We start from the raw sequence: 144,179 nt of genomic DNA, 5'->3' as shown, positions 1-144,179 counted from the left end.
TAATACATAGATGTTATCTATTTAATGCTAAAAATTACTACTTTAAGATACATAATTAGTATACGAACATACTATGTAATTACATCTTTACCGGTAAAGTAATAAACTTAACACAACAATGACAAAAATTGTATGAAGTTATCATGTATATTATTTGATCTATAAACAGATTATGTACGATACTTTAGAAAATAATTAACATGAAATATATGAAAAAAAATCACTATAATTAGCACATTTGTGCTCTAAGGCATTAAAAAAGTATGAAAATAATAAAAATAAATGAACATATTTACTACTTACGTGGAATATATGGTAGATACACAAACTGTCAGATTTTTTATTGGCTGCTAGCTCCTTTGCATCCTCTCAAATCAAGCTCGTGTACCTTATTTCGAGTGAGAACTGCTGACAGATCAGTAGCAGATGTCCTGGACAGCAGAAGTTGCGATAACAGTTTCTAATAGTAAAATATTTCAGGACCGATATGATGAAGTGTTACTCTGAGCTGATGGATATAAACGGAGACTTGATCAGAGGAAATAATATTAGGTTGAACAACCACAAGGAAAATACTGCAGTTTTAAAGGAAATCAATGCGATAATACAGAGGTCTTCTAGATTACGAAGTAAGAACCAATGTTATCATTTTGATGTCTTACGCCTGTGTCATATAGTGCATTTTTATTGTTAGTACTTTGATTTTGCGACAAACAATTAAAAATTTAAGTCCAATTGTACTGATGCAACAAGCAAGCACTTAGTATGTTTTCATTATTGAAATTTATCATAAATATTTAACATTTATCTAATTTAATCTTCAACACTTTAATTTAAATTTCAGTGGGAAAGTATTCATCGGCGATGATAAATCACTGCAAAACAGCCATTAAAAATAAAAATGTTGATGCTCTCATTAAAATAATAAGCATTGGGGAAGCATGAGCAAGGAATACAATAAGGAACACTATCAAAATAATTTATTTAATACAAAAATACATTAAGAATAAACATTTATAAAGTTGTTATTTATTTAAAATAATGATAATAAATTAACTTATATTGTACGCACTGTCAATATCATGTCGAAATATAAAATTTAAAAAGGATTTTTTTTAATCAATATTTTATATAAAAAAATAAATTATTCAGAGAACACACAAACTTTGCGTTGCGTAATGCACGTCGTCTGAGCTGACATTGAGGAGTACTTTTTGGTTGATATCATTACGAGAGTGTTCGCTGATTATGAGTCGACATGAGCCAAGTCGACTGCACACTCCGAAGGCTTCTGTGATGGAGGGAGTCTTGAGACCTCCGAACGCACAGATGGTTTCGAGTTGTTTGTGAACCATTTGGAAGGTAGTTTCTTCAATACCAGTGCGCTGGACCTAGAACAGTAATATTCAATTTAAATAATAAGGAAAATCTAAAATATCTTATTGGATTTCAACTGTCAGATGATTTCTTTTTAACAACATTTTGAGTGTGTCCAAATACTCAAAATGTAGTTAATAAATTATCTGTTCAAATTATAAGCTTAAATAATAAAAATGAAAATGATATTTTCTGGCGTTTCTCATGTGTGTGATAATAATCCAGGATTCGGACCTCACATACTAATAAAAGAGTTTCAGCTAATTAAAAAGCTTCTTTTCATCTCACCAATAGATGTCTCTAGTGAAGTTCTAGTGATTCAAGAACAATGTTTCAAAATTGGTTCATATTGTATATATATAGAACTTCCAAGAATTTAAGTAGTGTGGTTGTCAATAATGGGTAGAATCGGTGAATGTTACATGTGTGTAAAGTGATCACTTAAACCAGCGTATAACGGTCGTCAGCCCCGTAAATGCCCAGACTTCCATTTTCTTCTTCATCTTTGATGAGATATCAAAAAATTATATGATTTCTTTTTATTTGTTTAGATGCTGTTTTTAATGCCACATTATTAATGTTTAATTTTTCAATGTTACTATGTATAATACCAACTTATCGCTATAACCATTCCAATAAAGAAACAAGCTTTTGTACTTGGAGAGAGAAAAGTAGTAAAAGCAACAAGTCTGAATTCAATTAGCTTAAGTCGGTCACACGATTCAGATCAACTAAAAAAAAATCAAAATTGTAAACCCCATTAAGACGTTGATAGCATTATCAGCCCAGATAATAGTAGGTAAGAAGAATGGAATAGCAACACTGGCTAGAGTATTCGGAGTTGCATACCCGTACTCGTACAAGCTTGTGAAAGCAAGCTTTCATAAAGCTGTGAGTACCTTGGGGAGAAAAACAGCATCAGTAACATATTAAAATATTATTTAACATTTATGTATAAGATTTATTAAGAAAAACATGATCTAAGTGGGCGTTAATCATGCGAAGGTCACTAAACGCTGAATCTAAAATAATGAATTCATAGAATCAAACCTCAGCAGATATAGCCTGCAAGAATAGCTGCTCCATCTTGGAGGACGCCTTGATGGCCTGTACTTTGGGACTAGCGATCATTTCAGCGAGGGCCATGTTGACGTGAGACAGTCCAACCTGCTCCCCTTTAGAGCGCTCCGCCAACTCCACAGCGCGGCGACATATATCCAGCGCCCGGCGTGCATCTCCTGATACAGCAGCTACTTTCCTGTAAAGTCCCATATATCATAATTATTTTCTTTTCCATTCTCTTAGCTGTACATTCGTAAAGGTACAGATATTCAGGTTAAACAATGGCAATTTAAACCATAATAATTTTAAAACTTCATACCTTGCCACTAATTGCACAGCATCAGAATTGAAGGCTCCCGTATCTGCTAATCTAGCAGACACTATACTCTGAAGTTGGATGTAGGTGTAAGGTTGAAACGTAAGTCTGAAAATGCAAAATTAGTGTGATTTAAATATACAAAATGTTTTTAAGATTAACACACTTCGGACGGGAAAGGTATTTCTATCTGTTTGGTCGGTTAATGCTTAAGGATGAGAAGGGTATTTTTGCCTTCTGTGTTGGCCTCATTTCAAAGGCAGAAAAGAAGGAATTATCCAACGTTTTTATATGAATATTATATACCGATCTCTTTGTTAATGTCTTAACTACAAGCTCGTAATTATCAAATCCCATTGCAAGCGGGTCGCAGGTGTAACACCCGTCTAAAATATGTTAATAGATAAACCTGAATTGCAGAAATAAAAGAGATATAGTGTGTCTGAACAAAATAAGTGGATGTCAATAGTTTTTAAGGTTGTGCAATAATCTAGACACGCACCTTGTAAGACCGAGCCTGCTGGCTACACGTCCCATGAGCAGTCTCTCCGGCAGGTCCATGGTGTTAGCAATGGCTACCACAACAAGGTGGGCCGCGGAGTGAGCAGGCCACTCCAGCAGGTTGTAAAGGACATCCTGACGTCTGTTACACAGCACATCCAACTAGAAAATAAACATCGGTTCAATATAATGGACCATTGTTATAAAATGATAGTAAAGTACGTTAATCGTTTAATCACTGTTTTCTTAATATACATTTTAAGTGAAATCAATTAATAAAATTAATTTTTAAAAAAACTTTAAATTTCACTAATATGAACCCCAACATTCAAAATTCTGTGCGAAGTGGTTAAAGTTCTAACACTCAAAAGTCCAGATGTTTCAAATTAGTCACTCAATATTCAATATGTAATGTTTGAAACCCACTCATTATCTTTAAATTTAAAATCTAATAATACCTTTTTATACTTTATGTTTTGTGAGAATACTGTGAAAACTTGTCTATTTTTTTAAAGGAACTGAGATGACTTAATATTTTATAAATTCTGAATCATGCTTTTATGTCCTTAAACCATAAACTTTAATACAAAGCAGTATTACGTATACTTATTAAACATTTAAATTCACATATTCCAAAATTACATTGATTATGTCAGTTTTCACAGTATGCTGACAATTTTAGAACATTTTCACCAGTTAAATAATATTGTTTTAACAGTGGATATATTAGTAAACGAATATTACCTCATCAATAAGCATAACTATGGTGCATCGCCTAGGTGCAGGTTTAGTGAAGCGCGCTTCCAATAAATTACACGCTTGTTCCCATGCCACGGTTTTTCCTAAAAATAAATCATAACATAATGTCTCATCTTACATATTTCCAAAACACTATCATTGTATATAAATAAAAGGTTTTGCTAATTGTTAATATTCTTACCCGTTAATTGTCTGTAAATATGCACGTAGGCTTGGCGTGGTTCGGTCAATCTCATTCCATTTATTTCAATGTACTCAAATTTGGGTAGTTCTTGCAGCTTGACTTGCTTATTTAAACACCTCACAACTTCCGTCACTGTAGCGGTTTTACCCGTTCCAGGCACTCCAGAAATATACATACACCTAAAAAAAAAACAAATGAAATTGGAACATAATGCAAATTGTTATCAAAAAAATATATTTTCTTAAACATGTTTTGTGATCTGAAACTAACCCTCCACTATTATCACTTATTTTTCCTTCTATGAATGTAAATATATTGTTAAATTCTTCTTCTCTGCATGGTAAACTCAGCGGAACGGCGGAAACATGTAAACTCTCTCTGGCTCGCTGTAATCCACCATCTATAATGCAAAAAAATGTGTCATTAAAAAAATAAAACTGCTCAGATGCCCAATTGGTAGCACTGGAACATCTGACGCCCTCGTCCTAATAAGTACTCTTGTCAATAGCATATATTTATTAGTACCAATAAGGATTAAACTTCGCAGTTAGACAAGTTAAATTTATACAAGCTCACACTCCTACATAGTTTTCTTTCTTTGTTGAAATGGTGTTTTAAAATCTGTTGCAGTAAATAAAAACTTATCAGTGGAGACCGTCATTCAGTTACCAACTTTGATATATCAAATTAAAATAAGCGTGAAATTGGTGAAAGAAAGATGAAAGTAGATTGATGTTATTAACACACGGGATATAGCGAAGTTTGTTAAAGAAATGTTATTCGACACGGGAAATATTAGATCGCATTGAAAGAATAATGACTTTATCCATATTTTAAAAACAGAAAAGAATTGATAATATTTTTGTATTATAGTGACCCATATATATTACACAGCAAAGCAAACATGACAAGAAATTAGACATTTAAGATGTGTTTTTTGTATATGAAGTAGAAGGTAATCTAAATGCACAAATATTTGCATGTCGTAAACAATGTGTTAAAATACAAAATTGTGCATGATAAATATAAAAATGGAGAATACGGAAAGTATACAAGACTAAGATTAGTTGAATTAACACAATAAAGATGGGCGGTTTGATCACATAAGGAAATGAACGATGAAATAATTGTAAGAGATTTGAGATGTGGAATATTGCTGAATTTAAAACTCGATAAAAGCAGGGACACTGAATACTCGAAAGTGAACAAGGCAAAAGTTAGTTTGGGAGTACAAACGAACATGACAACAGTGAAGTTTGCTGGTGATGATAAATAATATCCAGTATTTAATCCTCTGTGATGGGTAATTAGTAAAAAATAGTAGTATGGTAAAAAATTAAGTAAATGACTTTACCTTTAAGTACAACAGGATTGTGTCTTGCGTGGATAGAAGGAGTCAATTCACTAGCTTTAACCTTCTTACTAACAGGAGTTTTGATAGCTTTAGGTGTTCCCTTTACCCTTTTTGGGGTTTTAACTACAAATTCCTCTCCACTATCAGATTCAATAACCCGAGTAGCTTTACTTCTTTTAGGAGTACTGAAAACTTCCTTGAGCTTGTTGATCCTTTGAGTCGGGGTAGAAGGCATAACCTTTTTAGGTGTGTCATATTCTAGATCATCAGTGTACTTGGTATTTTGTTTAGCTACTCTAGAGGTCCGGCGTTTTGAAGGGGTATCATCAATTTCTACCGCTTTTGATAAACGGGAGGGTTTTCTGTTATCAAAACATAGGACTCTCTTAGCGCTAGATTTAGTATTATCACAAGAATCCGACTCCGACTCATCCTCACTTTCGAGAATATAGGAGATATCGGCATCAGAGATATTCTTATTGTTGGAAATCTTAGTAGGCGATGCATCAAGGTTATTAACCGTTGACTTTCTCTTGGTAATTTTTTCTTCGGTTCGAGCCGGAGAGTCGTAATTGTTAGTGATGTCTCTCATCAAAACTAGCTTTGACGGGTCTGAGTTTTTGACCATCCACGGCCTGGGATCGTTGAGACTAGATGCGGCAAATTTCTTAATAAGACTATTCGGGGTCTTTCCTGAGGCTAGATTTTCTCTACCCTTAGATTTGGGAGTTTTAAGAACGGCCGGCTGTGATTTGGAAAACTCTCTCCTTTCTTCTTCGAGTATCGGCTCCAAGAAAGATTTTTTCTTTGAAACGGTGATTAACCGATAGCGGCATATGAACTTAGATTTACTAGTTTGGTTTTTTACTATTTCCGAAACGGCCGCGGTTGTCGGCAGTTTGACTATTTCGCAGCACTTAAAAAAAGTTTCGATTGAAACATCTTTGTCGAATGGACGGTGGTCTTCCACAACCTGCAAATTCAGTTAGTAAAATAAGTTTAACCGTTTTTACAAAAATGTAGGTCTTTTTTCGGTAAAAATCAGTCAAATTTGTTTATTTATGAACATTACTGAAAAATCGGAACATTAGAAATGTGCACACTGCAACGCAACCTCTCACCTCGACTGCCAAAATACACAGGCGTCAATATACATTTTGTCATTTGGATAATGTCAGGTATAACTTAGTTACAAAGTCAACATATCTCAGTTTCAGATCTGTTCGATGTGTCTGAGGTGGTATTCTTCTTAACAAGAGTGTTCTTGTCTACTTTATAATTTTTGTGTTAATATGTACGTTTTAAATTTTGTAATGTATATGTTAGTTTTTACTGAATAAATTTAATAAATTATACATAAAATAAGATTTAACATTATTGTTTTTTTGTCAAATGGTACATTTCTTAGAAATGTATAGCAGCATACAATTCGTTATATTGCAAATGAGCTTTCACAAGAGTAGCAAATTTTTCGGAAACAATTTTATTTTTGTTGTTATTTTCATTTTATTTGTTAAGATAATTTTGTATCTATATACTAGAAAATTATAGATGAGACAGAGAACATATTATAAGAAAAGAAATGAATGAGGAAAAAATAAAATATCTTGCTGTTAACCTTTTAACCGCGTCAACTTTGTTCCTGAGAGATGCCCGTACGCAGCGGTATTTCGCCGTTTTTAAAATGATTACTTTTATAATGTATTTAGTTAAGAAACGATTTATTTTCCATAACAAAAACGTTCAATGGGATTCATTGTGCCTTTTTGGTACTCCATAATACACTTGTGTCACATTATTCTTGATATATATCGTAATATAAACAAATAAGATCGTAACATAAATAAATCAAAGCACGCATCGTGTGTCACTCTTACCCACTGGCGATGCGTAGCGTCGAGAGTGAGACAGATATAGGGCATGATTATGGCGCGGACTAATTACTGACTGCAAGAAAAATCAGGGATCTGTTTTTTTATTTATCTTTGTGATATTACAAATTATTACTCAGATATTTCAACACATGTCATAAGGCCAAGGATTGACGTATTATTTTATCCAAATTTCCACACCATGAAAAAATCCCTCCAAGTTGAACTGAGGTTCGAAACTTGGAGCAAAGTTTTTACTTATGTGTTTTTACACATACGGTTATGTCAGCCGCGTCTGGGGCATGTTTTATTAAAACACATACGGTTATGCGAGCCGCGTGGATCCGGTTAAGGTAGCTTGTTTACAATATCGCTGATAATTTTCGAGTTGTTGAAAAAATCATGACGATTTGCAATTTGTAATTAAATTTTGATGAAAACATCATGAGTTACCTCAAAGTCTTCATTCAAGATGATGTCAGTATCCTTCAAGCAGTTGATGGGTACATCGGGCGCTTTGCAGAACCACTGAACATGGGCCCGGAACCGGTCCTGCAAGTCCATGTCATGGCTCTCATAGAGCTTGATGATCTGGGCGACATCGCAACCCTCCGGAGTATCGGGTTCTGCTGCATCCGCATTAGAAATTAATATAAAGTCTCCAACACTGGCCGTTATGTTCTTAAACTTGAACTTCCTGCAAATATAAAAAAGTTCATTGGTACATTAACCAGTTACCAGCGTGAATCGGGCAAGGAGTTTGTGTTGCATCGATGATTCAGAGTGCTGCTTGAGCAAATCGTATTCCAACTTGGCGGTATTGATTTGCCCGAGCCAAATATATTTATGTATTTTTTTTTATTGACTAAGACGAGCAGTGTTTGGGTACTCCTGTTTCGAGTTTGGTGATGATTTCTTTCACTGACGAATTTTCTCATCAAAATTCGACTGTTAAGTGGTTAATATATTTCAGACAGTTATTTTTTACGCCTGCGGACTGCTGGCTACGGGATTTGATAATTATGTACATATAGTTAAGACCTGAACAAAGAGATTAGTATATAATATACATATAAAAACATTGGACAAATCTTTCTTTTCTGCCTTTGAAATGAGGTTGGCGCAAAAGGTGAGAATACTCTTCCCATCTTTAAGCATCAATCGACCAAACGGGTAGAAATACCGTTCCCGTCCGAAGTGTGTTAGTATAATTTGTCCTAATTTGTAATGTACACCTCCGTAGTCAGTGTGACTTTCATACCATTCGGATTTTCCTGGGTTTTTTTGTTGTCAGCATTGCACAGCAATAGCAAATACTAAGTAGTCTATTAAACCCACGCATACTGTGTTACGAGTTTGATCGATATATCTAGAAGTTTCGAGAATTGGAGTAGTCTGGTTGTCAATTATGGGTAGAATTGATGAATGTTACACGTGTGTAAAAGTGATCACTTAAACCAGCGTATGACAGTCATAAGCCCTATAAAATCCATAGACTTATATCCCATATTCTTCTTCATCTGTGTTGAGATGTCAAAAATAATGTAAATACTAAGTATTCGGGAGAGGAAGGCAAAATATTTAAACTCTTCAAATTTAAGTTTTTGCATTCCATGAATTAAAAAACCTGAAAAACATATTTTATATGCTAATTTGAAGTTTTTATTATCTGAATTCAAACTTCTGAAAAAAAATGCATTTTTACACAGTAATATTAAATTTCACATTGATGTACAAATTTGCTTTGGATGCATTTAATAAGGTACATTGAAATTGGTGCATCATGGATGTAGATAATGAATATTTTAGTTTAAAAATGCTACAGAAAAAATGAAAGTGCCCTTGAGAAATCATTCTTACAAATTTGTAATGAAAGTTGAAGTAAAAGGGAAAATTGAGAAAAACGTAGAAATAAAATAAACGCACTTAGTAACTTTCATTTGTTAATTACTAAAGGTATGTGAGCTATTTGGTTAGATTTTCTATTACGTTATTATACAGCTTTGTATTATTTTACTGATCGAAAAGACACTAATCATTATATTATTATTGGTATTTATAGTAAAAGGTAAAATTCCAAAAAAATATTACGACAAAAACAAAATTATTTTAAAACTTTTTAAAAAGAATGTTACTTAAACTTGAATTTTCTAACTTCGCGAGTACTAAATGGCAAACTTCGTTATTTATTTTTAAAAATAGTTTTTTTTATTAGTGGCTATATTGATTTTTAAAAAATACTCTGGGCATGGATTGTAATAATCAAAAACTAACTAATTGAAAGTAATAATATTCATCTAAACGAAAGGCGAAACCCGGATGAAAAGTTTTTAGTGTCCGTTATGAGCTTACTGATAGCCTGCAAATCAGCTGACTGCGTGTAAATATTCTCAAAAATATACAAAAATCAAAATAAATGTGTACAGCTTACGTGTAGAAATCGGCTATCTTATAACGAAAATCTGGATCATTTGTTTCCTGCCACACAGATTTCTCACTAAGCCATTCGACTGGCTTTGCTTCGGACTTTTTGGGCATGATTAACGTAAATGGTCAATATTTTAAGCAATATAAAATGTTTAAAACTTTTATACTAAAGCCGACAACTCGTCATCAACTCGCACTTTCCGATCCCGCGCTAAATTTGACATTATTGCCGAGTGTTGCTGTTTAAAAAATCAATTTTTTCTCAAATAAAATACAAAACTTTTAAACATCGGTAGGTACTTCAATTCTCGTATATTTCATAACTGAATATAAAAGGGGAAATAATAAAAAATAACTCCAGAACTTAAAAAAAACTAGTAGCCGAAGTTGCGGTTGAAGCTAAAAAAGTTATCTAAACTATCACTTTTTTTATTTGTAATAATTTTCGTAGTTTTTAAAAATAAAATGAACAATTTATTCAAATGAGATGTTTGCACTGCGGTGGAGAATTTATTGTCAATCACCAATCAAGAAAACTAAATAATATCCTTAAAACACGTGATATTTTTAAATAAAAAGCGGTCTGCCTACTGAAAAATTTCATGTTCCTTCTCCAAGCCCTAAGCCAGACAAATATGCACATAAAATTTATGGGTTAAAATGTAAATAAAACATTTTAAACTTTATTATTATCCTGAATTTTTTTTATGTAATCACATAAAAACTATCATACAAAAAATGTCAACCCTTCAAATTTATTTTCACTTTCTTTCAGTTTATTTTCTGTTAAGTCAACCTGTATATAAATTTCCACATAAAAATGACAAGATATATTTGATGTCTCAACAGAGACTAAGCATATTTTTATACAATGGGAATGGGGAATTCACAAGGCTTACTTAATTTGCTTACTCATTGTATTGGCTTAATCACTTTGCAAACTGTGTAGCTTTTACCATTTTGGACATTATTGAGCATCCATATTACTTCAATGCTTTGGAAGTTGTGTATATAGTATTTTCAACCGCCTTCCCCTTCAGATACATAACCTTTCAGTTTTATCATTTATTTATTTATTTATTGTAAGGCCAACAGACAATTTAGTATAACATAAATATACATTCAATTAAGTAATATTTGTAATGTCCAATTACAGGCTTTAACATAATTGTTACAAATAAGTAAGGTACCTTTTTGTTTCTGTGCGCATATATACCAATGTTCATAATTACATGTAGAAATGCATACACCATTCACTAGTATGATAGTGCCTTAAATGAAAAGTAGTGTAACTTATTTTTTCCATAAACATAATTAAATTAAATTTCATGAACGTGATATGCATGCGCATGCGCACATAGGTACACGGTACGCATACATATATATATATATACAAATAAGCAATAATAATTACATACTATTTTCAAGATTAAAGTTTCTGGTTGAAAAAAATCAAACCATTTTGCCCCACGATTCAAATCTGGTTCCAGGTAAATTCTTAAAGGCAAGTTGTTCTAAATGTATCTGACTGAACCTATGGACTAAGGTTTAGATCCCCAAGATAACATTTCTGTTTTAAGATCTTGCAGTAATGTTTTTAGAAAAAAATCTTGCAGTAATGTTTATTTCATTACAATTTAATTTGTGTAAATGATTTAATTTTTATTTTTACATTTCTATGCAGGAAAATAATAAAAAATAAAACGAAGCCAACATATAAAATAAAACAAAGACAGCAATTTTTGTAGAAAACTTTATTTCAAATCAGACTTTAACCAATTCACTATTTTGTACAAAAAAATATAAACGCAGCGCACTGAGTGCTCTGACTATGGCTTTATAAAAAATAAAAGAAATCAGTCCACATTTGCAAATGAGACGGCTTGTATTTTCTAGTGTATTTAGTTGGCAGCGTCTTCTCGGGATACTCCGAAGGGCTCGCTGACAGTCTCAGCTCCGCAGTCCACAATTGTCACATCCTGGGACGGCTTGTCGCGCCCATCAGTCGAGGTGTTCTCAATTTTCCGGATCACACTCTGAGAAAATAATAAAAAGGATGCGTTGTAAAAATTTCTTTTACATTTGTGGGTACTTTAAGTAGTAAAAAATACATATAAGGTGTTTCGCAACAACGAATTAAATTAAATGTCACTTGTGGAAAAATGGTTTGCAATTTACAGTATTGGTATGGTTATTGCATAGGTACTTATTTATAAAAACGTATATCTATATAAATACTGTTTTAGAAAAACAAAAAATCTTATCACTCTCAAATAGATGCAGCTACAAAATTAATAATAAAGCATTTTAGGGCATAAAATTATGTTTCCCTTTAGAAAATTCGTATGAAAATAATGATACAACATCACTAATTAAAGATTGGTTTTCATGATCACAACTTATTTTTATTATTATTAAAACGTGTCCATTATTTCAATATCTCGAGTTTGTAAAGATAATGCATACATAATCCATTTATGAAAATTTAATACAAAAATATATTTTATTTTACAAATCGCTCACTCCTTTCAAGAACGTCATAAATAAAAAAACGTCAATTTTCAGTTGTGCATATTTTCGGAATGCCCAGAAAATGTACTATATCCCAGAAAAAGAGGCATATTTTTAACTTAATATTTACCCGCTACAGGGCAGAAAGTGTTGTTTTTGCATTTTGAAGAAAAGGTACTGTTTAATTATTTTTTTGAATAAACTTAATATTTTTCAAATGGGAAAAAAACCTTCAGGTTTTACCTAAAAAGATATGTTGCACAGTAAATATTTCAGTAAGTGGCTTGATATTTATTTTTAATACATTGTATTATATTTTCAAACTTTAAAAAGGTTCTCCTGAAAAATCGAGTATTTTGATTTATGACGTTCTTGAAAGGAGTGAGCGAAATGTACATCATATTATGAAAACAGGAAATTTTATAAAATTAGGTAAGCACTAAAATATTTCAGTCCAATAAATAATAGACAGAAAAAAATATGAATTTACAATATTCTATAGTTATTGACTTTCTCTTTAAACAACCTACTGTGACTATTGATCCATATATAATATAAAACAGCAGAAAAACACTACTTTGAATGTTTGTCAATCAATTGTTACAGTTGAGGTTACTGACAAAATAAAGTTTACTTTCTCTTTTTAATAAAAGAATAACTTTGAAAGAATAGAATAGAAAGTTTGTAACAAGTTATTACCATTCCACTAAGAATTTTCCCGAAGACAACGTGCCTGCCATCGAGCCAGGGAGTAGCCTTGACGGTGATGAAGAACTGGGATCCGTTGGTGTCCTTGCCAGCGTTGGCCATTGACAGCCATCCAGCTCCGAAGTGCTTCAGCTTGAAGTTTTCATCTTCGAAACGTTCTCCATAAATGCTACGTCCTACAGAAATCAATTTGATACTTTAGTCATTTATATTCTGACTCTGTTGTAATTACAAAATATTTTGAAAATATATAAAATTAACAAGTATTATTTATTTCTTTACATACTATTGAAGTATTGATTTGTTCCAGAAATCGTGGTTGTTTTGCTGTTATATCTTGATTGACTATTTTTATTATGCTTACAAGGGTTGATCAAATGGGCATCGAAGGAAACTCATAAGAAGGAATATACAGTGGTGCCTCGCATAACGAACGCCTCGCACAGCGAACGCTGCACACAACGAACTTCCTTTTCGTTCATTTCACGATTCATACAACGAACTTCGCTTCACACAACGAACTTCGCTTCACACAACGAAGTCGCCCACTTCACACGATCACTGCCGATTTATTGCATCCTTCCGCGCAGGCAGTCGTTAGTCACTGAGCAGTACGCTTAACTTACGCACGTGTCGCAGCAATCGTTCATCATTACAACGAAGTCGCCCGATCTTCTACGATCACTGCCGATTAATTGCATCCTCCCGCGCAGGCAGTCGTTAGACTCGTTAGTCACTGCGTAGTACGCTTAACTTACGCACGTATCGCAGCAATCGTTCTTCATTACGAATTAAATCGCACACGTATCATGGCAGTCGTCCTTTTAAGATAAGCTCAACATTTTTTTTATATGATGGGTTTTAAATGTGTGTTTTTTTCATTATGTTTTTAGATGTATCTAAATAAAAATAATAACAAAAAATTTATCTTTTTTTTATGTCATCTTACCATATTTTATGCTACAGAACGAATTATTTTTTTTAACATGTATTGTTATGGGAAAACGCGTTTCACATAACGAACTTTTCGCATAACGAACTTGCTCCTGGAACGAATTAAGTTCGTTGTGTGAGGCACCACTGTATGTTTAAAGAGTATAATATTTTCATGTATACTGGAAAAAAAACCTAAATAGGAATGCAAGCATACTTTGCTAAACTCACACACTACTCAACTTCATCACTCACAGTTGCAGATTCCACAGTTAATCATAAATAATATTGAAAAAAAAACCAGTATTATTCGATATATAATCACAGCCATTTTTATGTGATACTTTGCTATTGGTCAAGGATAAGTTTTATATTCTAAGTAATCACAGCTACGAAGAAATTGACATAGCAACACAGTAAAATTATTTTTATCTATAAAATGATAATAAATTCACATATTGACATAAAACTTGTTCAAGAATTCATTAATATGATGTTATAAAAAATACACACATGCAAATATGTTATTCTAAACATATTTGTGCTTTATGGATATAAATGAAATTTAGATTATTATTTTTTAATTGTTGAATAAGAAATAATGTAATGGAGAAAGAGTTGAGATTTGGAAAAATCATGTGCAAAGCAGAGGCAATTTCTTTTGGACAGAAATCTAAATTGTCACAGATATTTTTTTTTATCAATGTATTGAAACTTGCTCCTTTTTTACTGAAGGGTCTTACTGAACTAACAATAAATGTGGGAGCACTATTATCTGATGAAAACAAAAGGATATTTCCTTACATAAAGGAGAAGACAATGAATAACAATAAATGTTAACTAATAATAAATGTGTAGCGTATTCCTCTGTAGTGTAGTGTAGTGTAGTCCGCCTCTGTAGTGTAATGGTCAGCACGCTCGGCTACCGTTCTGGAGGTCCTGGGTTCGATTCCCAGGGTGGGGGGTCAAATAAATATAAGTGATTTTTTCACTGTCATATTTATTCAATATTACCCTGGACTGGTACCTGAAGCGGAGGGCTGATCACCTTTCCTTCATGTGTAAACGATCAAGATAACACTGCGTTTATATGACGCAGTGCCCTATGCACCATTGGGTGCGGATAAGGGTTTAAAAAAAATATATATTTGATGACCAATAAAAGGATATTTCCCAACATAAAGGAGTATTTTATATAGGAGATTAATGCGATAATTAAAATGCCGGATGTAATAGGATTGTAAATCTGGTAGATCAAGTTTGAAATGTGTTCATGCCTCCAGTGCCGTCTCCCTTGGTGAAGTCTCCCCCCTGGATCATGAAGTCCTTGATGACTCGGTGGAACTTGCTCCCCTTGTAACCCTCGCCTTTAGGCTTCAGGGCCAGCTGCTTGAAGTTTTCAGCGGTCTTGGGAACGGTCTTTCCAAACAGTCCAATTTCAACTCTCTCTGCTGGTCCGTCTCCGATGGAGATATCGAACCATACCTGAAATGAAAATTCTATTTAGAAGTCAACAGAGAATCCATCCATCCATCCACCCATGACTGACAAGCATATTACTCAAATCACAGAAATACACCAAACCTTGTGTGTCTTGTCGGTGGAGTTCTTTTTACAAAAATTTTTTGTTTGTTTTTTTTTTAAATATCTTTTTTAACCTAATATACAACAAAAAAGAAGGAAAAAATTCAAAATAAAAACTATTTTACAATTTTTATAGAATTAACTCTTGATGATTTACCCATTCCTTTATTTTGACAATATATGCCAGGTTGTGGTCCTGTGGTTAACGTTGCAGACTCTGAGTTTCTGGGTTCTAAACCCACTCTACCATAACTTGATACCTATTTATAATAACAGGCCGCTAAGGCCCATAAAAAATATGAAATTGAATTATTTGTGTATATAGTAAGAATACAAATATTTTTCATTATCCAAAAAACAAATTTAAAAGTTGTATTCCATTTGAAAGGAACACATTTTCAGATAATGTGAATGTCGTATTTCAAAGAAATGCCTAAGTGATCATATCTACTAACGTTGATTTACTAAATTTAAATTAGCCCAGAAGACATTCAATGTGTATAACCACACTAATTTACGAAAGAACTTCATTTAGTTCATTTGATCTATAAGTGTTTTTGCCTTCTAACTGATATGTTTGAAGTTCGGATTATACATAAATTGGACAGATTTAACTACTCAGAAAAATTCAAATAATAAAAGCATAAAAAACTTTATCAATGGTGTTGCAAATATTCTACAAGTGATTGGACTATTTGTATCATTAGAGGCAATCCCCTTTGGAGATATACAACTTGACTCTTCAATTGGCCATTTATCTAGATTGATAAGAACAGGCAGAGGATACAATGTTCGACCTTAATTTGACTGGATGAAAACATGAAGGGATACAAAGATAACGAAATCTTAATACACATCCTCATCTGCAGACACCATTTGTTCTTGTTAACGGTTACGAACTTGCTGGGGCGATAAGCACATATGAGAAGAACCATTACAAAGAAACGCGAATGAATATACCACTGTATTAGAGTTATAAGGCCCCAAGTCAAATGTTCTATAAAAATCTTGTATTCAATACTACTTAGCCTTTAAGATTACCAATCTTTAAAAAATTTTACATTTTGTTTGTTAAACTTACATTTATAATGTTTATCTATGCAAACAGCGGTATTGAATGAAAATACCTCTTGCCTACGACACAACTAAACCCAGTTACAAAAACTACAAAAATATTAATTTGATTATTGTAAGATCAGCAAAACATTATATTGCTAAAGTACTTTAGAACAGAGGTGTCAAACTCAAAAGGCACCAAGGGCCGCACAGGGTATTTTGGGTGCGCCGGCGGGCCGCATCTAAAATCTCATTTTCATTTTTATCTAACTTTAAGTGAATAATTTATAATCAAAGACCGTCACATGAGGTACAGTAAAAGCAATTTAATGATTTTGTAAAAGAATATCAAATGTTCCCGTACAAAAAAAAAATTCAATGAAGAATTAAAATAAATGAAAAATATAATAGTGGGTATCCGCGGGCTGCATAAAAAATACATAAAAAATACGGGCCGCGAGTTTGACATGCTTGCTTTAGAAGACAGATAATAAAAATAAAAATTCTTCCTCTGTTTAGTATCATTAACAAAATCAGTAGTTATCTCACTTTTATTTTACTGACCAGCAAGCTATTAAGATGTTTTATTATATAAAATATTTATTATATAAAATACAGTTCCATGAAGAAATTTCAGTAAAAAAAAAAATGTTATCAAAAGTAATAAAAACAGGTACATAAAACCAAATCCGTACCTATCTTTCGTTAACCCTTATTTACACCCAATAGTGCATAGGGCACTGCATTATACCGACAGTGTTTCTTGATCATCAACAGCATAAAGGGTAGATGATCAATTCAGGGTTATAGAGTAAAAAATTAGTGATATTTATTTTGGCTCCTCTAGGAATTTAACCAAGGAACTTAAGCATAGTAGACAAACGCGTTGACCACTACACTACAGAGGGATATAAATTAGCAGTGTAAAACTTATACAAGACAGTACGAGTATATTTTCCATTTTTTATAAGTATCATCTATTCATTCTCTATTTCTTATTCCCACATAGCAGTTATCTCCTTCGCCTTGAACCGCTTTACTTTCGTCACCTGTATCTTATCAAACATACTTGTATAGATAAAGAATGATGTTTCTACATACATTATTTTGAACACAAAAAAATTAGTTTATGGTTACTTTGTTGCAAATGCTGGGGTATAATTGGGTTGTAATGCTTTATTGATGTTATATACAAACGCTGTGTGGAGACAGCAAAAACTCAGAACAATATTCCTCAAAATTAAAAAAAAAAACAATTAATTTTAAACTGTGTTTTTATTTTTGATTGAATAATATATTATTTTTATTATTATTAAAAGCTTATTCTGTATAAATGTACTTTTACAAAGAATTTGCCAAATGAATTCATTTTAGCGCCCAATGCATCAATGAATATGACAAATAATTATTTTGTAACATGCGTCTTATTCACTAACACAAATTGCACAAATTTGTGTTCATAATGTGTATTTAAATATAAACCTAAGATTTTTTAAATCTGTATCTATTAGGCATAAAACCTCAATTTAATATAACAAAGAAAAGAACTTTTTTATTGACATGTTTACTATGGCAATACCAAGTATTTATTGGACAACTAAATATACAAATCTATGATGAAAACCGGTTTCAAATACCTATGTATAATTTGTATAGGTACTTTAATCTCTAGTTTTATCACACCTCTGATGTATTCTTATGTTTTTTCGACTACGTCACAAATTCGCAAAAATATACCATCCAATGGCGATTTAATACATTTATAATTGAACTAAATGTCTGTAAAAATTCCACCATCATTTTGATTTATAATTGAATAGTCAATTTTTTTTCAGTGTACTTATGTTTTATGACATTAATATCTGTTTATTTTCTCTGCATAAAAGGATTTTTTTTATAAATTTTATCAATAAATAAATACAGGATCTATGAATAAACAATATTATTTTCTAAAACCACTTCGCAAATTTCCTCCGATGAACCTCTTAAATAATTTTATTCAGTTAAAGAAAAGAAAAATCGTTTAAAATTTATTTATGGATATAAATAGTTTTATTATAAAATATAATTAGTTGATAAAATGAATACTAGGTACACCGTAGAAAAAATTAACTAATTTCGTAAAAAAAATAGTTTCGTAAGTTGCACAAAATTACCTAATTCTCAAATAAAATCACATTTAGTTAGATTATCCTAAAAAAATATCGTAAAACCATAAAGTTTGCGAAGAAAATCACTGAAAAATTAATCTTCCAAACAAAAGAATTACTCGATTTAAAACTGCCAACAAAGCATAATCTTTATTGAAGGTTATCAACCTTACAAATCTTACCTTATCTGTTACTTTTGGGCCTTTGGATTCCTCTGATCCTGAACACGAAACTGCCGCAACCAAGCAAGCAAGCAGCAAAATTGACAACCGGTTCATATTGAAAACTTTTTTTTTAACTAGTCAGAGTCAACAATGAGGAGATCTGCCGACCAGCGACCAACTCGAGACACCTCGAAATGTGAAATGAGAATGAATAATGAATTTACCAGACGCCGGATACCCTAGAGAGAAATTTCCGAAATTGAAAAGATGACGAATTGAAAATGACAGAATGAAATCTACCATAAACAATACTCTATAAAAAACATGACATAAGCAATATCTATCCCTATTTTATGTAACTATTTTTTTGGTGAGACCAAAGATTGTACAGTGGAACCTCTCATAAGGAGTAACTCGCATAGCGAGCAAAAAGTAAAGTGAAAAAGTTTCTCACTTAACGAGCGACATTTCGCATTACGAGTTACAGAGAAAGGGCAAGGTCCCTTTTCATGACATTCACTTGTGAGCCGGGACTTCCGCGCCAATCAAAACAAGAAATGTTTCGCTTTACGAGTATTTCGCTTAACGAATAATATTCTGGAATGAATTATGCTCGTCATGAGAGGTTCCACTGTTTCAGGGTTGGTTGAGACCACTGTATTTGAATATTATGAAACACAAGTATTCGTTTACAATATTTTGAGTGTGTCCAAATACTTGTTCACAAAATCAGGATTATCTCCAATTACAGGAGTTATTTTTATATTATTTTTTGACATCTCATCATAGATGAAGAAGAATATGAAAGTCTGGGCATTTACGGGGCTGACGACCGTCATAGGTTTAAGTTTTTGAGTTTCTGCTTTGTAAAAAGCTTCTTTATATCTCACCAATAGATGTCTCTAGTGAAGTTCTAGTGATTCAAGAACAAGGTTTCTAAATTGGTTCATATACATATACATATATGTAGAACTTCCGAGAGTTCGAGTGATGTGGTTATCAATAATGGGTAGAATTGGTGAATGTTACACGTGTGTAAAGTGATCACTTAAACCAGCCTATGACGGTCGTCAGCCCCGTAAATGCCCAGACTTCCATATTCTTCTTCATCTATGATGAGATAACAAGTATTCGTAATTTATTTTCCAAATTCAAAATAAGGTATATTCACTCAGGAAGAATGTCAGATTTAACAAGCTCAACACATTAAAGATATATATTATCTTTGCACCTACAAATATCTAAATAAAAAAATTCATTTGCGTTATTGGTCTTAAAAATTATCGTTTGAAGTTTTTTATTTATTTAAATATTAGTGTGGTTGAATGAATTAAATCGAAAGAAATTATTAAATGAATCAATCTGATTTCAGGAGTCAAAAGTTTTCTAATTTCTCAATTAATTTGACTAATTAACCACACTGTGCTAAGATTAGGGAACATATTTACTGGAAAATGAATAAAAAAGTATAGTTTGATATTCCTACTGTTAATTCGGACAATTTCCGTGTGCGGTAAGGCTATACATATAATCTGTGAATACATTTTTTCTATGACTATGATCTGACGTATAGAGAGAAACCAAAAATCTCATGAAACGTAAATGACAATCTGCAATCGACTATTATGCATGGTGCGATGTTATTTGTAATATTTATTAATTTGTGAGATATCATTCAACGTATATAACTTAGCATGAGATTATATATTATAGTAAAGGTAAAGCACTCCATTAAATTATTTAATATTTACATGCATATTTTGTTTCTCACTTGTGTAATTGGATAAAGATACTATGGAAATGTCATAATGTCAGACTATTTTAAAACTCATGTTTATATTATTGATTTATTTCGTAATCTATAATCATCACATATATACTTTACGCTAATTTTCGTAAAAATGTTTTTTACAATACATTTTCCCTGTCAATTGAGTCATCTTATGGACTAGAATGTTGTCCCAGAAGTTATATGTATATGTTTATCAATATGTATATTATGCATTGTTTTATTTATGTATGTTCCATATCAATATCTGTTTACATTGTCATTCGTGTTTGCTTTTTGCACAATGCTCAGATTTTATTTTTATATTTCTCAGATAGGAAACTGATCATTATGCCTGAAGACAGTGTGTCCTGGAGCAGTAATACATCTCTTCCTCCAGTGCAGGAAGAGTCATTTTGTAAACATATTCTGTATGTGGAAGTTGCCAATTCTAGGTAAATATATTGATAATAAATATAATTGTTGGGTAATATATCCAAAATAAAACAAGGTTTTTGTTGGATTGAATTCTACATTTATTTATGTATATCTTAATATGTGACGCGTTTCGTCTTCTTAGGACATTATCAAACACCCTGAAACACAAAAGTGTTTGATAATGTCCTAAGAAGACGAAACGCGTCACGTATTAAGATATACATAAATAAATGTAGAATTCACTCCAACAAAAACCTTGTTTTATTTTGGATATATTACCCAACAATTCAATATGGAATTCTTCCAACTGTCTACAGTTACAATAAATAAATAAATATAATGTATATATTGTTTTACTGTCATCCTATGACATACAATTGTGTTACTGGAAAATTATTTTATCATGCAGATGTAGGCAACTCTCAGTCTTCTATCTTTTCCTGTCCTGTGCCTCCTGTTTTCCCATTCAATACAATATATTCCAAATATATTTACTTTTCAATTATTTTTATTATTGTTTTTATTAGTTTTAATTATCATTATTAGTTTTTTTTCAATTATTTGTATTTTTACTCCAAAATTTGAATTCAATTTATTTTAACAGTTTTTCTCAAATAAAAACGCAATTTTAACACGTTTCGGATGGGTGTTTTTTACGTCACCGCTGGCGACGGGATTTGATAATTGTGTACATATAATTAAGACATTAACAAGGACATTGGTACATAATATACTTATAAAAACATTAAATAATTCATTCTTTTCTGACTTTGAAATGAGGCCGGCGCAGAAGGTAAAAATACCCTTCCCGTCCTTAAGCATCAATCGACCGAACAGGTGGAAATACCTTTCCCGTCCTTAGGGCGCTTGTCCACTACCCAGAATTTTGTGTAATTCCGTGTAATTTTACCGTCCGGCACGTCAGTTAGCGTTTTAAAACGACGATTGGCTTGGATTGGCTTGTACTCTTGTCCACCTTTCTTGGAAACAGAGCTTTTGATTGGTGCGTGAACAAGTTGCACGTAAATTCGATCACGCTAAACTGTCGTTTTCATTTTTCAAAACCGGACTGCCCGACGGTGAAATCCCATGTAGTGGACAAACGCCCTTAGTGTGTTAAAAGTTTAAAATGAACAACCATCGATGTAATTAAAATCATTATAATTTGTTTTCAGAGTACGAATATGGGATTTGATAATAGTTATCCCAAATGTGTTGATTGATGATTTTAATTTCATCAATGGTTGAACAACCATTGATGAAATTGAAATCATTATAATTTGTTTTCAGAGTACGAATATGGGATTTAATAATAGTTATTCCAAATGTGTTGATTGATGATTTTAATTTCATCAATGGTTGAACAACCATTGATGAAATTAAAATCATTATAATTTGTTTTCAGAGTACGAATATGGGATTTAATAATAGTTATCCCAAATGTGTTGATAGATGATTTTAATTTCATCAATGGTTGAACAACCATTGATGAAATTAAAATCATTATAATTTGTTTTCAGAGTACGAATATGGGATTTAATAATAGTTATCCCAAATGTGTTGATTGATGATTTTAATTTCATCAATGGTTGAACAACCATTGATGAAATTAAAATCATTATAATTTGTTTTCAGAGTACGAATATGGGATTTGATAATAGTTATCCCAAATGTGTTATTCATGTTCTTCTTGGCGATCCGATTCAACAAGGCGCAGTTGAAACTGAGGGCCACCAGTAGCCCTATATTCCTCACCTTCTACGGGCTGGTTTGGGGAAATGTCATCGTCAGTGTTATAAGATGCATTGTCTCCATGACCGTGAATGCGGCTCTGCCACTCGGCGGCCTGGCTGATAAAGTCCTCTGGGTTACAGTCAGGTTCTTCTTGCTCGCCACAGAAATGAGCGTTGTCATATTTGGATTGGCCTTTGGTGAGTAAAATGAATGCATTTTTTTTGTTCTTCATCTGGTGCACGCCAGTATTACCGAATTTTCTTCAAACCCTTATCTCCGATGGTGCGTATGGCACTTCATCATATAAACACAGTGTTATCTTGCTTTCCCGCAGGGGTAGACAGAGAGAATAGAATGCCACACCACTCTGTCTTTGCAAACATTCTTCGCCTCTGCCACGTTCATGCATCTCCTCATACATACCCGCCGATATTTTCATAAATTAACTATTGCTATTTTTTTTTAAATAAAAGGAATGTCATTTGCGTAACTTATTACTAATGACATCACTTTCCAAAAATGCTGTTTCAAAATATAATAATTTGTATTTGCAATATTGTCTCCACATACCAATTCATTATTATTTATTGTATGTGTTTTATTTATACCATTCAGTACTGGTTATTGCAGGTGTACAAATATTTGTTCTTTTGTTGTACAATGAACAACATGTAGCTTTAACACCTTAACAACCGGTTCCGCGTTAGTGCAGAAATTAGATCCAACTGTTAAGGACCTGTCCCGCGTTATCGCGGATTTATAAGCAGTTGTAAAGTTTATTTATATTTATAACTCAACGCCATCTATTGAGTAAAACAAAACATGCGTGTCCACCTATCCACCATAATTATTTTATTTTAGTACACTTTTTCTAAACTATTTTTTTTTATCAAAACGTATCTACCATGCAAACGCTCAGTATAAAATTAATTTTCATATTTAACCATAAAGTTTTGTTCTTTCATGTAGATATAATTTCATATTGAGGTGTTTTAAAAAAAATACTTTCAACATTACATTTTTACACTGATTATTTAAGGTATTAATAGATTTATATTATCCACTGACACTTCGTGATGGAATTGCATTTTTAATATATTATTAGATTAAAACCAATATTTTTAGCTTTTCCACTTTTTTTATTTGACCAGCGACCGGGTTTCGTCGTTACCGACATCATCAGACTGGTGGGAGGCTATACAAATTGTTATGTTATATATAAAACAAGGCAGGAGTTGATAACCATGATTTGATATAATTTTATTGAGAAACTAAATTAATTTCTCAATTAAATTAATTTCTCAATAAAATTATATCAAATCATGGTTATCAACTCCTGCCTTGTTTTATATATAACATAACAATTTATATAGCCTCCCACCAGTCTGATGATGTCGGTAACGACGAAACCCGGTCGCTGGTCAAATAAAAAAAGTGGAAAAGCTAAAAATATTGGTTTTAATCTGATAATATATTAAGGTATTAATGAAGAAAATCATATAGAAGTTATTAATTAATTTTATTGTATATTTCTCATTGTTAATCACTAGCAATAACGTATTTCTTGATATAAATAAAAACATTAATGTATTATTAATAATAATTATTTGTAAACAACTTGTTTTTCTGGATAAAAATAAAAATGTTAATGTGTTATTCATAATAATTATTTGCAAACAACTTCCTACATTGTAGTTTAAAACTGATAAGAGTTTGTTGTGATACATTTATAAAAGTAATTCATTTGAATAAAAAAAAGATGTACTCATCCCAATAAACTATGATCTTACGTCCACACTGAAAACCAGAATGCCTTGAAGTATTGTTTATTGAACATTTTATACTGAAGTGATATTTTTGAATTTTGCACGAATGAAAAGAAACTTCAGAGTGAAAATATTTAAAACAAAATCATTTTCTTTTTAGCAAGTATAATAAATGGATAATTTTGAAAATTCACTTGGTTAAAAAATCATGGTATTATCTTGGTATTACAATTCTTAACAAAATAAGGGAAATTAAACCTGTAAATAAATAAGGGAGATTCAAGTCTACATTTAATTTGCTACCAAGACACATCATTTATGACATCATTACAAGTTGAAGAGATTATCAATTATCTTTATAAAAATGTGATTAATAGGCCGTATACTCTACTCCTACTCCGTAGCTTGCAAACACTATTCTGAGTATTTAGTATTCGAAGCAGATATTAACGAGAGTGAAATGTCTTTTGCACTACTTTTTTTTCTTGAATACCGCTTCAACAGAGAATTCTAATGTTGCAATTAATACCCTTTAATTTATTAAAACTAATCAAGTAGGTATGTTTAATTCCAATAGGTCTGTTCTACATACATAAACATACATAAAAATCTGGTTGTCTTTCGTTATTGTAGGGCATTTGGACAGCAGGAGCAGTATCCGCCATGTTCTGGCCGCCACTTCGCTTATATCCCTGGCCTTCACACTGACGCAGGGTACCCTGGAGATAGTCCTGCCAGATGACTGTTTCCATATAGATTCACGAGACTTTGACCTTTTCGGTCACGGGGGAATGCTGTTTTGGCTTTGTTCTTCCACCATCTTTACTCTAATATACTTCTGTATATTGCTGCTACCCTGGACGAGATTACGCGAAAGATTGGCTCTGCCAAGTAAGTCTATCAGTTGTATTGTATTTTATTTATTTATAATTAAGTGTCGCGGATTCAGATTTTGGGTTCGAACCCACTCTACCACAATTTAATACCTATTCTCAATAATGACCTGCTTAGGCTCACGAAAATATGTACATACTATGAATTAGAAATATTTGTGTATATAATGGAAACGCAAATATTTACCATTATTTAAAAATAAAACGTTTGTTGAAAATTTTCGATTGGTGGGAGTCAAACTTATTATTCCAGATTTACAGTAAAAAATATGAATAAAAACATACCTAAATAGCATTCCATAGTATGCGAGGGAAAAAGGCAACGGTGTACAAAAGTGTTATTTGCCAATTAAAATTAAAATTGAAAATGCATTAAAATGTCCTCAACTAAAACAAGATGTGTAAAAAGTGTTTATATTTTATGTTAACAGAATTGTAAAGCACATGTAATATATCATTTATCAAATCTATTTTAGAAAATATTTGATGATAAATAAATTCCTGGTGATAATATTGTTGATTTAAAAATTACACTCATGTGCAATTTTATGTATGTAAATGATTTGTTTTGCCTTTAAATCGCCAGCTTGCTAAAAATCTACCATGTATAACATGTTATAATAAAAATATGTAGTACTTGATTTATTTCTCTTGAATATGAACTAATTATTTTAATATAAACTTTTTAACATTGTTTGATGTTAGCTATTTTATTTGTTTTGACATTGAAATATACTTTATTTTAGCCAAGCTGTCATTTTATATTTACATCCTACTGCTTGTTCTATTGGACGGCACTCAAGCAGTGGGGGCAGGTTTGATGAACTGGGGCATAGAAGTAGGATTATGTATGGTGGATGTCACCACTTGTCTGTACTTCACCCTTTTTACTCCTCTGGTGTACCACACATTCCTCAGTGAATTTTTCAGGTAAATATTTTCAGAATATATATTTTTTTTAATACCAGTTTTTAAAAAACCAATTTAACACATTGTTTGTGGGAAACGATTAAAAGCGTATTTTACGCGCTGTTAGTAGAGAGCAAGAGATGCTTATAAGCGTTCTATTTGCTTACTTTTGGTAGAGTGCGAGTGACGCCAAGAAATATTGTACAAATCGGAATTGGGTCTACAGTTACTTGTGATAAGTATACTGAGGGTCGGGCTGCAGACTGAGTATTATTAGGTTCAGGGTTGATGAAAAAACTGCCCGCAAATAATGTGTTAATAATTTTTTAATACCTTAATATTTTCGTGAGAGATGGGTTCGATTCTTTGGGAGGGGGTCAAATAAATATAGCTGAATTTTCTACTCTTAATATTTGTTTAATATTACCGTAAAATGGTACTTGAACCGCAGGACTGACATTGGCAGTTAATATTTTTACAGTGATATAATTTTTTGCAGTGTATCTCAGCCGAGTATAATGTTTTCCTACAAAGCTCAGATGGATGAGGTGATGGATGATGACCAAGTATCATTACCACACCAACAGAGTTTCAGTTCACTTAAGACAGACTCTGACTATATTTATCAGGTAATATAAAATATTTTTTGACATTCTTAGTTACATCTTTGTTTTAGATTAAGATAAATTTACATGTTTACATGTATTTATAGTTCAATTCAGTTCGGTGCCTAGAATCGGCGTTTATTATATGTTCTATTTGCAACAGTTTAAAGGGTATCTAATATAATTAAGTAAAATTAATTAAAAATTATAAGCAAACATATTACACACTGTCTGTCCTTATAGGTATTGTAAATACATCTTCTGATAAAGGCAGTATTTACTTATTATTTAAAAAATACAGCATATTTAGTCATGGTTATGTCTAGAAATAATTTGAATATGAAAATCTTATATAAAAATAAAAAAGTGTAAATAAGAATATTAAAAAAATATATTTTTAAAAAATTAAAAGAATTTAAAAAAAAAACAAATTTATATTTTAAAAAATCATCAAATACTGAAACCTTTAAAATGAATTAAAAAATATTTCTTGAAAAACTACGAAAAACATGATTTCAGAGTAACAGCGTATACGACAGTACTGTGTTTGAGACTGGAGGAACCACTCCCGTCAACCCTCTATACAGTGCGTCTCTCCAGAGTCCTGACAGCATCGCATCAGGGCAATCCCTTGATATTGGTGGGCCCACCATAGGGTACACTCCTCAACCTAACTTCACCGTGCAGTAAGGCCTGACAACCAAACTTCACTGTGTAGTAAGGTATGACAACCAAACTTCACCGTGTAGAAGGTTTAAAACCCAACATTACTGTGCTGTAGAGTCTGACAACCCAACTTCACCGTGCAGTAAGGTCTGACAACCAAACTTCACTGTGTAGTAAGGTATGACAACCAAACTTCACTGTGTAGAAGGTTTAAAACCCAACATTATTGTGCTGTAGAGTCTGACAACCCATCTTCACAGTGCAGTAAGGTCTGACAACTAAATTTTCTGCGCGGTACGGTCTGACAACCAAATTCACTATGCAGTAGGATCTCACAACCCAATTTTGCTGCGCAATAAAGCCTAACACCTAATTTCACCATATGACAACCCACTTCACCATGCGGTAATATCTTATAAACATACTTCACCGCGAAGTGAGATCTGACCACCCAATCAGTAATATCAGATAACCATACTTCACCGTCCAGTGAGATCTGACTACCCAACTTCAACATGCTGTAAGATCTGACCACCCAACATCTCTACGTAGTAAAGTCTGACAATCCGACTTCTTCTGTAACATTTTCTACTTTATGTTAATAGCTGTGACAAAGATAGAACATAGTTTAGTTTGTAAGTCTAGTTCACTACAAATATTTTATTACCAGAGTAACAGAAGTGGTGTAGAACTTAAATATCTATCGTTTCTAACGTTTTTGTGAATAAAATTTAATATGGGATTTGACATAACTTGTCAATTTTATTCTGACAAATTTATCTTAGAATAAAAGATAAAGTGGTAAACATTTTAGATACATGAATGATAAACAACTTAGAAGCAAAAAGTCATTACAATATAAATTATATCACAAGAAAAAAATAGCTATCTACTTCAGGCATTATAGTGATAGATTTTTTTAAAATTTCAGTTAGGATACTAGCTCAGTGGATTAAACATCTAACTGGAAATTAGAGGTACCAGGATTCCAGAGTTGGAATATGTGCTTATTTTTTCCTGTGATTAAATATGGAAATATTATTATTTTTTTATTTTTTATTTTTTTTTATTTATTATTTTTTTTTAAAAAATTTTTATTTTTTTTTTATTTTTATTTTTATTTTTTATTTTTTATTTTTTTTTGAAAATAACTCCTGTAATTGGAGATAATCCAGATTTTGTGAACAAGTATTTGGACACACTCAAAATGTTTTGAATATGGAAATTAACTGTGTTGTAATAATTTTTCTAACTTATTTGTTTCATTATATTATTTTCAGTTTCAAATATGTATCTGCCTGCATCTCTTTAGTGTTAAATTTTAATCCGTAATAATGCCCACACAATGAAAAAATATTTAATTAAAAAAAAATATAAAAATCTAACTGATTTTCGTTTTCAAAAAATATATCTGATTAATATTTATAGTTTATTTTATTATTTTTCATACCATCTGTTTTAGCCTGTATATTAAATTTGTTAAAAAATGTTTTTTTTCTACTTAAGTATGTATTTAATTTTTTCAGATTTAAAATCTTGAATTTTTGGTGCTCTATTATTTTTTAAGTTACTTTTAAAATTTTATTTACTACAAATTGATGTATATGTTGAAAAATCAGTATTATTTGTTTTTAATTATTTGGTATAACACTAATGTAATCAGTACAAGTTTCGAAGTTTTGGAGCAATAATCTGCAATAATGTTTTCAAGTTTAAAAAAAAAATTAAAATACTTGTTGGTAAATTAATGAAAAAGTGTAATCTCATAAAAAATACAAAATCCTCATGAAAAGAGTTTTTGGAATTTTTAAATTTTATGTATATTACTAGATATTTTTTAACAAAAAGTATTTCTATGATCATTTTGCTAGGTTTTATTTTTGTTTAAAAACTTGCGGCATTCCTGGCACTACCATATCCTACTGGCAGTTAAAAGATTAATTTATATCATACATATATTATTTCTCCAAGCTTTAAACCAAAATTTTAAATATCGTCAAGATGATATACCAATTTCAAGCCTTGTAATAAACAAAATGTCCCTCCACTTTGTGCATATATGTATGTATATATAAATCTGTAATCCATATAAACGTTAAATTTTCAAATTAATTACAGTAAAATTATAACTGTAAATAAAATTTCATCTTTAATATGTAAAAAATACTGTGTACATATTATGTTGCTTAATGAAATTAACTTAAAAACCAAATTAAACTTTTTGTTTGTGATAACATAGTCCCCGGTTATACAAAATTTATAAATCTATATTTGCACACGCTCCAAGCGAGTGAATCTTTGATAAATATATGATCTTATTAAGTGCAATCTTAAAGTAGAATAAGCCATGGATATTATGTTATTTGTTTTATGTTATGGGGTAGCAAAGAAAGGCAACTATTCTAGTGACCTTCCAGAACTGGTATATCTTTGGTTAAACTACAATAACTATAAATAACATAACATAAATAATATGGTAAATAATATAATAACATTACAAATCCAAAATTGAGTCAATGCAAAAGTTGGCCAAAAACCTACTGGCAAAAGATCCCGATTCAGAGTTTATTAACAATATACCCGTGGTTAATACGCAGTTTGAGACAGTGCGGTAACTGAGATTGAACCCAAATTTCTCTGGACTGATTATTGACATCGTAATGATTTTTGACTTAAAATGCTGTTTTTTATGCACTTGTGTTTAAGAGTTATGTGTATATCATTTATATAATACATTAAACATGTTATCTCCTTTGACCACAAGACAATCGGTACAATAGATATTGAAATTGTAAGGATATAAATTATTACTCGGGATATTTAAAATTTTGTCAAGAAGGTTAAATCGGAATGTCAGGTGTGACGTCATAAGGGAAGGTGAAGCTTGCACTTTATACAGGTTAGATGTATTTCTACAGCGTAGCATAAAATCTGTCTTGCTAGAGGCCAATACTGCAATAGTGGGAATTGACATGAGAGATATCTCTTTTGTGTTAGTTTTAACAGCATCGGTTCCCTCATTGAATAAACATGTACCCGTAATTACGGTTAATGTTGCCAACTAACTGAAATGCCATTCTTCAAAAAGCAAATTTTGAAAATAAAAATGATTTTAATATATTTTAAAAACAATTTAATTAAACCCCTTCCTATGTACAGTATTTTAAATCCGTTATTCCTATACAGTGATGATACCCTATTTGCTGTGTGGTTTAAATACGAAAGTTTTTATAGTTTTACATTTGAAATATTCACAAAGAGATTTGACATAAAGTAAGGATTTTTTATTATTCGCAGTTCTTAAATTTAATGAAACACTATTTCTGAAACTAATATGCTTGTTATTGTATATTTATGTGTGCGTTTATATACATTATCATATAATTTAAGATTAAAAAAATTAAAATAAATATATTATTTATTTTTTCTCAGTACTAAAGTAAATTAACATCACTGTGAGTTATTTATTTGAAGAAGTAAAATGCTTCTTCTCTGTCATGAAATAAAAAGTGAGATGATAATGTATAAATTAAAATATGTATACACATATAGGCCAAAACATTTTACATGTTATAATGTTCACACAACATGTAGACCCTTTTTTACAGATCATGCATATAATTGATCTGAGCAGATTTACTAAGACTAAATGATCTCCTATCTGGTATTAACCATACTTTGTCAGGAAAGGGTCGGTATTGTTTAAATAAAAGATTTACAAATGATACGAAATGAATATTTATATTTTTTGTATTACACACTTTATAAAATCAAATTTTATTCTATTTTGCAGTTTAATTATATTATAGTACTTTTTAATAGATTTATATTATCCACTGACACTTCGTGATGGAATTGCATTTTTAATTTATTATTAGATTAAAACCAATATTTTTAGCTTTTCCACTTTTTTATTTGACCAGCGACCGGGTTTCGTCGTTACCGACATCATCAGACTGGTGATGTCGGTAACGACGAAACCCGGTCGCTGGTCAAATAAAAGAGTGGAAAAGCTAAAAATATTGGTTTTAATCTAATAATAAATTATATTATAGTACCTTATATAGTTAATGGTTTTTTAACACTGGAACCACTGACATGTCATCCTGTTAGAATGGGAGTGTCATCTACATCGGCACCTGATGATGAAATTTGAGTATTTTGATAAAGTGAATTTCATGATTTTTTGTTCTTGTTTTCTATTTATATTTTTAAAAAGATTTGTCTAAAAAAATGTGTGTTTTGAGACAAATCTTTGTCTGGTATAATCTCAAAATTGAAATGTATAATATAACTTATATAACTTTGATTGAAATCCAAAATTTTTCATCCCTGTGTGCAAAATTGTAAAGGTTATATTATAATCTTTTTTTAATTTTGCTTGGTTAATACCACTATTTCTTAAAATCTATCATGACACGTGTTTTGATGCATTCCTAATCATTTTCAAACACCATATGTTAAATGTAAAATCATGCGGAAATAGTGTTATTTTATCAAGTAAAATTGAAATTAAAAATGGATAGATATCATTACAAAGTGACTGCCGAATCAATAAATTAAGTTAATATAATAATCTGCCAAAAGCACCGCTTGGAGGTTCTAGTGTTAAATATCATTGTGTGAAATGGTTATGTACGTATTTATATTCCTATACCAATTCAAATAAACTTTTGTATTTAGGTAGAGATGTATCATGATTTACATTTCTTGTAGTTTTAGTAACACTTACTAAACTAACCTAGCAGTGAGAATTTCTGTATGAAATAATTAAATGGACCGCTAAACACAGTATGTTATTATTACTGCGCAAGCATTTCCAGACTTAAAGAATTAACAATGGTAAATTTATTACAGATTTTAAGGTATAACATGCTGCAATTAGACTTATGTACTGTAGACTAATGTGTAGGATTGAATGTCCATTACATTTAGGAACCAATCGAATATAAGATAATTAATAGCCTGCTTATGCAGTGGTCAATTATTCTTTAATTTTTCATTATCTGTGATAAGTCATCTGCTATTAATTTACTCAGCTTGACACATAATAATAAGATATAGCAACAGAGATGAAACAATTGAAATGCCTTATTACACAACACTAGCAACTTGCTAACTGCCCTATAATAATATTTAATATAAGGGATACATGTCATAGTTCTCCATGCAATGCCATAATTTAAAAAATATCGGAACATCAAAAGTTTTAACATTAAAAATCATTACAGTTGTGTACTCTTTTAAGTTATGATAATAATTTATCATAAAACAAAGGTAATTTGTTTAGTGAAGATTTCTATTAAAATAATTCTTAAATCCATGTGTTATATACTTATAGACGTGTCTAATTATTGCCCGGGTAAAGTCTCCATTTTGCAATTTTACTATTCACCTTTTTAAGAAACATAACCTCTTTGAGTAATTGTGGTACAGCTGTATCTTTACATGTGTATATTGTTAAAAATGAAATTTAAAAAAACACAGATTGTCAAATACGTATTACTTTTTTGATCATTCTCAAAATAATGGATGGCACTTTGCAACTTCATGCTTGAAAGTATATGTAACTTGCGAAAAAATAAATACATATGCTGTAATTTGCAGCATGAGATTGACTTTTCCATTAAAAATGTACCTATTTAATTAATTTTTTTATTAAATCAAAGACGATATTTGCATTTTTATAGAAAAAAAACCTTAGCATTAAGTGGTTGACATATTGTAGTCGTACAGGAGAAAGTGACCAACTAACAAAACATAAAATGTTCACAAGGGCCTTTTAACCATTTTTACACTTTTGTAATCAATGCAGTCAGTCATTTTTAATAAGTCAATATGTATTATACTTCCAAGTTTAAAATCTTTTTGGGATTTTTTCCAGGCCAACATTAAACTAGTAAGATGTCAAATAGTCAATAATCAGGTTTTTGAAAAAAAGGCGCTTGGTCATTTTCTCCTTTATGAGCCGATAGTTTACAAACCAAAGATTTTTTCCTCTCTTTATTTGTTGTATTACATGCTGAATTATGACATATAGTGATTTGTTAAGTAATTTGGGTTAGAAAACTATTTGACGTAATTAATTTTCCGCATTTATTGTGTTTGGTATGGAATATAATATCTAAAACATATGTTGTGAATGAAAAGCAATATTTACTAACATTTATGTACATATAAAAGATCACTAATATGTTTAATATTTTTCAATTGAATTGCATACAATCAATAAATGATTCAATTATAAAACTTTTTATGTACAAATTTATTACATACTAGATACAAGAAGTGTTTAACAGAAAATTTACAGAAATACAAATAAAATTAAAAAGGTATGTACAAATATTATTTATTTGAATTTTTTTCTGATAAAGTTTAAAAAAAAAAAAAAAACAATTTTTATAAGAGTACCCATGACTGTGTGACATCCACTACTTGTATTATTACATATTTATGTTCATGTTGTTTTTTTAGTCCTTTAAGATTGAAGTTTTACTCCTTATTAGATTCTGGTATTGGTTATGATACAATTAAACTTAAGAACTAAGTGCAGATTTGCATCCTGATTGATGCGGATTGTGTTATCTCTTTCATTCTTTAGTCTGCTGGTGGAACTATAAATATATGTGTATATTTTGTTACCTGTGATTATATTAATTTTATTATTATTATGTTGTTTTAAGTTGCATTGTTTTTTTTCTGTAAGAATTATATTTTAGTAAAGGTTGTTCTGAATGTCAAAAGTATAAATAAAATAACTACATATAATGAAAATATGTGAATATTATTTATAACTTTTATTTTTTCAGCATTGATAAGATTTATGGTTTTCAAAACTGCAGCTTTTACTATTTATTATCTTTATGATTATTATTAATGCCAAACCCTTGAAGTATTTTTTAAACTTTGTCTTTTAAATTTTTACATGAGAAAATATAACTTTTTTTCTATTGTGATACTTTATTTGCCTGCATGTTTCATTTTCCATTACATAGGTACCTAAAAATAATAATGTAAAAGTGATTAATAAAGATTAATTAATATATATATAATGATTGTTGTTTTACTCCTTAATAATCCATTCAACAAAAAAACAATATGGATATTCGCTTGCTATTTATATGATGCAGTACCCTATGCACCATCAGGTGCGGATAAGGGTTTAAAGATATATATATATATATATATATATATATATATATATATATATATATATATATATATATATATATATATATATATATATATATATATATATATATATATCTTTAAACCCTTATCCGCACCTGATGGTGCATAGGGTACTGCACTGCATATATATATATATATATATATATATATATATATATATATATATATATATATATATATATATATATATATCTTTAAACCCTTATCCGCACCTGATGGTACATAGGGTACTGCATCATATAAATGCAGTGTTATCTTGATCAATAACGCATGAAGGAAAGGTGATTACCCCTACTCTTCAGGTACCAGTACAGGGTAATATTGAATAAATATTAGAGTGATAAAATCACTAACATTTATTTGATCCCCTTGGGAATCGAGCCCGGGACCTCCAGTGCGGTAGCCAAGCGTGCTGACCATTACACCACGGCGGCGGTGCAGCACGCAGTAGGTAAATATGCCGCAGTTCAATCTTGATCTGAATAAAATTGTGTAACATTCCTTCAAGATTTTTTTTACACTCCAGGTAAGGTATTTTTCTGTCCATCTCTCATGCCTACATCTCTAGAAAAATAGAGTTAAGGTTGGTTCATCAATGAGTTTGGAATTAATCATTAGTGAATTCAAAATTCAATGCGATAATGCATCATTTCCGGAATATAACTAGTTCTTCCAAAAAAACTTATCTGTGAACTGTGGCCTGAAATATCTATAAAATGGGTAACATTTTTTTCATAGCAACGTTTGTAACCATATTTAGATATATGCACTTAGATTCCTGTGTGATTTGAAAAAAAGAGGTTTGTGATCTTCTGACTGGTAATGGGTACACGGGTTTATGTCACGGGAAAATAAGAATAGTGCACTAGCACTATTATGTAAGACTTTGTGGGTGAGCGTGAGGTTCATTTTGAGGGTGAACAAATATTTTAAAATGATATAAAAATAATTAAGGTACATTTTCCAATAATAATAGAAACTATAGGTTCTCCTCCTAGGTTACTTACCCGCACCAGTTGAGATACACGCCCGTACCTACTCGATTCTCATGTGACAGCTCATCCAATGATGACATTTTGACATTTATTTTCTATGGGTTATGTAGTGCGAATTATCTATGGAAGTTTTCCCATGTCCGCTGCTGTGGTATTTGAAGTGGTCTCATAGTTCATCGAAATAAAGTAATATTCTAAATTAAAATGTGGTTAGAAGAAGCGGACAGTTTTGCGGAACTATTTCGCGGTTATCTACCATATTATTTGCTGGTAGCATTGCCTATATTTATCATTATATCTCCTGTAAATCCTGTCGCGGCTTCCCATGAGTTCCCCGTTTATCGAATGCAGCAGTATGACTTGCACGGAGTTATCCACGGTAATTGAATTATTAACTTCATGAATGCTAATTAAAATATATATTTTCATTTTAATATATACCTTTAATTATCATTTTATTTTAACGTTTTAGGTTGTAGGAGCGCCTCTGTCAATTTGGAAGCCCGATCTCTAGCCGGATGGAGCACCTCTCGTCACTGTGTCGTAGCGAGGCTTCAGGATTTATCTGTAGACCAATTTTTAGAGATACGATCGAAGGCGGGAGCCCTACTTTTACTTCTGCCAAGTGATTTAAATAGCTTATCAGAATTGGACCGGGAGGTGAGATAAAAATAACGCTTACACTTTTATGACCTGCCCCCATTAATATATGTTGGATAATTAATAAAACTGACAGATTTTCCAATATAAAAATAAATATCACAATTCATCCTATACTTAGAAATCTTCCTTTGACTCACTGTTAAAGATGCATGATTTTAGACGATCTGTTGGACGTGTCACCCAAAGTAGAATTTTGTTTACAATAATGCAAACAGTAATCCTTTGTTATCCATGATTTCATTAGTTGTAGTTTCGATCTCTACTGCTGAAAGATATCAAAAAGAAATTCCTCATTATGTACATGAAATACTCTATTTTAGAACGTATATGCCCTATCTGCTTTTGGATATAATAAGTTTATTTATGCCCTTTAACATTGTAATATAATTCTTTATAGTATGTATTTACAGCAGGTTTTGATATACCAATTAAACTGCACCATTTCCATTATAATATTTGTTACAATGATTAAGGAAACACTTGTTTTTATACCACTTGAGTTAACATTAATATTTTTTTATGACTAACCCCCTCCCCCTAACTTACCCCTCTCCTTAATTATAGAACAGTTTTTTATTTTATATTTTAGTTATTATTCAGACCTGACGATAGAAGTTTAGTTTTCGAAACTAGTAGACATTAATAAAACTCAAGTGGTATAAAAACAAGTGTTTCCTTAATCATTGTAACATGTCTTACCACAAAGTTAATGCCGAAACAATAAATAAAATAATATTTGTTATTAATTATAATAAGAATCATTTTCAATAATTTATAATGTGCCATTTTTATAGGATACTACCTGTGTAATGTGTAATTATACTCTTTATTCTTATTTTTTTAAATTTAAGAAGAAACCCATGTAAAACGTAATACTACAGAATCCTTACAACTAAATTTTTACATTTAGTACATGCAAAAGTAGGTTGGTAATTGGATTATTATCATTATTTCAATGATAGATTTATATTATCCACTGACACTTCGTGATGGAATTGCATTTTTAATTTATTATTAGATTAAAACCAATATTTTTAGCTTTTCCACTTTTTTATTTGACCAGCGACCGGGTTTCGTCGTTACCGACATCATCAGACTGGTATGACATCCAGTCTGATGATGTCGGTAACGACGAAACCCGGTCGCTGGTCAAATAAAAAAGTGGAAAAGCTAAAAATATTGGTTTTAATCTAATAATAAATTATTTCAATGGATCAAGTTAGGCTTTAGTACGTTTTACAAAAAAAAAACACAAATTTCTCACACGTTTTATCAACACATTGAAAAGCAATCACTGGCTAATGTATCTGCATATAAAATCCTAGTAGACACACATCGACAATTCAAATTCATCCTAATATTTTTGCAATGCATTTTTATAGTTATGTAACAGCTCAGATCTAAGTAGTTTGGTTTGTAGTTTGTCAGTCATAAAAATCACATGGTATTCAACATTTTATTAGATGCAATCAGAGGCGTCCATTATATATAGACAGAAAAGCAGTGCCTACCTTGGATTATTCGCGCTCCATATAGAAAAAACTAACAGGACCTACTATGCCTTATCCGTACCTAACCCTACTGTCTACCCTGATTAAAATCTCTGTACCACTGGATGCAATCAACATTCTAATTATAAGTTATTAACATAAATATACTTTCAAGGGCCAAAAAACATTTTATTAATTTCTGACCACACTAATGATACATGTATTATAGTTAGATATACATGTGCTGTGGCGGATACGCCTAGTTGAAGAGACAACCAGAGGATAGTGACGAGTGGAGACTGACCACGAATGAAGCAAGCCAATTGTCACACAGATTGTAATCCACAAAGGAGTTGATGAAACATCAGGCGCTCGCAAATGTCTGTCTCTATTTGTTGGTGCTCATGGTTTCCACCTGTATTGTCTGATTTATTGGGAGATTGTTACCAGGACTAACTAAAAAAAGTATATGGCCTTACTCCCCAAATTGCATACTACCCCTTGTCCGCTGACCATTTTGGTATACTTATTTTCAATGATTTTATATTAACACATTGTTTGCGGGAACCACTCAAAAGCGTCTTTTCATACTGATGGTAGAGAGCAGGAGACTCTTATAAGCGTTATATTTGCTTACTTTTGGTAGCGTGAGAGTCGCTAAAAAACGTACAGATCGGAATTGGGTTTGCGGTTACTTGTGATTAGTATACAACCCTAATTAGGCTCGGGGTTGATGAAAAAACCGCTCGACAGCAATGTGTTAAGTATCTTCTCTAAAATATAATTACTCTGTGGTCACAATTTTTTTCTTCATAGGCAATTGTATCCGGAAAAAGTTATTTAATATAAAGGTATTATTTCAGCACATGCTTTTACTGGAAAATGCCATGGCAGCACAAGAAATTGCAGTTCCTGTGTATTTCGCTCCCTGGTCTGTAGAGATGAACGGAATAGTGAATGACTTGGCGGCGAGCTTTACCAAAGATGATATGTCAGGAAGTGCTGCAGATGCAATGTTCAATATGGCTTCTGCCAACGGCTATCAAATTGGTAATTATATTCTTTTAAAGGCATTGTTTATTCAGCATTTCCATCGCTTTTAAGGGAAGTAGTAAATATGAGTAATACACGTAATAAATCGTGTAAATAATGGATTCTCTTATCACAGTGGAACCTTTGGCTATAGATGCCCGGAGTGATAAACAATTCAGGTAATGTACAAAAATCAAAGTAAATAAAAAATGCATCAGTTTAGTTTGAGTTAATTTGTAATCAATTGTTCATTATTGAGGGCAAAGTGTGGCTCGGGAGCTGAATGCGTCTCTTTGACCTATTAAGTGCGGCTCCGGCACAAATATCCGGAAAGGATCTTCGATTCTACATATTAAATGTGCTAAAAAATAACGACACACAAACCTGACTTGATCACACATTTAAATGAGATGCAAGGATATTATTCACAATAAGTAGTGTTCTTATGGATACGTTACTATCAAAGATTTCTTTTTATTAATTAATAAAACCCTTATTAAATGTGAAATCAAGTTTTATTGAGTGTACTTGTAATTTACTCAAGGCCTTAAATTATAATTAATGTGCACTAGAATTGCAAACAGCTCTCAAGAAATTTTTGATCATTGTAATGTGAATATTTGGCTTTTGGCTAATAAGTTTGCCGACTACTGATTTAGGGGCTTCGTAAATTGAGGTTCCACTGTAGTGATATATTACGTTTAATAATTTTAAAATTTGCATTCATATATCTCTCAAATTGTATGGAAATTAGTAAATAAATTATTTTATTAATTATTATTTTTGTTCAGTTAGTTAGTATTTTATTTTTATAAGATGTTATGAGATCAGTTGACAAAAAAAAGAAAAAAGATTACTAAACAGTCTATCTAATTTTAAAATTAAGGTACTGAAGCAGATTCTAGATTCTATGGAAATTCTTTGATAAATTAAATCTAATAACTTCCGTAGCGTTTAGATAACTCAAAAAAATTTGATACTTATTTTTAAAATTATGTTTGATACAATTTCATTATTATATATACATATTTAGAAAATATTTTGAATGTTTTTATTTATTTTCAGTGATAACTAGTTCAGCAAATCAGAAACAAGAATCCAAGGTGGTAACACTGCACGGTCAGTTGACGGGACAAGAACATGGAGGAAAAGCTACTAAGGATAGTAATAAAGTCCCCACAATAGTTATAGTAGCTCATTATGATACTTCTGCAGCTGCTCCGGTAATTACAATCGTATATCGTAATCACTTAATCCAAAATATTACAGGTCGTAAGGTTCTTCTTCACATATGTTGAGATATCAATATAAATGATTCCTAAGTGGATAAACCCAGATTTGTTACCAAAGTCATCATTCAAAATCTCAGAATCAAAAAGTAACAGGCGGTTTCAAGCGTTTCATAGTATATAAAATAATTCAGGATGAATTTCAAATACATTTCATAAAGATCTCTGTTAATTAGAAAAACTTACTCAACTCAACCATACACGGTGTCAAGAACTAGCATGTAAAAGAAGGTATCAATTGAAATATAGATATAATATTCGAAGTTTGAGTAGTATGGTTGTCAATCACCTGTAGAATGGTGAATGTTGCATGTGTATAGGGTGATCACTTAAACCAACCTATTTAAGCTTGAGACAGGTTGTAAGCCTTGTGAATACCCAGAATTCCAAATTCTTCATCCAAAGATCAATATTTTCTACTTTGGAACTTTACTAGGCTACATATTGCATACACATCAGCTTGACTCGGGTCAACTTCAAACAGGTTAGGAGCCGAGTGTATCAGTCAACCATTGTCTTCATGATTCGAAGATCAAATTAACACTGCGTCGATTCAATGCAGTTCTTATTCACCATTGGGTGGTAATTATGTATGAAAATAATTTTTCATTTTGTCAGGAATTGGCACGCGGTGCGGACTCCAATGCGTCAGGTGTTGCAGTGCTGATCGAGTTGGCCAGGATATTCTCCCAGCTGTACTCCTCGGCCAGCACCAGAGGACCTATAAACCTGGTGTTCTTGCTGACTGGAGCGGCGCGAATGAATTACTACTCCACTAAAAAATGGATTGAGGATCAAGTTGATTCCTTGGACGGATCTTTGATTCACGTATGCCAATTTCATTTCCGTATTTAATATTTGTGGTGAAACAGAAGAGGGACACAAGTCTGTGACATACCACATACTTGTGCCTCTCCGTGTTACCACTGATATATCGCTCGCTCACTCCTTTCAACAACGTCAAATATCAAAAACTTGATTTTTCAGATTGTTTTTAAAGTTTGAAAATATAAAACAATGTATTAAAAATAAATATTAAGCCACTTATTGAACTTTTTACTGTGCAACAGATCTTTTTAGGTAAAACCTGAAGGTTTTATCTCCTTTTGAAAAATATTTATTATATTTAGAAAAATAATTAATACCTTTTCTTCAAAATGCAAAAACAACACCTTCTGCCCTGTCGCGGGTAAATATTAAGTTAAAAATATGCCACTTTTGCTGGGATATAGTACATTTTTTTGGCATTCCGAAAACATGCATAACTGAAATAGACAATTTTTGATATATGACGTTGTTGAAAGGAGTGAGCGATATAGGCATCCTTTGCCGGTATGCCAGGTAAACTTTTTGCCTGCTGTGTACTTTCTTCTTTATTTTTATTTAATTAAAATTTTGTCTCTTTGTTAAATTTGGTTTTGATGATACTTTTGATTTGTGAAGATGAAATTCTTTGATCTATTCTATATAAGAAATAGTAATGGAATGTCTGCCTCCTTAATATAGTGGCGAGTATGTAATATGTAGTGGTAGGATCAATGTAACGAATATTACTTATGTATTCGATTATTGGACTAATTCAAATGGTTGCTGAAATTCACTTGCTCTTTGATGTTAATTAATAATTTGATCAAGCATAGACAATACTATGACGGATCAGGAGCATTGAGGCGCGGTTAAGAGCTGGCTAAGATAAAGACAATTACTCTCAAGTGATAGTCGACGTCTCCCCTGACGTCTACTATTACATGAACAGAAGAAGTTAGACAATACCGAGCAGGCTCAACTATTTCAAATGGATACGTTTGCACATTAATAAATTTAAGGCATGTCTAAAATTATTTGTCCGCCTCCATAGTGTAATGGTCAGCACGCTCGGCTACTGTACTGGAGGTCCCGAGTTCGATTCCCAGGGGGGTCAAATAAATATATGTGATTTTTTCACTCTTATATTTATTCAATATTACCATGGACTGGTACTGGAAGCGGAGGGCTGATCACCTTTCCTTCACGTGTTAACGATCAAGATAAATAAATTTGACGGGTTAAGGATTTTTATGAATGAAACTGGTTAGTATTTGATGCTTATTGCTCAGAACTTGCAACACTACAATAACAATATATAGATAAAAAAATATGAATCAAGTGTTCTTTGAAATTTGAGGAAACAAGAGCAGGTTATATGGTACGTTCCACTCTGTTTGGTGCAGTGGGGGCTTGTTTTGTAACGAATGTTTGTTTTGCAGGATGCCGCCTTTGTACTATGTCTAGACTCCCTGTCCTCCAGCAGCTCCATGGTCATGCACGTGTCCAAGCCGCCCAAGGAAGGCGGCCCCACCAACGTGTTCCACAAGCACCTGAAGCTGGCTGCCTCGCTCAAGGAGGGGGCCTCCGTGGAGGGAATGCATAAGAAGATCAACCTGGCCGATGAGAACTTGGCGTGGGAGCACGAGAGGTTCAGCATTCGGCGACTGCCTGCTTTTACACTAAGTTCATTGAAGGTTAGACTCAGTATTTTTATTGTTTTATATCAACATATTAGTATTGTCCCTCTCCGAACTGTAGTGGTCATGGCGTATGCCTACTGTTCTGGACGTACCTGGTTCGATACCCAGAGGAGTCAGAATAAATATTTTTCACTCTAATATTTATTTTATATTGCTCTGGCTGATCACCTTTCCTTTGTTTATTTAATGATTAAGATAACATACTTTATATACGATGCAGTGCCCAATGCTCCTTAGGGTAGGGATTAAAGGTTCGAAGGATATTAATACATGGTTTTAAAAAAACATCTTTTTTGTTTGTTGACTTCTCATCAAAGATGAAGTAGGATATGGAAGTCTGAGCATTTACGAGGCTGACGACCGTCATAGGGTGGTTTAAGTGATCACTTTACACACATGTAACATTCACCGATTCTACCCATTATTGACAACCACACTACTCAAATTCTTGGAAGTTCTATATATATGAACCAATTTTGAAACATTATTCTTGAATCACAAGAACTTCACTAGAGACATCTATTGGTGAGATGAAAAATGATATTTTCTGGCGTTTCTCATGTGTGTGTCCATCCAGGATTCGGACCTTACATACTATTAAAAGAGTTTCTGCTCAATAAAAAACTTCTTTTCAGAGTTTGATGCTTTTGTACAATAGGCTGCGTTGGTTGTGAACAGTCATTAATCATTAATGAATTGCTTAGTTAACACTGAATTTGTGTGAAAGTACGCTGGCAAATATATATATATATATTTTTGGGTGAGGGGGAATTAGCGTTGATAGAGCTTCCAGTGATAACACCATGAATTGGTGTTAGTTTGAATTTATTTAACACATCTGTCACAGGGTAGTTATGTAAACCATTTAGGATTGATCGGTCATTGTTAACTTTTGTTTTCTTGCAGAGTCACAAGTCCAACATTCGGAGTTCCCTTTTGGATACATTGGATAACGCGGATTTGAAGAGCTTGACTGTCAATACACAAATCATTGCCGAAGCGCTCGCTGGATATCTGTACAATGTGTCTGTGGATGACTACAGCGCTATATTTAGTGAATCGTTGGTAAGTAAATTTGGAAACTCATTGTACATATTTAATTTATATTTTTAAGAAGTAGCATTATACATACTACATACATTGTCTTTATTTTGTTGACATAATAAAAATTATTAGTCTGAAAAAACTAGGTTTTTGCATATCGCTCACTCCTTTCAAGAACGTCATAAATCAAAAAACTTGATTTTTCAGGAGAACGTTTTTAAAGTTTAAAAATATAATACAATGTATTAAAAATAAATATCAAGCCACTTACTGAACTTTTTACTGTGCAACATATCTTTTTAGGTAAAACCTGAAGGTTTTTTATCCATTTGTAAAATACTTAGTTTATGTAAAAAAATAATTAAACAATACCTTTTCTTCAAAATGCAAAAACAACACTTTCTGCCCCGTAGCGGGTAAATATTAAGTTAAAAATATGCCGCTTTTGCTGGGATATAGTACATTTTCTGGGCATTCCGAAAACATGCACAACTGAAAATTGACTATTTTTGATTTATGACGTTCTTGAAAGGAGTGAGCGATATGATAAAAATGAATTGCAAAGAGCAAAACCAAAAATGTTGTTTTTTTTTATTATTTCATTTTTCAGAAGGTTTAGCTCATACATTGCGATTATGACTAGAGATCATTATAAAAAAAAAAACAATCTTTACCGTTTAACGTGTTTTACTGTTAACTAAAGTTAGAAATAAAACTATATTGCCTTTCTCAATATGTACTCTTATTTCTGGGCTCCGACTTTGTTTGGAGAACGAATGTAGAAATAAGTGATATTTATTATAATAAAAAATTAGGTTCGCATTACTCCTCTTCAAATGAGTTCATTTCTTTTTTCTGTTGCCCATTTGTTTGATCAAACCTTTCAACTTTGTCAAAATGTGAGCTTATCTCTTCTTTGCAGAAAGTTGACAACCAGTCTCTGGAGTCCTGGATGATGTTCCTGACTTCTCAGTCACGCGCAACGCACTTTGTTTCTCAGCCAAATAATCCCATAGTCATGGCGCTATCGGATGCACTGGGAAGGTTCCTTCCCGAAGTCACCACGTCACATTACAGCCCGGATAAGAGAGACCCGGAGTTCTCAACTTATACGCCAACATCCGCCATGCTTAATGTTTACAAGTAAGTTTTATATTTTATGTCATTTTTTACCTGCTGATACAGTTAACTCTTTCTGGACCATATACTAAACTGTTGAAAATTAGTTTTTTTGTGATAATATATTTTAGGGAACTCCTGCTGTAATTGTTTGTGTAATGCTTGAATTTTCATTGTTGATAGGCATTGTTAAAATATATTGTATTATTTTCAGTGTGAAACCGGCCGTATTTGATCTCATTCTGACTCTTGGAATACTGCTGTACATTCAACTTGTCTACTTGTTCATCGTGTACTTCCCCAATATATATACTCAAGTTTGTAAACTCTCTGTGGAGAGCAGTATCAAGTCTTACAAGATGCAATAAGAACTAAATTCTGTGTATTTATTTACAATCATCTAAAGTGAGTCAGCGTGAATTTGATCATAGTTTCCTAGTGTTAAGGATTAGGATTAAATTAAAAATAATGTCACCCCATTATCACCCAAAATTGGAATCAATTATGTTTTTAAATTATTATTTTATTTTGTTATAATGGTTGTGTTATTTGCAGCATTAATTTTTCTTTCATTTTATATTACTGTTTTTAGGACTAAGTTGTTATATTTGTGTTTTTAATATAATTCCATATTATTGTAAATCTTATTTACAAACTACATACATATCATGTACAGTGCCTTCTAGATATCAAATATAATGTTGTGTGGCAAGTTCATCTGTCTGCTCTATGCGTAACTTCTTACTATGGCAATCACGATTAAAATAAATATAAATATTTATATAATTTTTTTGGTTGTTTACATTTTTGTTGGTTAAATAATTTTCTGTTCCAATTGAATTAATCAAAATAAATAATTCTTATTGAAGAATTGGAATAGCTTAATATTTATCAGAAAAAGGCACTTCAGAGACAGATGAAGAAATGAAGCATATTTTTAGTTCCTTTATTAATTAATTTTTTGTCAAATAAAGTGAGAAGGATCATTGGAAAACATCACATTTTAAATCAATTGAATAATGGCAAATCTTAATTCTACATTATTATAAAATCCAAGAAAGAATCAAAACTCATAACTTGGAATATCTGATGGTTTCTTGAAAGAGGAGTTTTCTTCCAATCAATAAAACTTTTCTTTGTTAGATGAGATGAAATAAAAATAATTTTTGAGTTTGTTATTTTGTTTTATTACTTATCATAACTGTTTTTTTAATCAATGAATTTGGCTATAACTTTGTGGTAATATCTATTAATTTTAAAGTTTTTTCTTTTTTGTTAGATGAAAATTTTTTATTGTTTTTTTTTTAATTATTTATAGGTTTCCATACTGAAGTATTGTTAGAAAGGGTGTTTTATGTGGGGGTATGAAACAATTCAAAACTGTTTTAAATTGTTTATATTTGGAAAAATTATTTAAAAAAATAGTGTCGCAGAACGAAACAAGTTCATAACCTGAGTTTACTCTGCATATGATATTGAATAAGTGTGATAGAGTAACAGACTGTAGTAAACCACTTTGGATCTTCTTAGACATTTATTGCAAAGAATCGGTATGACAGCTAGTTGATTAGATCGAGAACTACTTGAGCATTGGAAATCGTCGATTGGTGACTATAATAAACCACCAGTCAAAGATTTACAGTGGAAAACGGCGAAAGAACACTCAAAATATACTACTTATCAATATTAAGAAACCTATTCATAGTATGTATCAAATTCTGCAGATACAATACTAAGGTTATATAATATTTTGACTCATAAAATTTGATGAAAAAATATGTGTTGAGATAGGTGTGGGGATTTTTTTTTGTAATATGGCCAGTTGGATTTTGATAACAGGTTTATCATTAACAGCTGATGCGACATTGCAAAACCTAGGATACGGCTTATACTTGATATAGAAGGCACCAAATTTTTCGAAAGAAAAATTCATATTCACATCTAATTTGAAAATAAAGTACTATTCCGTACATGAAATTATAATATGTCAATGCATATTTTAACTACAATAACTTTAATATATATGTACCAATATTATGATAACATAATTGATATCCTTTAACTTATTTTTCTTAAGAAACATCATTTAATATATTTTTGTTTTATTTTAATGTTCACCTTTGTTATGTAAATTATGAATTATTTTAGGAGGCATTTATGTTTTAATATACATGTGAAATAATGCAAGTTCACTACCCGAAAAAGAATAATAATATAAAATAAGTATACTGTGTCCCTGATTGTTGTCATAAATGTCTGTAATGAATGTGTCAACTTGCTTGTTAGTTAAGTGAAGTGAAGAGCTTTAAGTGCCAATCCATGGTAACATATGAAATGAATATTGGAGTGAAAAAAATCACTTGCAATTATTTTGAGCCCGAGAAAGATCCTGGTAAATGCACAGTAGACAAACATGCTAATCACTATATTCTGGAGATGGAAAAATAATCAAAGTTTGATTATAAAAAAGATCATTTTTCTTAACATGTCCGTTTGAGAATTCGGAATGATATCTATGCAGGGCTGTTTTCACAAATAAAATATTTTTCGTTTATATCTCTTCAATTGGGACATTTAATAAATATGCCAACCATCATCCAATTTTTTTTTCCCTCTGCGTGATTATAACACGCCTTTTGGTGTCATTCGCTGCATCGATTGCAAAACTCAAAGTGCAACGTGGATACTTTAATCTGTAACTTGTATAACACCAGTATAAACTTTCAAACTAAATCAGTTATAAATTAAAACTTTTTTCATTTTTTATTTTTTCATCTTTTTTTATTTATAAAATCACATATGACAAGCGACACTTTACATTCCAGAGACATTATCGCTAATCTCATGCCCGATCGATCAAAGATTTTTTTGATAAAAACTGTTTTTACAATATTTTCAAGCAAATTTATGAGATGTTACTAGAAAAATCTTTAGATTTTGTGTCTACTCGATTTCCAACCAAAAATCATATAAAACAAATGAGATATATGGGCAAAGACTTCATTGGATGTGCACATGCCTTCCATAAACCTTGTATGACAGTGCTTATATCCATACCAACTGTGGAGAAAAAAAAGAGTTAAAAAAAACATACTTCAGCGTACCTACTGAAGAGTACTACAAAACTAAAAAAATAAAGATAGGAAAAAAAGTATGAATGTCTCAAGAATATATATGCCTTTAAAAAAGTTTTACCATAAATATACAATTTTAGACTGTTACAATCAAATGGTGTGGGTTTTATCGTCATTTTGGTGTCAGAATAAAAAGCTTATATCTGTAATATAATCATGTGGGAATATAAGTTTTATATGTTGCTATTGTTACTCATATTCCCAAACATTTTGTTTGCAAATATAACACTTGAATTGTGACATTGTAATGTGGTAATTAGGTAAGATAATCATATAGAATTAATTTTTATCTAGTCTTAGTTTTGTGAACACCTTATTAATTATATAAATCACTTTTGAAATATTGTCTCTTTAGCTAAGTACACATCTTCATCACACTCATAATATGGTAGAGTATGTTTCGATATTTAAGGTCGCATTGTCAATGTCAGTTAAAATATATTAGAGGTAAGTGGGGTAGTGCCGTTCATTTAAAGAAACTTACTAAGTAAAAACTAACTGTAACATAAAGCAAAATAAGATTTAAATTTTTGTGGGGTTTTTTCAAAGTCGATTGATCATTTCATATCCATTGGAATTAATATTTCTGTATTAGTAGTTGGAAAGATCTTAGATAATGAAACATATTCTAGTCTTGTAGTCCTAAGCTTGTTTTTCTTATGTAATATTGTATTTTTGTAGTTCCTTCACTCAAATATATTAAACATTTCTAAACTACTAGGTAGGGATGCAGTAGCGTTACCTAAGGGGCTGTGATTTATCCACAAAATCAAATTTTGGAAAATATCGTTAATACAGTCCTCTGCATTTTGTCTTTAACATATTGTAGTAGAATAAAAAAAGATGTCATCGATAGCCGTATTAGTATTTCGTTAATTGACCAACTTATAGTGAACAAATAATAATTTTTATGTGTTCTACAATATTAAAACAATAGGATTGCAATATTATGAGCAATATTTGTATTCGAAATGTTGTTTTTTCCATTAAGTAAATAATATTTGTTACCTTTGAAAATATTTATGTGGTTTTAATTCCAATACCCTTATGTTTTATATGGCATGTTTTTGTTGGTTTTGTAGATTTTAGCCTTTTTTTATACAGTCAAACTTCCATATTACGAAGTGGGTAAAATAATTTGTTGTATAGAAAATTCCTAATATAGCATACATATGGAGAAAATGGCGCTATATAAATATTCCAAAATTATTATTATTTATTATTTTTATATAATTTTATTACTGAGTGAAATTTTATATACATATACGTATATGTATTACGATAATATTTAAGATATTTTGCTATATTTTATATATTTTGCTATATTTTACACATATATTTTTTGTGAAAATTGTTAATTTCTTTTGAAATCTTAGTGGAATGAATAATCAAAACATATGACAGGTTTACCATTACACATTAGGAATTTGGGATTTTCTCAAATAATAATGCAATTTGCTTATGAATACAAAGTTTTTAGGTATTTTTATCACTATAGCATATTTAAATACTCATATTACAGCAAAATGTTGTGGAAAAGATCTTCTACCTGAATTCGTAGAATATTTTCACATACAAGAGGATGGACAAGGTAATCAAATGAATGAAATTGTTTAAATGATTTTATTACAAAAGTATATCAATATTTATCAGAAATCGGTAATTATATCACTAGGCATGCAGTGAACAAAAATATTTAATATTTATAATAATTTTTTATTTTATTAAATATGTTTTTCAGTTTTATACATGAAAGTTTATCTAAAGTTAAATTTTTGGATCTTTGGTACAAATACACATTTTTGTTTTTAACATCAACTGAACGATTCGAGATTCTCATACTGCGTGCATAATGGTTAGCACTAAAAATTCAAAACACCGTGTTTCAAGTAATAAAAAATTATGGCACAAAGTTAATTTATAATTAGTACTTATAAAATAATATATGTTTAGATATTTGTATGAAAATGTGTTTAGTAGATTTCCAAACTGGCACTGCCGGTAACATCTACCAATTCCTTGGAACTGAAGGTCACAATAAGCTTCAAGGATCCAGCAGCCTGAAAACAAAGTAAAGACTCCATCAATAAATGAATCAATTAATATATGTTCAACCGCTGGTAATAGCAGTACCTTTTACTTAACATGGCATTGTACGACTTCATTAACTGACCATCGCACCGCTTCCCCGCAGAGGTAGGTTAAGAAATTAGAACAATCTTCCCTTCTTCCACATTCATGCATCTCTTCATACACACCCGCCGAATATTCCGACTCCTGATCTAACCACTTTCAAGTATTTGAAATATTTGATTATGCCAAGTTTTTAGTGGTCTGACTCCACCTTTTACCAACCTCATTCGTCTCATAAATTTATTTTACTATTCTTTCTTCACTCATTCAATTCACATGCCCAAACCATCTAACACACCTTTCTTGTAATTTTTAACTAATGTCCCTATTGGATTAAATAATTTAATTGTAATTTCGATATGAAGCATACATCTTGAGGTAGTATTTGACATAAATGGTACTTTATAAATTATACAAAATTATTATAAAATTAATATCTATCATTGTTATTTTTTATTCAAGTTTATAATGATTTTTTTATTAAAATTTTTGAGTTTTAGTCACACTTAACACATTCACTATTTGGACTGCTAATGTAGTGATATTCATATTATCTCTCATTTAGGTGATGACAGCCAAATAAAACTTTGTACAGATGTAAAAAAAATACAAATTATTCATACCGATGGTGTCACTGGAAGATCAGCCCACAGTACAGCGTGTGGAGCCACATCATCATGTGGTATAACAATATTCCTTCTCACGAGTCCCGGGCCGGCCACTTGGAACTTACAGTCTGTCAAGACTTTATCCAGGGGGTTCTTGAATGTCAAGCTGGCGATGGATGGTTTCCCCATAGCTGGCTCATTGTTGAACTGAGTGACATAAATTACAAAGTTAAAAAAAGAAATGTTTCCAAAAGTACTCAACGAAATCAACATTATTCATTCTAATAAGAGTGTAAATTTGAATACAGTTCGGCGTTGCTACTTCAAATAAAGAGTTTGTATAAAAAATGTCCAACTAGATTAGATCTGCAGTAATTCTTCTTTAAATGATAGTGACTTCAGGTTTTGTTTATTTTTTTTTAAATATTAAAGATAATAATTGTTTAACTAGCATTAACTGTTATTGTCAATAAACAGTATTTGAAATTTGACTGTCTACTTTTTGGTTAAAGTTTAATAGTTTGTTTTGTCTGCTTCTGTAGTGTTATGGTTAGCGCATTTGGCTACCGTATTGTTCGTCCCTGGTTCGATTTCCAGGGAAGTCAAAGTAAATAGTAAGAGATATTTCTCTAATATTTATTTAATATCACCTTGGAATGGTACCTGAAGCGTTGCACTGATCGCCTTGCCTTTATATAATTGACAATTAACCTTACATTGCGTCGATCTGATGCTGTGAGCTATAAATCATTGAGTGTGGATAAGGATAGCAAGAAATATGTATGATTAGTTTTGGTCATCAGATTGTGATTTTCTTATTTTATGGGTAAAACTTTGTCTAAAATTTCTTATAAACACTTTATTTGTATTTATTACTAATTTTGTATTTATTGAGTGTCTGTATATCATATCGCTCACTCCTTTCAAGAACGCCATAAATCAAAAATCGACAATTTTCAGTTGCGCATATTTTCGGAATACCCAGAAAATCTACTATATTCAAGCAAAAGAGGCATATTTTTAACTTAATATTTACCCACTACAGGGCAGAAAGTGTTGTTTTTTAATTTTTAAGAAAATATATTGTTAAGTTATTTTTTTAAATAAACTAAATATTTTTCAAATGGAGAAAAAACGTTCAGGTTTTACCTTAAAAGATCTGTTGCACTGCTAAAAGTTCAATAAGTGGCTTGATATTTATTTTTAATACGTTGTATTATATTTTTAAACTTTAAAAACGTTCTCCTGAAAAATCAAGTTTTTTGATTTATGACGTTCTTGAAAGAGTTGAGCGATATGTATATCATATGCCTAAGTTTAGTAAAATCAGCTTTTCTAAAGAGAAATCAAAGAAAATACAAACCCTGATCTCAATAGAAGGCTTAAGCACTTGGAAGTCATCTTCGCCAGCCCAAGTCTGATTGGTTTCAAGAACTGTACATATCGCATAAATCTTCATGTTACAGTACTCCACCAGTTTTGGAATATAGTCTCCCGGCGTTACATTCAGATTTATCTGTTCGCCTGGAATTGAAGAAAAAATTACTAATTAATTCAAAATAACTTTGCTATATTATAAATAAGTCTTGAAGAAGAAGCTGTTGGCCTCGAAACCGGTTGAAATTATAATATAATATATCGCTCACTCCTTTCAAGAACGTCATAAATCAAAAATCGTCAATTTTCAATTGCGCATGTTTTCGGAATGCCCAGAAAATGTACTTTATCCCAGCAAAAGAGGCATATTTTTAACTTAATATTTACCCGCTACAGGGCAGAATGTGTTGGTTTTGCAATTTGAAGAAAAGGTATTGTTTAATATTTTTTTTTTAAATAAACTAAATATTTTTCAAATGGAAAAAAAATCTTTAGGTTTTACCTAAAAAGATTTGTTGCACAGTAAAAAGTTCAATAAGTGGCTTGATATTTATTTTTAAAACATTGTATTATATTTTTAAACTTTAAAAACATTCTACTGAAAAATCAAGTTTTTTGATTTATGACGTTCTCGAAAGGAGTGAGCGATATAGAGATTTTAGAGCCAAAGTTATTTTATTATATTACAAGTAAGTTAAATTACAGTTAAGTTATTATATTACATACTTGGTTGATATTCACAGTAACATGAATCTATTGTCATAATGTGTCAATTATCAACTACCAATAAAAAGTACAAAATGGGGTATTCACTGATGATTATCAAAACAAATTTTCAAATAATGATGAACTTATAGTTGAGTGAAAAATAAAAATAAAAAAATTTTTACTTACTGGAGTTAGGGCGTACAGAAAATTGCCCTTCAGCTTTGTTTACGAGTTCAGACTTAACTCCCGTATAGAACACACTGCCAGCTTTTAGTACGGCTTTCACAGTTCTTTCCTGGTAAAAAATAATCATTTATTTAAATAATAGATAGTCAATAGTTTTCATCAGCCATTTTCGGTTTTAAAAAGTGTGAAAACAAACCTGGTCAGATTTGTTCTTGATGTTCACTGTTACTTGGAATGGCTCACCAATATTAATTTTTTCGAGTTCTATAAGATCAAACTCAACATCTTCGTTGGCTTCATCTGGGACAGCATAAAATCTGTAAAATAAAACAAATACAGATATATCCAGATACAGTTTATTTATATTAAAATATGTAGTAAACGCAGTGATATGTACAGAGTTTTCAATTGGGATGGGCATTACAAGAAAACAGCGTATTAATTAGCATTTAAAAACTTGCAAGATTCATTCTAGTGATGCGAGTTTTTTTGCTGAAGGATAACCGACAATACCCAGTCTTATTTTTTATAGTTAAATGTACATTTCACTAGCACAGTCTTTCTTTTTCCCACTGAAATATAGTAGGCATTGCTTATGTGCGTATATGATACGCGCGCTACTGAGAATATTTATATATTTTTTTGGAGGTTGACACTGAAAAAGATTGAGAGGTGATTTATGGAGCATAGCAAGACCGATAATAGTGTTAAGCAAAGAACAGGAGGAGAAGGAAGTCTTTGAAGGACGATTATATTCAACTGTGGATGAATATAGGCTTAAGAGAAACATTATTTATCACTTTGTATTATCTGTAGGTCTTCCTTTTTCCATTTTAAACTTTTAACTTAAGTTTGTATTTTAAAAAGTAATATTACCTTTTAGCTCGCTCAGTTCCCCTGATACCGTTGAACAAGGAAAGTCTTTCAGCTTCAGTTCCTTCTTGAGCTTTGTATTGTGCCGTGATGTCTTCTCTATCCGTATCGCCATTAGGATCAAATATGAATGGTTGCTTCGTAAGAATAAGTCTCCCAATACTAAAAATTAAATAATGAAATAAGTTACATTTGCATTTGATGCTTTTTTTGTTTTGAAAATTTAGTCAAAACTGCTAAATATAAAACTACTATGCAACTAGTATCTGTTTTGATTTTTAAATGAGAAAAGATTTTTTTTAAATACTTTAACCCTTTGAGGGATTAGGTTCACACATTTAAAGGTATGCACATTTTAAAATAAAATATTTAGGATGTATTTAAGGGAGAAATAATAGTTGGTGAACAAGCAACAGATTAAGATTGCTCACTGATATTTGTTGCTGTCAATTCTGGAATATCCCATGGCCTGTGTCGGGTCTTCTTTCCATCTCATGAGGTCAGCATTGACGGAAGCAAGGAGGAAAGGGACATCATGCTGGTACCCAACAGCTCCTTGTCTTACAGCCTCAAGGGAAGCGGGGCCACACTGGTAGAAGCCACCAGACTTCTCTTGAGGAGTAGCATCTATTGCTTGCCACCCACCGTAACCTGCAACACATGTTTAATTTTTAGCTGTTTAAAAACTATTGAACTAACCTTCATTGAAATTAACAAAAGTTATAATTTTCTAGTCATTTTATATTTATAACTTTTTCTAATGTTTCATTCTCTTTTGTTCTATTTTATTGAATTTAGTTCTTTTTTTGAATCTCCAAATCATGTTGCCAATGAATATTTTACAGCAATGGATATTATTAATAGCAACTTGAAAAAAGAAACAGAGCTTTCTAAATTGAATTGAAGATTTGGCCCAAGTTTAGCTCATCAGGTTTTATCAGTAAACTGTTTCTCATAAGAGAAAATGTTTGATTTGGACACCATTTTATTTTAATGTAAATATATCATTTGAAAACAATTTTAAATTATGTTTTCCTTATTAAAATACAATTGCATAGTTACGTAGATTATAAATAGTTTAAGATTACTTTTTTAATTTGCTTTTAGTATTTATTATGAAGGAAGAAAAAGCAAAACCTTGTGTTTTATTTAAAAAGGTACTTTGAAAATGGCAAGCCTCTTTTTCCCAAAAATAAATACCCAATTACCATACTTCGTTTTGATTAGTAATATAACTACTCTTTTAACATTTTCTTTATGCGATTTGTTTTCTAATATTTTATATATGCAGTTTAAAAAAGTTGATACCTTTGGGCAAATCAGGTCTAGCCATCCAGACATCATTCCACACATGGTAGTTCCAAATGGAATCTTCTCCCATTGGGTTGTTGGGGTCAAAAGATAACTCCTCCATATTGGCATCAAAATATTTGTCCACTGTGAGTGAGGCATTGGCATCATGGGCTGATACCAAGTTAGAAACAACTCTTGATGGTATTCCCAGGGCACGACACACTAAATAAAACATCATATAGCATTATTATCGGTAAAGTATTATTTTTATTATATTGTCTTAAAAAGTATATTTGGAAAGTTTATGTGAGGTCGTTTCTCCTTATTTTATAGGTGTGATGAAAATAATTTAGAATGTTCAAAAATGGAGCCTGTTTCTTTTTCATTTGTGAAAAAAAATTGTTAATTGTCAAAATCATTTTTATATAGATAATATGGCAACCCAGTGGCATCTCCATCAATTCCCCACATAAGTTTGAAGAAAAAAGAGTAGAATGTGAAGCATATTTTTTTATTTGGATACTACCATTGAATTGATGTTAATTAAAATAATACCTTTTTAATAATTCCAGGTTCTATTTTCAATTAATTTTACATCTTACTTGTTTTACGATAATACTAATTTTTATAGTAAAAATAACAACAAAAAACAGCATGTACATATATTTAATTATTTCCTTTACCTGCTGTTACCACCCCGGCAAATACCCAGCACTGCCCATAGCTGACTTCCTCTTGTGTCTCGAGGAATTGTTCCAGAATAGCTGCACTGCCAGTCCATGCTGCTGGAGCTGTTCCATCTGCGTAATCTCCGTCCCACCGTCCTACCAGCACTCCTTGGTCGTCATTGGAGTTTACGATCTTCGATATTATACGAGTCACTTTGACAGGGTCATTACGCCTGGAGAGATTTTTTTTTCACAGTTAATTACATATACCACTTTGATAGAGACAATACTGCTGTCAGATTTATGAAATTGAGGTTCACTATTTTTATTTTTAACCGGTATTAAATTGGATAGATCCAGTGTAAGCTAAAATGCTAATTACCCGAATACAAGGTGATTTGTCCTGCACTCAAATTCTCTGATATTGGAGTGGAATATATTTGATGAGACACAAATGATTCAAGTGAAGGAGAAGCGTGAAGAAAAATACTGCTATATATGACAGATAATGGAATAGAAGGTAGGAAAAGAAAATAGCAGGTTGTATTTATATGTTTATGCTCGTACTTTGTGTAACTTGGACATATGTATTTTATATCCATTGAAGAAGCAGATCATCTTGGATCTAGGAGTTGAATATAAATAATAGGATACAGATGACATAAACGAAGGAGCTAAGGATTAAGGCCACATTACTGTTATATGGTTAAGGACATGGAAGAGGAATATTATGTATTGTTGATTAAGAAGAGGAAAAGGAACTTTTACCCTTCATAATACATACAATAATACATACAAAGTCGTATTTGAACTTACTGTGTGTAGGGAAGTTCAGCCCTGTCCAGCATTAGCATACATGCCGGAAGCACCGTATCATCAAACTGGCCAAAAACCCATTCTCTTCCTCTGCTAGATCCCATTGGACCGACCCAAATCTTTCCCACGTCATTCATTATGTATTCATCAAGCAAGGATTGGTCATCCATATACACTTGATCATCTGAAAACGATGGCATCATAAATTAAACGTTTTTGAGATTTCATTTTAATTGCTACACCTGTAAATTCATATTTTACATTGTTATTTTTAATAGTACAGATTCTTTGCTTAGGATTTTGAAGTAAATTCAAATGTTTTTCTTCTAATCCCTACCCACACCCAGTGGGGAAAAGGGGGAATGAATAGCATAAGTGCAGTGATATTTTGATCTTTAATAAGATCAAGACAAGGTAATCAGTCCACTGCTTCAGGTATTAGTCCAGGGTGATATTACATAAATATATGATCAGTATGTGGTCAAATGAGCTAACCACTACACTACAGAGGCTGACAAATTATGGCATGTTATTTTAAATATAAGGTTGCTCTTTTACCAGTTTTGATGATCAAAAACCAGTTTTCTGATTATCGTGACATCCAGATTATTAGATTATTCAGCAGATTACAATATCTTCCTACTATATATTATAATTCTGGTAATAAAAAATGATATTTTTTGGGATACCAATCATAAAAATATCTTGTTTGTATTATTTTGTTAAATTAATTAAAAAAATATTGATAAATTGAAAAATAAAATATGCAAAAAATGTTTTTCAGTTAACGAGTTTTTTAATTTTTTAATTAGCTTTGATTAGGACAGGTTATTATTACTGTCAGCAGGATATTATAATTTTTATGATATATTAGCATTGTTAATTGGGTATTTTAATAAATGGCCATTTTAAATGTATTGTATAAACGAAGCGTATTTTTACGACCATGAAGATATTACTATAAACCAAAAAAAAATTTTTTTGAGCTGCAGTTGAAAACCGAATCAAATCGTATGCGTATTAAGAGTTTCGGTTTTTCGAAGTCAATTTCCGAATTCAAGCAGGATATTTTCACTCCGAATGAATATCAGATTTCTATAACACCCGAGATGGGTGAAAAGCCATTAAAAATAATAAGCAGAAGAAAATCAGATTCGACATAATCCAGATATAAAAGGAGCTCCTTCACTTCTAAAATAATAGCATAGGTACTCTATTCTGAATAAAAGAAATGGAATGTCCGGAAATAACGAATTCGGATTATTTTCCGTTGGGAAACACGCGCGTGTGCCGATATATTTTGTCTATGTGTTGCGTACTGAATTTGAATAAGGAATTCGGTAGAAAAAACTTCGGAAACACAACGATTTTATTAAGTATTTTTTATTACCTAACGTCCAAGTAACTCTGAAATCTAGCTGTTATGTATGCAAATAAGTAAGTCTTTGATGATATGCATACATAGTGATAAGTAGTAGTAGTAATACTTATATAGTAGAAGTAAGATGACGCATAATTCTAATTCGCGTCCAATTGGAAACAATACAGATTTAGCATGCAGGGCATCGAATACTTATTGCATCGAGTTAACGTTTCGAATTCGTAGTGTAGATAACTTCAACTTTGCTTTTATTCGGTAAAAAAACATATTTCCAATCGGTTTTAACATGGCAAAGTTGTTAGAAATAAAACTCGAGAATTTAAACGTTAATTTCTCTATGGAATCAACCTTAAGTTCCATTAGTAAGATTTTATAAACTATTAAGTAAGACATTTCTAGTATATAATCTGTGGTAAGACAGTACTATATTAATTTAAAAGACTGTAGACAGTTTGTGGACTCCATATACTCTGCCCAGGGAGCGGACATGGTTTAATAATATTAATTTACACTCAAGTTACCTTTATTCCAGGGGTTGAAGAGAATATAAATGTCATCTTCATACTCGAAAGTTTTGACAGTTGTAGGCGCCCCCTTAACGCTGGTTTCTACAGAAAGCGACCAAGCACCAACGGGGGCATCACAGGGACTTGTGATCTAATAAACATTCAAACAGTAATTATATCATTATTTATCTGATTCGACTTTGCGATGAACACAATATTGAATTCTATTATAAATATCTCAACAGAGATATCTCATTTTTTTGAGATGGGGATATGGAAGTCTGGGCGTTGCGGTTTTAAGTAGGTACTTATATTTCGGACATTGTTTCATACTATTTTTTTATTCGCGTCTTAAAGTCACTATTTTCAATCAACTAGATGAAAATATGATGAATGCAGAAGTTCTGAGAAGAGCGAAAAAAAACTATTTTTGTCGAATGCATTGGAAAAGGTCAATTGGTTAGGTTGATGTAATAAAAATATCATTATTTTTTATTGTTTAGATTAATTTATCATACGTTATTTGTATTTATGAACAGGCAGATATTTAAAAAAAAATATTATTAGTCTTCAATATTTAATTAACGTGTTAAAGATTTTAAACTGATCAAATACTAGAATACAAACTATCTGATTAAATTAATACCTAGCTATTATTTATACGATGGTATTTGAATTAAACATAATATACTTATTATTTTAACCGCTTTTCATTGTTTTGACGTCATGATAATGATTTGTATGTAAATTATTTTATATAATTTATCTTTAATTTATTCTATGACCCACACGATGGCCACAACAATGAATTTGTCATTCTTTAATATTGTGAATGATTGTTTAATTTAATAAAATTGTCGGCAAAATACTTAATACTGAGAAGAATGGAAAATTTAATATCAATTTCATTAGTTGTAATAGGGTAAACCCGGGTATGTTTGACATCATCTCTGTTATTGACATTACTATTTTCAAATGTAAATACTACATGATATTAGTCACATACGAGTATTAGTAGCGATAAGTTTATCTAGATGTTTCTACTAGTCGAGTTTACATTGCAACATACACATTGTTTATAGGACTGGTTTTCTGATTATTTACCACAGTTATTATAAATTTTCCAAAAAAGTAGAACTTTTCTACTAGAGATGGTTATTTGAAAAATAGTAACCATTTCACGAAAATCACTGTCTCGAGAATCTGAAAAAAATAACAATTTCAAATCACGCAACAGTTAAAAAAATAACGATTCAGTTGCACGTTCTGCAACAGATTCATTAAAGCGGCTACTAACAGTTTTTTTAGTTCTTCGTTCGCAAAATTTAGTCGTACTGTTGACAAAATTTCGGTTAGAATTTTTATTTTTTTATTAAGATAAATTGTATACATTTATTTAAATCATAATTTTACTTATTTAGAACATTTTTTTTTGCAGAGACCCACCAAGCCACCTTGTGTGTCTTGTCGGCGAAGTTCTTTTTTGATACATTTTTATTGTTTTTAACGATTTTAACCTAATATACACAAAAAGAAGAGAGAGAAATTACAAATCATATCGCGACGATAACTAAAGCCATAATAAATTAACGAAAAAAAAAACAGTTTACGAAGAAAATAAAGCTGTTTAGCAAACTGTTTCAAGAAATAAACTGTTCAAAATGAAAATTTTTGAGCTCATCACCTTATTTAATACCTATTACCTGAGTAAAGTCGCTGTTCCACTTTAGTCACCCTATTCCAACATTGTTTACTGTCCCCTATAATTTTATATCTATTTATAATAGATTTGTAAGTACTCAGCCTACATTTCCGGCCTCGATTAAAATTATTTTAAACTATAGATTTATGAACCATTTTCTATGATTTTTAAAATACTCTTCCCAAAGCACCTCACCTCGAGAGTAATGGTGTCTTCTTGCTCTCCCACTACAACAGCGGACCATTGATATATATCCGGCTGAAGGTTCTCCCTCACGGCAAACATGGCTCCCTTGGTCCTTTTGATGACGTTGGCATTCTCACCTGCAGATAAAAAAAACTCTTCAAAATACGAAAAATAAAATTAATGTTTGTAATATACGCCCATTGTATTGTCCGCCTCCGTAGTAAAATGGTCTGAACCCTCGGCTACCGTACTGGAGGTCCCGGGTTCGATTCCCAGGGTGGAGGGTCAAATAAATATAAGTGATTTTTTCACTCTAATATTTATTCAATATTACCCTGAACTGGTGCCTGAAGCGGAAGGCTGATCACCTTTCCATCATTTAGAAATAATCAAGATAACACTGCGTTTATATGACAGTGCCCTATGCACCATCGGGTGCGGATAAGGGTTAAAAAATATTATTTATAAAAAAAATGTATTGAAATACGCATATGTGAACTTTTACATAAATTTAGAAAAAGCAGTGGTGTGATTTTGTGATAATGCGTATTGTTTGATTTTTCGATTTTCTTTTTAAATTATTGAAAAGCTAACTCAGCATAATTTTCGCGTTAACTATCAACCCTATGCGCCATTGGGTGCGGATAAGGGTTTATTTATATCTAAATACAGTATTAGATATTAATAAACATTACAAAATATTGCCTATTTATATATAACGGACTTTCGGCTTCACCGGTCACCCCCCATGCCTAGAATTTTCACTCATGAATTACATGAAATTATAGTAACTTTAAACATAAAAAGTAAATCCACTCACGACTAGACATAGGCTATGAAACTTAAAAAGTTAAAGCCTGAGTAGGGTCATGATAAGCGGTGTTGCATAAGCCGTAGCTAGATTTCAGAGTCACTTGGACGTTAGGTAATTAAATAAAAACTGTCACCCCCTCCCCTCAATTAGTACGTTATACCAAGGTTTCGCTGTATTATTATCTGAAGCTTATGCACTCACCTATCGAGAATACCAACTTGACTTGGTCCATGATGAAGTCATAAGGCCTGGTGGTAAAGCGTATAGCCGCAGAGAAGACCTGCCCGCGCCGCAGTACGGCGACTCTGGGATCCGCATGCACCAGCTCAAACTTCTCCGAATGATGAGCTGCAGCGTTCTCCAGCGGGTATAGGTACACCATTTCTATCTCCTGAGGCTCCATCTGGAATAGAATGTGTTTATCCGATGGTTAAATTAACCGAAATTATTCACAACATTTTTGGGTATGTCCCAAATTCTTGTTCACAAATCTGGGTGTCTTCACTCTGGAGTTATTTTTCCATTTTGACAGAAAAGTCTAGGTATGTTTACAGGGTTTTAACCTGCTGCCATGGGCTGGTTAAGTGATCATTTAACACACGTGTAACATTCACCAATTCCACCCATGATTGACAACCACACTACTCAAAATTTTGGAACTGTTTGAAGATTTCGAACAACTGAAAAGTTCCAAGAAATTACTGCATGAAAACCCCCTCACGGCCGTTAAAAAAACCTTGAAAAATAATACGTATTTAGTTCTGAAAAATCCTGTTCACCAATAAGTGGATTAATATCAGTGTTTTATTCCTTTTTTTTACGTATAAATACTATAATATGTATATTCATTTATTAATTCATAAAAATAATTGACATGTTATTTTTTTCCACTAAGCCACCTTATGTGTCTAGCTGGTAGATTATTTTTTTATTAGGTGAAATAAAAATGGTTATACTATGCATTTAATCACAAAGTACATAATATAATACATCATGTAAATTCCTAAGAAACGGATATTTTTTGATTTCCTTCATTTGATTGTGTATTTAAAAAAAAAAAAATCTACATTTTTCCTGTATATTTACAATAAGCGCCCTTGAGGTAGTGATCTTACGAAAATGGTACTATTAATTATCCAAATTTAATCCATTGTCGAGTTGTGGTCCCGTGTTTAGTGTCGCGGACTCTTAAGTCAGAGTTTCTCAGTTCGAACCCACTCTACCACGATTTAATACCTATTTCTAATAATGAGCCGCTTAGGCTTACAGAAATAGTATAAAATTGAAATTTTTGTGCAAATAATAAAAACACGAATATTTCTCTTTAAAAAATAATATCTTGCATATTTATATCATAGTCGTACAGGAGAAAGTGACCAACTAACGAAATATAAATAATTCAGGAGGGCCATTTAAGTCTCTTTTGTTTGGTAAGAAAATAAACATCAATGCAGTCATTTTTAACAAGTCAATATATTATACTTCCATGTTTAAAATCGGTTTGGGATTTTTTCAGTGCAATATTAAGCTAGTAAGATATCAAATAGTCAATGATCACGTTTTTGTAAACACTTTCTCCTGTACGACTACGATATGTTACTGCATATTTTTTTTCTGATTTTGTATAAAAATATGTGCATGATAGAAATATTTTGTTGCTTTTGTCATAAAAATTAATCGAATTCCGCCTTAAAAATACTATTGTCATATTTCACGCGATTATTGAATATGTGGTGAAATATTTAAAGATTTTTCTATAAAGTAAATATCTTCAAATTATTTAGATAATGATGCTGGCGATTAATCATGAAATAGGCGAAATCTAGTGCTAATGTGAGTTAAATAATAATAATATAATTACATAAGTAATCTTACCTTGAGGTGATTTAATTTCAAACCTTAACAAATCGCTGCAGACTGAACTAGGTGTTCGCGTTCATTTCAATTGGGTAAGTGTATGTTGCTACAAAATGACGTCATGGAATGATGATGAAGTTGCCAACCATTTCATGCCCAAAACATTCAATTTGGTTGTTGAAATTTGTCGGTATAAGTTCATTGTAATTTATATAATTAACTAGCTTTATCCGGTCACGCGTTGCTGTGGATCGTTCTGGTCAAATGGAAATGAAATAAAAATAGGAATCACACAATTCTATTTTTTTCATTTCACAATGCTTGCAAAGTACTGAATGTATTAAAATATATGGGAATACAATACAATCGAAAACCTTCAAAATCCTGAGTGACAGTAGCTGTCAAGAAGTATGTTCTCCGCGGTGAGAAACGTTTAGTATTGCGTGATTTGATGTTACGTTTAACAGATGGCGCTGCCATTGCGGTAATTTTTTTTTTTTTTAAACTCTAGGAGATACGAACGATATATTTTAATTTACATGGAAACAAGCACAGCGATCGAAATACATGTCACAATAGATTTTAAGAAATAGTGGTTTTACCAAGTAAAACTTAAATTTAAAATGGATAGATATTACCACAAAGTGAAAATTAATGAAACATTCTTAAATATTGTTTACACACAAATATTTTGAAATTTAACATATTAAAAATGTCTGCTTATATAATAAAATAACAACTATGTAGTTTTTTCCTCATTCATAAGACTGATGAAGTCGGTAACGACGAAACCCGGTTGCTGGTCAAATAAAAATCATGTGGAAAAAACTACATAATTATAATTTATTATAAAAAATACAGTTCTGCCAAGAAATGTCAGTACAAAACTTAAATCTCTTTTCTGTTTAACCCGATTGAGCCATAGCAATGCGTGCCTGGGTACAGCTAGTATTATATAATACACAAAATTTATGAGCCAATGGAATTCCCTCTCCAAGTGCAAAGGCTAGTCTGGGAGGCATAGGCATGAAATATAAATAACAAAAAAACTGCGGAATTAATTTCTTTTCCTTGTTGATTATCCCTTATTCGATATACTCATTTTTATAACCGAATCCGAAAGTTTATCAAATTTGGCACTGATAATACTTTAAATGGTCCACCGCGGACGTGGTTACGTGATTAGCCGCATTTATTAATTGGTTTGGGGAATACAATAAAACGTAGATGAAAATTTATTAGGTATTTATTTTTAGACTACTAAGTCCACCCAGATAATGCTTAGTATACTGCAACGGGTCGATGCAGTGTTTACTAGATTATTAATTACATGAAGCCAAGATGATCAGTCCTGCGCTGCACTCCTATTCTTGGATATAGGAGTAGAATATATTTAATGGGATACCGATGACGTAATAAAAGGAGCTTAGGGTGAAGGAAATTACTCATATCGCTCACTCCTTTCGACAACGTCATATATTAAAAATCGTCAATTTTCAGTTGAACGTGTTTTCGGAATGCCCAGAAATTGTACTATATCCCAGCAAAAGCGTGATATTTTTAACTTAATATTTACCCGCTACAGGGCAGAAAGTGTTGTTTTTGCATTTTGAAGAAAAGGTATTGTTAATTTTTTTTTTAAAATATACTAAATATTTTTCAAACGGAGAAAAAACATTTAGGTTTTACCTAAAAAGATCTGTTACAAAGTAAAAAATACAAAAAGTGGCTTGATATTTATTTTTAATACATTTTATTACATTTTTAAACTTTAAAAACGATCTCCTGAAAATCAATTTTTTATATATGACGTTGTTGAAAGGAGTGAGCGATATATGAAAAAGAAAATGGAGGAGGTAAGCAATGTCGACAGCATTTGGAATTCACGCACTTGCACTAGCTGTGTAAGTATAAACACTGGTATTGTTTGACATATTTCACTCATATCTTCAAGAATCTAGACCATACATAGCTTTGCCTGACGATGACACGTCTTTCCGATACGGTGCCCTATGTATCACAATCAAGGTTTAGTCAACTACAGGTAATGATTTACATTAGTAAAAAAATGTATATACAAATTCAAGCTATATTCTCGTAAATTAAACAATTAAAGTATATTAAATTGTCCGTCTCTGTAGTGTAGTGGTAAGTGCGTTTGGCTACCATGCTGGATGTTCCGGGTCCGATTTCCAGGGGGGTGAAAATAAATATAAGTAGATTTCATTCTCAAATTTAATTAATATCACCCTGGACTGGTACAAGAGGCACATAATTGATTACCGTGTCTTTATGCAATTAAGGATCAAGATAACACTGCGTCGATGTGATGCAGTGCCCTTTGCACCATTGGGTGCCGATAAAGGTTGGAAGAAAAAGAATATTATCGTAATTTAGATAATGTGAATAATTTCAGTGAAATATCCGCCAGTAAAATGCTTGGCCACAAATATAAATATGTCAATATTTTCATAATGTTTATAATTATATTTTGTTTGATATTTTTAACGAAAATGGTAGAATAAGGTGTGTGTAAATTACATATTCATAAAATCAATTGATAAAACACACGATTAAAATGAACTAACCGAATTATAATGTAATGCACATCCGATCACGATTAAGAATACTATCAAATTCATGCTAAAGCATCCGTATTTCGTGGAAATTCATTATTTAACCACGATAATTTTATTAAGATAGGCAAAATTAATTTAAAGTTTTATTTATACATGCTTTAAAAATAATCGATATTTTCAGCTGTTGATTTTTGACTTTTTGAATAGGTACTTTAACTGTAAAATTCTTTTTAATGAATGATAAAGTCAGTAAATGCGTCTTTATGATTTTTGGCAATAAACCAAATGTTTATTTTGTGGTTATAGCATCGCAAATAGACTTGCCTCACTGTATTCGTTTAATTCAATAGTATCGAAGCATTTTATTTGAGATGTACTCATAATAGATTTATATACTGCACGTACATTGCAGTCGAGCAAAATAAACATGATAAAATAAAGAGATTTTGCGATATTTTTTATATTTATTTTATAATTCATTTTGAGTTCTTGTAGTTTAAATGAGTACAATATAAATATCTAAAAACGTTGTTTATTAAACAACGAAAAAATAGATTCGAGACCGATTTCAGTAAAAAGTCTTTTTCAGCTGTAGACTTTTTCTTGCGTTGTAACTTACATGTAAATAATACCTTACAATAATCGTGCAATACATCATAGTTTTTTTAACTTCGAATTATGCGTTAAAAACTAAATTGGACGCTTTACAAATCAAATTGGACGTTTAAAAAATAAATTGTACGTTATATTGTATTTTATAAAAAAGGGTATAAAAAAATATTTTTTTTTAGTCCAACGCCCTTGCTAAAACTCACTTCCCAGCCCTCCAGTCTCCCAGGGACTTGAATACCCTCTAGAAGGTTTCTCCAAGACTATTATTATCTAAGTATTGCAGTTGACGTATTAAAATTAAAACCGTTTTATTTGGTTAGACATACGAGTATATGCTAAAATTTCTTGTTTCCAATTCGACAAGTATAAAGTGAATGTGTCACCAAATTTTAATTTTTAATTATTACAATGTAGTTAGGAAAATTAATCAGTATTGCAAACGTTGTACATATTCTAACGTTGACATTTAGATAAAATCATCATTACTATTTATGTCATAAAAAAGCGATTCTCAAATATTAGAAAATATCCACATCCGATAAAATGAAGAAGGGAGGCAATAGTTAGTCTGTGAAGGGAGGGGGATATCTAAAAAAACTTGTGTTATTTTGTAAAGAAAAATATTGGTCCTATTTGTTATTACAAATAGGACTAAAGTTGTGTTAATTCGGCTCCAACTTACTAATACGCATAACCTACCTCATAGTTTACATCAAAATAATAGTTATTCCTAGTTGGCCAATTATATTTTACATTTCTTAAATGTACGAACTTAATTTTAAGTGTAGTATTTATAAACATAAAATTATTATTTATGGATAATACTATACTTTATGAATAATAATTGTTTAATACCGTAACCTTTCTCAAGAGAAAAACGTAGCTTCATAAGTAAATACAATATTTAATATATTATATGTAATAATGTTGCTAGCCTTAGCACCTATTTCACCGTCTGATATTGAATACTTGTGTGAAAAAACTATATAAAACGATATAATAATAAACGAAAAAGTATTTATGAATGTAAGTTGAGTGTGTCCAAATCTATGTATGTTCACAAATCTGGTTTTGTCTAAATAGATATTTTATATTGATATCCCAACATTACTTCTCGAGACTAAAATCTAGTTGCAAAAATACAGGTTACCAAAATATTATTATTTTGTGCTTTTTAGTTGCAACTGTGAATATTTTTTAAAAGATATATATATATATATATATATATATATATATATATATATATATATATATATATATATATATATATATATATATATATATATATATATATATATATATATATATATATATATATATATATATATATATATATATATATATATATATATATATACAAACACACATTGTTATCATGGGTTGAATAGTGAATGTTGCACGTGTATACAGTGATCACTTAAACCAGCACATGACAGGTCGCAGGCTTTGTAAATTCCCAAAGTTCTATATTCTTCTTTATATTACATATATGCTGAGATATCAATAAATGCATGTGTGTAAAAAAATAGACTTACGTCTGTAGTATCCATCGTTGGTCCTTTTATGGCGGGTGTTGAATGAATTCGCACAAAGCAATTCGACGACTATTCACCGACCAAGTTACGATCTAAGACTGAACTGTCATATCCAAGTTGTTATTTATTTTTCCCGGTTAAAATGAGACGACGCAACTTCGCCTGGGGCCATTTTGGTCAATGCCGGTCGGCCTGAATTATAAGACGAGACGCGCGCATCGCGAGATTTAGAGTACTTCACCGTCTTATAATAATTAATCGGGCTAATAATTGAAATACATAAATGGGAAATCATTTGCCTGCTTAAATTTACAACGTTTTATCTTACTTTTGTTTTAAAATAAAGTTGATATATTTAATAAACTTTCAGCCCAGCTTCCACCGATCTACGTTGACATCTAAGGAGCTAAGTAATAGGTTTGTATATAATTTATATTTGAAGCACTAACTTTGTGATTTTCCATTTTATAATTCAAATGTAACTTTGCTTTAAAATCACTATAAATATTTTGTTTTAACTTAATTATAATGTCTACCGGTTTCGAAGCTAACCGCTTCTTTATCAAGACTAAAGTATTATATATAGTATTAATCAGTCTTGATAATAAAGCGGTTAGCTTCGAAACCGGTAGACATTATAATAAAATATTTAAAGTGATTTAAAAACAAAGTTACATTTTAATTATAATAAGGTTTGTATTCAGGCGTACAATAAAAATTCATAATTCTTATCACGATTTTATTACCATTTCAGCAACAACAACAGAAATTCGAGTTTTATTTGCAATTGATGGTATATGCGAGTATGTATACGAACCTGCGATGACATTTTTTCTTTCCGATTTTTACTAGAGTGCTGATGTTTTGAAATATCTATGATCTACTGCTGAAAATAACGTCTGCAATGGTGGTCGAAACATCGAAAAAAATATAATGGTTGGTGACTTATTATGATGTTATTATTATTACTATTCTTCAAACCCGTATCCGCACCCTAACGGTGTATAGAGCACTACATCATAAAAACGCAGTGTTTTCTTGATCGTTAACACATGAAGGAAAGGTGATCAGCCCTCCGCTTCAGGTACCAGTCCAGGGTTATATTGAATTAATATTATAGTGAAAATTATTATAATTAGTAGTGATTGTAACTTTATTTGAATTAAACTAATTAGCTAACAATAGATGTTACTCGATTTACCTATTCACACGATACGTACTGTCAACTATACATTCTCGAGATGGTCTTGTAATGCCAACTGCATTTATTGGAAAAGGATTTCGCGATCTTTCAATTATACAATATGAGAGTCGTGTCAGATCCGTTTTGCGCTTAACAAAAAAAGATTATACGTATTTAAAAAAATGCATTCTGCATTGAATGAAACAAAAGCAAAGGAATTTGATTGTTCACATTTTTTTTCTCGTAGTTTTAAAGTTTACTGTAAATAGTTTTCAAGATGATTTGTTAAAAAAAACATGTGGACAAAAGAAATACTATACATATATTCTTCGTCTTTTCTGTTTATTCGTCTTTTCTGTCCGCCTCCGTAGTGTAATGGTCAGCACGCTCGGCTACCGTTCTGGTTCAATTCCCAGGGGGGGTCAAATAAATATAAGTGATTTTTTCACTGTAATATTTATTCAATATTACCCTGGACTGGTACCTGAAGCGGAGGGCTGATCACCTTTCCTTCATGTGTAAACGATCAAGATAACACTGCGTTTATATGAAGCAGTGCCCTATGCACCATTGGGGTGCGGATAAGGGTTTTATTACTTATTATTATTTCTGTTTATTAGATTATATTAGTATTATTAGATTATAATTTTTATTTTTAGAAAATAAATTAGATTTTGGAAATCATGGGTAGAATGGTGAATGTTGCACGTATGTAAAGTGATCACTTAACCAGCCTATTACTAAATTTCCAGATTTCTATATTCTTCTTCATGTATTTTGAGATGTCAAAATATATTATTATGCGAGTTTATATGATTATTATGAATTCAGTGGTTGCTTCATACAAAAAATACATCTCGTAATAGCTATTTTAAAACCTGCATTATTAGCAATACTGCATAGCTAAAAAACTCAAGTATTTAAAAGCGATAGTAATTCATCTTATGTGATTGAGTTTATTTGAAGAATAATTTTGGCTGTTATCCAGAATTCAAACATTAGGAATATTTGTTGCTTTTATTTCACGCTCTTGGTGATAATATTCTTATATTGAGCATGATCAAACAATCACCCACGTATAAAAATATTTTAAGCTCTAGGGTCGATTTTAACCGAAAATGTTTTGGAAAAGCCATTTAGATTTAGAGTATATTTCAATTATAACATTTTACATTTATGTAATTAATTGTGTTATCAGAATATTGGATTATTTATATATATATATATATATATATATATATATATATATATATATATATATATATATATATATATATATATATATATATATATATATATATATATATATATATATATATATATATATATATATATATATATATATATATATATATATATATATATATATATATATATATATATATATATATATATATATATATATATATATATATATATATATATATATATATATATATATATATATATATATATATATATATATATATATATATATATATATATATATATATATATATATATATATATATATATATATATATATATATATATATATATATATATATATATATATATATATATATATATATATATATATATATATATATATATATATATATATATATATATTTATATATAGATAGGAGTTACATTTATTATTTACCTTGCTTTTTATGTACTAGATTTATAGATCATGAAGTAATTTTTTGTTTCTTCTAGCTAAAAAAAACGTTCCATTTTAATCTGTGTAATAATAAGGGATAATCCAGTGTGGGCCAATCAGGAACTTTTCAGCATTTGCTCAATGCTGTGAGGAAACAATTTAAAACTCCCCAGGAGAAGCCGTTCTCCCGAAGACTCCCGTTCCCCTGGGAAAGGGTTCAGCATTTTGTGTCCTCTTCTTCTTCATCTTAGTTCTTATTACTGAGGGTTGTGACCCTTGTTTAAGCAATGACTCTTCTCCAGTTATCCTTTGACTGCGCTGCACGTAGCGCTCCACTGAGGTGCCGGCTGCTGCTTTAACTTGATCCGTCCATCGTGTAGGGATCTTCCTCTCCCTCTCTTCCCCTCCAGGCTACCATTCACAACCAGTCACTCCAGGCTATCCTCATTGGCAAGCGCAACTTGTATAAAGAACTTAAGAATCCTACATTGTATCCTACCTTGTATTATATATGGTTGGAATACCTACCATACAACACAAAAGCTGCTAGGTTGCACAAAAGCTGCTTTCGATTAAATTTAAGCCCACTTTGGAAGCTTCAGCAAGATGCAAACCGGAATTGCATTGCGCGGGTTGACCATGACACATTTTCGTTACCAAATACCGCGTGGGTACCTGCTCCCGCGGTGATTTGTTCGGCGTCGTCATCATGTCGTCATCCGACGTCACAGAATCTTTCTACTTGTTGCTCAGATTAATCACGATCCAGTTTAACAATGATCTAATCACACCAGGTAGCTACCCAAATGTTATAGTATGCTGTGAAATTTACAAAGGTTTCATTCGTTTATAACGATCGGGTAGAATCAATAAAACGTGAATGTATTTATTTTTCATCGTATTTAAGCCTAAAGATGTTATTGAGCGTCCATTGAGTTTTTTTAATTACCCGCAAAGCCTCTACATTTAGAGGCTTGTCTCTAGTATAGTAGTAAGGATAGGTAAGGTAAATGTGTAAAATACATCACAAATACCCAAACCAATTAAAAATAAATCTTTCTTGATGTATTAAAAAAATTTATTAAAAAAAATCTTGAATGTTTGTAATTTCTTGATTTGGAGTTGACGTATTCGCTACGCAATGCACAATAAAAATAAAATTTAGGAGTTTTTAAATCATATTTTTCAAATCATATTTTCATATGGTTTACGGAGTGCGTGGAAGTTTTTGGTAAGGGAAGGGTAATTAATTACGAGTATTTCAATGTTTTAGAATTTAGTACATAAACCCTGATGATTATAAAGTTCTTGTCGAAACCAGTTGGATAAAGTGTACCAAAAAGAGTGGTTAAAACAAAGTTGTTTAGTTGTTTAAAGTTTTAAAAAATATATCTTTACTCATCATTATTTAAAAGAGCAACCACAAAAATCGTACGACCACAGTATTGGTTATTGGTATATCCTCTCGAGTGACAAATATGTCATGTCAATAATATCACATTATAATGCTGGGGACTGCAATCTGACGTAATGCCTATTATTATCTCATTATCATACAAAATATTTAACATTAATCATGCTGTCGATTCATCACGTAGAACCTCAAGCAACAAGAAAATAATTGGATCTAAAATTGAGTCTTTTATTTTATAAATGGTAGTGCGATTATATTGTAGGTATCATTATTTAATATCGATATTGTGTGTACAAAGTAATCCTTGTATAAATAGTGTCTTCTTCATCTTCTTCTTCCTTCTTATAAATCCAAGCATCTGTTTGTTTCGTTATCCGTCTCTTGTGATGTGGACTACCAGCTGTCACACCATCGCTTTGGACCACGTAGTCTTCTTACGTCTGGGTTCTCTTGAAGACCAATTCGGACCGGTCGATATTTTTGGATTCTATTGACATAAGCATTCCAGAATCGTCTTCGCTGTCTTCCCCATCTGACTATATCATCCATATTACACATTTTCCGAAATTCCGTGTTCCTCATTCGGTCTCTTAACGTGTTTCCGGTTATGCACTTAAATATCCTTATTTTTGAAGTTCTTAGAAGAGATTTGGCTCTCGTTGTGTGTACTCTGGTCTCTATCCCATATATGGCAATCGTTTTTACACATGTCTTGTGTATTTTTACTTTGGTTCTTGCTCTTTGATAAATATTATGTAGAAAGCAAAGTGATTAAAATTGAAAGAAAAATAACGTAAGATTAAAAATTTAAATTTTTATCGTTTCAAAATCCAACAAAATTCTCAACCTAAGTTTATGAAGTATATACTTTGATGGAAAAAAAATAAAATTTATAAAGTTACATTTTTCTATTTTACAAAAAAAAGTATTTTGGGATAATTCCGTTGTCTTTGTGAAAGCTTGAAGATAGATTATTTTAAACGAATTTATTTGAATCGGACGTTACTGTAACAAACACATGTAAATTTTTTTATTTTATGTTATGATATTTATTTCCGGAAAATGTTTTTACGGGGGTAAACTTGTACATGTGATTCCACCAAAAAATAATATATTATTTATTGATTTGGTATTAACTTTGAAATAACATGATGATTTCGTTAAAAAAATCAGACAGCTTTTTGAGTTCATCAATGTAAAGTCGACTAGTTGAATTACAGATGTTCTCTTCAACAGGTGAAAAAACGCATTTTTATTTACTAATTACAAATATAATGAGCTTGCATTTTCACCTTTTGATGAAATATCGGAAGTTTTCGAAACTAGTCTTGTTTACATTAATAAACTCAAAAACTAGTATTTTACAAGTATTTCATTTTGATATTACAAAAACTAGGTAATTCTAACAAAAATTAGTGTAGTCAAATTAATTTGTGTAGTAAAAATGATTAATTAATTTTGATTAAAAACAGGTAAAACATTAAAAGAATTCATAAAATTTCGTTGTAACACATATATAATACATATGACCAAAGGTAGGAAATCACATTCATTTGCGGTTTATTCTTGGCCTTATCAGGTATTTTGTATTATACGGTATAATATGTATACAAAATGTCCTTACGACCATATCGATTGTGAAGATAACCTTCACACTTTGACATATTAATATCGTGATGTCACTTAATACTATTTAGAGCTTATTATGTAGTTACTAGTGTTGTAAGTATGCAGACAAGAGAAAACATTGTATACGCAAATGCTTTGAATAGTAATGAGTACCAACTGATTTAAGTGCCTATGTATACAAAATATTTTTTTGAATGATTGACTATATTCATTCTTGGGGCAAAGAATTACAAATTTAAATACACGGTTTATTATCTGTATTTCTTTCCCATCTATTGTATATCATTATCTCCCAAGTTTTTAAATAAGACGGTATAATTCTTAAGTTAAAATTTATATGAAGAAAACAACTTTTCTGGTGTACTTTTTAAATAATTGTTTTTTGAAAGTAATGCGGTATTTGATTCCTGACTGAGTAATTTGATGAAAAAAATCACTCTCAAAACATCAATAACTTTTGAAGATAACATCAACGACATTAAATGATGTTTGAAGAATGTGTTTGATAAGAGGCTGGTCTTTCCTTAAACAAATTTCGAGAATACGAGCGATGGTCTCATTTTAAAAGACCGATGAACATTATTATTTGCCCTTGTAAATTCAATATGGTTGAGTCAAGTATTTTTTTAAAACATTTTCATTAATAACAGGGTATTTATAAATACCAATAATTATATATACTTTACTTCGTAGAATTCATATGGCGTCGTACAATATTTGTATTTTTCCCGCACTTTTAATCACAATTCTTTAACTAGGCAGTTGGTCAATTCCTGTTAAGTTACAGCCATATCATTTTGATTCAAAGAAATTTGCTTGACCGTGAAAGCAATCTTTAGTTGGTACGTTAATGATAATTTTTAAAATATATATTCCAGAGAAATTTCTTATCTAAGCTTACAACACAATTTAGAGAAAAACCCTGCGACTAAAAATACAAATTTATTTTAAATGCAGCTAGTTGGTAGTATTCCATATTTGATTTTTTGGTAATGCATTCAAAATAAAACCAAATTATTGGATCGAATTCCACTTTTATTTTTTAATTACTGCTAAAAATACAAAAACAGTTTTTATTTTATTTTTAATGTAAATAATATTACATGCGTAGTTTGAAATACATATAAACATTGGATTAGTTTAAATAAATAAAAAATCACCTTTACTAGTAGAGGTGGTTAAATTAATAAACAAAAAACATTGGTAAATATTTGAAAAATACTATATATATATACATATATATATATGCATATATATATATACATATATATATATATATATATATATATATATACATATATGTAAAGCCGCATATATATATATATATATATACATATATATATATATATATACATATATATAAAGCCTTCTGGAGCTTTGCACAAGAAACCTGTAATGTAAGTGTCGACTTTTAAAGGTCAATTTTATGTGAACAAGTGTACAACACACATATAACTAGTATTCCAATGTATCCATAAATTGCGTTTTGAAGATTTAGTAATTTGCCGTATGGCGACAGCTTTTCCCCTTTTTAATATAATTTTCTGACCAAGCTTTTGAAAATGATTTTTTTCTTCAAAAATCCTAAACTATGAAAAAAAATTCATTCAATAAAAAACAGTTCATTCTTATCACGGTAGTTGTATTTAAAAAATATTATGATAAACTTGTATTTCGAATGAAATAAATAATGTGCAATATAGACATGGGCGATCGAATTAAAAAAAAAACCTAAATAAATAACGATTTATTTTACTTAATCCGGTTTTTGGATTCGATCCTTTAAGACCAATTAGTCGACAAATCGGTTTCGTATTGGGTATTTGTAGCTTCTTATATATTATATTTAAAATAAAATAAAAACTAATACTCGTAAAAATCGGGTATAAGTAACCAATACCATTCCCAATATTTATACAATTTTCTATGTTATTTGATTTAATAAGGGTACATTTTCAGGGGGCCCTTGTGTAATTTTGTGACTGAAAGGGGGGCTAAGGGTCAAATAAGTTTAGGAACCTTTCAATTAGTTAGTTCTTTGCTTCGTTTGTTGCGTGTGCTTTAAATTCCAACCATTGAAAGCATCGCGCTACACTTTTGATCAAGAAACATACAATGAGTTCATTATGCACTTTTCGTGGAAATCATATGACCTAAATACCAATTCTGAATAGCATCTCTGTTAAATTGTTTTAAAATGTATAAAAGGGATATGAAATATTTCACATCACATACTTGCTTAAAATGTACGTACATGATACGATGAGTTTTAAGAAGGTTTATCCTTATAAGATGGGACCTTTAATTTGATGAAGTCATTTCTGATTTGTCATACCGAATAATGGTGTATGTATTCTTTATATCAGCTGTTTCATTAAATCAAGTTCCGCTGTCATATGACATAAAAAAATGTCTCTCTCCAAGCATAAGAGGTCAGTCTCTTTTTTTGAAAGGCTCAGCGCAACTAAAATTATAAGATTGTATTAAGTAGAAATGTACGGAAATTGTATAAAAATGTAACTATATTAATTTACCAAAAAAATCAACAAGACAGGTGCCGTGGCGTAGTTGGGTAGACGTTCGACTGCGAAACTGGCGTCGCGGGTTCGATTCCCGACAAAATTTCCCAAGATTCCCTGCAAAATGAATTAAAGAAAAATTTGTTACAATTGGTCTGGGTGTTAGTGATGTATTTTTCACATTTATTTTCCCTATCCCTACTATTATATCTGCAGACAAGCCTCTAAAAGTAGAGGCTTTGCAGGTTATTCCTTTAGAAGAAAAAAAAACGTTCCCTTACACAAAATTATCAGGTGCTCTATCAAAATTTGTCTTTGAAATCAGACAGTTTATAAAATATTCAAGCATTGTAAGCTTACTATTTTAAAACTGAGACTGTACTCAAGCAAATAGTAAATACATATCGTGTTGTCTATTAGATATTGGCATAAATATTAAACAGACTTACGGATAACAGCGCCATCTCTTGTAAACACGCATTAAACAAGCAAAAACAAACTTATGTTATTGCTCGCAGATCTACCAATCATTTCCACATTTTTCCAGACTCAGAAAAGTTTGTGTAGATGGCGCTAGACATTTAACGGAGATGATTATTATTTCATATTCTGATTATTTTATATAATATTATAAAATGTGTAGGAATAAAATATTGGTTTCGTTTTTATTATTACTCCAAAAAATACATTCAAAACAAATAATAATTTTGTTCACAACATTTTTTGGGTGTCCAAATCCTTGTCACAAATCTGGGTTTCGTCACTCTAGGGGTTATTTCAAATTTTTACATCTCAACATATATGAATAAGAAAATGGAAGTCTGGATATTTATAGGGCTTACGACATGTCATAAGCTAGTTTAAGTGATCACTTTATACACGTGTAACATTGGTCCACTTCCGTAGTGTAGTGGTCAGCGCGTTTGGCTACCGTGCTGTAGGTCCCGTGTTTGAATCCCAGGGGGGGTTAAAATAAATATTGGTGATTTTCACACTCATGTTTATTTAATATCACCCTGGACTGGTACAAGAAGAGCAGAACTAATCACCTTGCCTTCGTGCAATTAACGATCAAGATAACACTTCGGCGCTATGATGCAGTGCCCTATGCACCATTGAGTGCGGATGAGGGTTAAAAAAACACGAGTGTAATGGCGAATGTTTGCAAGTGTATTAAGGGATAAGTGATAACCTAATTTTTTCTCACCTATATTGAGATGTCAGCATGTAAAAAAATACGTTAAAAAAGAAAAGGTTTATATTATCCACTGACACTTTGTGATGGAATTGCATTTTTAATATATTATTAGATTAAAACCAATATTTTTAGCTTTTCCACTTTATTTCCACTTTATTTAAATAAAGTGGAAAAGCTAAAAATATCGGTTTTAATCTAATAATATATTAAAAGAAAAGGTGTCTGTTTGAAGAATTTTAGATTTAAAGATTTTTAATGATAATAGGTGAATCCAATATTTACGGAAGATGCTAAGTGGATTAAGATGCTAAGCGATTTTAATGATTTAATTTGAACGTTAGTTTTATTTATATGTATCTATATAATTATTGTAATATAGATAACTCAAGGTATTTCTCACCTCATTAATCAAGAACGTAGACACATCAGAAGGCCAGTATAGCAAAATGAATAATCCTTCGTATGTGTATATAATGAAGTAATTACATATGCTATAATTAAAATAAATAATTTATAATATCAAAGAGATATATGCATTAAAATATATGCATATACATAAAACTTTACATTACCTACTTATTAAAATGATGCATACTTAGAGTGAGTTGGTACTTAAAATAAATATACGTACATTTCCCAATGCCGATGAAGGAATGGTTCGTTATTTACATCGCATGATGCACTTTTTTTTCTTCTTTTTCTTCTGCTTGGTGTAGGCCTCGTGGCCTGTTTTAAGAGGGTTTAGCTCATTAGGATTCTGCGATGTCGATTTTTAGCTGTCGATCCATCTCTGGTGGTATGCCCGGAAGTCGTCTACCTTGGGGTTGTCCGTGCAGTGCAATATGGGGGAGTCTGGATGGTTCTATTCTCCTCATATGTATATCTTGAACCTAATGATGAATTCAAAGGTAGGTAATATGTAGAGTATACACAATTGTTCGATGTTATTTGTTTTATTACTTATTTGTTGTTTCTTATTTATTACATTGTTTAAAACCGTAGTTGTATCCAAAATACGGCTGACTCAGTACTGCACGGACCCCACATGAGATGGACCCCTAAAATTTTGAGATGGATACCTTGGGAGAATAAAAGAGGCGTCGGAAGACCTCAAAAATGATGGTCCGACGACATGGCCGCTGTGGGGCGTTGAAACTGGCTACAAACAGTAACATACCGAAAAAAATAGAAGGATACGGAAGAGGCCTATATCCTGCAAAGAGGACAGAAGGCTAAAGAAAAGTATTTTACCCAACGTTTAGTCTAGCTAGAATAAATATTATTATTATTAAAATTTACAGGTATTTCTGCAACAAAATAATAAGCTAAACTTGTAAAACAACTCTAGATCATTTGTAATCAGATGTTTTAATTCAAACATTTAAAATGTAACTTTGTTTTAAAATCACTATAAATGTTTTATTTTAACTTTATTATAATGTCTACCGGTTTCGAGGCTAACCGCTTCTTTATCAAGACTGATTAATACTCAAGACTGATTAATAATCAAGACTGATTAATAATCATGACTGATTAATGATTAATAATCAGTCTTGATAAAGAAGCGGTTAGCTTCGAAACCGGTAAACATTATAATTAAGTTATAATAAAATGTTTATAGTGATTTTAAAACAAAGTTACATTTTAAATATAAAATGGAAAATCACAAAATTAGTGCTTCAAATATAAATTATAAAAACAGTGAACATTGTAAAATCTCTTTTTTTTATTTCAGTATAAAAATGTAAAGCTAATTCCTTCGTCAATCGTTTTATTTTTGATAATTTCTTGCAATTATACAAATACAAATTTTAAAATCAAAATAAGTCATTCTATTTTACTTGTTATCATAAGGACTAGGACTATTCATGAACATCTTTCTTTTAGTTTCAAATTGTGTCTTAGTCATCGCTTCTTCATTCATAGTCTTGTCGACGTCAGAGGAATCCTTGGTGACTTCTTCTTGGCTTGTTACTTTTGGTACGATGTCCGCCCAAGAGCTTTCTTCGTGGGGAGGCTTCAAGTCCCTGCTGATTTCTGGTCCATTATATCTATCTGGAGTTTTAGTCTCTACTTCTTCTGGAATTTCTTCGTTTACTGAGTTTGGATATATTTTGGCGTAAGAATCTTGGGATTCCTCTCCTTTTTGGTGTTCTTGTGATTCATCCATATCTAGAAAGTAAATAAATATTTTGGTTTAGGATCAGAGCTATTCCAAGCATAAGCAAAAGGCATTCATACTAAGTAATAAGTACATTTTTAAAAGTAGATTTTGATAATAATAGAAAAAAGGGTTGTTTCTTACTCAAAATAACATAAATTGGTGAATCAAACAAAATATTGAGACTTCTTTATAAATAAATGAATCGTTTAAACGATAGTTTAATAAAAGAGAAATCGATTTAGGGCATCGATTAAACATGGAAGTTTACGAATTAACGACAGCTTAAATTTAATTTCTGAACTTTTATTTCTAACAGCATTTTAAACCCGGTTGTTGATCAGTATCAGGAAGTTAATAAAAATGAAAAGGAAAGTAATTAATATTTGTTTATTTGTGAATAGAAGTAAGGTAAAAGTTATCTACACAACGTAGTTATCGCATTATCTTCCGTATATAATCGATGGCGGTTAAGTTAAAATTAGATAAAATATTATGTAGATCAGAATTTGATATCCTGTGGGTTGTCCTCTAGAATTCTATATTGATAACATGCTGATGGCACATTTTGTACATTTTGGTATATTTTTGATAATTTTAAAAGTAGGTACTCATAGAGTCTATATAAGTCAGAAGAGCGTGGTCTCGCACTCTTTTTTATGTTGAGTCTGGAATACTATAGATTGGTAGTGACCGTTATTAATAGTCCCCGATCTCCAGATTTCCTTATGTTCGAGTAATCCTCCTGATTATGTCAACTCACCGCCTTTGCACCGTTTTCAATTATTTGAAAATAAGGACAATTATCTCAAGTGATAGTCGACGTAAAGGGGACCTGACATGACACGAATAGAAGAAGAAGGAAATATGCGTCGAAAAAGATCGAAGGTATTTTAAAAACCAATTTTTGGTGTATTAAAAACCTAACCTAACAGAGCACTTATGCACGACAGCTAAATATGATAACCGCTAATAATAGGTAGGTACTAGAAGATGGAAGTTTTAATGAGTTAGGTACCTTTTTTCTCGTCATCATCAGCGTTTGTATGATCATGTGCGCGTTCATGAATACCTGTTACCCCACAACAGTCATCTTGTTGCATCTGCTCGATCGGTTCTGTGGTGACGTCTTGTTCCTGGTCGTGGTCACCTTCTAGAGTTCTCATGGTCATATCAGACATGGATGGAGTGTCATCATGGTCCATAGGTTTTTGATCTGATGCTGTTAGTATGGATGGCATATTGGGAACGCTATTTTCTTGAGATGCTGGGGCTTGGGTGCTTGTTTGGAAGCGGCGTCCGAAGAGGGTGTAAAAGGGTTTTTGACCATCCCTTTCATTCATAGGCAGCGCCAAGGCGGTCGAAAGGATTACGAGCTGTAAAAAAAAATGTTATCCACACATAGTATAATAAAAATAGATTACAAATACAGCATCAATCTAAATAATGCTAAATGTTCTATCAATGCACGATTCTAGTCTTGTCACCGTTTTTAAAATAAATCGCGACAGCATTGGCAAATTTAAATAACTAACTTACAAACCATCACGTCGCCTCACTGCAGAAGTAGACAAGGAGAATAGATTGCCACACCACTCTGTCTTTGCCAACATTATTCGCCTCTTCCACACCCATGACCTGACCGCTTTCAGGTATTTGAATTGTAAATTTTCAATGTTGGTAAATTTGACAGATTTTAAATAGTAGAATGTCTTTCTGTTTTTTGTTTGTTTGTAAAGGAATAACCGACAAAGCCTCTACTTATGTCTATCTATGTCCGCCTCCGTAGTGTAATGGTTAGCAGCATCGGCTACCGTTCTGGAGGTCCCGGGTTCGATTCACAGGGGGGTCAAATAAATATAAGTGATTTTACTCTAATATTTATTCCATATTACCCTAGACTGGTACCTGAAGCGTAGGGCTAATCACCTTTCCTTCGTGTTAACGATCAAGATAACACTGTGACAACAACCACACCAATTGAAAATAAATATTCATTCAATTTATTTGGCAATTAACGAGTATCAAGCTCGTAATGCCAGTTTTGCAGTCGAGTCCTTACCCAAAGGGTGCTTGAAATGTATGACTATCTATATAAATACAAAGGTCAATATTCGTTTATTCAGAATCTTAAATCTCCTAAAATTATTTACCTCCGAATTTCAACGTTGTATTAAAAAAATGTTGAATTGTATTAAAATTATAATTCGTTTGATAAATTACCGTCTCTTTGTACTCCATGTACCTACTTCTAATCGAAATAAATGCAACCCGTTTCGTTACATGTAACAATAATTTTAAAACACTCGACAAGGATTCTTTCGTTCTGAAAACGTCACGTTGACAGTTGATATTTCGCTCACTCCTTTCAAGAACGCCATAAATCAAAAAACTTGTTTTTTCAGGAGAACGGTTTTAAAGTTCAAAAATATAATACAATGTATTAAAAATAAATATCAAGCCACTTATTGAAGTTTTTACTGCACAACAGATTTTTTCAGGTAAAACCTGAAGGTTTTTTCTCCATTTGAAAAATATTAAGTATATTTAAAAAAATTATTATACAATGCCTTTTCTTCAAAATGCAAAAATAACACTTTCTGCCCTGTAGCGGGTAAATATTAAGTAAAAATTATGCCGCTTTTGCTAGGATGTAGTACATTTTCTGGGCATTCCGAAAACATGCACAACTGAAAATTGTCGATTTATGATTTATGACGTTCTTGAAAGGAGTGAGCGATTTATTATAAATGCAAATATTTGCTGTTTACTAAAAAACAGTAATATTTATTAAGGACGTTAAATAATATTGTTGTTTTGGATATAACTCTCTTGAATAGTGAAAATGCATTATACAACAAGAAGAAAGAATACATATTGTTACAATCTAGCAATGCAAGAGGATAATTTTCGTAAATTGTTGTGCAATATCGAAACAAAACGAAAAATTGTAGGGAAAAATAACAACGTAGTGTGCTTCTGTTTTAAGTGTCATAAAAACAAAATTTCTTTGAAATTAATGATGGTATGTAAACTAATACACTAATGTGATTAAAACATTTTAAAACCTGTAATATATCAGCAATATACTAGTACTAGCTACTAGCTATTACACTGAAATTTCTTTATTAATCAAGAAATTTTTATTTGGAATATTTCTTCAATGGCAACGATATATAGTTATTATATTTGACTGTATTGGTATCACATTAAGATATATTGTTTATAATTAACTGACTGGTTAGTAAAACAAAAATAAAACATAAAAAATAAATAGTGTAAATTGCGCAATAATTTATTTCAATGGTGTAACATTTCTTCACTCAAAATGTTTAGTGAGCTGTGCATATTTATAAATTAATTAATAGGTAAGTAAAATTATTTTAAACAAACTGTTACTTCATTTTATTTAATGTTAAATAATTTATAATTCAATTAGAAATTAGTTTTTAAAATTTGCTTGAACTGGTGTACACAGAGCCTCAGTAATTGATAGCCAAAACATTTTTTGTGAAATTCACATTTTATGTGCACAAAATTGCATGATTTCTAGGACTAAGTATTTCACTTACCAAAACGCAAGCGAAGGTATTCATGTTGATTGATTAGGTATTACTAAATAAATTCGAGACAGGACACTATCTTCTTCCTTTGCCTGAGATGGAAGACAAAGTGTGCAGTCGATGGACGTCTGACTTCCTTTTATACAATGTAGACGGGAAAAATAATTATATCTAGTTTACATTCCACGCATAAAGAACATCGCCACTTGCGGTTGGATTAGCCATATCTATATTACATGTATTGTATGTCTCTGCCGGGGTATACAGTGTTCATTGTCACTGCAGTACCATCCGATTATGAGTCAGGACGCGTGGAATAATTATATCCAGTGATCAAAACATATTGACGTCTGAATAAACAGAGCTTCCCAAACTGCTTCAATCTATTAAAGATTACACTGGCCAACAATTTACAACTTTTATTTTGTAACTGGCATGAAAATACCTGACCTTTATGCACTTTGCATAGCTGAATTAAAAAATGAAAGCAAAAAAATGTAGCACTTCAGATTTTTTAGTTATGGATATTTTTAATTATGATATTGACTAAAGTTTATCTTGTTATTTATGTATAAATATGTATAAACACATAATTCTATCGAATTCAATATCAATAAGTTAGTATATTTAAAATATATATATATATATATATATATATATATATATATATATATATATATATATATATATATATATATATATATATATATATATATACATATATTTTCACTGTTACTCCATAATTATCCATACTTTTTTTAATCCTTAGACCTTAGACTAAAACATGTCTAGATACCCACCACTCTTGCGGTTTCAATGTATGGAGTCCATACAAACAATAATATGACTGTAACATCAAAACTTGACGTGATACGAGCGTGTCACCATATAGACTTTGAATAAAAACGACTAACTTAGTCCAAATCAGTCATCGAAATTTCAGTTACAAAATCATTGTTGGCCAGTGTAATTATTATTATTTTTATTAATTATTAATTACTTTTTCAGGAAATAATGATGGTGAAGGCTGAGGCATCGACAGAAAGAGTAAATATCAATGTGCTAAAGATCTCATAGCCATGGCGAAGGATTGTTCCAGTAATGGACCCCAATTGGAGAGGCATCAAGTAAGATTTAAAACTTTTTGTATGTATGTCGGGGGCATATCGCTCCATGAGCAATATCTTACTACCAATTGAAAAAAAATGTTTATAAAATAAAACCACTTTGTTTTCAACCATTTTTTTTATTACATTTTTTCTCCAACCGATTTCAACAAGAACCTTGTCATCATCAGGGTTTTAGCCCTGATGATGACAAGGTTAAGGTAATTATTTACATTAACAAAAAAAATAATTAAAAAAAATATAAATATGTATATTTTTTATATTAATGTCTGATGTGAATACCTATTTATTATAAATATAAAAACAAAACACTTGTATAAGACTACCATAAGAGTTTATACATGTAATGTAACACGACTAGTTTCGAGAAATACAGATACCATATTTTCAATAAAGGTGAAAACACTAAATTTCTATTCACTCTTTGATGAGAACATGTGTAGTTCTCGAAATTAGTTGTGTTAACAATAATTAATTAAAAAAAGTGGTCTTTAAGCCGTCAATTACTGAATTTGACCATTTCAAAACTTTTTTTAAAATTATTATTCCTTGGGTGGAAATTGTCTTATGTTATCAGTCCTAAAAAAAAATTTGTATTTGTTAAAATTAAATTACAAATATTTTGCTTAAAGAAATAAACGCATAATAATAATATTCTATTACTGATTTCCTTGTCTACAAGAAGTCTATAATGATTATGTAAATACAAAAATACATTAAATGTAGATTATCCTATAGTAAGAATTAGTTTACTTTACGACTTAGTACAAAATTTAATGCATATAAATTACAGTAGCTAATTACATGAATAGTGAAAAAATATATACAAAAGGCCTTCGAAATTCCAATAGATTTTAATTAGCCATTTGTTAAACGAATATTAAAAAAGGGGACATTGGGACTGACTAGAGATATATATAAAAGAGCAGTGCATTATGAGATGAATTACTTTTGTTTAGAGATTAATAAAATTCAATGTTTAATAAACTTCATATTTTACTGTTAGTTTTCTGTGAGTGAAGTGAGAAAATTTTTCATTCGTTGTAAATCGATGGAGGAAAGACTCATATTAATAATAATAAAGAATTAATTAGACGCACAGATTAATTTTATAGATTTAAAAGTGAATTTGAAATATGAGTTCAATGTATTACGTGCGCATTTACCAATGGCATACATTGTCATTGAAGTCATTTGGCCATCGCACCTTGAATATTAATTATTATTACTAGGAACTTACATACAAAAATATTATAGTATACGTGTCACATGGGCTCCATAATATTTTATTTAGGTACATGTATATAAATCATAAAATATTCAAACTAGATTTTAATCCAAGATGTCTTTATTTTTTTAAAATAATCAAGTAATTAAGAGATATGAAAATCAATGATTCGTAAAAGTGTTCAATATACCTATTTATTATTCGTCCGCCTCCGTAGTGTAATGGTCAGCATGCTCGGCTACCATTCTGGAGGTCCCGAGTTCGATTCCCAGGGGGGTTTAATAAATATAATAACAATTTTTTCACTCTAATATTTATTCAATATTACACTGGACTGGTACCTGAAGTGGAGGGCTGATCACCTTTCCTTCATGTGTAAACGATCGAGATAACACTGCATTTATATGAAGCAGTGCCCTATGCACCATTGGGGTGCGGTAAGGGTTTTATTATTATTATTATAGTGGGTTTACAATAAGTGGTAAAAAATTTGCCTTTATTACTTTATTATATTTTAAAGAATATTCACAATAGATATAAACACAATATTTATATATTATTTAATATAATTATAATCTCTTCCGAAATTTGAGTGGGATGGCTGTCAATCATGAATGCGGAATGTTTCACGTGTACGTGATCACTTAAATCAGCCTTATGTAAATGCCTAGACTTATTCTTTTTCAAATTTAAGTTTTACTTAGTGACAAGTATTTTGATGCATTCCGCATCATTTTCAAACACCGAATGTGAAGCTACTCCTAAATTTTAGAGTGGGACGTTGAAGGTTGAAGAGGGGGAGAGCTATTTATTATTTTTATTTATTTATATTCCATATTCCATATTCTTCTTCATATTTTTGAAATATCAGTAAATGAATAAATGAAGAAATATACCTTAAGGTTAAAAAGTTATTAAAACGCACCAAAATACAATTAATTTATTCTTATATACGATGTACTCCCTTATTAGACAAGTACAATAAAATATTTTGTTATCGACCTTGCAGCTTAAGGACCTCTTATTTGATGTATCATATATTTATTCATTTTTTATTATATTTATTTTATTTGTCGGGAATTGTAGAGTTTACATATAAAAAAATGATATAATAAACAAAAGTTACATTAATAATAATAAACATTACATTACATTAACAAAAATAGTTACGTTAAAAAAAAGCCAATTGAACAATTCCACATTTATGTTGCATTTTAGTACATGAGAGAATTGAGAAATCGGTTGTCAAGATTAAATAAATAGGAAATTGATTTAATTTTTTTTAAATTATATTATTCGTAAGATTAATTTTTGATTACACGATATTGCTTTATGTAAGTAATTCGTCATCTTCTTCATCAATCAAAACTTTCTGCAGCCTGAGTCGTACGGAAAGTTTCCTTCTTTTCGGAATATATCGTAAATGCGGCAGCAAACTCATTAAAAAATAATAATCCTCATCTTCTTGAACTGTAGCTTGTGTTTTCTGCTTCTGTTTCCTCCCACCCGAGACACGTGGACCACTGGTTATGTCATTGGACACTGATTCCTCTCGTATTTCGGGGTTCATGCTATCGTCTGTGTTATCATCCTGTACAGCAGCATTCGTGTCTGACTTTTTCAAGGCGTCAATCAAAAAAGTAAGTTGCTGGTAATATTTCCAACTCGAGCATGGTATGTCTGAATCGCCATTTGCTAGCTTTTTATTTTTAAAGTACTCTCTTCTGAAAAGATCCCTCAGCCTCTGCCATTTTGTTTTCAATTCTTGACCTATAAAAATATACGTTAAATTTATATACCTATGTAAGCACTTTAGTCACGAATTTCAGTTAAACATTGATGAATTTTATTGTCATTACGTGATAATATAAAATTCGAGGATAGCGTCCATACTAGTTAACACATTAACTACCAAAAGCCGATGAGTCGGCTTTTCGATGCCAACCGTAAACGACCAAACACCGATTAGTCGTTTTTTTTAAATCCTCGCACTAGGAATAATTCTCACGCTTATGTACATCACTATATCGATTTCAAATTTTTCAAAACTATTTATTTTAAAAGAATATGTACCAAGAACGAAAAAATGCATTCTTATTTTTAAAAATTTAAATGCTTTACAGTACAAATTATTAAACCAGCGCATGACGGTCGTCAGCCCGGCAAATGCCCAGACTTCCATATTCTTCTTCATCTTTGATGAGATGTCAAAAAATAATATGAAAATAACTCCTATATTTGGAGATTATCCAGATTTTGTGAACAAGTATTTGGACAAATTGTTGTAAATACGAATTATGACCAAAAAATATCGTATTGTGATACATTCTAGATACATTTTGCATTTTTTTTAAATATTGTCTTTAACATGTAAAATTTTGACAAATAATAGTGGATATATTTAATTTTTTATTTATAGTAAAAATCCCTTTATTTTTTAAATATAAAAGGTATGATATTAGCAACATTATTCTCCAAATTACTTACTCGTACTGCCCATTTCTTCAGCTATTTCACTCCATAGATTCCTAGACAATTCCCTGTTGTTATTGTATTTTTCTCTCGAATCCCACAATGGCTTTCTTTCAAAAACCAAAGATATCAGCTTATCTTTGTCAACCATGTCATCAACTAAATATTGAACACTGTATATTCGTATTAATCGTCAACGGTAAATAAAGAACCTGTATTTTGTTCAAATCGTGAGAAACTTTAAAGACATGAGATATGGATTTATTGTACGATACATATGTATACATATACCTACATACATATTAATATGTTAGAACATATATTATGTAAACATATCGCTCACTCCTTTCAAGAACATCATAAATCAAAAATTGTTAATTTTCAGTTGTGCATGTTTTCGGAATACCCAGAAAATGTACTATATCCCAGCAAAAGAGGCATATTTTTAACTTAATATTTACCCACTACAGAGCAGAAAATGTTGTTTTTGCATTTTGAAGAAAAAGTATTGTTTAATAATTTTTTTGAATGTACTAAATATTTTTCAAATGGAGAAAAAACCTTCAGGTTTTACCTAAAAAGATCTGTTGCACAGCAAAAAGTTCAATAAGCGGCTTGATATTTATTTTTAATACATTGTGTTATATTTTTAAACATTAAAAACGTTCTCCTGAAAAATCAAGTTTTTTTGATTTATGACGTTCTTGAAAGGAGTGAGCGATATATGGTATACATATATAAAAAATATGAAAGCGTACTAACTTATTTTTACAATATGCACTCGCTTATTCAGTTTGATATTTATTTAACACTCCCCTCGTGGCGTAGTTGGCTAGGCACTCGACTACGAAACTGGCGTCGCGGGTTCGATTCTCGCCAAGTGCAAAATAAATTAAAGAAAGATTTATTTTCAATTGGTCTGGGTATTTTTAATGTATTTTTCACATACATCTTCCCTAACCTTACTATTCTGCTTGCTGACAAGCCTCTAATTGAGACTTTGCGGGTTGTTCCTTTAAAAAATATATTCACACTTTGTTTAACAATAGGTACTTAAAAACTGTCACCAGATCAACTGTAGGCTGTACAATTGATGATGGAATGGTTATTCTGAAACCGGTAGTCATAAAACAGTGTTTTAAGTGGTATTACACAAAGTTACGATGAATGATAAGGAGAGTATTAATGTAAAATTACTCTACACCCTATTTAACATATATATACGAACTTTATTTGTACCTTTTTTTTATTTGTAGTTTATTTAATGTAAAAAATACGTTTTCCATCATATAATAATAAGAAAAAAAATACAACACGATAAGAATCAAAGGTTTTTATTTTTAAAAATGTACAAAAAACATACTGTTATTATTGCGTTTTGGTTAATAAAGGGGTATAAGACCATGTAGAAAATAATTTATCAATGGTGGTGTCCATGACCATGCCCGTGACCATGGTGATCTCCACTCTCGCTGCTGTAGCTGTGCCCTCCGTGATGGGGATCTTAAAATATTTGAAAAATAATATCAATTACATTCGAGCAATTCACCAAAACGTTACATTTCCATTGTTAATGATTTTAAGTCATTAGGAATTATGCCTTGTAAAATTGTTACGTTTTGGTGCGATTTAATGATTTCATATTGGTTTAACACAAGATTGGTCACGTTTTGTCAAAACTTTAATTACAATTTTGATAGAATTCAGTAAACAGAACAAATTTGCATAAAAGGATTTTTGTGCAATATTGGAAATGTAACTTTTTGGTGAGGACTTCTACAATTTTTGTAAGAGATTTTTTAACATGCATCAAAAAATTTACTTGGTCTGCCTTCCGACTGAGAGATCGCTAAGAAAGCCACGACGAGTAGAAACAGCGTTTTCTGTGAAAATAAACATCCAATTATTAGTTTTATATTAATCAAATATATATTATAACAATATCCAGGGTAATATTAAACAAATATTAGAGTGAAAAAACGCTTATATTTATTTTGACCCCCTTCGGAATCGAACCCGGGACCTCTAGCATGGAGGCCAAATACGGTAACTTCTACACTATGAAGTTGTGGTAATATTATGTGATCACTGGAATAATCCTTTTCAAAAACATTTGTCACATCCATATTTTTAAATCACAATGGCAGTGAGGAATTTTCAATAAAAAAAATAAATAAAAAATATATAAAAACATGTTAAAATTCATTTAAGCATAAAGTAACAAAACAAGATTATGTGATAATAATGGTAAAATGAGAATGAGTAATTAAGTAAACAATATAAAAAATACGAATGCTATTGTACTTTACATAAAGGGTGACGATTTGTAACATACATATGTAGATAAAACTGGTGAGAAATTATCATGTTAAATATGTTTATTTAAAGTGCATTTAAGGAAAATTTAATTTTAAATTACGTGGAATCATTTTACGAAATGATAATAATAAAATACAATTACAAGTAGACTAAAAAAAGTATAATTTTAATATTTAATATATAAATTAAAATGGAGTTCTTCAAATTAAACGTTAATATAAATAAAATAAACATAATTAAGTAATGATTCCATGAATTGTCAAATTATGTAGAAAAGATTTTTTGGAATTTTGTGAAAATTGTGATATTTAATTAAATACTTACGAATATCTTCATTTTGATGTCAAATTGTTTTGATCCAATTGAAATACTTGAAGGTTCTGTTTCGAAAATTGCGAATTCACCTGTTTTATACACAAAATGGTGACCCAAATAAATAGCAAAAAGTTTTCCATCAGTCATGGAAATTTGTATACGTTCACATCTACATACAATAAAGGCTTACATAGGTAAATACCATGTATTTAAGGTTGATGATATTACAATCAAATTTATTGAACCAGGACATCGACCGGCCTTACTAAAAAATGGAGGTACTTCTAAAAGAGCAAAATCAATCATTCCAAATCCGTGCAAATTTAACGCCATGACGCAGCTATTCATTGATATTATTGACAAATAATTTTAAGTGAACATCATTGACTTCATTTACTAAGTAATAACTATACATTGGTTCTTGGGTAGACATGGAAAATCAAACTAAAAAACCGAATTATATACCTATTTACTTGAAATAGGTCGTTATTTGAGTCAATTTTTGGATTCGATCATTTACAGTTGATCACGCCAATCAGTGCACGAATTTTATTGCGTATTGCGTATTACAAGCACCTAATATATTTGATATCGGAAACTTAAGCTGTATATTTATATTAACCGAGAAAAAGTAACAGTTACCCATTAGTCACATTTCTATAATCTTCTGAGACATAGGCTGAGAGGATAGACAACCAGATGATTGTATCTTTCCAATTATTACTATCATAAGTTGCCACTTTCCCAACAGTCTTGCAATATTTTAAATATTAAATTTTATAAATTCAATTAAATAGCGAGATTCTGTTTATAAAAACGAGTGTATTTAAAATATATATGCATTTATATATTTAATTATTAAAAATAATTTTTCAAAATTTGTTTTTAAATTCATTCAAACGATTTTATTACAAACGTCATAAAATTATAATAATTTAAGTATAAAAGTTTTTTGAAAAATTTAAAATCATTCTATGTATGTCTTTAATTTACTTAATATTTTTTACACAAAATTTAAAAAAAAATTGTTGTTGCTTTGCAACGTTATGTAATTCAATTCTTTATACAGGTAGATACTTAATTACCAGGTACAAGTTTATATGTATCTTGCATACTTATAAATGTTTACACTTGAATGGTGTCATGTTATGGACTACTTGTTTTATTTTAAATTTTAAGTTTTCATGAGTAATGAATGACGTATTGAAAAAATCCAAAGGAAAACCATTGGAAAACTTTTATTTTCTAAATTGTACTTTTTTAAAGGAAATAACCGGACACCCTTTAAGAGGCTCGTCTGCAGGTACGATAATGAGAAAAAGAAAGGTTTATTTAAAAAAATACATCTAACACCCTGACCAATTGAAAAGTAATATTTCTTTGATTAAATTGTTCAAATAGTGGGAAACGAACCCGTGAAGCCAGTTAAAAATGTGAATAAATGTGATTTCTGAAATTTTAGTAAATTGATATCAGTGGTAGAATGGTGGGTACAATATTGAATGTTAAACGATGTTTTAAGTGAATACTTAAAGTAGCCAATGACATGTCATAATAAACCCGGACTAAGATAATGATTATCAATTGTATATTTTTATTATTGTTAATTTAAGTTAATCCGTTTTTCTTCGAAATTTCAGTGATGTTTTAAACGGATGAATCCAGATACCTTTTTGTTTAAAAAAAGGTTGATCGTCTTTCAAATGAATTTGACTTTTAGGTCGTTTTCCAAGTAGCAGCGGAAAAATAATTTCCCCGTTGGTGATTTAATATTTTAGTATAAATTGAAATGATCGAAGGATTCAATATCAGAATTTAATTAGCAAGTTGCGAGTAGTGAGCATACAACAGCAAAATGAAGTTCTTTGTGAGTAATTACTTCATTTTTTATTATTAATTATTAACTCTAAAAATTATTGATCACTTACATGTCCTTAAGTTTCTCTTGACAAATTATATTTTTGAATTTTTGAAAACATGTTTGTTATTTTTAAGCATAAACAACACAACTATTATTATCTTACTTATTAAACTTAATAAATATTTTAAATATTTTCAGGGTATTTTTCTGTTTTTCTTCATTGCATTCATTGCTGTGACTCAAACCAATGGACACCCAAGTAAGTACTGTTTCATTAATTGATTCGGCAGTCACTTTGTGGTAAAATCTATACATTTTTAATTTAACTTTTACTTGTGTTAAATAGTGGTATTTACTAACTAAAGAATACATTGAAAGGTATTTTTTCACTTATAGTATGCTGGCATTTTCACTCATTTTTAATCATAAGATTTATCCAGCAAACCTGTACCAAAGTTATTATGTGAATTACCAAAGTGATAGTACATTTTCCAAATTAATGTTAGATTACTCTACACCCTGTACTATATTTTATTTTATTTTATCTAAATTCATTTTCAATAAAACGAGTGAAATAATAAAATTATATTCAGTTCATGTTGCATTTGTTTTATTCCCAGGTGATGGAGATAGCCACAGCCATGAAGGAGGTCACGGAGGGCATGACAATCATGGGGGTCACGGTGGAGACCACGGAGGTCACGGGGGTCACGGGGGTGGCCACGGTGGTCATGGAAAAGACCATGGAGGTCATGGCGGTAAATAAATCAACACAAAACAGTGAAACCGGCGCCAGCAGAACCAGGAATCGTATACCTATTGAATGATAACTTTTAAATGTAGAAATATAATATAGAAATCTACCTCAAATAAAATAGTGTCAAAATATCTGATCGATTAAAATACATCATAGCATATATTTGGTTTCTTAATTATTTCAATCTGTTTTTCACTTTTGACCTTTTGATAGGACCCTAATAGAGCATTCTGTAATACTGTCATGTGGTCCTGGTTCGGTACCCGCTTAGGCTAATATTTGAAATTATGCTTTGTGAATCTAATCGCCTTGACTTTAGTGAACGAACAAAATAATACGGTATAAGCTTATGCATTACGCATAAAATATTTTAAAAATATGTAGTTAGGTACTCAGATGGTGTTTAATATTTTTTTTCAAAAATACTCTGCGTCTCGATCATAGTATTTATTAATCATTTGAGTAAGTAAACTAAATACAATTCTTTCATTAATTGCGGTAATATCTGTCCATTTTTCATTTCTATTTTACTTGGTAAATACCACTATTTCTTCATTTTCGGTGTTTGTAAATAATGCGAAATGCATCGAAACACAATAAATTTAAAAAATAATGGTATTTACCTAGTAAAATCTAAACAAAAGAGAAAAAATAATAATATAGATGTCCCAAAAGAAAATAAAGTGATTCAAGAACAAGGTTTCTAAATTGGTTCATATATATAGAACTTCCAAGAATTTGAGTAGTGTGGTTGTCAATAATGGGTAGAATTGGTGGATGTTACACGTGTGTAAAGTGGCCACTTAAACCAGCCGATGACGGTCGTCAGCCCCGTAAATGCCCAGACTTCCATATTCTTCTTCATCTTTGATGAGATGTCAAAAAATAATATGAAAATAAAGTAATATAAAAGGAGGCCTTTCATTGGTCACTGCAAATTCTACTTTATAATTTATTGAAACTAAGAAATCTTGATAGAAGGGGAAAATTTAAAAGGTTTTTTTTTATTGTGTTACTACATGTGCATATGTACAATACAAGACAGTAATTGTTAATTCAAATCATTTAAAAAGGCAAAAGAAAAATATCTTCATAACAATGAACGACAAAATAATCACTTGACAATGTTCACCTTGATTGGGTATGTTTGGGTCACCTTTGTTTCAGTATAATAATAAATAATATGTATTTCATCTTCAGTTTTTCGCAAGTACTTTTGATAAATAAATTATTTTTATTATTATCACACATAACAATTGAACGTTTGCTACTTTTAAGATAATATTTATGATTATTAAATCGCAAATAAAAAACGTCGACTGTTGAGTATATAAATATATAATAATAATAATAATAAAACCCTTATCCGCACCCCAATGGTGCATAGGGCACTGCTTCATATAAACGCAGTGTTATCTTGATCGTTTACACATGAAGGAAAGGTGATCAGCCCTCCGCTTCAGGTACCAGTCCAGGGTAATATTGAATAAATATTGCAGTGTAAAAATCACTTTTTACACAAAAATATTTATTTGACCCCCCCTGGGAATCAAACCCGGGACCTCCAGAACGGTAGCCAAGCGTGCTGACCATTACACTACGGAGGCGAACGTAAATATATAATATACGATTAATTCATTAATATGGTTCGCAGAACAAGTCATTTTTGACTATAAACTGTTTACTTTCCACCGATAAACATAAAAAATATATATATTTGAAATGGGTACAAAAAATCAAATGACCGACAGTCAAATTTTATTTTTGAACTTCTATTAAAAACGTAGCATTTTATTTTCGATGTTCCTCATATTGGAAAGACAATAACTTAGTAAAGATTATCTTTACAAATCTAATAATATACCATTATTGAGTAAAAAGTTTATGGCAAAAGAAATATGTAGGGAAATATAAAAAAAAATCAATTGCCTTTAAAAACCTTCGAGAAAAAAATGTGACACAAGACCTTAATGAAGCTTATTTACTGATTTTTAAGCTACTGTTGTGGGTATACTATACATCAGTCATAATTTTTGCCAACAAAAGATACTCCTGTTAAACGATTTATTTTTTATTTTAATTATTATTTTCAATCAGTTTTGTAGGTTTTCGCTCTGAGCTCACCACGCGGCCTCGCAATCACTGTCCGTAAAGTCCTATTGTTCAAGCTTCTATGTAAATTTCATAATTTAGTTGCGGTTATTCAAACGAATCATCGATTATAAAGTACAATGATTCGAAATAATTCATTAAAAAAATGTAGAACGACAATCCTTCAACAACGTGTCATCAAATAACTTAGTATTAAAAGGGTTAGGTTGGTTGGAAGATATTGCTTTATAGCAATAAGCCCGCCAATGTACACACATATTGTACAAAAAGTTCAAATAAATAAAATAAATAAATAAAATAAATAAAAAAAAGTTGGGTTTTGAATTTTCAGGTTTATTTTTTTTTAATGTTCTAAATGACATATAATACTAGAGATATATTCCGAATTTGCAGTATTAAAAAGATTTCAAAATAAAACTGCAATGATAAAAACAACAATAATTATAGATAATTTTAAGCGTCCTTAAGGGCATATAAATGAAACTCTAAAATATAAATCCGTAATTAAATCAATGGTAAAAATGTAAAATCTGTAAAAAACTTTCCGACCAGACAAAATTATTTTTTTTAATATATTTTCTTCTTGATCAATCCCAACTTATTGTCTTAGTAGACTGTTGGAGTCAGCTCTCCTCGTCCTCAGGTTATAGATCCTTCTGTTATGGGTAACGTCAACTCAGTCATGCCTTCGAATCATGTTATCTTTCTGCAGCATCCGTGAATTACTTGGTCTTTCTCTAGATATCTATCGAAGAGGATCCATGGCGATTGCCTGGTTCACAATGTGATCAGGTTTTCTGCGTTTTATGTGCCCATACTATATTAGTTGCCTTTCCTCTACCTTACTATTAATGTCTGTTACAGCCAGGTTTCCACGAATGAGTGAATTTTTTTGTCTCTAAAAGACACTCCAGATGACTATTTTATATGCATTCGCATTTCAGCAGTTTCTAGTTGCCTAGAGTAGGTGTTATACATCTTCCAGCATTCGGATATTTTTACCTATAGCTTGGCTGCCATTTTTGCGTCACAAAGAATCCCCACCACGGATCAGAACTTAATTAAAATAAATTATATAGTACATACAAAGGAATCATGTGTGTTTGTAAATTTTTATTGTGAAAATAACTATATTTGTATATAACTATATATAACATAAAATACTAAAAGTTATGTTTTCATAATTATTGATTTGTATTGTGAATATTATATGTATTAACTACATTTTATTATTACTATGTTGCTGGAGAGGGAGGGAGATGAAGTTCCCCACACGATGGACCGATCAAGTTAAGACAGCAGCAGGCACCTCGGTGGTTGGAGTGCTACGTGCAGCGTAGTCAAGGGATAACTGGAGAAGAGTCATTGCTTCGACAAGAGTCACAACCCTCAGTAATGAGGAATAAGACGGAGAAGAAGATGAAGAATGTTTCTGGTAGATAAATATTATATATTTTTTTCATTATTTGATTCGGGAGTCATCATTTATCCATTTTTAATTTACGTTTTCCGTGGTGTTTGAAATAGTAGTATTTATTTACTTATTTAAACTTCATGTACAGAAACAAAAAGTGCATTGGCGGGCTTATTGCTAAAAAGCAATATCTTCCAACCAACCGAAAACAGACTAGTGATATTGGTCAAAACGATTGATACTATTTATATAGCTGTTTGCAATCAGAGGGGAGAACATTAAAAAACACAAATTGATGATAATAAGGAAGGAAGAAAGTTTAGGGAAGGAGGTAGAGGGAAAAAATAAGGGAGGAGGTTTGATGAACAGTTAGGATTTCAATGTTAGATAGTAATATCTCCAGCGTTTCTCAAAACCCTCTTCGTATTTACCAAGTAAAACGTAAATTAAAAATGTATGTATAGTTTGGTTGTCAAGATCTAGCTATGCTTATGTCCCGCGTGATCTCCGTGGCCTCCGTGGTCACCGTCCTTATGACCGGGGTGGTCAGCGTGACCAGTATGAGCATGGCCTGAGTGGTCATCTTTTCCATCATCTGAAAAATAAAAAATGTAGGTTATCAAAAAGATATTATATTTGAACTTTTTCACTTTTTTTTTACAAAAATGTTAGTAATGATAGGATACGAGTAAAACTACTCACCGATATTTAAGTCTATCGGTTTTAAGACGTACCCGTCTCTTCATTAGAACAATCACTATACCAGTATGCAAAAGATACTATAAGTCACTACCCATAGGACTTTTTTATGTTCAACTAGACAAAATATTAATCACATTTGTGAAAAGTACTATGGTAATGACCGGTAGTATTGTTTACATGCTGGTGTAGTGATTGTCCTAATGAAGAGATAAGTACATGTCGAAACCGGTAGACTAAAATCTCGATGAGTGGTATGTATATATGTCAACATTACTAAATTTTTTGTAAAAAAAGGAGAAATGAATACCCACAAATTAAATACTTTATAAATTTTTTTAACGATAAGATATTTTATTATTTACCATAAACATATAAATCTTAAACAAGGACAATTAATTTCATGTGATAGTCGACGTCAGGGGGACCTGACATGACACGCACAGAAGAAAAAGAAGAAAGTAGGCAGTGCAAGGTGCACCACATTACTTTAGTTAAAATTGCATAATGTCATTTAGAGTATAGACAAGTAAAATATTTTAAAAAATCTATCACGGCTTTGGAAATTTTATGATTAATCGATAACACAATGTATAAAAATAATTTAAATTTACCTGGGCGCGCTTCAATTTGGGAAACCACGAGGAACACCATAAAGAAGAAGAAGAAAATATTCTAAAAAAATCAAATAAACATTTACAAATTTACAAAAATACACACTTCTTATTTAATTAGGTATTTATAACAAAAGATTATGATTATGACGTCAAGGGATCTTGCATCCCTTATGTCACAGCAACCAAATTACGTATATTGAGACCAAGAAATATTATTTTTACATAATTATTGTATTTTAAGATTTAAAAATATGAACCCAACATAAAAATACTTTGCTTTGAGGGCTTAATCTGTAAAACTTCTATCTCCGTTCGGAGTTCATCCATTGAAAAGATTTAAAACATTTTAATTTAACCACAAATCAAATTTATAAATTAAAAAAAATAGTTGGTTTTAATTAGTAAATTATTATTGATTGAATTATTATATTTTTACTTTCTCCTGTATACTAAATCTTGATGGAGCTAATCACATTGCGGATTTTAAATAATAAAATAACAATTTTGTATTTTTTTTTCATGATTAAAAAAAAATAGTAACCGGGTTTCGTCGTAACCGACATCATCAGACTGATGTCAGTTACGACGAAACCCGGTTGCTGGTCAAATAAAATTCATGTTAAAACAAATACAAAGTTGTTATTTTATTCTATTTAAATGCAGTTCCACCAAGAAATCTCAGTACAAAACTTAAAACAATTTTTAATTTTAATTATTTAATGTTTTCGGTTGAGACAGAAATTTGCTTATATATTGTAAGTCTTTTTCCCCAAAATGAAATAGTAAAATAACAATTTTAAGATGTAAATAATAAATAGTAATAATAGATATAATAGAATAATAAATAAAAATAAAACTTACGAAAAACTTCATTTTGTCAGTAGTGCAGTGTGTTGACAACCGAACAGCAAAACAGTTCTGATTCAGTTATCGCAGTTCTCTCCTTTTTATACATAAATATCTGTAAAAACAAATAAAAAGTTTTAGTTGATTACTGATGGAAAACAATGGTCATTTTCCGGTGACAGAGGTATCAAAATACACGAGGATTACTTATTAAATTAAAAATAAACTTGTGTTATGTGTAATTATGTGTAATATGTGTAAAAATGCATGTGAACAGTTTACTTACAGAGTAATAGTTAGAAAATTATTAACATTTTACGTATTTTTTTTTTGATAAAGTTGATTAAACCAATAATTATATATCAGAAGAAGTAACTGGCTACTCCGGTAAAAGTAAAAACTGCCATCTATGAGCATGTTACAGGATCCAACAAAATATTATTTTATTAATTAATTCGGCAGTCACAGTTGGTAAAATCGATCCATTTTTAATTAAAGTATTACTTAGTAAATACCACTATTTCTAGTTTTTTTTAGTATAGATTTCTTCTTATGAGCTACTGTACTAGCTATATCTCGATGTATGGAAATAGTGGTATTTACTAAGTAAAAAAATTATTGAAAATAAATGCTATTTAATAAAACATGGTCTCGGGATACATTCAGTCAATTGGGGCGATGCATACTTGCATTTTTAATGATATTACTAACCCACACGGTCCATTTAATATATCCCAAGACGTTATCAATTTCGTTGCGTTTGCAGTGTGTTTGCTTAAAAAAACAGAGGTGCTAACCAGTTCTTTAAAAGACTTCGCGGGTACTGTAAAACAAAATTAGGTTTTTCCTCATTCGCAGAGAATATATAAATTTAATAAGAGAAGGGAATAAATATCAAAAAAAAAAAATTGGTAATAAACATAAAAGGTTGAGAATTTCTGATTGTTCTTCTTTGATATTAATTGGTTTAATAAACTCATTTGCAATTTGCAAACATTTCCATAAATTGTCTGTACTCATCTCAAGTAGGTACCTACATCCCGAATTTTTCAATTGTATTACTTATACGTGCCTAAAATGGTTTAGATCGAAATTTTCAGAGAATTCTCTGTGACTGGAATACACAAACATAAAAAAAATAAAACACGTTCTCAATGTATTGTTACGTATCTTGTATGTTAATTCCATATCATTATAGGTATTCTTAAACACACATGGGTTAGTTCGGATTAGTATTCTTTGAAGGTAGGTATCTGCCTATGTACATATGTATTATATAAATGTGCATTTTATGGTTTTATTATATATTTCAGAGCAGTATTTTTTAGTCCACTATATAGTGGATACCGTGTTTGGCTTCCGTATTTGAGGTCTCGGGTTCGATTTCCAGGGGAATCAAAACAAGTTAACGGGATTTTTCATTATAATATTGATTTAATATGACCCTGGTTTGATACCTGAAGCGCAGGACTGATCAAAAATCCTTGACGTAATTAACATATATGTGTGTGTGAACGTATACACACACACACACACATATATATATATATATATATATATATATATATATATATATATGTATATTTTTTTTAATATAAATATATATATATATATATATATATATATATATATATATACATATATATATATATATATATATATATATATATATATATATATATATATATATATATATATATATATATATATATATATATATATATATATATATATATATATATATATATATATATATATATATATATATATATTTCCTTGTATTCTGTTTATTTAGAGTAGTACCTACTCAATCGTATTGATTACGACAATTGGTACTTATTTTTATTGATTTGTGTTAAATCAACCGATCTGTATTTGTAGCTTGTTGGTAGGTACATATACGTAAATACTGACGTAGGTACCTACATTTACTTGAGAAAATTCTAGCAATTGAATGACGTCATTTATTTTTTTATTTCGTTTTATTTTCTGTGAACTCTTAAAACATCTGTGAAATACTGATTGATTTTTTTCGAATTGTCAAACATGGATGTGTTTCGTCGGTCAAGGGCATTTGATTTATTTTGTGTTTTACATACAATAACGTATTAATAAAACAAATGTTTTATGTATTTTTGTTTGGAACAAGTATAAGCTTGATTTATCTTCTGGTATCCTGGGAAAAGAAAAGAAGTATGTGACTTGATAACGTGGACTGACAAGATAAAAGTGACTAAAGTAAAGTAAATCTCTTCTGCATTGTAGTTATCAGGAGACAGAGGAGACGTCTGCCCACGAGATTCAGTCCAAGACGATCAAACCATGATAATGACAAAGAAGAAGAAAAAGAAGAAGAAGAAAATTTTGGAGAAATCATCGATGTGGTAAATGGATTTGCATGGATAATTTTCTAATCAAAATATCATCATAATCAAAAGTTTGTGCGTATTTAGGAAGTAGGTACGATCAAGCATTGCCAATGACAAGGTTATAAGATTACAAGTAGTGTTTTATATAATTTTGTCAATTAGATTTGCCTAGCCGTAAGGTATCTGTTGTGTTTGACATTTTCTTTTATGTGGGAAAATCGCAATGCTTCGAGTGTTGGAAATCATCTATGTATTTTTTTTCAATAAAATTACTTTATGTTTCATGTAGTGAAAAATCGACGTGTAATTTTCGTCATATTTTCATGACAAAGATACACTGCTAAACGATTACACCAACGTTTGAGGTATTTATTATCACTAATGAGATATTTTGGACTACTTGAAAATTCTCTTGACAATTATAAAACACCATACTTTTTTTACAAATTCAATTACCATAATTATTAAATTTTGTTTTTATTTTTGAAACCTTCCCATAGTTAAAGCTCGATTAATTTAGCTTAGGCGGAGTAAATATTTATTTAAAATTAACACGTTATATTGATTTTATTTGACGATTTTCAGAAAAAAAAATTAATATTACCTTCAGACCACAAGGCCCGAAAATTAAAGTTATATAAGTGAATTTATTCTTAATATCGTATTTGTGCGATGTCTAGGTTTTATGCAAAATTATCAAATTTTCTCTCGAGGGTGTTGTAAACATTAGCAATGCCTAACTAACACAATTTGTAACCGTACAAATATGTGACCCAGGTTGCCCTAACCATTGCTCCTATTGTATAATACTATTTTTTGAATAAAATTGTTTATTAGTAGTGCTAACTCCTCCACTATTTTCGTTCAAATTTTCAGTTTTCACCCTTAGTTCCTTCACTGATGTCTGTATCCTATAAAATATATTTCACTTCTAGACTCGAGTTTCTGCAGCGGAAGATTGGATCACCTTGCGATTATGTTATGTATGAGAATAACCGATCACGTTATCACCACGTCGATCAGATGCAGTGCTTTATGGACCATTGGATGCGGATAAGGATAAGACATCAAATAAAAATACCAACAGGTAGAGCAGTTTATAAATCTGTCAATTTATTTTAGAAGAAACATGAAATTAGATTTTTAGTCTTCGGGAAAAAAAATTGCGGGTTTTTTTAAATCGGCTATTGAATTTATATTTTTGGGTAAGGGCCTAATGATGACCGTGCCCGCCGCGTGCCTGCCATGAGTTGTCGTGGTGAACTCCGTCGTGCCCGTGACCGTGTCCTTGGTCGGGGTGGATACCGTGTCCGTGACCGCCGCCGTGTCCGTGACCTCCACCAATCTGGCCGTGACCTCCACCAATCTGGCCGTGACCTCCACCAATGTGGCCGTGATCTCCGTGACCTAGGTTAGGTCCATGAGCTGTTAGGAAGAAACTTATAAATTAGTGCTGAGCCATATGTGGTCTTACAACTATTACATTGTAATGAATATTTAAATGATATTTCAATAATTTTTTTTATTAAAAAGCTTGACATGAAGCGAGTTTTTTTTATTAAAAAAGCCATGCCCATACGTCAATGAACTAGATAAAATTAAAATCAATGGAAAAATTCTATAGAATATAATATTATATAAAATTGCTCTCTCGAGCTCGAAGCAATTTTTTTCCTTCATTATTTTGGCTAGTCTTTTTTGGTATTATATATCTAAATAAAATGCTGATAAATACTTACCATTTCCAAAGTTTCCGTGGGATGGTCCATGATCTGTAATGAAAAAATATTGCTTATAAGAAAACATTTATTTGAAGAATCTGGAGTTTCTGATTGATAGAGTTGAGCTAATTACCGAAATGAATCTAGAATTTCATAATTGATAAAAAAAAAAACGAAGTATTTTTGCATTAAGTCTCATGCAATAATATTTTGTAACAGTTTTAATTTATTCGTTAAAAATGCACACTTTATTTATTTATTTATATTTCATCACATACATATACAATATATTTAGAAAATACAAATTACAATAATGTGCCGTCACTGGGTTTTTCGTCACGAGGGCGTATTTTACGATACTTATTTAAAAAAAAAACTTCATAATTTTTTTTTTATGACATGCAATCGAATACAAATGACATGACCGAATTATGTGATCCATTTCAGATCTACCCATCTACATTATCCATTTATAAATATTTTTTTTAAACTTAGTTTTTTTAATGACTTTATGGATAATAATTTGTCCACCTCCGTAGTGTAATGGTCAGCACGCTTGACTACCGTTCTGGAGGTCCCGGGTTCGATTACCAGGGGGGGTTAAATAAATAAAAGTGATTTTTTCACCCTAATATTTATTGAATATTACCCTGGACTGGTACCTGAAGCGGAGAGCTGATCACCTTTCCTTCATGTGTTTACGATCACGATAACACTGCGTTTATATGATGCAGTGCCCTATGCACCATTGGGGTGCGGATAAGGGTAAGAGATTATGGATAATGGAAACAGGTTGTACAACTTCATTGCTTAGTAATCAAAGTTCTTTTGACCAAAAGATGTATGCATATGTAAGGTTTTGTTTGATGAGTTTCTGTGTTTTGTATGTTGTATCTATTGTATACGTTTCCATAAAGTGTGTTAATTGTGATTTGTGTGTTTTGTTAGGAGGTGCTTTCTTATTTTGATGAATTACGGGGGAAAATACCTATTTATCAACAAAAAAAAGGTTACCGTTCACATGCCCATGGTGTCCACCGCCGCCATAGGGGGTGGCATACACGAACGCGGCGAGCACAAAGAAGGTTACGAAGAACTAAAAATAAAACATTTATTTTATACTCAACCGGGAATTTTACATTGTTTTATAAAGAATAATGTTCAGCTAAAATATCAATAAATATTAATAGAGGTCGTTTGAGTTTAAAAAATATTATGTACGATGAAACAACAGTACCGATAAGAACTTGTTACCAATACAATAAAAAATTGGAGATGAAAGCTTCGATTTTCATTATTTCAAAATACAAAATCCTAACTGAGATCTGTTTTTTAAGGCATTTAAGGAATATTTATTTTTATGTACTATGTATGCAATCATTATCACAATTAATTGAAACGTTATCTTTAAGATAAGTTACAGTGTACTTTTTAATTTATTATTTTTAAATCTTTGCCATAATAAATATTTCATTTACATATATCGTAGTCGTACAGGAGAAAGTGACCAACGAACAAAACGTAAAATGTTCAGGAGGGCTATTTAAGTCACCTTTGCTTGGCAAGAAAATAAACATCAATGCAGTTAGTCATTTTACCAAGTCAATATATTATACTTCCAAGTTTAAAATCGCTTTGGGATTTTTTTATGGCAATATTAAGCTAGTAAGATATCAAATAGTCAATAATCACGTTTTTGTAAAAAAATGCAGTTGGTCACTTTCTCCTGTATGACTACGATATGTATATGTACATCACCCCATGCAAAATAGCTATCATATTTTGTCGTTCAGAAATAGATACAAGTGTAGATGTGTTATTTTTCTTTAAATGATCGATATGGGAGTATTATAGTGATTATGTTTACTAACAGACTATGATATTTAAATTGTTTGATAAGTGATAAGTTTTTTGTCTCAGGATCATTCATTTAACAAAATAGAGATATGCCTCTGTTTGAACAATAGGAGGAAGTAACATTAGAAGTAATCCACCTGTTCCACAATAAATGTATTCTGTGTAGTAGTGTTATTTAAAAACATAACTTATTTATTATTACGTACATGTTAAATATTATAGCTACTGTTTAATTGCCAATTAATAAAAATAATATTGATTTTAAAAATCACCGATATTTCGTATTAAATTATTTTACAAAAAAATGATGTTTTATGAAACTCAAGAAACGAATTCCAATACTCTCCGATATTTTTTCATGGTTTGAATAAGGAACAAAGCCATTACGAAAAATGGTAAAATATAATTTAAAATAAATAAGCACTCACCAGGAATCTCATTTTGAGCTGTCTTTGTCACTGGGAGAACTGAAGACTATGATGATTAAAAGATGGTTTGTCTTTATATATGAAGTGTCTCAATAAACGTAGTACGTAATATTCATCTTACGGTGCACATTATCAGGGTTTCCAAGCATCACATATAGGTCGAAACAATCAAGGATACCACAACCATAAAATAAATATGATATTAATTTTTTAAACAAAATAGTAGTCCCTTTAAATCATCTTTTATTTTATAAAATATTTTGTTTAATGAATGGTTTTTATTTGACGATGAAAATATCTATCTCATATGCCAAAATCCTAGTAGGTACTTTTGTTCATATTTTAAATTTTCTTTCTCACTATTTATGTATAGTAGGAAAAATATAAGGTTATTGATTTTGTAATTTTCCGTGATTTTCGACCCTTAACTATTTAAAGAATATGCCTTTTGATTATATTCATTTTTTTCAATAGTAAAACTACTCTTTTTACAACGATGGCAGACAAATATCTATAAATCCGAGTAGATGTTTTTTATTAAATGTTGACTTTAATACGCCAATAATATTTAAAATAATATTTTAGTATCATTAACTAAAAATTAATAATACTAAAATATTTATTTACCGTTTAAAATTTGTATTTTGCCAACCCTGATATTTGTCTTATTACGAAACTATTATTTTTACAATAAGCTAGAGGTTAAAGGGGAGTGATGATACAACTTGGAGATTACAATATTATTTAAGGGTCCATGTATTGGTTATTATTTGTTGACTGTTATTTTTCTACGTTTTATCTATTCGGACTAATTTTTTTTTACCGATAAGCGTACGCAGAATTTTTTCATTTAAATAAATATTTTTGAATAAAATTGTGTCACAAAGAATATGGAAGATTAAATCGTTAAACCAGCACGAGGTACAGAGGTGAGTTTTTAAATTGAATACGATTACTAGATAGGTGAATTATTATATGGTCTGCCTCCGTAGTGTAATGGTCAGCACGCTCGGCTACTGTACTGGAGGTCCCGGGTTCGATTCCTAGGGGGGGTCAAATAAATATGTGATTTTTCACTCTTATATTTATTCAACATAACCCTTGACTGGTACCTGAAGCAGAGGACTGATCACCTTTCCTTCATTTGTCAATAGTCAAGATAACACTACGTTTATATGATGCAGTGCCCTATACACCATCTGGTGCGAATAAGGGTTAAGAAATACGCATATCGCTCACTCCTTTCAACAACGTCATAAATCGAAAATCGACAATTTTCAGTTGTGCGTGTTTTCGGAATGCCCAGAAAATGTACTATATCCCAGCAAAAGCGGCATATTTTTAACTTAATATTTACCTGCTACAGGGCAGAAAGTGTTGTTTTTGCATTTTGAAGAAAAGGTATTGTTTAATAATTTTTCAAATGGAGAAGAAACATTCAGCTTTTACTTAATAAGATCTGTTGCACGGTAAAAAGTTCAATAAGTGGCTTGATATTTTTAATACATTTTATTATATTTTTAAACTCAAAAAACGATCCCCTGAAAAATCAAGTTTTCTGATATATGACGTTATTGAAATGAGTGAGCGACATGTGAACTTTTACATTAATTTAGGATAAGCAATGGTGTGATTTTGTGATAATGCGTTGTTTGATTTCTCGATTTTCCTTTTACAATAGTTGAAAAACTAATCCATGGCGTCTTTTCCGCAGTAAGATATTCATATGATTATACCTCAAAACCTAGTTATAATATTAAAACATTGGTTAACTTTGCATTCCGTCACGTCGTATAAAATAAGATGAGACGGTATTATATGAAGTCTTGAAAACATAGATACTTCAAAAATTAGAATGATGGTTTTCCAGTATTTTATACATAAATATTGATTGATTTCCTTTTGAAATAGCAAAATCGGGAAAAGGGAAAGCCTATTTCAAACTATGAGAATGGGTAATTAATTCAGATGTGGCCAAGGAACTTCACAATATACAAACTGTGTGGAACAGTTGAACACATGGTGCATAGAGCAACACATCTGGTCGACGCTGCGTTGGTCATTAATTACTGACTGTAATTTTGACGACAAATATGTTATTTATTCAATATAAAATAGTCAAAATAGCTCAAATAAAAAACTTAATTTCATTAATTGATTCGGCAGTCACTTTGTGGTAAAATCTATCCATTTTTAATTAATGTTTTACTTAGTAAATACCACTATTTCTTAAAATCTACTGTGACACGTGTTTCGATGCATTCCGCATCATTTTCAAACACCTGTGTTTGAAAATGATGCGGAATGCATCGAAACACGTGTCACTTTAGATTTTAAGAAATAGTGGTATTTACTAAGTAAAACATTAATTAAAAACAAAAAAAAACTTAAGTCTATGTCGCCAAAGTCACAGTGTGTAATTAATGACCAAGTTAACGCAGCGTCGATCAGATGTGGTACCCTATGCACCATATAGGTTAGGATAAGGGTCAAAGAAAACACATCTGGGTAGTACTTATCAAGATAATTTCTCGGTAATCGAAGTAATGATAAAATTGTTTACATAAAATGGGAATTCCGAATACTGTTTTCATAAAATCAAGTTCATTACAAGTAAACGGAAATTGTGTGATGCAGTCGTATTGATGATACAGAATACTAAAATATTATCTCGTTATAATATACACAAGTGGTTTGATAACATTTGGTCTTCGGTTTGATTGATTGAAATAGGTATTATAATTTGTACAAGTACATTTAAACCTCCTATAACGTTAAGATAGGTACCTACCGCATTATCAGAAGGAACGTTATAAGTGGTTAATTTTTTAAATTGTATTTTTACATTTATAAAAAAGTCATTTAAAATTAAAACACAATTTTAAAAAAATAACCCCTTTCAATTTTCCTTTGATAAACGCAGTACGTATCTCAACTTTTTAGGGAGATTGATCGTACTTCTGTATCAGTTGCTCACATTAAGCGTATAACATTGTTTACAATATAACTCTTCTTCTTCTAACCCTTATCCGCTCCCAGTGGTACATTTTTATTCGCTTCTACAGTGTTATGGTAAGTGCGTTTAGCTACCGTGCTGGAGCTTTCGGGTTCGATTCCCAGGGGCGGGGGGGTTAAAATAATATTGTTGATCACTCAAATATATATTCAATATTTCCTTGGACTGGTACCTGAAGGGGGGGAGTGACCTTGCCTTCATGTTAGGAACGATCAAAATAATACTGCGTCGATGAGATGTAAAAAGTGGTGCTTTGGACACTGCATTGTATTGACGCAGTGATATTTTAATTTCATGAAGGCAAGGTGAGCAATCTGGCGCTTCAAGTACCAATCCAAACGAATATCGGGGTGAAAAGTCAAATATATATTTGGACCTTCTCGGGAATCGAACTTGGGAATACGAATCACCATTACATCTATTAAAATTGATTGTTTGGTGCTGTTTACACGCTGGCGGCATCATCGGTTCTTATTTTTTTCGAAATGAGGAAGAAACTGCCCTTATGATAAATGGCGAGGCCTATCGAGCCATGCTGAATGATTTTGTTTCCAAAAATTAATAAGCTAAATATCGATGACATTTAGTTCCAACAAAACGGCGCAACGTGCCATACAGCGCGCTTGGTCATAAATTTATTGCAAAATCAATTTGGTGACAACTTTACCTCCAAAAGTGGTCCTGTTAGCTGCCCCCCTCGTTCGTGCGACTTAACGCCTCTCGATCACTTTTTATGGGACTATGTTGAGTCATTTTTTTTTTGCCGCCAAACCAGCAACTCTTGAAGCATTGGAAGCCAGTATTCAAACCACCATTGACGCTATACGGCCAGGTTTACTGGAAAAACTATTGAAAAATTGGACTGATCAAATGGACCATGTATCTCGTAGCCGCGGCTGACATATGCAGGAAATCATATAAAAAAATAAATGCCATAAAATTATCTACCAGACTGTATAAATAAAATAAAAATCCGAAATATATTTCTGTCTTGTATTGTTATTTACAGTTCTTAAGCTCTTAAAAAAAACACCTTTATATCTTCGGTTTTTATTTAATGGGTAGCGAACTCTAAAAATTTTATTTCTTAAACATAATTCATAAATTAATACAACTAAATAGGTTAGTAAAAAGAATTATTATTCTTCTTCCTGGCTCCATCCCAACTTATCGTCTTTGTAGACTGTTGGGGTCAGCTCTTCTCGTCCTCAGGTTGTAAGTCCTTCTATCATATATCACCCAGGCCACGCCTTCGAATCATGTTGTCTTTCTGTAGCATATATGAACTTTTGGTCTTCCTCTAGATGTCTTTCGAGGAAGATCCATGGCGATCGCCTGGTTTACAATATGTACAGATTCTCCACGTCCTATGTGCTCATACTATCTCTATTGCCTTTCCTCTATCTTACTATTAATGTCAGTCACACCCAGGCTTCCACGAATGCGTCAACACTATTAGGCCGGATATTGATCTGTTCCATGTGTCTGATACGGTATTCCGAAGCGGGATTCTTCTACATTTTACAAGAGTCTTCTTGCTTACTTTTTATTTTATATTTTCAATGTATACGCCTTAAATGTTAGTTTGTAATGTGTATAATGATTATTGAATACATTTATTAGATTTGAACTCTTTATCTTGTCTCTAAGGGACACTCCAGGTGACCATCTAAGATTGATGAAAAAATAAAACAATTTGGTTATTTACAATATGGCTTATTTATTGTTAAGTATGGTTGTTTTCGGATAAAAAAATTGGTCAAAATTTCGGAATTTTATTGGCTAATTTATTAGACGATTGTTAAGGCTTAATGATGACCATGGCCGCGCTCCTGCCACGAGTTGTCGTGGTGGACTCCACCATGGCCGGCTCCATGCTCTCCGTGACCTCCGTGCTCTCCGTGACCTCCGTGGAGTCCATGGCTGTCCCCGCCGTGGAGTCCGTGGCCTCCGTGACCTCCTCCAACCTGGCCATGACCTAGATTAGGTCCATGAGCTGTGAGAGAGGAAATGGTACAATTAATAAGATTTTCAATCTCAAAGACTAAGTACGTATTATGTAACTATATTCTATCAAATTTGGTGGTGGTTTTACAAACTTGTATTAATTTAGATTGGCAGTGACAGGGAAATTTAAAGCTATTACATTTAAATTCCCAGAAAAATTGGGTATCAATTTCGTTTCACATTTTCCATAATTTTCGCAACTTAGTTCATAAAGCAAACAAAACAAAAATATGCTTTGCAAGAGAGGGTCTGTCAGGAAGAAGTAAAAGATTAATTCCATAACCGTAAGGAATTTAAGGTTATCAGGTAAGGTTAGGTTCAGACAGAAAAGAACGCCACACCAATCTGTCTTTGCAAACAAATCCCGCCTCTTCTACGTTCGTGCAACTCCTCACACATACCCTCCGGTTATTCCAACTCCTGACACTTAACTATTTGAAATACTTAATCATGCCAAGTCTTCCTGGGTCTTCATTTTCTTCAATTTTCTTCCTAAATTTGCATCACAAATTCTCTCTCTCTCTCTCTCTCAATAGCAATATAATAAATACAATACTTATTTTTCAAATAAAAATTAATAAAATTACTAACCATTTCCGATGTTTCCATGTGATGGTCCATGATCTGTAAATATAAAATTTGATCAGTTTGCGAAAATAATTAGTCGATAAGAAACTTTTTATCAATACACAGATTTATAAATCGAAAGCATGTCATTTTATGATCAAAAGTCTAGGAACTTTTGACAAAAACATACCTATAAAAAAGAATTCCGGAAGAAATAAAAATTGGAGATTACTGCCAATTTAAAAAAAAAATAGCAATCCTTTTGAAAAAGTTATGATTATTCGAAATAAAATTCAAAAGAAATTGAAAAGCTAGTAATTTGTTGCACACCAATATTTAATCTTTTGTTAAAACTTCTAATACTTAATAATAAAAAGCTTCTTATACGAAATATAAGCTTATATTTTAAGCATATTATTATGTTATTGTATTATTTTTTGGCCTGATTAACGGAAAATAATGTCATATTCGTTAGAGATATAGAGTATATTTTAATTAATATGAGCAACAAATAAAAAATGTCACCATTTACTGGTCCATGGTGTTCTCCGCCTCCGTAGGGGGTGGCATACACGAACGCGGCAAGAACGAAGAAGGTTGCGAAGAACTAATAAACAACAAAATATTTAATCTCATTAGAAAAAAGTTTGCACGTAAATGAGACATAATGATAATGGCAATTTTCTACAGCATATCGAACCCAGCAGCATAATATTTTTACTGAAAAAGTACCAAGTATATGAAGTTGTTTCTTTCTTGAAGACGTATCACTCATGTAATTCATGCTTGCTAACTTTTTGCTTTTACTTTTTCATATTTTTATGTTTCATATGTTTAAGTTATTTATTTTGTTTAAAAAAAATTGTTTACTGATAGTAAAGTATTTTGTATTTTATATTAACACTTTTATTCTATTTCTACTTCTTATAATATCTATTTATTATTGTCAGTCCTTTGCTATGACCTAAATTATATTGTTTACCCACACACAGGCCATGCCTTTGTGGGATCTTTTTTGTATTTATATTTTATTCATATTTTTTTTGTATTTGAATTTATATCATGTTTGTATAATGCTAATATAACAGTACTTAAGTAGCAATACAGGTACAGTACTGATTACTTTATTGACATTTCAATAAAAAAATATTAGATTTTATATAATCATTTTGTAATTTTAATTGTGTTTTTTATCCTGCGTATTTTTAAAATTCTCCTACAAATTTTTCTCTTGAAAATCTTGTTCTTTCTGGATTTTTGGGTTTCCGCTATATACATATAAGTATGTGCGTACATATAAATACATATAAATGCATATATATATATATATACATATATATATATATATATATATATATATATATATATATATATATATATATATATATATATATATATATATATATATATATATATATATATACATACACATGCATACTTTTATTCTAACGACCATCGAACCCAAATCCTCTTTAACGGTATCTACTAAACTACAGACATATTAGTATAATTAACATATTAGTAATATTACCATTATAAAATCTTCTTACCATTTAGCTAATCAAAGCAAAAAAACCGCCTTGTCATTATAATGCAAGAAGTTTAATTATTTAACAGATTGAAACTCATAATGATATATATAAATATAATATATATAAATATATATATATATATGTATATATATAAATATGTTTATATATATATATATATATATATATATATATATATATATATATATATATATATATATATATATATATATATATATATATATATATATATATTTATAAATATTATATATATATATATATATATATATATATATATATATATATATATATATATATATATATATATATTTATATATATACATATATATATATATATATATATATATATATATATATATATATATATATATATATATATATATATATATATATATATATATATATATGTATATATATAAATATATATATATATATATATATATATATATATATATATATATATATATATATATATATATATATATATATATATATATATATATATATATATATATATATATATATATATATATATATATATATATATATATATATATATATATATATATATATATATATATATATATATATATATATATATATATATATATATATATATATATATATATATATATATATATATATATATATATATATATATATATATATATATATATATATATATATATATATATACATATATATATTTGCATGTAGTTGCATATCAAATGTAAAGTTAGTTCAACGTTTGGCAAACTTGAAAACAAACAAGCAAAATGTATAGCTTTAAACAATATGTTTTAAAATAAAACCTTGAAATGTATAAGACACACTGAAAATTTTTTTGAGAAACGGATGAAAAAGTTTAAATAAATAAATAAAATTGAGTTGAATTGAGGAAGTAGAAAGAGATGAAAAAGAAATAAGAACTTACGAGGAATTTCATTTTGATCTTTCTTTGGCACTGGGAGAGCTGAAGACTATAAAGATTATAGGGTTGTTTGTCTTTATATATGAATTCTAGAAATAATCTCGGTGCAATCTGAATTTAATACATATTAAGTATGTCTCGCAAAAATCAGGGATGCCAAAAATCTAAAAAACAATTAAAATTTTATATATCTGAAAATTACTTAAAATGATGACAATTTAATACATTCGTCGCATATTATTCTACAGGTATCTTTATTAAGATCCATTGTTATTCAATCGTTGATCTTTTTCTTTTTCAATTAATTGAAAAAGTTTTGAATTCATCATACGTGTACGTAATCGTAAAGTAAAACAGGAAAGCCTTTAAATCGTAAGATTTTCCCAAATGAATATATCTGCGTATCGGCACAGTTGGTGAGATTTGGGATATGATAGTGTCCAAAACATATAATCCTCAACTTTTGTGTAAATGTTTGTATGGAATATATTTTTTTTTAATTATATTATTTTACCACATAGTACTATTTATGTTAAATAACATTTATATATACGTGTCCTTGATCCTTGGTTCGATTCCCAGGGAGGTCAAAATAAATTAAACGTAATTTTCATTATCATATTTATTTAAAATCACTCTAGACCAGTTCAAGAAGCGCAGGATGGATCGCTTTGGCTTTATGCACATAACGATCAAGATAACACTGTGTCGATACGGTGCAGTGCCCTGTACATCAATGAGTGTGGATAACAGTTAAAAGAAGAATAAGAAGTACAAATATAATTATAGTATATGCAGTTAATTATTGAACTAACAGAACTGTAATAAATTTTGGGCATTTGATTTTACAAAAAAAATTATATTAACCTATGGTACATACATTTTCACTATTTTTTTATCAGTCAAATTTAAATTAGACTGGTTTTGTACATTTTCATTGTTTTTCCATTATATGGTATGGCATGGTTTTCTTAAGATGCTTGGTGAACGTTTATGGGAAATAATTGTAATTAATCCACAATATTTTTTTCTGGAGATTTTTATGATGAGCAATTTTTCATACATTTTCCAGTTCAGTCTTCTTCCAACTTTCTATTCATTACGAATTTTCCAAAAGTCTTGAAAAATGGCGGAAATATTTTTGGAATCCTTAATGTTGTTGACAAGAAAGTAAATTCTTATCTAATTGTTTTACGTGGAAAATTAATGATTTCGATTAAAATTTAATAAATGTGTAACAATATTTTGAATAATTATACGTGATAACATTTAACCCCTATTTAAACTCAATAACATTATTACGAATAGGTATTAATACTTATGACATATTTTGTTTACGTATCTGGGTATGGTACACGGAATCTAAGTATTACAACATAATAAGTTTCCATTCCTCGCCATAGCACATCATTCTTCAGTAATTCCTTCTGTCCAAGCGGTCAGAATGAATTTACTCTCCTTGTAAAAAATGTCCCTTCTTTGATAACTTTTAAGAAGCGTCTCAAACATTACTTTCTATCATTAGAATCTTAACTGTCTATCAAACTTCATTATTCCTTAGTTTTTCCTCTACATTCTTCATTAAACACCTTTCTACCTTTGCCTTTTGCTCCGTTAATATAGTAGTGAATACACATATATATATATATATATATATATATATATATATATATATATATATATATATATATATTTATAAATATATATATATATACATATTTATATATGTATATATATATATATATATATATATATATATATATATATATATATATATATATATATATATATATATATATATATATATATATATATATATATATATATATATATATATATATATATATATATATAATATATATATATATATTTAAATATATATATACATACACATGCATACTTTTATTCTAACGACCATCGAACCCAAATCCTCTTTAACGGTATCTACTATACTACAGACATATTAGTATAATTAACATATTAGTAATATTACCATTATAAAATCTTCTTACCATTTAGCTAATCAAAGCAAAAAAAACCGCCTTGTTATTAAAATGCCAGAAGTTTAATTATTTAACAGATTGAAACTCATAATGAAGCGGAAAGTCTGCTCCGCGGGCATATTTAAAACAAGATGTTTAATACTATATTTATTGTTTTTCCATACTTGTTGCTATTAAATATTTCCAATAACTTTTACGGTAATTATTATTATGACGCAATAAAGCAATTGGAAATTAAGATATTTACTAACGCATATTGAAAGGTTAAAGTCGTTTTGATCCGAATGTCATATAAGTACCTATTACAAATATAATAAGGTTAGAATACCACACCACTTTGCTTTTGCATACTTTTCACCTCGACGTCTAACCTATTCACTTTTAAATATTTGACCTATTTTATATATTTAAAAAAATAATTCAATGCACTAGAATAAAGTTAAGTTGCTTTTAAAGTTGATTAATTTATTTTTATTTAATTTAATTTTACATGGACATGTACTCGTATATTCAGTGCTATTTACACCAATAGGTAGAGGAAAGTAATTCGAAATAAATTAACAAAAACGTTTTCATTTTTAAATGAATATTTATTATTTTTATTTATAAATAACATTTATTAAACATAATTTTATTTAAACTCAATTTCAACCGAACACTTTTCTTAAACACGTAGAAATTATAACAAACTCAATATTAATTAAATGCGTAATCATGAATTTAATTGTATGTACAGATCATTTTAAAACACAATTTACAGCATTTAATGAATCATGAGTAAACGACTAAAGAATTGTTGGTAGTCTAGACGGACTCCCTGGGGATAAGGAATTTCACAGGACTTTAACGTCCTTCAACACTCATTTAATGCCCTTAAACCACCCTCACACAAAATAATAGATAATATCATGTGAGATATTAAAGATCACATTTTTTTATCGTAATCGTTTAAAGTAATTAAGTAACTTACGCGAAGTGTTTTCTTTACTTGTCAAATGTATATATATATATATATATATATATATATATATATATATATATATATATATTTTTATATATATATATATATATATATATATATATATATATATATATATATGCATTTATATATTTATATATATATATATATATATATATATATATATATATATATATATATATATATATATATATATATATATATATATATATATATATATATAATTTTGAATCCCTATTTATGAGAAATATCGCGATTTAAAATCTCAAAAATTGTAATTTTTAATTTGCCCTGTTGTGGAGTATTGATGTTGAATTTTCAGGCTTTAGAGAATCTCTCAATACCGTGATACTTTTAAATGGGGAAGGAATTTTTATAAATTAGGCAGGCAACTGAGGGGGGTAGTCCGCCGAAGGGTAGATGGACTGCTGCTGTGGCGGGTAGGGGAACTGTTCCACCGAGATTTGTTCCTTCTTGTCGTTTTCCACATTCACATGATGGACTGTGTTGACTGTGTAGCCTGTGTTCACTACTTGGGCTGTGCTTCCTACTTGAGCTGGGATCGGTTCCACCACGTGCTCCTTGACAGGATAATAGTTGACCTTCTTGTAATGGGAGAATCCTAGAGACGGCCACACCCTGTAGACAAAAATGATCAAATATTTATTTTTGACCCTTTCACACAAGTGTTTTGGCCCTATAAATTTGATTTCAGTAAATTTCAACTTCAAAAAATTTCATTTTTTTATTAGTGAAAAAAAATAAGTTTTTCTCATCAAATAAGAGTTGTAGGTAAAATAAAATTAAATTGATATTTTATCAAAAATGATTAAGAATGTAGAAGTCTGGGTATTTATCTTTTGTCTTAAATCTTTTATACAAGGATTATATGTATAGATCCTAGCTTAAAATACTCCATTTGAACTTCCGAAATTTGAGTAGTGTGGTTGTCAATCATGGATAGAGTGGTGAATGTTACACGTGTATTGAGTGATCAATTAAACCAGCCAACAGGTTGTAATCCTTGTAAATACCTAGATTTCCGTATTCTCCTTTATCTTTCTTGAGATATCATAAATGAGAAATAATCCAGATTTGTGATCAAAGATTTGGACAGACTCAACTTTTTTTTAAATCCTTATTGTTTGTTATATGGTACTTACTTGAAATCGGGTAAAGCAGGAACAGTAATTACAGGAATTGATTCCTTCTTCTCAAAGAATTTTTGAATGGGAGTAATAGTTTTGGACTTGACGTGGTTCCACAGGGCAAAGATATGGTGCGGCTTCTGAATTTCGACGACTTCAGCCTAAAAAAATATTCGAAACATTATTCAACTACCCATTTTTTAAGAACACAATAATATTGTAAATATATTTTTTAAGTTATTGAACTTAAATTATAGAACTCCCTTTAGTTTACTTTATAATCGATTTATAAAAATAATGTTGTTTTGTATTATACAAGCAGTGATGATGGCTTAAAAATGCATAAAAAACGATTATCATCAATATTATGGGCACGAAACTAAATTTATTAAATAAAAATGTATGAATCAGAGTATAAAATTAGGCACATAATCCTTAATAATGATGAATTGTGAAAACTCATTCGATATATCTCCAAAATTTAATTAAAATTGAATGGGCGGTGGATAAAATTTTGCCTGATTTTATGATAAAATGATAAAACATTATTTATTACAAGATAAATAAAGCAAATGAAAAAATACTATTACATCATTCATAAGTATAAACACTAAACAATGAGAGTAAGTCTTTCGCAAGCACAAAAGCTTAGTTTCTTTATTGTAGAGGAACAGCGTAACTGTGGAGGTCCTCACCAAAAAGTTACATTTCCAATATTGCACAAAAAATCCTTTAAATGCAAATCTGTTATATTTACTATTTGTCGAAATCTTAATTAAAGTTGTGACTAAACGTGACCAATCCTGTGTTAAACCAATATAAAATCATCAAATCGCACCAAAAGGTACCAATTTTACAAGGTAGAATTCCTGATTACTTAAAATCATTTATAATCGAAATGTAACGTTTTGGTGAGGACCTCCATAAGTAGTATTATGATATTTTAAAAGTAGAAATGTCTAGTAAATGTATTAATTTATTATATTTTTTGTAACTATAATATAAAATAGTTACAAAATTTATATTTTTTACAAAAATCATATTTTGTCCGCCTCCGTAGTGTAATGGTCAGCACGCTCGGCTACCGTTCTGGAGGTCCCGGGTTCGATTCTCAAGAGGGGTAAAATAAATATAAGTGATTTTTTCACTGTCATATTTATTCAATATTACCTTGGACTGGTACTTGAAGCGGAGGGCTGATCACCTTTCCTTCATGTTAATGATCAAGATAACACTGCGTTTATATGATGCAGTGCCCTATGCACCATTGGGGTGCGGATAAGGGTTTGAATGAATGAATATTATATTTAAAAAAAAGAAACAATATGAATATGGAAAAAAAAGTAAGATGAATTAAGTAAAGAGTTGGGTTTGAGGTGGGGGTGAGTATTAGGGTCTCAGAACAGATAAGTGGTAAGGTATTCTAAAGATTTACCGGATCTGGTTGTACGCGTTGCACGAGGACAGGTTCCACGTGCTGCACTCGCTGCACCGGCTGCACGACCACCACATTCTGGGCCGCGTCTGGCTCCTTGTTGAACCACTTGTGGGATGGCAAGTGAAAACAATTGCCTGGCACCACTGCCAAAGCGATCTAATCAAAGTAGTATAATTTATATTTCTGTATTTTAAAATCTCTATAAAATTTTATTATAACTTAATTATAATGTTTACCGGTTTCGAAGCTAACCGCTTTTTTTTCAAGACTGATTAATAGTAAAACACTATCTTCTTAACAAAATTCAAAATATTTTGGCCGTTAGTCAAAAGAGCTTGGGTAGATCTCAAATGGCTTTATTTTTTGTGTTGATTAGCAGTCACAGTCAAAAGGGATCAGGAATGTTGAGTGATTGGAAATATATTTAATAACGGACTTTTAGAAAAATCGTTTACTTGTGTGTTGTAAATTATTATTAATTGCTATTTTAATTTCTAATATTTCTAAGTAATCTAATTAAGTAAATAAGTCTAACAAATAATTACGTCTTTTCATTAATTGATTCGTCAGTCACTTTGTGGTAAAATCTATCGATTTTTAATTTAAGTTTTACCTAGTAAATACCACTATTTCTTAAAATCCACTGTGACACGTGTTTCGATGCATTCCACATCATTTTCAGACACCGTTTACGGTATACGGTATACCGTATACGGTGTTTGAAAATGATGCGGAATGCAACAAAACACGTGTGTCACAGTACATTTGAAGAAATAGTGGTATTTACTAAGTATGTATAACTTAAATTAAAAATTAATAATTACATCTGTTGCGTCCCATAATTTGCGTTACTATAATTTTTACAAAGTCATCACGATATAATTTTTAAATTGATGGTTAAATTTTATTAAAAAAAGGTGATCCGATTAATGAATCAAATGTCTAAAAATATTAAATATAAAAAAAGTAAAATGAATTATTGAATATTTTAATATCGATTGCATTACATAGTTCTTCAAATAATTTATATTATAAGTTTACAAGAGAATTCTCTATTCTAACACTTAGTTATTAGTATAGTAGTTACAGTATGGTCGGCTTACCCCAAACAAAATTATAGACTGGAAGCACTTCATTTCGTATTGAATAATTTTACTATTGTATTCACTAATTTGATTTGAGTCACTTCTGAACTGATACTGGTGACAAATTACATTAAAGTTAATTTATATGCTTTGGACCAACGCATCACAGTTAATTTACGAAACTGCATATTTTGCAAATCTATTACAAAATACGTTTTGGCAGTGCACGTATTGCATTTCGCCCTAGGGACAATACTGACGTAAAGACAGTGGGGGTATCTTCATTTCGTTCAATTAGGAGGAATGGGTAATTAGTAAATTAGCAATTTTTGACGCTCGCAATACGGATACCGAATTGTGTGCAATTCATATGCCGGATTTTCATGAATGAACTTTTGATCAAAAAATCGATTAAAGGTCAGAAATGGATCCGGATTTCTAAACTGCATTCCTATTGTGGTGACATTAATTTCTCAAATGCTTACATACGCATCCATTATTGTATGCGACAATGTGCCTCAAACACATATCCCTCACTCCTTTCAAGAACGTCATAAATCAAAAATCGGCAATTTTTAGTTGTGCATGTTTCCGGAATGCCCAGAAAATATACAATTTTCCAGCAAAAGAAGCATATTTTAAACTTAATATTTACCCGCTACAGGGCAAAAAGTGTTGTTTTTTGCATTGTGAAGAAAAGGTGTAGTTTAATTATTTTTTTAAAAATACTAATTTTTTTTCAAATGGAGGAAATCCTTTAGGTTTTACCTAAAAAGATGTTACACGGTAAAAAGTTCAATAAGTGGCTTGATATTTATTTTTTATATATTGTATTATATTTTTAAACTTTAAAAACGTTCTCCTGAAAAATCAAGTTTTTTGATTTATGACGTTCTTGAAAGGAGTAAGCGATATGTAGATCCATATTTTTATTAACATCTCAAAATAGAAGTTATTGAAAGTCAAAGTTTGATCAAATTCTGGTTAAGGGGATATTCGCAAACACAGAATTCATTCCATCGGAGACCTCCGGAGAGGTCACATGTCTGTTCACGCCCTATTTTTTTAAAGAATGTGAATTGGATATTTTTTTTTAGAATACACATAGGAAAAACATTTTTATATATTTTACTCTCTCTATTTTATACTCTCCTTTCCTTTCAAAAACTTTTTTTTTCAAAACCATATAATTATTTCGAAGACACACTTGTTTTTTCAATGCAAAAACTGTGTTTTAAGAAAAAAAACAATTACGTAAAATGTAACCTGGATTTAGAGAAAATTACGTAATGAATTAACGAATACTAGGCGTCAATGATCCTTTGGCGGTTAAATCTAATATTGCCACCTGAATGCAGAACTATCCTAACTGCATATTTGGATATTTCATAGATAAATCTTTCGACAGTGAGTTCTCTGAATTATTTTTAATTAGATTCACAATATTTGAATCTGCTCAAAAAAAATCAGTTGCAGAATTAGAATAAATATATAGAAATAATAAAATAGTAAGAATATAAAGTTCATTAAACGTCTTGATGCAATTATTTGAGGTGAATTGAGTAACACATGATGGACATTTAATGACCGGTATTATTTTACCAAAATATACATAATATTCCTTTAATTCGTTAAACTGGTGATTCTTCAGCGCCCATTTAGAAAATCAATTCTTCAAAAAAATCAGTGGCAGAATACAAGAAATAAATAAAACAAGAAAATAGTAAGAATTAAAAGCTACATAGACACATTGATGCAATTTGAGGAGAACATAATGAAAATTTTGGCTAATATAGTGGTATTGATATTATTATATCGAAATATATGTAATATTCCTATAATTCGTATAACTTCAGCATTCATTTATGCTCGTATTACGTCAGCGTTCATTCGACCAATTAATAAATACGCAAGTATAAAAAAATGTAGATATAAAATTTATCTCTGTGGTTAGACCTGTGGGTCACTCGATATGCAAAGGTATGTGTTTTTTTAGAGCGTAAAGTACTTTCAATCGAATGACAAATAGAACGATGATGAGAACATTGTAATAACTGTGATTACATTATTGCGCACTTATATTATATTATATTATATGCACTTACTCATTTACATAGTATGGAAATGATAAACTTTGTAGGTTTTATGTATATATATATATTATATATATATATATATATATATATATATATATATATATATATATATATATATATATATATATATATATATATATGTATATATATATATATGTATATATATATATATATATATATATATATATATATATATATATATATATATATATATATAAACTGAGTGTGTATGTGTGTGTTTATTTAATGAAATGTGCACCGAGTAGCGATTGAAAATTTGAACATCTAATTATGGACCCATTGATAACATTTCTGTTATCCGTTTGATATTGTATTATTTTTTAGGGTCTACCAAGAATGTATCCTGAAATGTCAAAATAAATACCAACTAAACGGTTTTTGTAAGTAGATAATGACGGTTATTTAAAATATAACGATTTAATTTACATAACAAATACTAATATTATAGGAGTATTTAACAATTTTTGAAAATTATTATTCCTCACATTTGTGATTTTGGTGGTCACAAGGTTATCTCGTCTAATACGTCTGATTTTTTTTTCAAATAAAAAAACGTTATTTACGTAAATAACCGTTATTTGTTGAATGATTTCACGCACACTTCGAAAATAATTAGACGAGGACATTTTTCAAATCCTTTTTAACAAAAGAATCATTATGATTTTTTTTAAAGGTGCAGGAAGTGTTTGCCAGGATAGTAATATATATTTATATTTTTATATATATATATATATATATATATATATATATATATATATATATATATATATATATATATATATATATATATATTATATATATATATATATATTTATATATATATATATATATATATATATATATATATATATATATATATATATATATATATATATATATATATATATATATATATATATATATATATATATATATATATATATATATATATATATATATATATATATATATTTATATATATATATATTTATATCCTTATATCTCTCCATTCCTTGCCACAACACAGCATTCCTCAGTAATTCCTTTACTGTCCAAGCGGCTAGACTCTGGAATGAACTACCTCTACATGTAAAAAATGCACCTTCTATCTTAACCTTCAAAAAACGCCTGAAACATCATTATCTTACCTTAGAACCCTAACTGTCCATCTCCTCCTCCCCTGACCCCTCCTCTCTTTCTTAAACTTGCTACCGAATTCTACCTATTTATCATTAGAATCCTAGAATACTTTTTTTTCTAATTGTTAATTAATTGTTTTTTAGTTTTTTGATAAAATCTATTACATCAGACAATAATATGTATTAACTTTTAAAAACGTCTGAGACATTACTATCTGTCATTAGAATCCTAACTGTCGATCAAACCTCCTCCCTCTACCTCCTTCCCTAAATTCCTTCTTCCTTTGCCCTCCTTATTATCGTCTTTTGTTAATTTATGTTTCTTTTTAAATGTCAATTTGTAATTTATGTTTTTTTTAATTGTTCAAGTACTATCTGCCCACTGATTGCAAACGGCTATATATGGTATCAAACGTTTTGATCAATATCACTAGTCCGTCTTTGGTCGGTTGGAAGATATTGCTTTTTAGCAATAAGCCCGCCAATGTACTTTTTATTTTCTGTACATGAAGTTTAAATAAATAAATAAATAAATATATATATATTTATTATTCCATCAAACATATATCTATAATATAATACACATAAATATACGAGTTTACATACGAGTTTATACCATTGGGGTAAATGCCATACGATTTGTGTGTACTTTAGTAAATTAAAAACAATAACAGGATGGCATCATTATACTTACAGAGGGATACTATGTATTGAAATGAATGAAGAAAATAAAAACTATAGTTAGGAATATGTAAAGTGTATTTAAGAAAGAAATTTAAAAATATGTTCTCTCATTAAAAACTCTCGAAACATTGTATATTCTTATTTTGATTTGTATTTAAAATAGTAAATGTAAAAATATATTTAAAATATTAATTGTAAAAATATATAAGACGTCACTTCCATTTATGTATACAAAAATTATTTTTGTTCTTCTTTATTTTATGTTATGTTATACGTATATACGAGTATAATATAACAAAACTATATTAAAATTGGTGAAAACAACATCTTGTAATCATTATAATTTTTTTTAAAGGTCTTATGTTGTATTATAATATTATATTATTTATTTTTAAAAAAATAATACATATTATCATACGTATATAACGTATATAAAACTTAAAAATAACGATGAAATTGGAAATGTTTAATGCAGAAAAACCATAAGCAGTTAAATTTTTTTTTGGATGATAATTTTGCAAGCGGATTAAAGTTGTAGTACTGAATTGGTTATTGAAGAATTTGGTGTGTTCCCGGTTCCTAGCTCCTGGCTCAAGGGCAGGATACAGAGGTAGGATACCCAAAGGTATAGGTTTAAGAATTACATCAACAATCTCTTTGTTCTTTTCATACGATGATCATGCTGCAGTTCTGCTGGTTGATATGATAACGAGTAAGTGCTAAATTCCTTTGGCTACTGTCATTATGCAGGTGAGTATTTGTATTTGCCTTCGAACAACACTTTTAAGCGTACCTGAATACAGCAGTATTAATTAATAAACACATACGTTTTTTCGCATAAACGTGTGGATTCTTTCTTTTAATCCACACACCGGATATACTTTAGTACTTTATCGTAACCGCTTAGCTTCCTATAAATATGAATGCAACGCATTCCCGAAGGTTAGTTGTGAATTGTAACAAACCACATATATGCTTGAGTCATTTCTCCCTAAGTCTCAATCAAAAATAATTATAAATAAATAAATATATGGTTTAGACGCTCAGTGCACCTGATGTTGAAGGAGATATCGATATCCATTAAAATGAAGACATTTTGCAAACTTTGCATGGTAAGTGTTTAACAAAACAAGAAATCTGTTTATGATCTTCTGAAATGGTCCATATTGAATGTTTATTCATTACTTTGCACCTCTTAACAACCATATTCAAAGGCACAATGCTCGATAATAAGGAAATAAATATTATTTTTACTTTTTTCTTCTTCGATGTTACTTGTAGATATTTTGTGGCACATTTTATCTTCTTCGTGGGTTACAATCTTTGTGATGATTGGTTTGCTTCTTTCATGGTCAGTCTCCACCCGATTCTATCGTCCGCTCGTCCCTTCAACTCGGCGTACCCGCTACAAAGCATGACGGAGATAATTTGGTCCATTTAGGTTAAGCGAGGTCGTCCTCTGCAGTTTTGTGACGTCGCACACGCCTTCTGCAATCTTAAAAAGCAGGCCTGAGTGTCTCATATAATGGCTTATCGATTTGGCTCGCTGTTGTGCTACTTTATTTAGTAAGCATCTAGACTCCTCAGCTCTACTTAAAACCTTGTTTTTCCCTACATGTTCCCACCAATGAATGCTCAACATGCGCCTGTAGAACCACATCTCAAAGTCCTCTAGCCGCCCCCATTCTGCCTGCCCTGTCCACGTTTCGCTTCCAGACTAGAGAGTAAATAATTTCATTAATTGATTCGGCAGTCAATTAAAAAATCTATCCATTTTTAATTAATGTTTTACTTAGTAAATACCACTATTTCTTAAAATCTACTGTGACACGTGTTTCGATGCATACCGCATCGAAACACGTGTCACAGTAGATTTTAAGACATTCCGCATCGAACACGCATACGGTGTTTGAAAATGATGCGGAATGCATCGAAACACGTGTCACAGTAGATTTTAAGAAATAGTTGTATTTACTAAGTAAAACATTAATTAAAAATAGAAATTAAATAATTAGACATTTGCGTGTCCATACCTGAAGATACCTGTACCAACAATAAAAGTGGTTTAAAACAATGTCTGAGTTTTATTTAATGAAATTTTTTTTTCTCGGTCTTCTTCTGCTCCTTTTTCCAATTACATTCGCCTCATAAATTTGTTTTACCGTTCTTTCCTCACTCATTCGTTCTACATGTCCAAACCATCTCAACACACCTTTTTTTTTAATTTTATCAATAATGCTTATCTCAGCTTTGCATTCCTTCCTTATTTCACCATTCGAACATCTATCATACATCGTTTTGTCCCACATTCTTCTGAGAGATCAGTCAACTTTCATCCTTCTTTTGCCAACTCCATGTTTCACTCCCATACATTAGAGTTGGAACCGGGACTCTATTGTGCACTGCCAGTTTAGCTTCCGCTGATAGGTTTTTATTTGCTATAACTGAGTCGTAACAATCGGCGGGTATGTTTGAGAAGATGCATGAACGTGGAAAAGGCGAAGAATGTTTGCAAAGACAGAGTGGTGTGGCGTTCTATTCTCTCTGTTCACCCCTGCGGGGAAGCGGCGTGATGGTTAGTTAGTTAGTTTTTTTAAATATTTTTTCTCTTTAAGCATTTCAATGTTACTTTGTGCGAGATTTTATTCTACTCATTTTTTGTTATTGTACTCACAATATGTTATTTGATATTAATAATCTATATTATTCAGACGGGCGTAGTCAGGTCGCGGTTTTCGATAACCGCAAGATAAATGACTACAAAATACATACGAAAATGTACTTCTGAATTTCATAATAATTCTGAAACATTTTGTACCTGCTGATAAGAAATATGTTAAAATAAAAATGATTGTTACTGTACAAAATAAAAGTACGTTGATGAAATTTGATTCACTGTAAACATTTCAAGGACTAAAAAAACTTTTTTTTTGCTCTTTTGACTAAAGAAAAGTAAAAGTAAAAAAGTAGAGAATTTCCATGAAAAACGAAATAAAGTTTTATTTTTATTTTTATATTTGTATTGAAAATAATTTATTTATTAATGTTTTAATGTAAAAAAATGTATATTGTAACCATTCATAAATCCATAAGTTTCCGATGGATATGCTGTTTGTGAATAATACACTTAATACATACTATATGCACATGATTTCTGTATAACCTTAATATAAATAAAATAATTTCATTAATTGAGTCCACTATTTCTTTAAACCTATTGTGACACGTGTTTTGATGCATTCTGCATCATTTTCAAACACCGTTTGAAAACGATGTGCAATGAATTGAAATACGTGTCACAATTGATTTTATAAAAAAGTGGTATTTTGTATTTTACCAAGTAAAATTCAAATAAAAAAATATTTAAAAAATTAATTCACTGTTGAAATATCAACGATTTCAAATACTTGATCAACGATTACAAATACCTACTTTAAAGTGATCAGGAGTCGTAGTAATCAGCGTATATGAATGAGAAAATGTATGACTGTGAAAGAGGCGAATATTGTTTGCAAAGACATATTGGTGTGGCTTTCTATCCACTTTGCCTACCGCTGCAAAGAAGAGGCGTGATGGTTAATTTTTTTTTATCTCATCTCCAAGTACGAAGTAATCATAAGTACCTATGTTTTTTTTGCAGATTGGTGTGGTTTTTCAATTACTGCTGGTTGAAGGTACTCAATTGGGCGAAACATCAGATTTTTACGATGATGATTATGCATTCGACGATGGATCTGAACTGGATACATCAGATATTAAAAAAATCAGTCCCTTAGATGACAAACAAGAGAATAGTATTGAACTTGGTAAAGAATTGAGCGGACCTTCAGACAAAGTTTTAGAAAATGACGAACTTATTGACACAGCATCCAACGACAACACTATTGAAGGATCTGAGGATAATGAAGATGAAAGCGACGACTATGTCGGAGATGACGATGATATGATGGAAACTGCTTCAAACATTGTGTTCAGGCCGCTCTTCCGTTACAGGAAACAGAATATACAAAAGAAGAGAGTATTTCGTGATAGAAAAGGGAATGTTTATTCGTCGCCAGATAGAAGCCATGCTCTGCACCCGACACACAACGAGCCACCTCAGGTTCTGATATACGACAAAAAAACAGGAGGATATTATCCTTTAAAAAAATCATACTCTGGGCACTAATTCTGAAGCCTTTATATATTATATATTTATATATATGTTTAGATATATAAATATATATCTATATATTTTAAATACTGTTTTATTATTTTTATATATTTTGATACAATGTGCACAGAAAAAAGATTTTTTTTTAACAATATTTACTTTTGATCGTTTTCTCGTTTATTTATTCCTTTACTTTGCCTTTGCTCCATATTTTTACCCTCTGAACTCCGTCGGCAAAAGATTAAAAATGGATGCAAATATGTATTGAAGTGTTCTACTTAGATATTTACTGTTCGCTTTTGGGATCATCATCCCTTCATTGCAGGTGAGCGGGTATCATAGTCGTGCGCTAGAGGATTTTTATACTTCTTATTAACTACTTTAACGACTTTAATATTCTTCTTCACCTTTGTGCGATATTAATAAAAAATCCATGTATAAAAAATCCTAAATAAAGCGAATCCCAAATTTGTAAATAAAAATTTGGAAACACTCAAAATATTGAGAATAGATTTTGGTTAAATTCACGAAAATGCACGTTGTTAGATTACCACTATCGAATTTCGCTACAGGAAGATCAAAATAACTACATACTTTCCCATAGATTTGAAACGGGTCAAATATTAGCCACATCCGATATAAGTGCATACATTATTTTAATTGAAAGTTTGATACAAATAACTAAAGTCTATCAAAACATTGATATTTAATATTATAAATTATATTCCCAAAAACTAACGATAACACAACAATACCTACATAAAGAATTTTATTACAAAAGTGATACGAGGAAAAATATAAATAATGAAGAAATAAAGTGAAAATATTTTTTTATTCCTTCCTTTCTCCTAACCCTTATTCACTGTATCGTACGCAGCATTATTTTGATCGTTCTTTATTAATGGCTTCATAGGCATGGTCACTCCCGCGTTTCAGATACCAGTTTAGGGTAATATTAAATAAATATAAGAGCTATGAAATCGAACCCAGGGTCTCCAGCACGTTTACGAAATGCACTACGGAATGATCATTACACTACCTACGGAAGACTTAAAAAAATGCGTGGGATTCAATTTCACCATGAAACGAACATTAAAAAAATAAATGATCTTTATATTTCTATCCTTCTATCTCTTTATCCGTACCCAATAATGGTGCATAGGATATCACATCGGATCATTTCGGTGTTATTTTTATGGGTACACGACTAGGTGATTGCGATCAGTTTAGAGCTATAGATTTTTGTATCGTAGAGTGGAATACAGATGATATAGAACACAAATAATCACACATTATTGCTTTACGGGAAAGGAAATGGAGGAGGAATATGAGAAGGAAAATAAGCACTTTGCTATAAGCTTGTGTATAAGGTGGAAAAAGTCCATTGATGAATTATAATTTGATCATATATGTTAGCATATCTTACTACTGAATGAAAAAACTTTGTGTGATTCTGATGTCAGGATTATTAGTTATTACAGCATTAATTTATTATGAATTGTCTGCAATAAAACAAGGATCATTTCCGTAAGAGAAACTGAGGAAAATACTCGCACATTATTTAATGTATTCATTAAAGCGTTTTCAGGCAGTCAATGTCCTGCATGCTACTGCAAAGTCCTGTTATTTCTTGCCCTACTTTCGTAATTTCCATTTCCTGTAAATTTTCCATAAAATAGCAAGATGATGCTTTCGAGAAACATTCATCTCGATAGATTTCAGTCGGATGGCAGTTATATTACGTCTAAAATATACAAATCACACGATGAACAATCTGAAAAGAAGTCAAAGGTGTACAATTATTCTGATCGTGATTTATTTTATTGATTCGATATCTATGTTTCCGAGTCATGCAATAGAGAATGCGACAAATTTTAATAATACCAAAGTAATTGATCAAACGGTTTCCAATAACAATAATAAGAGTGAAAAACAAACACATTTGTATGATAAAGATCGTGAAACAGTGACTTTTGACGAATCTGAAAACGTGGAGAGAGAGAATATGGCAACATTAATCGAGGACATTTTAATTCCAAACGTTGACGATATTCTCATCAAAGATTACGATGAAGCGGATTTAGCCGACCCAGTGACAGCCGATTATTACGACGATGGTGAAACTGTGGATGATGAAATACTACATACAGCCGATAGTAGTGTGGTGTTTACACCATCTCTGATATTTAAAAGAAAGCAAGCCCTCAAGAGAAAGTATAGAAGAAATCATACCTTGTCAAGTTCATTACAAATATCCCGACCCAAAACAAGGCCGGTTTACATTCGTTATTATTATTATCCATATTACCCGCTGTACTATAGAAGATATTATAACAATTATTATAAAACACCTACAAAATAGAAAATAGTATTTTAATAGTATTTTTTGAGTTTTACTTGGTAAATACCACTTTAGCTTAAAATCTATTATGACACGTTTTTCGATGTATTCCGTATCATTTTTAAATACGGTATTTGAAAATAATGCGGAATGCATCGAAACACGTGTCCCACGGAATTTTAGAAATAGTGATAGTGATAGTAAAAAACTTTATATTATATTATAAAACTTTATATTATGTTGTAATATATTACATACATATGATATTAGACCCTCAAATAGACCGGAATGGCGAAGGAGGTGTCATTTGTTGCTGTAAACCTATCCACAAAATTGAGACCACAGAAGAAGATTACCTCAAAGTGACTACGAAATCAATTTAAGAAGATAATTTTATATATTAAGGTTTACTTGTTCAAATTATTTGTTTAATTATTATGAATTATGACGTTTTTGGTGAAAAATATTACAATGAATAATTAAATAAACGATGAAAAAAAGGTTACCCTTTTTTCGGCAAAATATCATACAATCTAGTTACATAATCGTTTTGGTTTAGTAAATCTACTCACTTTGAAGTGTTATTGGACCGCTTCAAAATCTACGTTTTTTTACATTCTGCGTATATTTATTTATTTTTGATAGTTGACTGAAAGATTAATCAGTTACTGAAAGATAAAAACTGATCTTAACATAGCTAATATGTTTTTAGTTTTTTTTCTTTCTTACTGTTGTGCACTTTATGTAATCGATTAAATTATTTACAATATTACAAGAATATCTATCAAAATTTCGAATATTCATTCAAATTATTTGTACCAAAGTTTCACAAAAAATACTTTTTAAAAGAAGGAATGATTATTATTTGAACATTATAAAATATGTGATATTCAATGTCAGGTTATGTCGTAATCATGTATTTTATTTATAGTTATCTTAAGTTAATATTTTGACTGTTGGTAAATGTTTAAAACTTATCTCTCATCATAAAAAATATTAAAAATGGTCGGTAGTAATAAAATACATTATATTTGTTAAAGATATTTTATTTTGAGATTTCAGTTTGTGCAGATTGAATATTGGTTTTACATAGCAAACAATACTAGATATTTTGGTTAGAACATAAATGTCATATCTAAGTAGAAAACTAAATTAATTAAAGCTTTTAACTAGGAAGCAACAACTTTGTATTGTAAATTATGTACAAATTTCTATCTCTATCTATCAACAAAAAAATCATTATTTACAAACAAAGAATTCTTAATATCATAATATGGCCAAAAACAGACTGAATTATTAATGAAAGAAAAATCAATTTAGAGTGTTGGTTAAATTAGCATCACAAGACAAAATGGGTTTAGCCTAAGAATGCGGGAAGGACTCTGATGCGCCTGTTCCTGCCCTCTAGAGAACTCTCTTCTCCGAACGCAGACAGATCCTGGTCTCCATTGCCTGGGAGAAGATCGCTATGCAGTGCTGCATCCACATCTCTGGCCTTAATGGCATGAACAGCTGGCGCTACCGGGACCGCTGGTCTCTGAAGACTTTGGACATCCTGTTGTTTGTGCCCTAGTGGATGAACGACCGCTGGAAGTGGTCTGTGAACAGAGTCAGACGAGGGAACCTGGGCTTCTAGAGTCTTGATCGGGGAAACTTGGGCCGGTTGTTTGTGTTCTTCCGGCTTGGCGATGAAGGTCTGAGGGTGAGTCTGCTCAGAAGGCGAAACAGCCGCCGGGGCCGCAGAAACTGCCAAGAGTGTGGTCACCAAAACGAATGCAATCGTAGAATACATTTTTAACGTTTATTTTTTACTCTTCACAAAAGAAAAAAACTCAAAATCCAACAGATTTTCGATGGTTTACAATGAAACTTTTCTTGCCAATTGCTTTCAACAATGTGGGTGATTGTGGCGTTTGAAGGATTGTCCTCGTATTTATATGTATTTCTTTGATTGCTTTATGAATTAAGCAGAGTTCACCTCATTGTCAGTAAGTCAGGTGATGACGATTTACTTTGGTAAATTCAATTGACATGTTTAGCATGGATTGGAGGTGTGTTTCTTCATGTGTGAGAATAAGCAGAGTTCAAAAACATCTCTCATTGATATTTGCTGTTCAATGTTTTTTCTTTAGTAATTGAATAAGGATTCTTAAAATTCTTTACATATTTATGCAAATAATCAACATGTTTTTACGAAACATAAAAAAATATTTAACAGCTTGTTTATTTGACAAGTAAACTATCATTTTTGCAATATTTTTCAGTCGGAAACTTCGAAAATGTTATAATACTTTATGATGCTTTATGAACAATTTGGAATATATTTCTTTTTGCAAGACTGAAAAAAAAAATCGGTACCTACCAATGATAATTAAACCTTTGATATATTTTAAACGTATGTATATAATAGATACTCCGAAGTTACGCATTGAATTAAAATACTCCGCATTAAAATAATCAAAGTAGACAAATTTAAAAGGGTTTTATACCAGAAAATCGAAATCAAAACATAAGACTTCATGTATTCAGTTTTATCTTTTAAATCTAAAATAATTAACACTGAATATTTAAATACAATTGCATGTGATATATTTGAATATAATATCCGCCGCTGTAGTGTAATGGTCAGCACGCTCGGCTACCTTTCTGGAAATCCCGGATTCGATTCCCAGGTGGGGTCAAATAAATATAAGTGTTTTTTTTTCACTCAAATATTTATTCAATATTACCCTGGACTGGAGACCTTGGGAGAACAAAGGAGGTGTCGAAAGATCCCAAAAGAGATGGTCTGACATTGTTAAACCATCTCTTTGGAAGGAAATGGAAAGAAGAGGAAGAGGCCTATATCCAGCAGTGAAGGTCAGAGGGCTCATAAAGAAGAAGAAGAGAAGACCCTGGACTGGTACCTGAAGCGGAGGGCTGATCGCCTTTCCTTCATGTGTTAATGATCAAGATAACACTGCGTTTATTTAATGCCTATAAACTATTGGGGTGCGGATAAGAATTGAAGAAGAATAAATATTTTAAATTAGAACTAGACTTTAAAAATGAAGCAAAAAGAATAGACTGATATTATTAATATTTTATGCAAAATATTTAATTTATTTTATATATTAATATTTTATGCAAAATATTCAGGAAAATATGAGACAGTTAAAATAAGAAAGATTCAAATAAAATATACGAATGAAACTAAAAAAATCCATGAAAATATTTTACTTTGTAAACCAAATAAATAATAAAAAAAACTAAATTACGCAGGAAAATCCAACGATAATATTTATAAAGTTAGATTAGAAAAAAATAAATGTAAGCATTAGACTTAATAATACTGAGAGTCGGAATGTATGTAAATATTGAACTGTTTTCATACAATTATATTGGTAAATTATAATTAATTTATTATTTTATTTTGTACACCGAATTATATTAAGAAATATTACTTCGGTTAATTATGTAACCTAAATTACAATGGATTATCGAATGAAATATTATGGACAATTAAAGAATCAAAACAAAATTTTATTAAAGAAAACCTATATTAGAAAATTATTTATAAAAATACATTTTTCATTAGAAAGAGTATTAATATCGAAAAAAATACAATGGCGCTTACTATAGGTGTTTCTGTAATTTAATTTATACTCGGTACATTATCAATACAACATGAATGCTTTATTACGAAATTTCAAAAATAGTTCGCGATGATGCCAAGAGATGGATGACAATGTTGACTTAATACTATTTTCTTTATAATACACAAGGAGATGCTATATCAAGTTATAAGATGCTAAAAAAGGGATATTGTTTGTTTTTCAAAAATTAAAATGTGCTCAATAGGTGGGTACAATACCCCAAGGGTGAAGGTTTTTTTTATATCTTAATAAAGACGAAGATTGGGGATTAGAAATACTTAATATATTGTTGGTATTTAACAACTAGTTTTAAAAGAAAAAGAAGGAAAATTCAAAATCCTCTCTGCCCATTCATCTGGTGGAGAAAGAAACTCATTTACACGGTTTGTTGGCAGATTTTGCTGTATAGCAAAAAGTCCAAAAATATTCTTAATATATCGAACAAGAAATTAAATAAACAAAAAAATAACATCCTTAAGGATGTTATTTTTTTGTTTATTTGTTAATTGAATCTATACAACATACACTATTATTTTAATTACATTGTTATCCATATTATTTTTTAACATCACATCAAAGAATCACATCACATCACATGAAGAAGAATATGGAAGTCTGGGGATTTATGGGGCTGACGACCGTCATAGGCTGGTTTAAGTGGTCACTTTACGCATGTGTAACATTCACCAATTCTACCTATTATTGACAACCTCACTACTCAAATTCCCGGAAGTTCTATATGTATGAACCGATTTCGAAACGTTGTTCTTGAATCACTAGAACTTCACTACAGATTTTTGGTGAGATGAAAATAAGCTTTTTATTGAGAAGCAACTCTTTTATTAGTATGTGAGGTCCGAATCCTGGATTATAATCACATACATGAGAAACGTTAGAAAATATCATTTTTATTTTTATTATTTTAGCTAAAACAAAACATTGTTATCATTTCAACAATTATTTTTTTGTTATCCTTCTTTCATAGGGCGCTATAAGCATATGGCGCAGTAGGTACCTCCAATTCAAGTACATAACATGTTTTCGTTGCAAAAATTCGTGATATTCTTATTTTTGTCGGAAACAAACAATCAATATTATGATTTCCTAAATGATGCGCTGATTCATTAGTTAAATGGGAAAATAATATTTTCCTCGGAAGCTTCTGCCACTCCATATTGAAAAGAATTCGTAGGATCTTTAATCTCTTTTATCAATTACCTAATTTTGAACAGTGGAAGTTTTTTTTTATTGAGAAGAAATAGTATAATTAATTTTATTATTTTTTTGATATAAAACTCTGGCATCCCCGTAAAAATGTTCAAGAAAAAATATCTTTAAATCTTTCTACCCTTTAGTAGATATGTAGATAAAACATCAAGTAAATTTCCACAGTTTTATTTGATTAAATATGTAATTTCTTTGACACGAGTTTAATAAGTTTTTTTTAAATATGATATATTCGAATTGAAATTTTAATTTACGAGTGGTTGAGTAATGAAATATACCTAACCACAAGTTATAAGATTTTTATTCAGAAATGTTTTTAAACGAATTATGATTAGCTAAAATTATATAAAATATCAGTTTTTATCCAATTGATTTAATATGCAATATGAAACATTCTGAGAATAGTTGATAAAAATTTTGATTTTCAATTATTTTATGGGCAACCCGCCAAATTAATGGCGTTTTGGAAACGTCCTCAAATAAAAATGCCTATAGTCAAATCAGAGAACTCAATAAGACTAATGATAGATGTAAACTAAAGAGTGCTTGAACAACTAATCATTTGAGTCGACGAGAACACGAAAACTCACACGGGCGAGTTAATAGATTTGTTTTGAAAACAAGCCCCTGCTTGCTGTTCAGGACCACGCAAACAAATTATGTATTTCAACATCCACACACGAAATATCAACGTATCGGGTTATTATCCGTCCTTGTATTGGTCAAAATTTTCCGAATGTGTTAACACGTTGCTTAAGTGGAAAAAAACAGTTTTTCAGCAAAGATTCGCTATATAAGTAGATTCACACACCACCACGTTTAAAACAGTTCTTATCTGTCTATAAAAATGTAAGGAATCAAATTTGGACAAAACCCTCCATTTGGGATTTTATACTTATAGCAGTGAAAGTGCATATCAGTATCTATTCAACACATTGTATTTAATTGGCGTAATTCAAAAGTAGCAACATGGATTCATATTACTTCATCGCTTTGCTGTTCATGTGCCTATTGAGCGCATCCTCGCAAATGCCAGCGGGGCCATTAAATACTTTTCCAGATAATCAAGATATCAAATTGAGAATAATAATACTGTCAGAATTAAATTCCGACGCATCTCTGCCACCAAGTAACGATTTCAACGTCGTCTCCGAACCGAACGCTGTTCTACTGGAATCAGAAGATGAACTCCTTGAAGATGATGAAGGAATAAACTCGAATCGACTGGACGTTGAGGAGAATCAAAAAGATAATGGAAGATTCATCCGTATTAGACTATTCGACGAAAGTGAGAATTTGTCAATCACTCCACAAGATGCCCATCGTCATAGTGTAAACAAGAGACAAGCGGAAGAAATGGAAGGACTAGATTATGACACCGATCTATTAGCTGAGGTGGAGAAAATCTATAACCCATACTATACATATTTCTTCGGAAGACAACGGTTAAGACCATCTCTTGCATTTCACGGATAAATAATTAAACCTTTACTTTGGTAAATTATCAAGAATAATGTCAAGATTTGCTGTCGACATACGGCTGTTTATCAAGCGAATCTACAGTTTAACAAAGAAGGAGATTGGTAAAATGATGAAATATAACTTTTTAATATTAATTATGCCGAGGAGTGGAAAATGGAAGCTTTCAGAAAAGGGTTATAATATGTATCTGTGAAATTTGCTTTGCAAAGCTGTGATTAGGGCATTTATTATGGGAATGAAATACTTTTCCGAATTTCTCAAATTTATTTTTGATACCTGATTGACTCAGTAATGTATTGTACATAACTATAACTTTGCTTGTATTCGGTAAAAAAAAACATATATTATAAAAAACATACACCCTTTTCAAAATCTTAATGTTAGCAGAAATAAAAGGCCTGAAAGTTATGGGAAAACTATCTGCACCGCATAGTAAAGAAGATAAGTTGAAATCCCTGTCGTGATGATTGTTTATTTATATAGTATAAGTGCACTGTTTAAAATAATTTGTACCTGATATATAAAAAGTCAGTGAACCTATTTAGTACTAGTAAATGTTGTTAATCATAACTTTCATACGAGTAGGTGTGTGATAGATATTAGAGTGGACGCATGTAAAATATGTTTTTTTTACCATTTTTTTAACTATGTATATACTATCATAGAAATACAACATTAAACATAACCTTTCTTTTATTTCCTAATATTTACTCCCCGTATGGTATTAAATTGATAAAAAATATTTTCCTTAGCAAATATGGAAACTTTTAGTAGAGGATAATGTTCTCAAATACTTTATTTATATTTTTCTTTTAATTTAGTGGTTTTGATATTATCGGGAACGATATTAAAGACTGCTAGAAACATGTCATTACATCCAAAAATAATTCATCAAATATTAATTGGCCAGAACCCACTGATTCAATATGTATTATAAATTGCTTAATGCCTTTAACACTTCGTAATTTTGATCAATTATCTGGAATTTTCCAGAAGGTTAGAGATGTATACATTTGAACAAATAAATGTCTAATCCTTAATTTAAAATTTTATCTAATCCTAAAAATATAACTAAAAGTACCAATCGAATATACTAAAAATAATTTTCATGAAATAAGTATAACTTCCTCGAAGATACTTAGTACACTTCGATAATAATTAAAATGACTGAATATTGTAAAATGTAAAAAAAGATACTTAAGCAAACAACGTAACAAGAGTCGACCAAGATCATTTGCTTGGCATTTTTTTGTATTTGATTTGGTTGCACAATATCGCATGGAAAAAAATAAGAAATCTAGAATTTAGTTCCATGACCTTGGCAATAGCCAAATAAGTGTGTTAAGTCAATAAAACGATAAGTGTAAATACTAACAAATTTACAACACAAAAAGGGAAAATTTACGTAAAAAATCTAGATTCGGTTATAAGTAGATTTTCATATTTTTGAAGTTTAGTTGGAAAATTTCAAGTCATAAAGACAGACGTTTGGTTCCCTAAATAAAAATAATAAAACTGAAGGAAAACTTCACCTTTGTTGAGGCATATAAAATATTTTGATAAAAATCACTTGAGGGTGAAATCCTGTGTACAAATAATTATTATAATTTGAAAATTATTACATTGTACGTTTTAAGTTTTGGTATTTTAAATTTATTCTAACATTTGGCTTAGCAATGGTAAGAATAAATATTTAATTCAAATTTTTCTTGAAAATTCTTCTTCTTCTTCTTCTTTGTGAGCCCTCTGCCTCCACTGCAGGATATAGGCCTCTTCCCCTTCTTTCCATTTACTCCGGTTGGTTGCTGCTTGCAGCCAGTTTTTACCTCCGACAGCGACAATATCGTCAGACCATCTCATTTGGGGTCCTTCGACACCTCTTTTGCTCTTCCAAGGTCTCCATGGTAGAATTCTTGGGGTCCATCTTGTGAGGTCCTGTCTCGCGCTATATGTCCGAGGAACAAATATATTTAAGCAAACATTTTGCTTCCTAATAATGAATATTTAATAAAAACTGATTTGTACATCATTTAATTAACTATTTTCAGATTGCTGCGATACCCTTTCAATTATTGTTAATTATTGCATCACTTAATTTTGGTACTCCGTTGGATTTTGTGGATAAACAAAACGACTTAACAAATAACATTATCGCAAAAAACACATCAATTACTGAACCTGAATCTTATGAAATTATAAATAGAACGGACCAGAATTTTTGGTTAATTATTCTGAAAAACATTTCGAATTACGATTTTGATTTATCACCGATAAGACCTGAAGTTGTGATTGTTGATGAAGAAATATTGCAGGCTGAAGAAGATTATGTATTTCGGCCATTGTTTGTTTATCGCCAGTTAAAGAAAAGAGAGCGGGAAAGGCAAGTTCGAAGACAAAGAAGATTGAACGGTTAAAAAGAGTTTTTTTTTTAAATTGAAACTGTCAAATATACTACTTTAAAATTTAAAGTTGAAATTAGTAAGTTGGCAGGATCCTTCATTAATGATGATTATTTATTTGTTATTTTATTGATTTATTAATTATAAATGTATTGTTAATCAAATATTTCTACTGGCTTATGATTTTGATGCAGAATCATCAGTATTTTTATTATAAAAAGCTAATATTTACATTATGGTAATGTTTTATTTATAATATGTTATTTTTTAATATTTTTATATACTTTAAATATCGTGTAAAATGTGTCTATATAATAAAAATGTTTTAAAAAAATAAGCTAGTATTTTATTTCATTTTTAATTGCCTCTTTCAGAACATAAAAGTTTGCTTGTGTTATGAGTCAACAATCAGGTATTATTATTTAAATAAAAAATATTATATCTCTTAAAATACCGCAAAACGATTAAAAAAAAAAGTGCACCGTAGTTATCTGGAATGTAAAAAATAAGTCATTCAAATGAGTTTATGCTGAGAAAACATGCGAATTTTTTTTTTTTATCTAAAACTTGGGTACATATCGCTCACTCCTTTCAAGAACGTCATAAATCAAAAATCGTCAATTTTCAGTTGTGCATGTTTTCGGAATGCCCAGAAAATGTACTATATCCCAGCAAAAGAGGCATATTTTTAACTTAATATTTACTTGCTACAGGGCAGAAAATGTTGTTTTTGCATTTTGAAGAAAAGGTGTTGTTTAATTATGTTTTTAAATATACTTAATATTTTTCAAATGGAGAAAAAAAAACTTCAGGTTTTACCTAAAAAGATCTGTTGCACAGTGAAAAGTTCAATAAGTGGCTTGATATTTATTTTTAATACGTTGTGTTATATTTTTAAACTTTAAAAACGTTCTCCTGAAAAATCAAGTTTTTTGATTTGTGACGTTCTTGAAAGGAGTGAGCGTTATGTGAATTCTGTTGGTATAATTATTTTTTTAAAGAAATTTCTGTGTTCTTATATGATATCGACTGTTAGCAGACAGAGGTGTGAGTGACAAATCGCTATTATTGGAAATACGTATTTGAAGCTCTAAAACTATGCCGAGTAGCCAAATTGGTTTTATAATATATTTTATAATAATAAGATGGAATTAAGTCTAGACATACAATAAGGTATAGTACATTATTACGGCTCTTCACCTGTTTGGATTCAGGAAGATATACAAATGCAATAGAGTGTAGAAGTTAAGGGTGAAAGACATTACTGCTATATAAAAAAAAGAAGGAGAAACAGTAGGTAGGAAAATTAAGAATTGGAGGAAGAAAACAACCTGCAGGCGCTGGTGATTTAAGTATATGAAATACTTGAAAGCGGTCAGGTCAGAGTCGGAATAATCGACGGGTATGTATGAATGTGAAAAAGATGAACATTGTTTGCAATGACATATTAGCATAGGGGTCTATTGTCTCTGCCTATTCCTGCAGAGAATCGGCATGATGGTTAGTTAGTTAGGAAAAAAATGGAGAAGGAATATTAGGTACAAAAAAGGAAAATGGAACAAATCACAAGGACACTTACTTAGAGTTTCTGAAAGAATTCCTTGAGAGAAAAATATTTAATATGCACTTACACGCCTTAATTTAAGTGTAGGCCTTAATTTTTATAAAAGGTGGTACAAAATGTTCAATTAACATGTGTTAAAAATTATCACTTGCGCATTCGCACCAGAGGCTGTATATAAAATAAGAAAATACCACATTTGGTTTGTTTCATATAAAGGTTTACATAAAGATGGTCGTTTTGGTTCTTATAAATACATTTTTTTATTTCTGAAACTCTTCCATTACAGTTTCATTGATTTCATGTCTTACTTGGAAAATACAATGCTGGTGAGTTTTTCAAACGAATATTATATGTCTTTTAGGAGTAAGAATATCGAGTTTTGTTAGAAAACTTGTGATTAATTGGTTGTTTTGTCTTTCTTTTGCAGTCGTCAGTAAGTTTATCGTGGATTTTGTTTTATACATGTATCGCTACATCAGTAAATGTTAGTGGTAATTCAACTGAAGAAATTCAAAGAGCAGGAAGAAATATTCCACTCTTATCTCCCTTAAATAGCACATCCATTCAAGCTGTGCATTCAGTGGATAGTGATTTGAGTGAAATTCAGGTCAATGTTTATAATCCAAACAGTACAAACAATGGACCCTTTGAAGGAAAAAACGAAGAAATTCTAATCACAGCTGAGGACAATATTGTATTCAGACCACTATTTGCCTACAGGCAATTACAGCAAAGGAGACTGAGAGGTGATAAAGTTCGACGTTACAGACTAAGAAAAAGAAAACTTCAGTACTTCCTATTTGGGTGAAAAATTTAAAACATTTCTTTTGAATGTTCATAAAGTAATGTGTTCTTTGATATTTTTGTTTTTAAGGCATTTATTTACAACTTTAAAAAACGCGGATATGCGCTACACATCCTCGCTACAAATCCGCGTGAAAACTTTATTATATGGTATATTGTGTGTGACATGAAAATTGAGGCACGGCCATCATATTTTTATACATACCTATTTAACCCTTTAGGTGTGGCATTTGATTTTACAGATTTCTACGAAAAGTGTCAATGAAATACGTAAAAATAAAGCATTGAGTTTATATAAACACCGTGTCACATTACCCTTCCAAAAAATCGTGAAAAAATTGTCATAATGTACATAATGACCACTAAATTGATATCGGTATAGCATATGAGCAGTTTTTTTTATGGCCGTGCCTATATTTATCGGTACACAACACTCAAGAGACATAAGATTCGTGCCGATAAAGTGGTACGCAGCATCTAAGGGGTTAATGATATGTATATGTACTCTATATATTAAAATAAAATATTTATGTCAATCATGCTTGTTAACAATTTATTTGTTTTTAAATTTCATCAAAAGCAGCTGTGATGAATTTCATCAATAAATTATCAGTTCTATAAAAAATTACACGGCTGGTTTTTCATTTTCTTGACCTTTTAGGAAAACAACGAATTAAATATGTAATAAAACCTCACAATTTGTGTATAAGTAGTATACGAGAGGGGTCTCGTTCGCCTTCGCTTGGTCATCCTCCAATATCAAAAATGATAGATCGGAGGGGTTCTACTGTAACTAGGTGGGAAATATTTCAAATTAATTTTGTAGACACGTTTGTTTAAATTTATTAAAGTAATAATATTTTCTTCTTATTAATCATCAAGAGACTTATACAGAAATTAATATTATTATGTCCAATTTTATACACAAGCTTAATTAGTACGGATATGTAAACCCGAGTGTCTTAACCATTATCGCTATTCTTCTTATCGTACAAACTATTATTTTTCCATAGCCTTTCCCATACAGCGAATGTGCTTCACTTTGAACTGCTTCATTTACTTCATCTATATCTCTTTAAGTGTCCACTCCAATTGAATAATTTACCTTCATAAATTTAGCGATTATGTTAACGCCATGTCAATCGGCGGTGCCTTATGTACCATTGGGTCTAGATAGGGGTCACATAACAATAAAATAGTAACTTTTTACATATGTTTTTATTGATAACTTAAATGAAAAAAATACCACCAAGTTGATAAATATTTATTTATATATTTTTATGAATAATTTATTATATTTACTATTAATTTACGGGATGTTTTTAAAAATGTGGATATTGTGGAGGTATGGTCATAATCATTTAACAGTCCGTGAACCTGTGTTGGATTTCACACAAATATCAAGATGACAGAGACCTTGATTATTCAGTTATGCAGATGATAAGGTGTAAATTGCTGCAGCAAATTTCTTGTAAACCAACTCTATCACGTCGTAGGACTGCCATTGAACAATGTTAATCGTAGGAATCAATAAACAAATTAGATGTCATCCAATAACTAGCTAGAATAACGTACAGCCAGTTATTACATAGGTTAGACAAATTTTAGCACAATTTTTCTCTATCTCTCTCTCTCAACTGACTTTACTGTTTTACTCAAGTGATAAAACTCCATATAAGAAAACTGTTAAACTCTTTCATGGTCTTTAATTTGTTTTATATTTAAAAAAAGGAAATATTGAACTCTATTCGAACAATGACCGATACCAATGCCTCCTAAAACCAGGTAGGTTCCCTTTGGAGTACCAAAGGGAAATCCTGCGACACTGAATATACTTTTGGATGTTATTATGTACGTGTGCAACCCAAAATTACAATTTCAAAAAAGTAATCATTTCATTTAAATTAATGAGTAGTCAGTACGAATGCCTCCAACCAACTTTTCTCCTTTGAACTTAATTACCCCGAAACATGTTTGTATGACTTAACGCATTCTGCAAGTATGCCCTCGAATGTAAACTATTTTAGTTCATTTATTAATTAGTATATCCATTATGAAAAGTTCACTTTTATTAATAAATATTCTTTATCGCTAATTATTATACGACATAGTATGTACATCACTCATCAGTTCGTTGGATGTGGTATAATAGTTGGCGCCATTATTGACAATCCATATCCTTTTTCAGAAAGTACCAACCTTCTAATAATACGTGTCAAAAATTCATAACAATCTGACAGAAATCTGACGTTTAGTTATATAAATTAGTTAAAGTGATTTTAATGAAGCCACGTTTGTAAGAATGGAAAAATCTGAATTTCCATATTATTAGTTCAGACTTCGAAAGCTGTTTATTTTGAATATTCTCTATTTGTGGAAAAAATTAAGATTGATTTTGTAATTATGTCTATTTTTTTACAAAAATTTTAATATATAAATAAAT

At 30.5% G+C, this 144,179-nt stretch overlaps 13 protein-coding genes and 2 long non-coding RNA genes across 17 annotated transcripts in view; 6 read left to right on the top strand and 9 right to left on the bottom strand.

Moving 5' to 3' along the window:
* Nucleotides 1-1,108, top strand: part of LOC148311818 (BBSome complex member BBS2-like) — a 6,852-nt gene extending 5,744 nt beyond the window's left edge. Inside the window, exons 10-11 of the mRNA XM_088278379.1 lie at nt 481-629; nt 845-1,108. Of these exons, the coding sequence (XP_088134505.1) occupies nt 481-629; nt 845-945 (250 nt within the window). The 3' untranslated portion in view covers nt 946-1,108. The remainder of the gene's footprint in view (nt 1-480; nt 630-844) is intronic.
* LOC148311817 (origin recognition complex subunit 1-like) lies at nt 1,021-10,055 on the bottom strand. The gene is made up of 10 exons (XM_088278378.1): nt 9,856-10,055; nt 7,878-8,121; nt 5,554-6,526; nt 4,470-4,599; nt 4,197-4,378; nt 4,001-4,098; nt 3,258-3,418; nt 2,759-2,863; nt 2,428-2,635; nt 1,021-1,391 (listed from the first exon to the last, which is right to left on the bottom strand). Exons 1-10 carry the CDS (start codon nt 9,960-9,962, stop codon nt 1,149-1,151), a joined length of 2,451 nt encoding a protein of 816 aa, XP_088134504.1. The 5' UTR covers nt 9,963-10,055; the 3' UTR covers nt 1,021-1,148.
* A 1,531-nt stretch (nt 10,056-11,586) lies between these two features.
* LOC148311816 (peptidyl-prolyl cis-trans isomerase 5-like) lies at nt 11,587-19,170 on the bottom strand. Its single transcript, XM_088278360.1, has 4 exons — nt 18,976-19,170; nt 15,281-15,488; nt 13,062-13,246; nt 11,587-11,887 (listed from the first exon to the last, which is right to left on the bottom strand). Exons 1-4 carry the CDS (start codon nt 19,069-19,071, stop codon nt 11,753-11,755), a joined length of 624 nt encoding a protein of 207 aa, XP_088134486.1. The 5' UTR covers nt 19,072-19,170; the 3' UTR covers nt 11,587-11,752.
* A 1,323-nt stretch (nt 19,171-20,493) lies between these two features.
* LOC148311815 (transmembrane protein adipocyte-associated 1 homolog) lies at nt 20,494-28,618 on the top strand. Its single transcript, XM_088278358.1, has 7 exons — nt 20,494-20,675; nt 21,060-21,180; nt 22,799-23,094; nt 25,297-25,554; nt 26,303-26,486; nt 26,965-27,094; nt 27,590-28,618. The coding sequence occupies exons 2-7, from the start codon at nt 21,077-21,079 to the stop codon at nt 27,758-27,760; spliced, it is 1,143 nt and encodes a 380-aa protein (XP_088134484.1). The 5' UTR covers nt 20,494-20,675; nt 21,060-21,076; the 3' UTR covers nt 27,761-28,618.
* A 7,426-nt stretch (nt 28,619-36,044) lies between these two features.
* Nucleotides 36,045-45,920, top strand: LOC148311814 (BOS complex subunit NCLN-like). Its single transcript, XM_088278357.1, has 9 exons — nt 36,045-36,301; nt 36,395-36,582; nt 38,939-39,125; nt 40,173-40,330; nt 41,015-41,224; nt 42,643-42,897; nt 43,810-43,968; nt 44,870-45,090; nt 45,281-45,920. Exons 1-9 carry the CDS (start codon nt 36,127-36,129, stop codon nt 45,432-45,434), a joined length of 1,707 nt encoding a protein of 568 aa, XP_088134483.1. The 5' UTR covers nt 36,045-36,126; the 3' UTR covers nt 45,435-45,920.
* A 4,052-nt stretch (nt 45,921-49,972) lies between these two features.
* LOC148311813 (hemocyte protein-glutamine gamma-glutamyltransferase-like) lies at nt 49,973-68,168 on the bottom strand. 2 transcript variants are annotated; one of them, XM_088278355.1, is made up of 14 exons: nt 68,035-68,168; nt 61,653-61,854; nt 60,647-60,774; nt 58,765-58,900; nt 56,863-57,046; nt 56,062-56,279; nt 55,394-55,600; nt 54,517-54,736; nt 54,089-54,247; nt 53,409-53,529; nt 53,213-53,321; nt 52,305-52,465; nt 50,957-51,148; nt 49,973-50,260 (listed from the first exon to the last, which is right to left on the bottom strand). In XM_088278355.1, the coding sequence occupies exons 1-14, from the start codon at nt 68,047-68,049 to the stop codon at nt 50,174-50,176; spliced, it is 2,139 nt and encodes a 712-aa protein (XP_088134481.1). In that variant the 5' UTR covers nt 68,050-68,168; the 3' UTR covers nt 49,973-50,173. The 2 variants fall into 2 exon arrangements, with proteins under 2 accessions (XP_088134481.1, XP_088134482.1); XM_088278356.1 differs by lacking the exon at nt 68,035-68,168 and adding an exon at nt 63,327-63,423.
* Nucleotides 68,169-79,326: 11,158 nt separating this feature from the next.
* LOC148311812 (uncharacterized) lies at nt 79,327-83,461 on the bottom strand. The gene is made up of 3 exons (XM_088278354.1): nt 83,356-83,461; nt 80,802-81,159; nt 79,327-79,794 (listed from the first exon to the last, which is right to left on the bottom strand). Exons 1-3 carry the CDS (start codon nt 83,377-83,379, stop codon nt 79,460-79,462), a joined length of 717 nt encoding a protein of 238 aa, XP_088134480.1. The 5' UTR covers nt 83,380-83,461; the 3' UTR covers nt 79,327-79,459.
* On the top strand, nt 81,173-93,577 carry LOC148311810 (uncharacterized). 2 transcript variants are annotated; one of them, XR_015839336.1, is made up of 5 exons: nt 81,173-82,808; nt 84,355-84,473; nt 92,528-92,674; nt 92,867-92,927; nt 93,289-93,577. It is a non-coding gene; the product is annotated as an uncharacterized LOC148311810 (long non-coding RNA). The 2 variants fall into 2 exon arrangements; XR_015839337.1 differs by lacking the exons at nt 81,173-82,808; nt 84,355-84,473 and having other exon boundaries at nt 92,351-92,674.
* LOC148311811 (uncharacterized) lies at nt 87,032-88,324 on the bottom strand. Its single transcript, XM_088278365.1, has 2 exons — nt 88,189-88,324; nt 87,032-87,471 (listed from the first exon to the last, which is right to left on the bottom strand). The coding sequence occupies exons 1-2, from the start codon at nt 88,322-88,324 to the stop codon at nt 87,032-87,034; spliced, it is 576 nt and encodes a 191-aa protein (XP_088134491.1).
* Nucleotides 93,578-96,630: 3,053 nt separating the features above from the next.
* On the bottom strand, nt 96,631-99,940 carry LOC148311809 (uncharacterized). Its single transcript, XR_015839339.1, has 4 exons — nt 99,911-99,940; nt 99,129-99,228; nt 98,265-98,325; nt 96,631-97,546 (listed from the first exon to the last, which is right to left on the bottom strand). It is a non-coding gene; the product is annotated as an uncharacterized LOC148311809 (long non-coding RNA).
* A 2,630-nt stretch (nt 99,941-102,570) lies between these two features.
* On the bottom strand, nt 102,571-105,605 carry LOC148311808 (uncharacterized). The gene is made up of 4 exons (XM_088278377.1): nt 105,489-105,605; nt 104,218-104,299; nt 103,222-103,254; nt 102,571-102,907 (listed from the first exon to the last, which is right to left on the bottom strand). Exons 1-4 carry the CDS (start codon nt 105,498-105,500, stop codon nt 102,696-102,698), a joined length of 339 nt encoding a protein of 112 aa, XP_088134503.1. The 5' UTR covers nt 105,501-105,605; the 3' UTR covers nt 102,571-102,695.
* Nucleotides 105,606-110,204: 4,599 nt separating this feature from the next.
* On the bottom strand, nt 110,205-113,612 carry LOC148311807 (uncharacterized). Its single transcript, XM_088278353.1, has 4 exons — nt 113,563-113,612; nt 111,604-111,685; nt 111,103-111,135; nt 110,205-110,500 (listed from the first exon to the last, which is right to left on the bottom strand). Exons 1-4 carry the CDS (start codon nt 113,572-113,574, stop codon nt 110,313-110,315), a joined length of 315 nt encoding a protein of 104 aa, XP_088134479.1. The 5' UTR covers nt 113,575-113,612; the 3' UTR covers nt 110,205-110,312.
* Nucleotides 113,613-116,771: 3,159 nt separating this feature from the next.
* Nucleotides 116,772-120,309, bottom strand: LOC148311806 (uncharacterized). The gene is made up of 4 exons (XM_088278382.1): nt 120,231-120,309; nt 119,125-119,283; nt 117,705-117,850; nt 116,772-117,180 (listed from the first exon to the last, which is right to left on the bottom strand). The coding sequence occupies exons 1-4, from the start codon at nt 120,261-120,263 to the stop codon at nt 116,922-116,924; spliced, it is 597 nt and encodes a 198-aa protein (XP_088134508.1). The 5' UTR covers nt 120,264-120,309; the 3' UTR covers nt 116,772-116,921.
* Nucleotides 120,310-125,072: 4,763 nt separating this feature from the next.
* LOC148311805 (uncharacterized) lies at nt 125,073-128,371 on the top strand. Its single transcript, XM_088278352.1, has 2 exons — nt 125,073-125,243; nt 127,772-128,371. Exons 1-2 carry the CDS (start codon nt 125,187-125,189, stop codon nt 128,297-128,299), a joined length of 585 nt encoding a protein of 194 aa, XP_088134478.1. The 5' UTR covers nt 125,073-125,186; the 3' UTR covers nt 128,300-128,371.
* Nucleotides 128,372-141,141: 12,770 nt separating this feature from the next.
* On the top strand, nt 141,142-142,360 carry LOC148311804 (uncharacterized). Its single transcript, XM_088278381.1, has 2 exons — nt 141,142-141,258; nt 141,360-142,360. Exons 1-2 carry the CDS (start codon nt 141,232-141,234, stop codon nt 141,738-141,740), a joined length of 408 nt encoding a protein of 135 aa, XP_088134507.1. The 5' UTR covers nt 141,142-141,231; the 3' UTR covers nt 141,741-142,360.
* Nucleotides 142,361-144,179: the final 1,819 nt, after the last annotated feature.

This window comes from Brachycentrus maculatus, unplaced genomic scaffold (assembly GCF_059751285.1).
Source record: "Brachycentrus maculatus isolate JH-2025_06_01 unplaced genomic scaffold, ASM5975128v1 h1tg000056l, whole genome shotgun sequence".
Taxonomy (NCBI): domain Eukaryota; kingdom Metazoa; phylum Arthropoda; class Insecta; order Trichoptera; family Brachycentridae; genus Brachycentrus; species Brachycentrus maculatus.
The sequence above is the reverse complement of the archived record's forward strand: the minus strand, read 5'-3'. Positions and strand labels throughout refer to the sequence as shown.

Bases quoted from the DNA above. Each gene is read 5' to 3' on its own strand.
- LOC148311806 (XM_088278382.1), bottom strand. From the start codon at position 120,263: ATGAAGTGCTTCCAGTCTATAATTTTGTTTGGG. The intron at 117,851-119,124 runs GTAAATCTTTAG...ATATTTTTTTAG, and splicing joins AACGCGTACAACCAGATCCG to GCTGAAGTCGTCGAAATTCA. The intron at 117,181-117,704 runs GTAAGTACCATA...TTTTGTCTACAG, and splicing joins CCTGCTTTACCCGATTTCAA to GGTGTGGCCGTCTCTAGGAT.
- LOC148311814 (XM_088278357.1), top strand. From the start codon at position 36,127: ATGTGGTTAGAAGAAGCGGACAGTTTTGCGGAACTATTTCGCGGTTAT. The intron at 41,225-42,642 runs GTATGCCAATTT...TTTGTTTTGCAG, and splicing joins TGGACGGATCTTTGATTCAC to GATGCCGCCTTTGTACTATG. The intron at 45,091-45,280 runs GTAAGTTTTATA...TATTATTTTCAG, and splicing joins GCCATGCTTAATGTTTACAA to TGTGAAACCGGCCGTATTTG.
- LOC148311811 (XM_088278365.1), bottom strand. From the start codon at position 88,324: ATGGTTGACAAAGATAAGCTGATATCTTTGGTTTTTGAAAGAAAGCCA. The intron at 87,472-88,188 runs GTAAGTAATTTG...ATATTTTTATAG, and splicing joins TGAAGAAATGGGCAGTACGA to GTCAAGAATTGAAAACAAAA.
- LOC148311817 (XM_088278378.1), bottom strand. From the start codon at position 9,962: ATGCCCAAAAAGTCCGAAGCAAAGCCAGTCGAATGGCTTAGTGAGAAA. The intron at 3,419-4,000 runs GTAATATTCGTT...TTTATTTTCTAG, and splicing joins TAGTTATGCTTATTGATGAG to TTGGATGTGCTGTGTAACAG. The intron at 1,392-2,427 runs GTTTGATTCTAT...TTACTGTTCTAG, and splicing joins TGCAGGCTATATCTGCTGAG to GTCCAGCGCACTGGTATTGA.
- LOC148311807 (XM_088278353.1), bottom strand. The intron at 111,136-111,603 runs GTGACATTTTTT...TTATATTTACAG, and splicing joins ACACCATGGACCAGTAAATG to ATCATGGACCATCACATGGA. The intron at 110,501-111,102 runs GTTAGTAATTTT...CCTCTCTCACAG, and splicing joins ACATGGAAACATCGGAAATG to CTCATGGACCTAATCTAGGT.
- LOC148311815 (XM_088278358.1), top strand. From the start codon at position 21,077: ATGCCTGAAGACAGTGTGTCCTGGAGCAGTAATACATCTCTTCCTCCA. The intron at 21,181-22,798 runs GTAAATATATTG...ATTTGTTTTCAG, and splicing joins GTGGAAGTTGCCAATTCTAG to AGTACGAATATGGGATTTGA. The intron at 25,555-26,302 runs GTAAGTCTATCA...ACTTTATTTTAG, and splicing joins CGAAAGATTGGCTCTGCCAA to CCAAGCTGTCATTTTATATT.
- LOC148311804 (XM_088278381.1), top strand. From the start codon at position 141,232: ATGTCTTACTTGGAAAATACAATGCTG. The intron at 141,259-141,359 runs GTGAGTTTTTCA...TTTCTTTTGCAG, and splicing joins ACTTGGAAAATACAATGCTG to TCGTCAGTAAGTTTATCGTG.
- LOC148311808 (XM_088278377.1), bottom strand. The intron at 103,255-104,217 runs GTAACCTTTTTT...TTTTCATTACAG, and splicing joins ACACCATGGGCATGTGAACG to ATCATGGACCATCCCACGGA. The intron at 102,908-103,221 runs GTAAGTATTTAT...TCTTCCTAACAG, and splicing joins CCACGGAAACTTTGGAAATG to CTCATGGACCTAACCTAGGT.
- LOC148311813 (XM_088278355.1), bottom strand. The intron at 56,280-56,862 runs GTAAGTTCAAAT...AAATCTCTCCAG, and splicing joins GCTGAACTTCCCTACACACA to GCGTAATGACCCTGTCAAAG. The intron at 50,261-50,956 runs GTATGAATAATT...CTTTGTTTTCAG, and splicing joins ATCTTCCAGTGACACCATCG to GCTGCTGGATCCTTGAAGCT.
- LOC148311812 (XM_088278354.1), bottom strand. From the start codon at position 83,379: ATGAATACCTTCGCTTGCGTTTTG. The intron at 81,160-83,355 runs GTAAGTGAAATA...TTTTTTTTACAG, and splicing joins ATACCTTCGCTTGCGTTTTG to CTCGTAATCCTTTCGACCGC. The intron at 79,795-80,801 runs GTACCTAACTCA...TTTACTTTCTAG, and splicing joins TGATGATGACGAGAAAAAAG to ATATGGATGAATCACAAGAA.
- LOC148311805 (XM_088278352.1), top strand. From the start codon at position 125,187: ATGTTGAAGGAGATATCGATATCCATTAAAATGAAGACATTTTGCAAA. The intron at 125,244-127,771 runs GTAAGTGTTTAA...TTTTTTTTGCAG, and splicing joins CATTTTGCAAACTTTGCATG to ATTGGTGTGGTTTTTCAATT.
- LOC148311816 (XM_088278360.1), bottom strand. From the start codon at position 19,071: ATGAACCGGTTGTCAATTTTGCTGCTTGCTTGCTTGGTTGCGGCAGTT. The intron at 13,247-15,280 runs GCATGAACACAT...TGATTTCTGTAG, and splicing joins CAAGGGAGACGGCACTGGAG to GACGTAGCATTTATGGAGAA. The intron at 11,888-13,061 runs GTAATAACTTGT...TTATTTTCTCAG, and splicing joins GGAAAATTCTTAGTGGAATG to AGTGTGATCCGGAAAATTGA.